Source organism: Cygnus atratus, chromosome Z (assembly GCF_013377495.2).
Source record: "Cygnus atratus isolate AKBS03 ecotype Queensland, Australia chromosome Z, CAtr_DNAZoo_HiC_assembly, whole genome shotgun sequence".
Taxonomy (NCBI): domain Eukaryota; kingdom Metazoa; phylum Chordata; class Aves; order Anseriformes; family Anatidae; genus Cygnus; species Cygnus atratus.
In genome coordinates, this window is record NC_066396.1 from 28050870 (window position 1) to 28195048 (window position 144179).

A 144179-nucleotide genomic window follows, 5' to 3' on the forward strand; every position below is an offset into this window, starting at 1 on the left:
TCTCCAGGATGGGGGAGAGAAACGGGAAAGTGAAGCCTGTGAGTTGAGATAAAGACAGTTTATTAAGACAGGGAAAATAATAACAATAATAGTAATAATAGTATTAATAGTAATAATGTGTACGAAATAAGTGATGCACAATGCAATTGCTCACCACCCGTTGACCGATGCCCAGCCTATCCCCGAGCAGCCGCCCCCCCCCTATATATTGTTCAGCATGACGTCAGATGGTATGGAATACCCCTTTGGCCAGTTTGGGTCGGCTGTCCTGGGTCTGTCCCCTCCCAGCTCCTGCTGCATCCCTAGCCTGCTCGCTAGCAGGACAGAGCGAGAAGCTGAAAAGTCCTTGGCTTGGTGTAAGCACTGCTCTACAACAATTAAAACATCAGCATGTTATCAGCGCTCTTCTCATTCTAATCCAAAACATAGCACCCTGCCAGCTACTAGGAGGAAAATTAACTCTGTCCTACCTGAAACCAGGACAGGAAGTTAGCTTGTTTTAGGAGTTAAACATGCCAAGTGAGTTGGAGTTGAGAAATAAGCGGTCTAAACCTTGGTGGCAGAACATATGAATTGCTGTGGGAAAAAGGGAAGAGCCATCCTGTGTGCCACAGTGGTGCAGGTATGAACTTCAGTCTCAGTGTCTTTACTGTGTAAGAGCTAGGAGTATGTGCAAATTCTTGCAAGATAAGACTTCTTAAAAAGCCTATTAAGGGAAATAGGACAAAGCAGACTGTCTCTTCTTTCACTGCAGTCTATAAAATGCTTCCATGTCTTTCATATGTAGAAGCATCCTCCCAGATCATATAGCACTGCTGCTTAGCTCATGTGGGCTCCTGCTACATTTCTCAGTTCAAATTAGTACCAGGTTACCATTCCATAGACACTTACTGCTGCATTTCCCTAATTGGTTTATCATGACATGTCCAGAGCTTTGTTTCTGTGCATTTGCATCGACTGTTGGTTGAACAGAGTTTTTAAACTGGGAAAGCACTACAGGGTGACATATTGGTTGCAAGATGAATGCTTTCTTTCCAGGGTGCTGTAACCAGAATATTGCTTGTGTGCACTACACCTTGGAAGCCAAAAATGGCATAACCTTTCATATTTGTGATTATTGTGAACTTTGTTATTGTTTAGCAGCATGGCATTACCAGGCATCTGCAGCTTTAAGCATGTGATATATTGCCCAACACATACACTGACTACTTTTCATTTATCTTTTTGTAGGATGACTTTCAGATTCCTGAATGTGCTGTCAAGTGCTGAAGTATTGAACTAGCTGATTCTTCTGCATTATTTCTGAAGCTTAAAGCTAAAGAGAAGTAGAGGACTAGCATTTCTGTTAGTCTTTTAAGGTAAGATGCAGCTTTTTTTGTTGGAGGGTAAGGGGAGAGAGGGAAGAAAAGATAAATACGGTCCCACACATTGCCTCAGTCCATCTCTTGCTTTATAGTAAACCATACTAACATGACACCTGTATTTTGTATATTAGACTGGACCAGACTGCCAGTATTTGTCAGTTATGACTAAATTCACTGACCCTCAATAGGGTAAAAATAAGATGCAATGAAGAAGTAACTTGACTTCTTTTCCTAGATCACCAGTTCTAGTTTCTTTAAGTGCTTGTATAACTTTCCATTAAAATGCCTTAATGCTTCACCTATATATTAGTAAGTTCTAGTAGTGAAAAGATTGTTTTCAGTCTCCTTGAGATGTCAGGTTGAGACATTCTTCATCGGCAAAAATATGGTTAAGAAAAACTGAAGACTAAAAGCCAAACACATCTGTAGCTGAAAAAGTGACCATTCTGCTGTGAGTAGAGGTGCTGCTGCTGTCATTCTTCTCATTAATACCTAGCTGCATTTTGCACCCGTCTGTTTGGATTTGTATTATCTGCTTTGTGGGAGTGGTGCTGGTTTTTGAGCTGTAGACAGGTACAGACTGGAGCAGCCCAGAGTGTGCCTGCCCAACACCCCATGCACAGCACAGTCTCCCCTGCCCTGGTCATCTGGGTGACCAGGGACTGACTCCTCCTGAATTAAACGTGTGGTAAGCCAAACCTAGAGAGCTAATCACTCTGTAAAGGGCCTCTTTGCCACTGACTCCTGGATTCCCTCAGGTTTGACAGCTGCTATCTGAAGTGTCCACTGACTCCTGTTTCTGTTTACTTTTAGGGCTTGTTACCCTCCACCTTGTTACATGCTCTACAGCGTGCTGTGGGTTTGTGTGAGTGGGGGATCATCTAGAACTGTGAACTCATCTCCTGACAAGCAAAGATTGAGTCTGCTAAGATTGCAGTTTGAGTGCAGACAGACCCTGGGCCAGCACATTCCAAACCAGCCCTGGGCTCTCACTCATGCTATTGCTCTTCTGAAGCTCCTCCTTTTCTTGGGGAAAGGCACTGGGAGGTGAATCCAGTCTTTTCTGCTGTCAAAACTGCTTTGTACAGGGAGAAAGCAGACACAACTGCTTCTGGGCCCCAAGGCAGGGCTGTAGCTGGCAGGGAAGAAAAACGCTTAGAAAAAGCTAAATAAGGAAACTTATTATCACTGTTCGTAGGTTTGTCCCAGTTCCTGTGTGGCTGCGTGCCACAGCCCTGTCCTGGCTGTGGAAGTGCGTGCCCTCAGCCAAGCAGAGCCTTCTGAGCAAACGAGATGTGGTGGCGGTGGGGACACTGCCAGCTTGCACTGCCTCAACCTGCATACCCCCTGCAGTGGGGCAGGTGTCAATAAATGAGTGTAGTCACAGCGTGGATGTCTGGGGGCATGCGTGGATGGCTGTACAAGGTGCAGGATGGGAGAAGAGGAAAGGAGGCTGTGAGGAAACATGCAGACAGAGGAAGAGTATAAGTGCAGAAAGGCTGGAAAACCCAGAGTGGCCTTGTATCAGCAGTCATGGAACCACAATAGTGATGATTGCTGACTGCCTGGCTACTCCTCAGGAAGGATGGGACAGCACATCAGATCATTAAGGAACAGGGTTGTGACCACAGAGCACCCATTTTGTGTACAGATATCTCTGCAATAAGAGGTGATCTGTCTGACATGCTAACATACCTCAGTGCTTGGCCTGTGCGTTGCAAGACCAGCATCCTGCTGGAGCAGTGTGCTTGGTGGAGATGGCCTGAGCGTGTTTTGTGCATCTCTGAACTCTGCCAGAGTCCATGAGCCAATTAAAAGTGCACTGCTTCAATGACCTACACGGCAATTGCATTTGGTAACATGAGCTGAACAGCAGGCTTCATAAAATTAATTTCCATTTATAAAGCCAAGGTTACTTCACTGGGATTCTTTTTTTTTTTTCAGTGCTTTGTCCTGAAGCCTTGATTTAAGCAGGGATTTTACTCCAATCTCCTCAGACTTCAAAATGGCAGTTTTGCTTTTCACAGCATGACTTCAGCCTATTATATAAAGAAAACCTCTGAAGAAAACCTTGTACTCCTGGCAGGTTAAATTACAAATATCCAACAGCTGCTTTCCTTTGAGTTTTCAGCTCTAGGCTTTTATACTTGTGCTTATTCATGGAGAAAACATTTTATAACAAACATGACTAGATTTCACTTCAACTTAATCTCAGATGATTTCTGCCTGTAGGTCAGAGCGGACAGATTCTGCTTTCACAGGGATGCAATGTGGAAGCAGCTTCTCCAAACTCTGGGGGTTGGTTGCTGTGGCACAGTGTTACAGTGAGATTTAGTCAAGTTTGGACCCTTACTTTCTGAATGATCTGGGCTCACTTGGAGCAGTTAAATAACTTTTTCCACAGTGATTAGTGAAGCTCTGATTAGCTTCTGAGGTCCATGAGATACTTTCATCTGAAAGGGTATCTGCTTTTCCAGAAAGCACAACTCCTGTAGGTAAAGTTAAACTTGCCACATAGTAGTATACAAAATCATTAAGGTTGGAAAAAACCTCCAAAATCATCTGGTCCAACCATCATCCTACCACCACTGTCACCCACTAAACCATGTCCCTAAGCACCACGTCCAATCTTTCCTTGAACACCCCCAGGGACAGTGACTCCACCACCTCCCTGGGCAACCTGTCCCAATGCCTGACTGCTCTTTCTGAGAAGAAATGTCTCCTAGTTTCCAACCTGAACCTTCCCTGGTGCAACTTGAGGGTATTCCCTCTAGTCCTGTCACTAGTTACCTGTGACAAGAGGCCGACCCCCAGCTCTCCACAGCTTGCTTTCAGGTAGTTGTAGAGAGCAATAAGGTCTCCCCTGAGCCTCCTCTTCTCCAGACTAAACAACCCCAGTGCTCTCATTCGCTTCTCACAGGATTTCTGTTCCAGAACCTTCACCAGCTTTGTAGCTGTGCTCTGGACACGCTCCAGGCCTCGATGTCCTTGTAGTGAGGGGCCCAAAGCTGAACACAGCACTCGAGGGGCGGCGTTACCAGAGCTGAGTACAAGGGGGCAATCACCTCCCTGGTCCTGCTGGCTACACTATTCCTGACATAAGCCAGGATGTTGTTGGCCGCCTTGGCCACCTGGGCACACTGCCGCCTCATGTTCAGACAAACGTAGACCCACACCCCCAGATCCTTTTCCTCTGCACAGCTTTCCAGCCACTCTGCCCCAAGCCTGTAGCGCTGCATGGGGTTGTTGTGGCCAAAGTGCAGGACCCGGCACTTAGCCATGTTGAACCTCATCCCACTGGCCTCTGCCCATTGACCCAACCTGTCCAGGTCCCTCTGCAGGGCCTTCCTACCCTCTGGCAGAACAACACTTCCCCCCAACTTGGTGTCGTCTGCAAACGTACTGAGGGTGCACTCAATTCCCTCATCCAGATCATCAAAATCATATACTTTCATTAGAAAATTCAACAATTGCAAATCCAAATATCTCACTGATCAGAGTTGATTTTTTTTTCTCTCCATACTTTGACAGTAAATTCAGTCATGTTTTATTTGGCCAGGCTTTCCACTTTACAAGCTTATCAGAGATGTAGCTTAAGTCCTGTTTCTTATATCCTTCCTGCTCTTAGTTGTGCTCAAACATGCCACAAAGCCATCACACCGCCCAGCTGTGCTGTATTACATCCTTCACCCTCCCACACTGTAAGAAAACTTTTCCAGGCAGGGATATCATCATGTCACACCAGCTACCCAGCAAGATGTGGAGGATCCTGTCTGGAGTGGTGCTCTGCTTTTGTAGGAAAGCTGTCACAAACCTCACCCTTACTGATGTCTTTAGAGGGGCAGCGCAGTGTTTCTTTTAGAAACAGCAGCAGAAGTTTGCAACGTGGCACAAACCCACCTCCTGGTGGTGCTGTCATCCACGCTGTAGCTGGTTACACCTGACTGCACCCTGGAAGCAGGACCCAGGAGGCTCCTCGGTGACCACTGAAGCAGAGCCTGGGTAAAACTTGGGTGCACGGACCCAGCAGCAGCATCCTCTTGCTGCTGGTGACCAGCTCTTGTGCTCAGTGCTTTAATGCTCATATTTCAGACATACATAACACAACACGTCTACGTGCCAGGACTGCTGTGACATGAAGAGGTAGGACTGACTGAACATAACTGGATCGTGCCACACCATCTCTTGCTTAACTGTGCCTGCTGGGGAACCCAACCTCCCACTTGCGTACCCGTGCCATAAATGTTGTTAAGGAGACTTCTCTGTGATAACTAGTTCTTTATGCTGATGAAAGCCTTGTGTGTGCTTTTCTGATTTATGACTTGTGAAGGATTAAAATATAAATCTATTAATCTTCAGAGCTACCTGAGTGTAAACAAAACCAGTCAAAACCATCTTTTTCTTAGCTCTTTTGTTGTCAGAAGTTGACCCATTCAGCACCTGTCTTTGGATTTTCTGAGAACAGCAATCAATTTCTAATGCTGAAAATAAATCCTTCACTTGCTTCAGATTTTTATCGTAATAAATTCAGAGGATTGAGTTGTTGCATGTAAGTGTATGTATATAATATACTATTTCTTTATAGGTAAGGCATAAGAGCAACTCATTGCTCTTTCTGCTAAATGTACTCTTACTTCTTTAATGGCGATACTTTGTCCACTAAGAGCTGTGGATCTGCATGCTAATAAAACTCACTTTATGCCTTTAAAATGTTTATTCAAAGTGGCCTGGCTGGCTTACAGTAGCTGTGTGGGTGGACTGTCCTTGAATTTTGTAGACTTAATTTAGTACTACACAATACCTAGTGATGGAAAACAGCTATAAATTGTCTGTGCGCAGCCATGCATTATTGATAAAGAGTAGAATAAGCTCCGCAATTTCTTTATTTGATGCTGTTAGTGCAACAGCTGGCTGATTTGTTAGGAGCCCCCCCATCTTTTTGGCAGTAAAATGTCTCTTCATTTTCAGCTTTGAATTTGCTCCTGAATCTTGATTTGTGTGGGTGTGAAAGCTTGTTTTTTTTTCTAGTGAAAGTAAATCCAATAGAAATGTTTCCACAGAGTAGAAACAAGCTTCATACTTGGGAGAGCTATGAAAACAAGAAGTCTGACTGTGTGCAGAAGACAGGACGCCTTTTTAAATTGTCACAAATAATTAGAAATGGAAAATGGAGCATAAGGTATCGTAGTAGATTTTTTTTAACAAGTCCATTAATATACATGATTTGGCACATGCTTAGAGAAAATGCTTTACAGTGAGCTCAGTGTGCTTTGTAATTTCAGTGTTCCTTCAAAGTTTATGAAAAATCTCAAGAGCCTTAAATTTGTCAGGCTTTTTTTCTCCTGTTGACACTTACAATGAGTAGTGTCTACAGAACATAATTTGCATATAAAACTGTGCTGTAAACTGAACAGTTCTTTCCCTGTAGTTAAACAAAGGTACAAGAGCTGCTCAACAGACTGGAAATTAAAAATAATAATAATAAAATAAATAAAACTTGCCAGCAAAACTATCAAAGGCTTAGTCTTCCCTACAAATAAAACTGAAGCTTCTTTTTATGCTATAATTTCTGGAATGGTAGCTTCCCACAGATTATTATTCTAATATCACAGAGAGGATGTACATTTTGTGGCAAACAAATATTGTCTTTGACTAGGGAGTTATTTCCCTCTTTATCTATGTACATACATATCTTTCGGTAGAAGCATTTCAGACCTCTGTAGATTTTTTTTTTCTTTGCAAAATGTTAGGATAGAAGAAAGTATGAGTGTAGTCGATCTTCATAAGCTATGCCGATGTTTATAATGCTTTCCTCTATTCCATGGAGAATGACTATGCATTAGTTTAGCTTTCTATATTTTTAGAGCCTTTTCAGTTAAGAAGTTTTAAATAATGAAGTAATTAAACTGGCTGTGTAGTTTCAATCAGGAGGCAGGAAAAACTAATGGGGAAAGGCCTAACATGATTGACAGAGGTGTGCTGGAGATTTACATTGAGAATAACTCATTCTTCAAAACTTTTTCATTTTCTGATGGAAATTGTGGGGTAAATCAAATACAGTGGCTATGAATGATTAAAATGCAGAAGTTATGAATTCTTATTGACTTTGTAAATCTCTAACTCCTTCACTGCTAATATAAAATCATTTATCTTGAAGGGGTCTTGGGGCTGTGAGGATTTAAACTAAAGCATCAACATCTTGAAATACACTGTTTTGATGACCAGGATTATGAATTTTGTGGCTTATTTAGAAAGCTGTTGTTGGAGGGGAACAGGAAGTTTTTCCACAAGTCATCTGATTGGTCTGCGATAATTCACTCGAGGGCTCAAAGAGCCAAATTTTCCAGTAGATGACATGTCTATAATTCAGACATAACGCGGGCAACTAATTTTTTTTTTGTCCTGGTGGAAAAGGACACCTTTGTTTTGATTGTACAGATAATACAGGCAATTAGGGACTTGCATGCATATAAAACTTTTTTTTTTTTTGAACAAGTGTGAGGCTATTTGTATTGTCATACAGAAGAACAGAGTTCAGCTATATTGTTATTCAGACTTAAAGACTTTCTTCCATTGAGATGGTTTTGGAGTATAAGCATGTGTGTGTATACATTTTTTTCCTGAAACAAATACAGTTCAGTAGTGGAATACAATCTTTAAAATTCCTTGTTCCTAATGTTTCTAATTTAGAAGAGCATCTTTCTGTGATAATTAGTGATTACTGTAATGATACACTGTAAGATAAGGGAACATCAAAGCGCAGTGGGGACTGATTCCCCTCTTCCGCATCTGTGCACTCTCCTCCGGCATGAATGAATCGACTCTGACCTTGTTATTTACTTCCTGGAAGTGAATCAGAAGTAATCTGACAAACACAAAAGAGAGGTAATGCAGTCTGATATTTCTTCATTTCCCTGTACTAACAAAATATTTCTGAATCCAGGAAGGTCAAGTGAATTTCAGAATGGTTTCTAGGTTAAAAATCTGCCATGCAAGTGACCTGAGCTCTCCCAAATTCTTTACCCTTGGGAAAGCAGTTGTAGAGGAGGCCTTGATATGTGGGTAAGAGACCAGATTCATGTGACAGATCTCTGTAGGCCATGCTCAAGACACACGAACAGCTGTAGCAAAGTCTTTCCTATCCCGTGTAAGCTTGGATTTTAAAAATATGAGAGGAAATGGAACAAAATCGTTGTTTCACTAACCCTATACAGCCAGCATAGGTGTTGTAGGAATAGTCTGTTGAAAAAGGGCCTGAAAATTGATTTAAAAAAAAAAAAGAAAAAAGGTTCAATTCCCCCACAGGGAGACAGCCAGCGAGACTTTTCTTAGCAGCCAGTGCAAGATGATACAGAGCAATAGGTGAGAATTGAGGCAGGTGGGCTTGGTCCCTGAACAAAAGCTGACAACCTTCGATTACTTTGAGGTGGTACTTCCAGTTCCTTTTTAGCTGCATCAAAATATCAGATGTTATGTTTTTTCCTTCCAGTATAGGAACTAAGGCAGGGAGGGTAGACAACCTTCGATTTATTTGTTTTGAAAGGCACTGAATAAAAATATTCTTTTTGAAAGCACAGAGTATAAGGGCAAAACCTGTGGTCGCATCCATCCCCACCCAGGTGTAGCACCTATTGCTCTATGACAAGTTGCAACATGCCCTAATAAGAGAGAAACAAAACTCCTCTTCTTTCCATTCTCCCTTCTCTTGGTACAAAAAGATGCATAAAACTTGTCTGGGTGGGACAAATTTCAGCGGCCTCTTTCAGGCTTGATCAGTGCTGCAAAACCTGTCTAGGTTATAATATGGAGATGCCTTGTGCTCTGATTGCCTCACTATTTTAAGCCTGCAGTATGGCAGTCTGTTTCCACATAGCCAGGTGAAACACTGGGTGGGATTAGTGTTGCAGAACGTAGCTCAGCTCCTGTCTACAGTGCAAACACCAGTTCTTCCTGCCAGGTTGCCGGACACAAGATTGTGTCTCACAGGTACATGGGCAAAATCTGTTCTTCTTCTTGTTCTTGTTAAACTGCATTCCCCTCCACAAATTTCAAGGATAATGAATTACATGCTGATTTTAGTGAATTACCATGATAGTAATGCTGTTGCCTGTTCTGAAGGGTTCCGCAGTGACAAAAATTGATTCTTAGTGAGGCTGTTTGATAGATTCATTAGATACCTAGCTCAAACTAACTTTCAACTCTGCTAGTAATGGATTTTCTGCAAAACTTGCTGTAAGTGAAGTTACATCCTTACCTAATTCAATGTCTTGAATCATGATAATTAATCATGCTTTGTCTTTCTCGAAGCCTGTTGATTATCTTCAACAAAGTTGTTAAGTCCCTTTCTTTTGCAGAGGGCAGAGCAGTTTTCAGCCCTCCTGTCCCAGTAACCATTCTGGCTGATGAGTCTCCGCCAGTTTCCATGATGTGTGGACTGCCAAGGTGCATTACCCATCTGCTATGTATAGCACATATAGCCTCTGGGTGCTTTTCTTTTCTCCTCCTCCTCTTCCCTACTCCCTTTCATGCTGCTCTTAATGAGGTGTGCTGGGATGGCTGCACAGATTTTCCCAGTGTGCATCAATGCAAACATGGCTAAGATATATGCAGTATAAACAAATGTGGTTAGAAATGTCAGAAAATTTGCTGTGTAAATAGAAACTGAGCCATGTTGTTTGGGAGACCAATTGTGCCTCCAACTAATTACAAAATAATTGAATAAGCAGTTATGTGTTGCCTCACTGCAAATTAAGTATCTGAAGCATGATCTGTTTTCTAGTGCTGAAGTTTGCTTTGAAATGGAAAATGAGTAAAGTTTTGGATCCAGCAGGATCCTAAGCTGTTCTTCAAGGTTCCTCACCCATCCCCTTTCTAGTTTAACCCAGGATATTCTTGTGTACATGGAATATCATGCTATAAAATGCAGACTCTTGTTTGTATCATTTTGTTTATATTTTACTCCAGAAAGGTTTAATATAGTGTGTCTATAAAAAGGCAATGCTGGAAAGTGAAGTTAAAAAGTACAAAATAAGTTTTTATGGCTGGAGAATTCCATTTAAAAGGAACATCATGAATGATAGCGCTTAATGTGTTGTGATGTCCAAGGAAGTTTTTCCCTAATAGTTCTGAACTAAGTACAACTCTTCAGGAGTTATCATCTTTACTCCTGAGATGGAGCCTGTGGTTTACTTTGGAGTGAAATCACAAGTGACTTCATTGAGTTTTGTTCCAGCCTTCACCTCTTGCTTTACTTTGGCCTCAAGTGTTTTGATGTCTTTTGCTGCCATGCTTTCATACAGTGGCAGCTGATGAGGGACATAACTGCCTCAGTAAAGATGCATTAGTACTGATAAAAAGTGCATCTTCCTTGATAATGAAGAGTGCAAAAGGAAAATATGCATGCTGTTGCTTCCCAAATTGTGTAAAGGTCCATATGCTAACAATGCCACGGTCATGCCAGATGGATCTGGGCACAGGCACTTAGTATTTGTTATTGCTGACGGCAACCATCAGTCCTTCGGGGTGTAACACGAGTGCACTTTCTAATATGATCTTTAAAATGAGCTTGCACAGGTCTTTGGCAAGTCACCATGAGCTTGAGGCTCTGTCTCCTTTCTCCAGTAGCTTCTTCCTCCTGTGGTGTCTCCTGCTCCTGCTTTAGTTCCTCTCAGAGGACAGAAGAGGGGAGCCCATGGCTATTGGGGCAGACAAGTGTTTGCACAGCATGATGTGAGTGCTAGAGGCTCAGTGTTAGGAGCAGCTAATAGCTGTTGTGCTTAAAACATTCCTTAAAAACCTCTAAATTAATTCTCTGTAAGGTAAGCAGGTAATGTTGTGTTTTTGATTTTTTTTTCTAAACCAATTTTTAAACTACTGAACACCTTCAAAAGAGTGGGTGAAAAAAACCACCAACATTTTCACAGTTGCTGGAATCTGTCCATGATTCCCAAAGGGAAAAACAGTTCTTGTGCTAAATTCAGAAGGGTGGTAAGACATCTCCTTTTAAATCTGTCCTTAGGGAAGGATGGATTATTACGTGTTCTGGCCAAATTAAATATTGTAGGAAATAGGGGATGGTGTTTTCTGACAGGTTACTCCTTATTTGTGAGCAGTGCTGCCATCCCAACTTTTTTCTCTGTCACATCACTTCGTGTTAACTGTTCTCTTCGTTTTGCTCCAAATTCTTCAGTATAAAATTAAGTACCAGCTTCCCTCTGTTTTAAGAGGGGGAAGAAAAAGGTGTATTTCAGCAGGATTCTTGACATTTTAAAGAGAAATGGAGAAGGCAGGAGAGTGTGTTTTAAAGTCAGTAATTGATGGAATTTCTATTCAGGGAGGAGTTTGGCTTGTTTCGTGTAACTTGGCTGCAGAAGTATGCATCTTGTTATTTTGTGTGTGTGTGTTTATTTAATGTTTGGCTGTGCATTGTGAGGTGTCTGTAAAATTCCTCTTAGTTGTGGCTGAGGACATTAAGCAGGTAAGTGTGGATTTAAATGCAGAATAATGTGACTTGGTTAAGGTTGGCTAGCGCAGCTTTTAATTGAAAATAAATAGTGCAAAAAAATCAAGCATTTGCACAAGCAACTTTATGTTGAAAAGGAGAGATTGCTGAGGGGTTGTGTCCTTTGCTAGGTATCTGAAACAATTTACAATCTATCATTTACAATCTATCATTGGTCATTGAGTAATAGCTTGGATGGTATTGGAAATAAGCTTTCTCTTTAGACACCTAGGAAAACAAAGTGCTCAGAAGTTCAAGGAATCTAGAAGACAGACCAGTCTTGTGAATACAGAACCTGCGAACATGCGTGGGCAAGGAACTGTAGTGTGAAGGAGCTGAGAGAGGAAAAAGAGTTTTCTTCTGCTGGTTCACTCTGCAGCTTTGAGCACTTCTTTTGTATCAGGTTTGGCCCTCAGAAGATTACCTGTCTAACTCATGACAGTCCAGCATTAGCTGTGGTGCTAACCTGTCTGCACAGCACGTTTTTGAATGTGTGCCTTAAATAATTATGTGAAGATTTGTGCGTGTGCTTTAGAGATGGTTAATTTTTATTTTATTTTATTTCATTTCATTTCATTTCATTTCATTTTATTAGTTTTGGGATTGCTGATATATTGAGCAACAAATGCTCTAAAGCCCAGATTTTGAAAGAAATATCATAAGCTTGTTTCAGCTTCAGAGGTTGACTTTCACATTTCCCGCTGTGTAGGTAATTAGGGGTTGCCTCATATAGTACTACAAAATTTTCTGTTCTTGGGTTGGGCATTTCTGCAAAGGCTCATTGTGAGTGATGGTACAGATAATTTAAGTTAGAGATGAGCTGACTACAGCAGTTGTTATCCAGAGAACTCTGTGCCCTGAACCTTAAGTTCCAGTTGCATATGCTCTTCATATATGAATAATGAATATACAGGCACATAATGAATATACAGGCACATACATACAGCCACATAAAAAGACTGTATAAGAGCCTGTAAAATAAAATTAAAAAAAAGTGTGAACTGATGATATCAGAGAATGTGGCAAGTCACAATGTTATTCCACTTACGAAGACTTCTTTTTGGTAAGGTTTGTGTTGGTGGTATGGATCATAGTGGAAAACCATCCCTGTTGAAAGGCTGGGGGAATAGCTTTCTGTTTTTCTTTCAGGACTTGAAATAAAAGACAGAGCACAGTGAATATCTTAGTAGTAACTGATTAAGAGTTAGTAAGAGATTAAGTTAAGTTAAGAGTTAAGTAAGAGATTAAGTGTCTAAAAGCTAAAAATCTACATAACTTTTTAATACCACTAAACATGAAATGGGTCACTGCCCTTTCCAGTAACTTTGGGGAAAAATAACCCTGAAAGTCAAAAGTAGTTCCCAGTGCAGTGACGCGGTATGCTTAAGATGCAACTTCCCCCCATGTTGCTGGTAAAGTTTGATGTAAAGGGCTTTCTTCCTTGTGCCTCGCTGTGTGGAACACTAATCAGACAAAGCAGGAGAAACAACTTTATTTCTTGTTTACTGGGAGCTACACAGTTTACCAAAAGTTTAAAAAAAAAATAAAAGAAGAAATAGTGAATCGGATGACCTTGTCTTTTGTATGAGTTACTAGCTGTGGGGAGGATACCTCTTCAGACAGCAATAGCTGTCTTTGATCAGGACAGGGAGGATTTTTTTTTTTTTTAAAGGGGGGGCTGGGAGTGTTTAAAATTTTGAAAGGCATTTGTTTTGTCACTATTTTTTTAAGTCCCAAATGTAAGTTATGTGAGTTTCTGTGTAGTAATGATGTGGTTAAAGTAGTTTACAGTAGGGAATGTGTTGATATACAGTTAATCTGTACAGCCTACAGCTGTTTTTGTCTCCGTAAACCTCAATAAATACAATGGTTGGACTGAAGAAATGAATAACTTTGGAAAAGCAAAGAGCTGCAGTGAGTGCACCAGAAACTTGCAATAGACTTTGGTTTGTTGCAGATGGCTTTTGCTGTGTAACTTAGATGATAGAAGTAGAACACCTTTGCTTTTTTTCTTTTTTATTCCTTATTTTTTTTTCTTAATTTATTTCTCGTATTTTCTCAACTGAGTGCTTTGGAAAGGCCTTGTGATTCAATTTTTATATTGCACCATGGATATTATTGCAGCGTCATGTTTTGCCAGTGTTCCCTTTAGAGCGGTGAGAAGTGATGTCCATAAAGTGCATTAACAAATCAGTGAAAGGAACCGTCATTCACAGAGCTGCACTAGTACCATATCGTATCATGCCACATCACAAAGTAGATGGATAAAAGGTTTTAAGCAATCCCCTGTCATTAGCAGTTAGTAGAGGTCTTGCTGCATTGGTCACGCATGGGGTTGCCCCCTTGCCTTTGTGTCACGTTTTTGCTGTGGAGCTCAGCCCACCTCGACACCAATGTTGGGCGCAGGCACTGGGATGATAGCAGTGCAGAAGACAGCTCTTCCAGGGCTTATTCTGTGTTCTTGAACTCATCAATGATGACCAACAGTTCTGTATACTGCCGTGCTGACAGCATCCTTGTTACTGGGGTTAGAAAACACAGACCTTTCTTGAGCACTAGGCTTAAAAACTAAAAGTCCTTGCTTTCTCTGTAAATATTTAGGATACGTTTAGACTCCCCTCCTGAAAAAAAGGCAGGGGGAGCGTGAATTTTCAGTGGGGAGTTTTCTTGTGTAGGTGAACACTGGGGAGTTGTGCCACGGAGACAAGGAGGGCAGTAGGAATGCACACTTTGTAAAGTGCGCAATGCTACCGCAACATGCTGCTCTGCAGAAAGCTAGCCTGATGGAAGAAAAACATCTCTGCTATGTTGGTGAAGTGAATCAACTGAGTAAGACTCTGAGCCAGAACCTGTGCAAAAATGAGACAGAACTGCATGGTAATGGCAATTTTTTATTTTTATTTATTTCTGTTCTGACACTCACTGTTTTGTTCTTCACACACAGCAATTCAAGAAAGTGCTGCATGCTGGGTTTCAGAATACAGTTGCAAAAGCCAATTTAACTCTTAGGCAATGGAGAGTGAAATGTAAAATTATCCTGTTTAATTTTAGGAGGCAGAATCTATTCAAGTCCAGAAGCATATTCTTTTAGTGGATAGACCTGCAAGCACGTCCAAGATCCTGTGTTTACTCTCTTGCTCATTGATTGTAAGCAATAAAAGCTGTTTTTATCAGGCTATTTGTTAACCTCAGGCACCTGTGGCCTGCTTTTGCTCCTATGTGATAAGGAACCGTTAGAATCCCTGCAGAGAGTTTTTTGAGCACTTCTGTCTGGGGTACTAATAGCTGTTAATATACCCTAAATGTGATTGTTTTCTCTCTCCTCATGGGAAGCAAGGGATTCTTTTGGTCTTGACTCCAGCATGCTCTGCATATTAAAAATGTGCATGTTTTAAAAGGGAAAATACTATTTGCCTGCAAACCACTGCTATGTTTCTGTTGCTTAAACTGTGAGTTTATTTTCTGAAGTGGCAAATTTTGCAATTCAGGAGGAGATTTTGGGGGTCACTTCCCAAAGTCCCATGACAGCTTTGCAGAAGAAAGGGGTTGTTACACCTGCTATAATGAAGCTTATTTGAAGGACAGGACTTGTGCTCCATGCATGTAGTACGCACTGTCCATTAGGTGGCTCTGTTATGGTATATAGTACATATGTTTTCAACTATGTGCAGGCTGATGTTAAAAGGTGTTAGCTGTATTTGTGTCCTGTCTCACAGTGACAGCAACTCTAGAGGCCAAAACTTCAGACTTTCTTACAAGCCAGCAGCCTTTTTTTTTTTTTTTTTTTTTTTTTGTGGTGGTGGTGGGGATCTTGAGCAGCTCTGCAAATACTGCCCTATCTCGTCTTGCTCCTGTTGTTTACAAGCTGTCTTCTGTTATAGTCTCCACAGCTGAGATTGTGAGATAACTGGAAGATAGCACTGTTGCCTGTTCCGAGGCACTGGAAGATATGCTGTTCCATTACGAAAACTGTCCTTTCCATAAGAAGCTGAGAAGGTAACTAAAGCACTAAGGAGGATTACAACTCCTTCCTAAGTGGAGGAAGGCTGCTGCAAAACTCAAAACTGCTTTCTTGCTTGCTCTCAAAATTAAAATCTGGTTTGGAAATGAGGCAGCCCCATCCAAAGCAGCAGGTGGTATATGTGCCTTTGAATGTGCAGGCATGATGGAGCAACCATTGAGCAGAATAATCCTCCCTATTCCGCTCCTTGGGCAATTAATCCTGGAGAATACTGATTACAAATCAAACAGGTGATAATTATCACATGCACTGTTACATGCTTTGTCCCTGATGGTTAGGCTGACTTTGTAGAGTGACTGTCCTCTACGCAGAGGGAACGCTGCTGCAGCTGCCTACCACGAGGACATGGGCACTGCCCATGGTCTGGGAAGTCTGGGAGAGGGGAGTAATGTCAAGGCTGAGCCTTATTCCCCCACCACCATCACCCCCAGGGCAGCAATATTGCACAGCCTCAGGCTTTATTTCTATGCATTATGGATCCCTTCCTCAGATTTCATATCTGTGGGAGCCCAAGGAGAAGCCTCAAAGCATTGACTTGCCTTGGCCATGTATTGTGCATGGGACAAACAACCACTTTTTTTTGGGGGGGTGAGAGTGGAGGGAGGCTGGTACAAGCTTCCTGCTGGTTCCTCCTTGTTCCCTTCAGAGTTAGTGGGCACGAGGAGGAGTAGATGGGGGAGTGGGGAGGTGTTTGGCTGGCAAAGAGGTGCAGCAACTCACTTGCATGTACACAAATGACACTCACTGGGAGAAGAGGTCCTGGAGGAATCAGGGACTTTTCCCTTGTCAGCCATTTGTATCAAATGTCCTTCTGAAGGAAAGTAGGACTGCTGGCTTAGGTTTCTGTAAGAGAGGAGATAAGCTTGAGAAACTGAGATCCTGAGAACCTCGTATCAGTGGCAAACCAGAGACAAGCTACTAGGAAAAGTGTTATTTCTTGTGGTACCTTACCAAAAGACGGCGTGGAGGTAACTTCTGTTTCAGTGGACATATAAATCTGTACCGCACCTGGTATGCGATTTTCTGCATCTTCTGAAACAACACATACAGGTGCACACTCTATTTAACACTACCAGAATGGTTTAATTTTTGAAAAACAGCTTGTACACTGCCCTCATTTGATACTCTGCATAGGATATGCAGGAGTATAATAGGTTTGCTGTATAGCTTTAGTCATCGCAGGCTAGCACTTGACAACTATTTCACTGGATGGGAGGAATTTTTTTTTTGTCATGAAAATTTAGTTGTTTTCTCAGCAGTGTTCTGCTTTATGCTTCAGAGCATTTTCATAAATCTTTCTAAACCTGTCACCAGATGCATATATTTATATAATGTATGAAAGAAACAGAAAACGTTAGGCACACAGTCATCACGGGGGAGTTAGTTTAAAATGTCTACATAGGAAAGATAATTTGGCAGCTTTATTGTACTTGTGTGGGTTGAAAGCCAAGTTTTTTCTGTTAATATTGCGTTTACTGCAGACTTGATTCTTAAAGAGAATTATCTGAACAGTGCTGTTCTAGGTTTTGGACAACATCAAGGATAGAAACAGGAGAAATCTCCTTGTACCTGTCTTTGTATTAGCCTTAGCATATGTTTGTGCCTGAGTTTTTAGTAATGAGAAGTTAAAAGTTGCATCTTAGTGTTGTCTCTGAGTCTGTGTATTGGCATCTTGATGAATTCCATTGGTCTCCTGGTATTTATGCACAGAAGCACAACTAGTTTCCAAGCTAGTAACAAGTTTTGAAACTTGGCTGTAGGGTGTCGGAAGCAGAGCTCACTTCATGCTGAAAGCGTTAAAGGCAGTGATATATGGTGGGAAGGTTCCCAGGCTTTCCGAGCCATCTGTATCAGCGCTGCCAGAAACTTTTTTGCTAGTGGGGGGGAAAGTGGGAGTGGGTGGACCTTGGCATTTATTCGTGGACCACTGATGATTACAACCTGGAATTAGGAGGAAATCAGAGGTACACCGTGCTGCTTCCCCTCTGCCAAGGAGCACCTGAGTGGGCTGGGTCCCAGGCTGCTGCTGCAGACATCCCTGGAGTTCCACAAAGCCCCCTCAGCCCCACTGCTCTGTAGTGAAGCTGGCCCCATCATGCTCTCTCAGTACTGTAACTAATTCCTGGTGCCTCCAGAGCTGTGCACAGAAGCAAGCCTTGTGAGCACAACATTCATCGGTAGTCAATGGGTAATTCCTGGTTCCTCTTCTGTGCCTGCCTGCAGAGTAAGTCTGCAAACCTGACAAGAGACAGTGTGGGTTTATCTTATCACTGTGTGATACTCTCTGTTGAGCGGCTCGTATTTATGAATGTAGCGATTGTGTTCATGATCCCTCCTGCACGTCACACAGCGTCTGTTGGCCCCAGTGGGGCATTGCCTATGCAGTTCTGCTCAGCAGCACCCACTCGACACAGTGTCACCCCGGGGTGCTCCACACTGCCTCCCTCCTGTCACCCTGGTGCTTCCCACACCTCCCAGCCACGTCTGTTTTACAGGGTGAAGCGTCCCTCTCCGTGTTCACAAAATGCCCTGAACAAGTCCAGGGAAGAATTACAGCCCCTGAGACAGATACCTCACACAGACTGATCTGTTAGCCACCAGGTGCCAGGCAGGGCTGCCACAGTTCAGATCTGTGTGGGAGGAGGATTGCTCTTCACCTAGCCTGCACTGGATTGTAAAATAAATTGTGGTATTAATACCGCACAATATTAATCCCATACAAATATTCTGCCTCGGCTTCAATGTCATGTGCAAGTGAATTAGTCTAAGGGTTAGGATGTGACTCACCAGTCTTCTGCTAGCCTCCCTGTTTCCTGGTACAGAAACCACAGGGGCCAAGCTGGGCTGAAAGGTGAATAAAGTTGGGTTTCATAAGCTTGTACAGTAAGTGCAGTTACTGGAACCCAGATATTCACCCCATGGTATTTGTGGTGAGGATACAACTAACATCAGGGGTGGGAGTCCTGCACTGCACATCCGAGTTGTGCTGTTTGATGCCCCTCTGCATGTGGGCAGCTGAACTGCTGGTCCAAAACAGGTGGCCAAATTGTGGGCTGCCTCTAGAGCCCCTGAGGGAAATAAGCGACCTCACATCCCCAGAGGGTCTGGAACAACTCTTCAGGGCTGTTTGTGCATGACAGCCACGGAGAGTCAGAGGGCAGGAAAAAAAAATGCTCCAGGGGCTTGGCTTTCCTGTAGGGCTCTGCCCTTCCCCCACCAAAAGTCCTGGCACGTACTGTAGGTAGTTCAACAGCAGAAAGAGGTGTAGCATGGAGAAATCATCATGATGCATGGCTTAGTGAGGAAGAAAAGCCAAGAATTAACAAAGCAAGCTTTGGAGGTTCCCAGGAGTTTCTGTAACAGCTGTGACAGCGAGCAGGAGCCAGCAGCTTGGCAGCAGCAAGCGCCTCTGTTTTTCTCAAGAGCCAGGCTGCTTTAGGAGCTAAGCTATCAGGTAGTATCTCTGTAAATCTGCCCTGAAGGATGTTCTCTCTCTCTCTACCCAACAGGATGGCCTCCTTTGCAAACACTGTTTTTCATAATATGCTATGTATATAAATAAATCATGCTAATTAGAAAGGTGAGCAGATTTTCCTCTCATCTGAGAAGAACAAATTTTCCATACAATATGCTGTGGGTGCAAAAAGGGCCTTTTTTTTAGTCATCAGTGGTAATCCCTGTATTTGCAGGGTTTCTCTCATGAAATGTAACTTAGGTTAATTCCTTAGTAAAATACCCTATTTGTAGATAAACAATCCCCCTGTCCCCCAAGACAAGTTCTGTCTGTGGGCACTCTCACGCAACCTGATGGAGAGCTAGTCAAATATTTCCATGCCTTTGAAATTTAGTTAGCAATTCTGGATAAGTTTTGGCATGTGTCTGTGGAGATAGGATACAGAACTTGTGCCTCCTTTGAAATGTAGTTGCAAATCACTTGAAAAAGCTGTGTTGATTAAAAAAAAAAAATAATTAAAAAAAATGCCATCTGGAAAACTTTGAGAGAAGTGCAAGCTCATCACACTTTTCTTAGGCTCTTTCCAGACTTGCAGAGTTAAGCATGCATTTGTCCATGAAAAGGCGAGGTTGAATACTTAGAAATAACACAGTCATTTTAATCCACTTCTGGTAATAGCTGGTAGTAAAAGAAACAAACTAGAGTGGTGGTTTCCCTCAATTACTTTATACTGTCTTATTTATGTAGGTGTGGCTGCAGTGGATCAAGGTCCACAGGGTTCTGTCTGCTCTGACAGTGCCCAGGGAGGAAGATAGGAATAGGGCAGGCACATTATGCATTCCCACAATGTATTCCAACCTCCTGCAATTTGTGGTCCGGAGCTTTCTCAAGCTGGAGGAATTTTTTTTATTATTATTATTAATTTTCAGTAGCCCTTGGTGTACAAATACAATGTATTTTTCTTCCATCAGGTTTTTAAATGTGTGTGGGCTTTTAGCATGGTCAACAGCCAGTGGCAAGGGCTTTCATACGTTATCAATATTTTGTGTCAATGTACCTCACTTTCACTTTTTATCCTGCCTGACATCCCAAAGTTTTTGCAAACATGGAAACATTTGCTCCCCATCCATCTTTTCCAAAGCATACATTTAATATCCCTTTCTATTAATGAAATTTTCAATTTCCTTTCATATAAACCAGTTAAATTAAAAAAAATAAAGTTAACTTAAAAAGTCTGTATTCATACTGAAAATGGGGTGTGTTGGTGTTTATTGTACAGAACGTCTACCTCTTACCCAATATTCTGTTGACAAGAGTACTGGAAACACTGGAAAAATAGGTGGTTTCCCTTGATTTTGCCAAATGCTTGCTGTTAAACTGGTAAAAACATGATCATGAAACTCTTAAATAATTTTTATGTATTCCATTTTGAAGTCTTTTGAGTATTTCTAGCCTTGAAAAAAGGAGGAGGAGAGCAGGAATCTAGGCGATCCTGTTCTGTTTGTGCATACGTTAGCAGAGAGATGGGGAGTTTTACATATTTAACAAAGAGTTGTTTCTTATTTCATAGCATTTGGTAGTCATTGTTGAAGTTTGAGAGATGAGGAAACATTACTGTCTGCCAGTGAAATTCCTCTCCTTCCTTGCTGCTCAGGTTTGGTCTCTTAATTGCGATGATATCATCAGTGTCACTACTCATCAGCTCTGCCTTCAGATGATGAGACCTGAATTTCCAATGTGGTGAGCTGGGCAAGGAATTAACAAGTCTTCCTTCTTCCCAGACCACAAAATTGTTGTGTTCCCCCCCCTCACTACCCCCTTTATGGCTGACCACCTTTTACATAGGACTTACTGGTAGGGTGCAATGCCATTGAGGAGAGCCCTTGCTATCAAGTGGTCCAAGTACTGTCCCTCTGTGCTGTGACCAGGTGGCCACCAACTGGCTAGCCTGGACATGGGCATGGCAGAGTGGAGCTGTGAGTAAAGGTAATGTGTCCTATGCGTCCTGAATTCCTGATGACAGCTGACTGCTCTAACTTTGGCTGTAGCCTCCTTTACTTTTCAAAAAGTTGGAAAAGGTGAGTCTTTATGTAAAAGGAAAGAAAGGGGGGGGGAGGGGAACAAAACTGTAGGTAGTGGATACGTTCAATTTTAGATGAAGCATTCCTGTTGCTGAAGGAAAACAGATCTGTAAATAGATGTGACTCCTGCCTCGTCCCCCCGTGGCAAGACTTGGTTTTCTGGTCACGGGTGTGGTCACTGGGTGTACCCAGTGGCTGTCAGTGCTGTGGACTAGTTAGTTACCTTACGTTCTGTAGTGCCATCCACATCCCTGAAGCAAGCTCGAGCTTTGTAATTCCACTTGAAAGGAAAGTGCCAGACTGGGGTATGTCCACTGATCAGTGATCTGGCCTCTCAGGGCTGTTTAGAGGGTGAGCAAGGTGTCACAGAAAGCAACTACTTTCCGTGCTGTTCAAATGTACCTCGGCTTTTCTCTCAGTGATTTTAAGGGCACAATGCAGAAAATCTCTAGCAATTGATCAAAATGCAGAATCACTCCTCAGACTGTGCCAGTAGCACAGTATTTTTTTTTCCCCAAAAAAATTCAAAAAAGTTTGAGACTCCTAGTATGCAGGACCATGTGTTCAGACCCTCCCTTTCCATACCTGTGTGTTTTCGGTAAATTGATGGAATTTGTTAATGATGAAACCAAACAACTTCCCATTCTGTTCTGGGATGCCACTGAGAGACACCATCCCAGTCTGCAGCCCCATTGCGGAAGACTGTGGTTCTGAGGACAGTCCCCTTTCCCCAGCAGGAAAACCACTTCGGTTGCTTTCAAAGAGGTGCTGAGCAGAGTAACTGGGAGCGCTGTGCCTGAAAGCTGCAGCTAGGCAGGCTTTTTTGGACACCAAATCTTCTGGTATAATTTTGATGACTAATCTGGAGCATAACAAATGATGAAAATGGCACTGAGCTGGCTGCTGATTTAAGGCTTTGTACTGGGAACTTCTAAAAAGCTGGATGCTTTCAGTTGTCCTGCAGAGGCGTTGCTATACCCAGTGTGAGATGCAGACCACGTGGGATATTAACGTCCGTATCTCAGGCACCTAATCTAGGAAATGGGTTTCAGTATTTATCCTTTACGACTTGATGGAGGGTAGAGGCAGATTCCTGTACGGGGTGAGTTACAGCATTTATGGCCAGGTTTAACTCCTGGTGCTGGTTCCTTCTGACAGCAACCACAGCCAGCGGAGCTTTGGCTTCAGACGCAGTGTAATGATTAGTGTAACACGCAAATAGTAATTTTGTTGTAACATCTGCCACCCTCTTGGGGTGAGGCTGCATGTTTTCCCTCTGGGCTGACACTTGCTGGATCCATTTCATTAGGTTCCCAGACACACCCTGGTTTCTGTATAATTGGTGTGCTTATTAAAAAAGCCAGCAGAAAAACCTTTCCTGTTCCCAATACCCAATGTAATAATAAACTCTCATTTCTGTCTGTGAACAAGTCTTCATCTCCCTGAGATCTTCGGGTGCTGTGGTTTGCAGGTAAAGAAGTAGAGATGTGTCAGCTACTGAATAGAAAGGAGAGGAAAGCTTTACAATTACTTCCCTTCACTGGTATCTGTGGGAGAAACACACCAGCAACCTCTCACTTAAAACTATCAGTTTCCTCTTTTTTTTTTTTTTTTTTAATAAAAAACAATTCTTAGCACTAGATGGCAGTGTGGATAGTTCTATGGGAGACTTGTTTTACTTGCAAAAGTTGTAAGAAAGACAGTAAATGGTATTCGGCATAAAAATCATTCTGCAGTGATGAAGAGAGCACCATTCACTGCTTGTCTGCCACACCTCAATGTTGAGGAGCAGTGGGTATTCCAGGTCTGAAAAGTGTTGGTAGGAGGTGCCCATACTCAGAATTGCAAATCATTGCATTTTTTTTTCCTTTTCATTACCTCCTCTTGCCTCTCTGAAGAGCTGAGGTCCTGCAGGGCTGAGTATTCATCTACTCACTTTTAAAGATGAACTGGTGCCCGTGCTGCCCTCCTGCATACGTTGCCCACAAGGAGGATTCTGCTGAAGGAACAGGGACAATTGCTGAATCCTTAGAAGTGTGCTAAAATTATTGACTATGATTGCAGATTCCTGGCTAAATGTTGGCAGTGGATAAGTAGGTATATCGAGTGCTGATATCTTGAAGGAGCTGTCTCAAGGTGCAGTTATTAAAAGTATCATCCTTCTGTATATAAATTATTAAGCATAATAAATAAACCTAGCTACATCACAAGATGTTTGTCCTGTATTTGGGGGTCAACGTCAGATTAAAGTCCCTGTGACTGCTGATAATCTCTAACTGAAATTCAGTAGTGCTACTTAACACTGAAAGGAATTGGAAGGGCAGACCTGAGTGAGAAGTGGTAGTGGAATTTCCTTTTTCAGGAACCCATTAGAGTCTGGAAAAGGTAAAGGTCCATGTTCTTCTGAGCCATTCATGACAAAGCATGTCTGTCTTTCTGATGGTTTAGTTTGTGTGTGTTTCCTCTTTAACAAGACCTGCCTACCAAGGAGAGGGAGGGGATTCTCTGTGAAAGGAACCCACGATTATCAATGACAAATCTACTTGCAATTTTGTTTCAAGTTAGAGAAAAAAAGGTGCTGTCAAATATAAGAAATTGTTTTGAATAATGCACAGGAGGTTGTTTGAGTATTATGCAGGAACCTCAATGGAAAACTTTTGTCTTGCATACTCAAAACTGTATTTCACCAGGTGTTCTGTGGTACGTCATTTAGCTCTTATAATCCAAATAATAAATTAAAAGTAGTTAATTGAGACTGATTATCAGAAAGGTTTAAGGCCATGTTAATTATATTGGTAGGAGAGTGAATTACGAAATTTTTAATCTCAAATAGACATCCGGTATCCAGATACTCTTATGCAGTAGTGACAGAATCTTTCCTGAAGGACTTGTGCAAGCTGCATGAAATAAGGGCTGGAAAACAAATTATCAGACAGTCAACAGCAGGAATAAACCTTGGCTTGCAGAGTATCAAATCTGACATCTATGAAGCAGAAGCTAATTAATACATGTAATATTGTGTGTGTCTACATAACAAAAGCTTTCAAATTAAAACACACCTTGTTTTTTGTAACAATATTGAAAAGAAGGAAGCAATTTGGGGAAGAATAAAATTATTTAATTTATGTTTTTGACCTTGGCAATGTATTTAATGTAAAATGTTTTAATACTTAGGGGTAGTAAAGTAGAAATAAAATAAAGGTCAGAAGAAGTTCCTTAACTAAAAGCTTCATTTCTCTGTTTGCAGAGTCTGTATTTTCACTTTACTCTTTCAGATGGCTGACGGTTAACACATTGGATTATTCCTTAATGCAAATTTATCCACTCCTTAATAAGAGTTTATCCACTAACTTATCCTATTGGAATGACTAGCTATTTCATTTTTCCATTGCTCTTTAGCAATGTTTCTATTTGAAGTTTCTTGGCCAGTGAGGCAGAAATTACCATGTGATATGGGATAGATTCGATATTCAAATGCAAATATAATTTTTTAGATGGGGAAAGAAAATTGGATTATATTTGTGGGCGTTCTGCAAGTGATTGAGGGGGACACTGCTGTGAATTTGTCTGTATTTCTGTATCAGGAATGAAAACTGATAAAATACTGATGCTCCATCACAGCGCTGTTCTTACAGGCAGAGATTTAATATATATCTCTGGGAAGACATGGCAGGCAAATTAGGAGCACGGACTCTACAAGGCAACTTCTTATACACTTGCTCTGTGTTGAATAGCAAAGTTAGAGGACTGTGTAAAATAATTACCACTTGAATGTGAAACTCTTATCTTGCCACTGCAGGGAATCTTTGTGGTTGGAAAAGGGCCTTCTTGTTGTTAAGTAGAAGATAACTGAAACATAGACAAAGATTAGCCTCTTGCCGAAGGAGCATACTACTTCTAAACTCAACCCGTGATATGTTTGCTGCCCCGCTCTGCATTTCTGGCAATTCTCATGGCTGCTGGGCAAGGTTGCTACAGGTCTGTGATGCTGCTAGTACCCTCCTGCTTTAGCATCCCCCCTCAAATGCACCTCTGCTGCAATTCACAGCCATGCTGAAAGTTGCAGTCGTTCATGCTACTAGTAAAATTGGGCTTCCACCCACTTACAAAATCTCTCCTCTTGCTAAACTGTCAATCTAATTGGCATACTGGTTTAGTCAGAGATAAAACTCATTCACCTGTAATCATGATAAGAGGCTGTATGTTTCTGTTAAATTGCTAAGGTTTTGCTTAAGTAAGGAATAAAACAATGTTGTATACTTACCATCTTGTTTCGAGATAGATAACCAGGTTGTAGCCACAATATATGGTCAGGTCAGTGTACATTTATGTAAATGCCTTGCTGTCTTTCTGAAATGAATAAACAGTGGCAGGTTTCATTAAAAATGTTATGAAATGTATGCTGGGTAAAGAATACAGTTGGGCTTGTCAATAAACTCCATGGCATGAGGAGGAAGTATGTTTATATTTTCACCTTTTTTGTCTGTTTTCTATGCATGACATATATTGGAAAAGGATGTTAAAAGCTGGCAGGTACTACTCTTTTTGATCTCCTTCTTTATGTAGAAAAAAAACTGGCATTCCCTTGTTCTTTCTTTTTCATGATCTCCTCTATCAGCATGTTCTACAGTATTTGTGCTGCAAACATTTTGGGGGAATACTTCTAGAAAACTGTTTCCCTAGGGCTGCTTATTAAGCATCACTGCTATTGGTTTCACTCTGCAGTAGTAAACAAACAAAAAACAAACCTCAACCTCTCCTCCCAATTTGGAGTGACAGACGACCTTAAAAAGAGCTAACGGTGCTCATGAAAAAGTTGTGGTCTACCGAAGATAAATGGAAATACATACATGCTGTAATATAAAAGTTACAGAAAATTGGGTAATAACTGGTTTGCATTATGCCGTAACCACTGGGCTGAGCGTGCTCCAAGTCAAGTATATTTCTGTGAGTAACAAAGGAGGAATTTGTTGACGGGAACAATTGCTAAGCTCCAGTGCTTTAACGAGGGGCAAAAGGAAGCTTGATTTGTGAAACTGGCTCACTGATGTGAGACATCTTGCAGTAGCAAAGCCTTTGGAAGAAAAGGTTCAATTATGCCAAAGTAAACTCTGCCTAGTGCTCTCAGCCCAGATTTTTGGGAAATTTTCTTGATTATTGGTTGAATTAGTTTGAACTGAAGAAGAGGAGAGGTTTCTGAAGCTCTAGCCATAGTGCTGAAAAATAAGATTTCTGGTCGTATCTACCTATCTGTTGATGATTCACCATTTTGTAGTAAATAATATTACAGTCAGTTTTTGCACTGTCTTTGCCAGATTTCAAGTTATGCTGAAAAATTCTTTTACAGTCTGGTTGGAGAATGACTATATGTATATAGATAGATAGGTATACACATCCCTCTCCCTCCCCACTCTTCTACTTTGTTTTTGGAAGTGTTGAAAATCAAGACTGTTCAGTGGAATGCTGTCATACCTTGCAAAGTATCGGAGGCATCTGTAGCTGGATGAGTTGGTCAGCACTTTGAATGCTTTGCCCAGGGGCTGACCAGGTTTAGAAAGTGAGTGGCAAAGTTACAGTAGACAGCTTTGAAGGCTTCCCCCCTCCAGCTGAGTTGTTGCAGGGCAGCATTTCCCAAGTCACAAACCTGGGCTGTTTTTCTAAAATCTATTAGACATTTAAAACTTTTCATGGAAATGCCAAGAAATAATTTCATGTCAACTTAACGTCTATCTATGCTGGAGATAGGATGGGCTTTTTAAAATGGAGCTGGTGAAATCACTTCATCCCATTAAAAGCAAGCAGAAAAACCCAAGCCCGACCCTTCCCACCTCCCTCACAAAACCAAACCAAACCAAAAACAAAACAAAACAAAAAACCTTCTGTTTGAAAGAGGGAATAAAATGCTCTTGAAGACTTTAGTCTGAAAGTTTTGGTTCAATTAATCTGCCAGTTGCTGGGCAGTTTATACGTATGTTACACACTGAGAAACAGGCCAGCATTAGGATAGCCACGTGGATCCTGTGGGAGCTCTGGTCCCCCAATGTGAGCACAGCAACATCTCTGAGCCTGAACTCAGCACTGTTGTGAATTTTCTGAAAGAAAATCAGTTGGCTTGGATCAGTGCTTGCACATTTCTACTGCTAAGGCATGGGAAAGCTGGGTGTTTGTATGTCCTGTATTTAACCTATTGTTAACCATGACACTGTGAAAGAGAAGGGAATATATCTTGGTGCAGTTGGCATTAACTTTTGGTTCATCATCTCCTGGTACCCACTGATTAAAGCAGAAATAAATGTCTGGGCTGGAGGGCAGGACTTGGAAGTGGTGATGAGTCTTGCTTGATGAGTCTTGGTGCTGATGAGTTATGAATCCCTTTTACCATCTCTTGTGAAACTCTTCCCCTAAAGCCAGGGGAGGCATACAGGCTGTTTTCCAGCAGCTGCCCAATGAAAGAGTGAAGCTAGAGATGCTGCCTTCCTGAACCTGGGGCTGACGCTCCCTCCCAGCATCACTGTTGAGCCCTGCTCATGGTAGCACTTGACAGAGCCACCAACTCCAGAAGGTGCCTTCTGGATGGGTTATGCAGCCGACTATTGCCACCCACTGTGTGTTAGCTTAGGTAGTAAAAAACAAAACAAAACAAAACAAAAAAAACAACAAAACAAAAAACAAACAAACAAAAAAACAACCCACAACATTTATCAGGTGGCATGCAGGTAAAGGCCTGTCTGGTGACAGCAGGTTTTGTTTTGTTTGTTTTTTAAGCACAAAAAAAAATTAACATTGAGTATAGTTTTCCGGATATTAGTTCTTGAAAGACTGCTGTTTGCAAAATCAAGTGCTCTGAATTTAGAAAATGCCAATGCTGCATATTTTCTTATGTACTAAAAGCAATGAACCAAATAGGGCCCCATAAATACCTATTTAGGGAAAGATTTACTTGTATAATGCCTTTACCCACAGAAGATGTGGAAAGCACAACTTACAGATAGTTGGGTCAAAATTCAGAGGCTTTTAGGGGAGTATAAAGGTGCAGAATGTACATTTAGTATGTTGTTAGCCTAAATCTCTTAAGATTGTTTTTCATATAAGATGTAACTGCATTGGTGGATTCATGCCTCTTGAAAGTCAAACAAGGTACTCATCATTACTGCCTCTCATCAGCTGAGGAGTCTCCATAGTTGGGTAGAAGACATTCCTGCCAAAAATGTCACGCCTCTTAGCCTGGTATGCGTCTCCCTGTCCTGTTTTACTTTGAATTGTGTAGTTTGGGAATATTAGGCAGTCTACTGCAGCACCTGTGGTGTAGGGGCAGGATCTACAATCTTGCTAAGAGCAAAGGTATTTGCCTGCTTACACCCAGATAAAGACTCAAAATTTTTCTGAAGAAAAATTGCTAAATCCAGCACAAGTCTGCTGCAAGCTAATATGCTATGCTTCCACTTCATAATATGCACAAATAACCTTCATTTAATGGGTAGATCTGTTAAGGTCAAGAATTATACTGATTAGGAAATAAAGAGTAAAGACAATAAATCAATAAAATTAATATATAATCTTGTCTAGGATTAGAGATTTGTGTGAGAGAAATAACCGACAGGAAATAACTGAATCGTGTTCACAGGGAGATTTGGTTATCTTTTATTCCTGTTAATTATTCTTCCTGCTTCTAACCAATGCGAATTTCCACCCATGCAGTAACTGCAAGCTGGTGCACAACACAGTTGGCCCTGAGGGATACTGAAAAGTCTGTCTGTTCCTGATCATCCCTTTAATGACTGTTATGCACACAGAGGGATGCACTGCTGTGCCCACTGATAGTTTTTGGCGAATTTGGGAATGAATTGTGAAGGTTCCACCTGATGGTGATCAGAGGCCACCTGCCTTGACACCAGAAGCTGAATAAAGATCTGGTTTAATGGCACAAACAGGATTGAAGTGTTGTGGTTTGAATGCTTAAAAGTGAATTTTTATTGCCATTAAGCAAGGTTTGGACGCTGAAGAGGATGATCTCATTAGCTTCTTAATGAGGTCACTTTTTGGAATTAAGAAAGTGTGTTAAAAAGCGAAAAGTTATTTTTTTGGACAGTGTGATCACCACTGGGTGTGTGGGACAGAACTTTTGTTTGTGTGGAAATGAGCTTGTTTTGTTGTGAAATACCCTGTTTTGGTGTAATATTGAAATCTTACTGTGAGATGCTGTCTTTCATCGTGATCATGTTGTTCAACATTCAATTTATATATACATAGACCCGCCACTTAAGCCACTTAACTGACACTCAGCAATACCATGCAGAATTGCAGGTGCATTGTGGAGAGTGAATATGTCCCATTTTTGGAGACTTTCATTAGCCATGACTGGATTTTGTTTGGTATTCAGCTTTGCAGCAGTTCATACTGGTTAGACTTAACACTGCTCAGCACCATAGAGGAAAGAGCTCAAGAATGTGTCACCCTCGTAACAACGATGACACAGATGAGCACAATGGCTTGTGGAACATGTTTTTCTACAGTATTTTGTACTGAAAGATGAATGGATGAAACTAATAATCTTTTTGAAGGAGTGTCCTAATATCTTTGTGCTGATTGCTGTCTCTGATTTTTTCTCCTTCCTTTAGAAACAGACAAACTGATTAATGTCTAACTTCTAATTATCTTAAAACTCAGTCTGCAATATTTATTTTTACTGCAGCTAAGACCTTGAAAGCTGTTCACAGGGAGAAATTAATTATGTCTTTAGACAGTAGCTGCTGTTCCTTGCCATCATGAGTCAACACTAACTTGGAATAGGTATCAACATTTTAAAATAAAATGAAATTTATATTCACAGATAATATTAATATGGATAGAGTGCTTGTAAGTCCTAAAGACTTCTTTTTTAGCGATTTTTCTTCATTGTGGCTTTTTGAATGATATTTTATTATTGCAGTACTATACATAAGCACTATCTTACAGCTCCTGGCAAGGCAGGCTGATGTGTTTACAGGTATAGAGAGTATAGGAAATGACTGCTGTTGTCCTGTCCTGCCTTGCCTCAGCAACTTGCGTGCTGAGAACCCAATGTTCTCCAAGCAGTTGCATTCCTTCTGCTGGTGTTGATTGCTTCAAGTGAATAAAACAAAGTGGAATTTCTTGAGTTTTTTTTTTCCACCTTTATTGCTTTTGCATTCCAAGCAAATAGCTGCTGCTGAATGTTATGCCTCTTCAGGCTTCTCTTTCCCACATACTTGCTAATTGGCACTTTTGGCAAAGTTTATATGTCTATAATCTTTTGGGGCATAGCAGGCACATGCAAAATGCTTCCAGAGGGGAGGTGATAGAGCAGCGCTCACATACACAGCTGTGCTTATTTGGATGTGAGCTAAAAACTGCCCAGCTCCAAAATACGCTGCCATAAGTGAGTGCAAACAGAGCAGCTGTAGGTCACCACACATAGGGAGACAGGCTTCATGTGGCTGTAGGCACAAGGCGAGCTGCCTCACAGTCTCAGCAGAGAGGAGTAAATGCTGCACATGCCACAAAGAGCCATGCGTTTGCATGTCCCACTGAGCTCGGGGGGAGGCAATGGCAGGAGGCACTGTGGAAGGTCAGTCAGGATTTGCTTCTGCCCTCAAAATATTTATACATCTTTATAATCCTCATGTCAAAAGCCACCTCTTACTTAAAAGAATCCCATTAGTTTTGCAACAAGAAATGTTGCTGTTAATGATGGGGTGAAAAAAAACTTGTTTTAATAGCTTTTTATGGTCCTTCTCTTCCTGCACCTGGTAGCAGACTAGATCACTGAGAGGGATATTCCCATCTCTTGGTGCTTGGGGATTCCCTGTTGTAATTATCAGTGGTTCTCTGAGTATACTTTGAAAGTCCTCCTGTTGGTACTGCAACTCCTCCATGAACTTTCTCAGTTAATACAGAGTGCCTTTTGAAATTCTTCAGTCTGTTTTGTAGTTAAAATGCTCACCAAGAAGTTAATCTTTACTTACTCTTTCTATTGCACTTACTTAAGAATGTACACTGGTGTCTGAGATGTCACTATGCAGTAGTGGCTGGTGACTTACTTGTGATACTCTGCAGCATGCTAAATCCTACCCCACTTTTTTTTTTTTTAAATGCCACAACTTACAAATTTGGCAATAATCATAATTACCTAGTTATTATTCTGAGGCAACTGTTGTTGCATGATTTATGCACCCAAGGCAAATACCACAATACTCTTAAAACAAGTTTTGAGTTGGTTTTTAGTTGAGCAGATAGAGATGCATACAAAGCTGTCAGATTTTACGCTGCAGCTACAGGACTTCAAGGGTAAAGCTTGCAATCTTTCAGTTCTTTTTTGTTTGTTTGTTTTTGTTTTTATTTTTGTCAGCCATGAACATAGTTCATGGTGAAGAATGTAAGGTGACTTGGCATGTCAGTTTGGGAGATGTACAGTGCTCGCTATGGCTTGACCCAGCAGCGTAGATCTAAGCTAGGTGCTTACTGTCTAGTCTCTTAATTGTTTTGATAGGAGACAAAACAATGTAAACTGAAGAAGATTCCAAAAGCGCTTTGTTATTTACATGACAGTTATCTTTCTTAAAATTGGCCTGTAAGGAGCATGCCTTACATCACAGCTGCTCATGAAAATAACGCTTGACGGTGTGTCCTTATGGGCTCATGTGCCTGAGCTGCCATATGATGAATTTTTGCTATACTTAGAAGGGAACTAATATTGGCTTCCACCCTTTAAGAATTTTACTTTGATGCGTGACCTAGGTAGCCTTTTCTCATTCTTGGTAATGCCCTAGTTTCATATCAGTCAGTATTCAGTGTGACGGCAGCAGGTAAGATGCATACTGCAACCTGTTCATGTCCTCAGGTATGAATGTCATCTGTAACTTTCATCTTTCTTGTATTCTTTTTTCCCCCATCCTAGATGTGTTGTAAAATAATTATAATATAGCAAAAAATGAATGGTTGAATTGTATTTAGTTACACAAATATAGTATACTTCTTATTTCTAAATCTCTGATTTAAGAATTTCAAACTGTGTACAACATTTCACTACTCAATTTCTCTTCCATAAACTTTGCTGTAGCATTGTCTGGTATTTTGTCTCCCTTTCGCTCCACTTTTCTGGCTACTTAAATGAAACAGGTATCCCTTTAATGTGTTGGAGAAGTTGTTATCCTATTAACGAGCTAGTATTTCATGCCAGTAGTTCTGTATTTGTGGAGGTAATATGTAACAGCTTTTGTACTCTGCACTTTTGTACTTGCTGAAAATCAAAGCATGTTTTTCTCAGTCAGGTGCCTCCCCAGCAGAAATGGTTGAAGGGAGCTTCATCCTTGGTGACAGCCTTCCTCGCTCTAAATGAAACAGCTTTTTCTGAATAGAGAAACGTAGAATATGTAGTATGTATACATAAGAAAAATAATGCTGTTTAAAAATATGGAATGGAAACTGAAATGATTACCTGAAGAAACTTTTTGTCTAGTGCACTCCTTTTCTGCTTTTGAACTTCACTGCAGGCTAAAATCAGTATGCTGCATTTTTGTACATTTTCTCGGTGATGCTTTGCTACTAGATGTACATTGTCAGAACCAAAGGGCAGAGCATGGATTAATAATTAGCAATAAATGTGTCAATAGATGTTCAGTTATAACTTCTGTGCTTGATTTTGCTATTGTATCATGAAGGAAAAGAAAAAAGACATTCCAGAACAGTGGAGAGGAGCAAAGGGTAGAAGTTAATGTTTCCTCATATGTTAATTACGTAGTTTTAGAAAATTAAGAGATTAAAAGTAGTAGTAGGAAAAGTACTTGCAAAGGTCTTTAATCCTAACATGTTTTGCCACCTTGTAACATTTTTGGTTGCCTATTCTCTTCCCTCTCAATAAAAATTATATTAACTATATTATATTGCTTTGCTTTTTTGCACCGGATCTGCTGCTCTGAGGAATGGGAACAGGTGGAAATTAGGGCTGGTTTGGTCCGGGTAAGGTGCATTTATCCTTGATGACAGAAATAGTGGAAAATAAGTAAGGTAGGGGGGAAAGATCTTGAGCAAATCTTGGAACAAGCCCAAAGAGAAATTTTCTCCTTTAACCATATCTCAAGGTTTAAAATGTAAAAGATTATCTACAAATATCCTGCTTTGTAGGGAAATTACACTGGCTGCAGAAGAACTCTTTAGGTTCTGCATTGATGTGGAAACTGGAACCTAAAATTAAAAAGCTAAAAGCCTTTTTTTTTTTTTTTTTCCCCTGGCTGGGACAGACTTTGTTCAAATTTAGCTGTTCCGTTCTTGGTTACGCATGGGATGAGGGAGAGATGGGTTATAAACAGGTAATGAGTTGGCTTTTTTTTCACCCCCCCAGTACTTTGAAGAAGACAGGTGGATCTGGTTTTAGTCCTGTGTTGGTTCATTCACTGGGCAGCATGGGGCTGTCTTTCAGCTGGGGAGTTTATAACAAATCCTTGTGTATTGGGGGTAGGAAGAGCTTGATAATGTGGCGTAGCTTCTTAGGGAGGTGACATGGGAATAAGCTCAACAAAGAAAGAGATACCAGAGATACCTCTATTGGGGCACTGGTATAGTGTGAGGAGTGCATTGATAATAGTGCAGTGGCTAATTTTGCCTTCCAGATAACATACCTGAATATGAAAGTGATTCTTTTCTTGCTAAGAACATATGATTTAGTTTTAGTTTTGAGACATGCCACATAGTTTCCCACCTTGGGGTGGCCTTTTGCAGAGAAATATGTGAATCACATGGAAGATGCAATATTTCATTGGCAGTCCAGCTGTGCTGCTCTTTAGGAAAATTAGTATTTGCATTTGTCCCAGAACTTACTTAGTGGAGAAAGATAAAATGCTCTCTATTTGTATCTGTGTACCCCTATGGTGACTGATAGAGATACGTTTTTTACTGTTTCTATATTAATATGCTGTTATCCAATAATAAAATCAACTGAAAAGATTGTAAAGGTAACGTATCTATGGATGCACATAGAAAGGTACACTTTTTTTCAGTTTGTGCTGGACTTGATCTGCTATCTCAGGGTTATAGGAGCGTGACTTTCAGATCCATACATCATTTGAGGAATTACAAATTTGATTCTAGCTTGGCATGTGCCAGATATATATGTGCCCTAAGTTATAGAGGGGCCCTTGTTAGTAAAGTGTGTCTGCTCATGTCAGTGCTGAGATGTCACTTTGCCTGAGAGTCAATTTAAATGAAAGCTGAGATTATTGGGATGTGACTGACTTGTGCAAAAATAAGTTCCAGTGCTGCAGGCCACAGTCTTGCACATGGCAGTAGTACTAAGTGTCTGAACAGTTGAAGACCTGAATGCATGTGGGCACCTCTCCTTTCTGGCTTCCTGTGGCAGAGCTGTAGTGTACATCATGCTAGGAACCAGATGCAGGACCGTAAACTAGAACTCCTAAGTGAAAGAAATAATTAATTGAGTTTTAACATCTGGCTTCTGAAGCTAAAAAGTTCTTGTCTAATCAGTTGATTTGCACGCTTTCCCCTATTATGGCACTTCTCAGTACAGCTGTTTGAAAAAGAAAGAGGGCATGAGCATGAGCAGATGCTTAAAATAATTAACACAAGCGTTAGCTAACCCTCTCACTGAGATGAAGGAAGACACTGTGTGAGCTGAATGCTACCTATATTACCCAGATTAAATGACAGAGTCCCCGAGCATTAGGAGCATTAGGCTGCTTTAACCTTGGTTTGACAAGCCAGCAGATAGGAACCCCCCTCCACAAGACAGGTGCCTTGCCCCAGCTTGTGATCCCCTCCTTTGGGTGGGTAAGTGCTCTGCAGGTGGCCACTTGCAGCATGATGATTTTGGCTGGATGCAAGGCAGAGACAGTGCAACACTTGCACAAAACTGACAAGTCTTTCTCAGTGAGCTGTTGAGCAGGAAGTGTTTGAAAACACCCAGCTAGCCTGCCTCCACTGCGCTCAGCTGCAAGTGCTTCTGGTCGGTCTCCAGTTGGTTCATCCCAGCTCCAGGTCAAAGGGTTAGCTGGACTCAATGGCTTGATGCATGCTCAGCAACGAGAGGAAATTTTGTGCGTGGTGGGATGGTTGATGAGTTTTTGCTGCTGTGAGATCCTGTGTCCTTGCCACTGGAGTGTGCAGGTGTGGTGTGGTCTGGAGATGGCTCTCGAGGAGGAATGTGAGAAACCTGCATACCCCTGGGATGAAGCAACCTGAAGGATGTCTCGATTGGGTTCCCCAGCCAAGAGAATGCCGTGTGCTTGTTGTCTCAGTGTACTGGAATAATTGCAGGGAGGTAGGGTCCCTCTGTGTTTTGGGAGGAACTTTTTCTCTTTGAGGCTGTAGGAGTAGTCTAGCATTTAGTAGTGATGGATGTTGGTGGCGTGGACTGTAGTCTTGGATGGAGAATAGGACTTCACAGTCCTCTGTTGTAAACCGTGATGAAGGAATAGTGAGTCCCAGGGAATATTGTCTCCATGCCCCTAAATTATTCCATTTTTGGTGTGGGGAGAAAAAAATAGATTAAAAAAAAATCTGTAGAGTAAGGACTGGTTGATACTGAAGTTCACAATGCCGTTATTAGTAGCAAAGAAGTGTCATAGAAAGAACTGCCAGGATTTGGGGTCTTGGTTTGGGGCAGGTAGCAGTATTTAGGACTAGATGAGGACAAAGCTTATCTGCTACAGGAGTTCTCTCACATAAAGATACACCTTCAGCTGTGTGCCACCATGGAAAAGCTACATGGGCAAATGCTGCTGGACACAAGTCAGCAACTGTCCTGCAGCATCATGGCTGCCATTGATGTCACCCATTTGTCATAGCAGATTTATAGTTGCTCTACGTATAGCATCTCAGACCTCAAATCGGAAGAAGGGACAGACTGAGATTTGGCTATCTACTTCTGAATGCATTTCATGCTTATGCCCCTGCTCATGAAGTATAACTGAAAACTAAATACTTGGGTACTTCAGAAAAGTGTTAAATTTGTCTATTTACCAGAGTTTGTGCATTAAAATCCTTGCAGCTTAAAAGCAAAGCCTAAACGAGATTATAGTGCATTTCATGAGCTGTTTATAAACATCCTTGATGGGTGCTTTCACCTCAACCTTTAAGTTTATATACCCTTTAAATAAGCAAGTTTCAAAGTAGTGGGATGTGCACATGTGTTTTTACAACCATTATACAACTTTTAATGCTTAGGTCAAGATTGTGGAAAGGATGCTCTTTTGTCCTGCCCCCCCTGAGTGAACAGATGTGACTGGTAGAGTTACAGAATATCCTGAGTTGGAAGGGACGCACAAGGATCATCGAGTCCAACTCCTGGGTTCCCAAAGGACCACCCAAAAATCAGACCATGTGTCTCAGCGTTGTCCAGTCGCTTCTTGAACTCCAACAGGCTCGTTGCCGTGACCACTTCCCTGGGGAGCCTGTTCCAGTGCCTGACCATCCTCTCGGTGAATTACCTTTTCCTGATATCCAACCTACAGAATCACAGAATGTCCTGGTAGTTCATGTACATGCTGTAGAGAAGAAAGTGCAACTGCTTCTTGTGCCAGGCACAGCAGCTCCAGTGTTGTCAACACTGGGAAGCTGAAAATGCCAAAAGTATTCGGCAGCTGATGTGTGCATAATCCACAACATGCGTTCATTCCTCTCATAACTTAACACTTGTTTTGGAAGACTTTTTATTTGTTATTGGTGCTGGATTAATGTCTTTGTCATGGTGGAGGAAAATGCTGCTCAACATGCATGTTGTTTTGTTTCTCTCTTGATCAAACTGATCTGCCTCAGATCTTAAAAGCCTCATCCCTCTCACTTCACCACACAAAAAAAAATGTGGATAGCCCAGTTGCATCCCTTGGGCTCCTTGTCACAGCAAGCATTACAACCTGTAGCGATATTGTACCAGCCTGAATTCATGTGCTTTCATGTGACTCATTATTCATTGGCATAAACCAAAGGGAGTGTCTTCCACATCATGCATTAGGAATTTCAGGTATAAAAAAAAGTTGTTTTTTCAGTCTTGGATTGTTTCTTTTTCTAGCTGATATGTTTTTGCTCTGACATAAACATAAATTGGTTTCTGAGTTATAACACTGTGCAGCCTTTGGAAAGGTTTTTTGCTTCTGTAATGTAATGTGATGAAAGTAACGTTGTCAGGAATGATTTTCAGAACAGAAGGGTGCCACAAGAGCTTCTGCAGGCTGCTGGGTGTGTGGGCCTTGCAGCGCTGTGTGATGGATGCCATCCGAACAGACCTGTCTGTGTTTGGGCTTACAGCAGCTGAAGGAAGATCACACTCCTGCACGTTGGATCTGGGCCACCAAGTCAGCAGACTGGACAAAGCAAAAAGAGTTCAGCTCAGTTCTGCACAGATGGGGTGTTGTCTTTGTCAGGAGCAACAAAAGCATGCCACCTATAATGTGCGTGATCCATACAAAGACTTTCTTTTACCAATGCACATTTCTCCTAGTAGTGAGAACTGTCACTCCTGGGTGACACTGGGTCTGGTGGACCCTGGAGAACAGGTGTCCTTACCTAAAGTCCATTAGGCCTACCTGAGGCCTGGGTGGAAACCTTGTGGGTCTGCGTCTGACCTCTGGCCTAGGTAAAGCTGCTTGTGCTGCTGGTAAGTTCTGTTTTGTTTCAGCTCTTTACTTCTGTGACAAAAATTACTAAAAGAGGTTTTCCTTCCTGTGTATTACATTGCCTGGGTGCTACGACCAAGCTTGGTTATGCTAACAAAAGTATCAGATGTACTTTGCCTCATTTTATAAGATTATTCTTGGAGACAGTTTTTTAGTAAGGTGCTGTTCATGGGGTGTCTCCTACATGGTTAGTGTACGTGTAAGGGTACAAATAGGGCAAGTAAAATGATCTGGGGATGGAGCTGCCATGTGATCTGTGAGAGAATATTGAGGTTGGTAGAGGAACCAAGAGGCTGGGTAGGATGAATCTGCACTGATGTTCAGAGAGTCCAGCAGAGCAAGAATTTGGTGGCAGTCAGTAAAGTCCATAGGACATCAGTTTAAGACAGGAAAGAAAGCATTTCTTTATGCAGTGGAGCTTTCTGCTCCATGAGGCAGCGGGGGCTGGTGGTATTAGCAGTACTAGAGGGGTACTAAACAAATTCACGGAAGCTTAACGTGGAATTGAAATGAAGTATAATTATACCTTCTGAAATTCCCAATCCACTGATTCTGGGTGCTGGGAGAGCACAAAAAGCATGGATAGTAATTTGTCATCAGGCATGGGTACTCTCTTTAAATAGTATCTCATGTTGCCACTGTTGAAAATAAGATAGTCTGGATGGACCATTTGTCCTTCCTCACGGTATGCTCGTTATATTTGTGTCTGCTGGGTGCTATTTTGAAATCCTTCCCCTGTTGCTTGCTAGCAGCAAGTCAATGAGTGGGTTGTGTAGAACAGCTGATTTCTTTTCTGGATCCTTCAGGCCTGCTTGGGTTAATTCCGTGTGAAGGGAGGCTAAAATCTAACAGCTGGTGATAGAGTGCTGATGTCATTGTTAACGAAAGTGACAAAGCAATACTGGGGGAAATTCAGAAAATCGCTGAGTGGCTATAAGGATCACAGGTCTTTGAAAGATTCTCATATACATCCGTCTTCCATGACATCTTCTGTACTGAAAGTAGTCCAGTAAAGCCCTGCTCCTGAGCAGCAAGTAGGTGGCTTGGAAGGATGAAACAGAATCTCAGCCCAGGAGAGCAGGAGGAGACCATTTCCAAGTATACAAAAGAAAACCCCTAAGACCTCGATGTTAGCGAAGGTTGTAAATTTATTCTCTGCTTGCAGAAATAACAAAGGGGGCAGACCTCTTAATGCAAGTCTGCTTAGGTGAGGGGAAGACAGTTTAGGACATACCAATGAAGGTGACCAATGGTTAATTCCAATATAGCCTGAGACATTGTGTTGGCTGGGAATTTGCTGTTCAAGAGCAACAAAGATTTGATTTGTTTGTCTTATTTGTTTGTTTATTTGTATTTGTGACGGGACAGAACCGTGTGCCCTCACTAGGATCACTCTGACTGTTTTCTCCTTCAGCTCGCTGACTCAGGTCCCAGATGCTCTTGAGCCATCACTCTTCTTAGCAGAGCTTAGCTCAGCTTTTGCCTGAAGCTTTGCTGTAAAGAGACCTTGTACAGGCCAGTGCTGTAAGTGGAGTGAGCGAGGAAGGCACGCAGGTAAATTCATGCTGACCGTAGCCATATCTTGTTAATTAATTTGCCTGCTGAAAGGATTTACAAGGCTTCTTTTGCTGCCATCTTACTGCAGATCCTCTGGGAAAAAAATGGATACCATTGTGAGATGGCTTAATTTATTTTTTTTTATTTTTTTGGTTGCCTGCTTAAATGCAGTCCAAAATCAACTGCCTATTATACTGTACATAGTAACAATAATAGCTGTTGATGGAGTAGATTGAATCACAACAGACTGCTGCCTGAGAGAGTCTGCAGGAAACACGGAAGCTGGGGAATTTATACCTTTGCATTTTAGGGTGGCCTAGGCAAAACAGCCCGTGTTAGTGATTTATTTTGCTAAGTTAGTGAGATTTAAGTAGGAATTGAAGTTGCATAGTTTTGCTTGTGATGTGGATAGCAACATTAAAAAGACATTATCTCTGGAAAGCATGTGAATGGGTTAATTGTTACATAATTAAGTGAAACTTAAAATTGTTCCCAGTCTAAACTTACCTCAAAATAGACTGCTCTGTCTGACCTAAAAAAAAAAAAAAAAAAAAAAAACTCACGCACTTGCATTCTTACCTGGTTTTTAGCTTTATCTAATTATAAAGAACAACAACAAAAATGATTTCTTCTTCCTTACAAGCCTTGCCTCTCTATTTATTTGCCACCTGTACTGATAAACATATGGATAAAAAGAACTCAAACACAGTAGGGGTAGGATTGAAAAGAGACTATCAATAGTGATCTACGCAGTCATTCTCCCAGGGTAGATACCAACCACAGACCAACTCCCCACATACTTTCTCTTTTGCTGCTGCTGGCTCCAGCCCTTGCTTCATTTAAATTGCACCTGGCGTATTTGTTTGAGAATGTGAATTAAGTTGCAGATGTTCCAATTTCCTGTAGAGCGTCATAACTTTGGAAAGTGCTTGCCCCTCTGGCTGAGCAGGAGGGGGGATTTCTAGTGCCATTTTCCTGTTGCGCTAGAGAAATTACCATCCACGTCTTTAGATGGATTTTGCATGTGTCTTGGCTCTTGTTTGCAAATGTTATCTGTGTCTTGTAGAATGAAACTAGGCGAGTTTTACTGCCAGGATGACCCACATGTGAGAGGGAAGTGTCAGCCAGCAGTTTTGTTGCACTCATCTATAGCAAAAATGGAGCACTGCCAGTTCTGAAGTGTTGCGTCTTGTGGGTCGACTTGCTCTGTCAAATCCCTCCATCCCAGGCCTACTGAATCTTCTTTGTGCTTGCTGGGCAGGATTACAGAGATGTTTTCTCTCCCAGACCCATCCTCTGGTGTGTGAGTGAGTCCATCTGAGCACCTGGGAGCCAGTACTTTTGAATCCCACAGCTCTCTGCCCCACAGCTCTTAGTCCAGATCTTCAACAGTAGCATCTTGGTGTCCTAGCCATACTCACCCATGAGTGGTTCAGGATATCTGCAGATCTGGAGCTTGTGTTCAGTGGTTGATGTGACCATGTAGCCTTAGCAGTCCATGCATGCCATGAGAAAAAAGAAAAGTTGTATGCATGTCTACTTACCCTTAAGCTGTGCTGCTTGGGAAGCCAAGGCCTGTCTCCTTGAATCCCCCAAGCAAGTGCTTGTGCACCAGCATTTCCTGTAAGTGACTGTGGCACCTGGACAGAAAGAATTTCATGGTTGCTTTTCTGAGTTAAGAGCTGAGTTATCTTTCTTTTCTACTAAGTGTTGCCCCCCTGCCATTCTACGACTGCTCTTAGATTTAACCTCAATGTTTTTCTGTCTGAAAGCATTCTTGCTAACATTGTTGGGAGCCTGGGTTTTCTGCCAGGTCTATGATTCTGTATCTGTAGCTCTGCTGTGAAGATGCCAGGACTGATGTATACTCAGGTATTTCTGGCTCAGAAATACTAGCATAGCTGTAGGTGACCCAATGAGATACAACACAAAGGAGGAACGACGTTCCTGTCCCTTGTGATTAGGACATAGACTTGATGATTTGCCTAAAGAATCACCATTCTGGAAAAACCTGTAAAAGCTGGGGTGTCGTGATAGTTTGTAGAAACTGAGGATCATGTATGTGTAAGGTTTCTGCTATGGAACCTGAGGGCAGAAGAGAGTTTGAATATCTAATTCAAAACACTTGAAACAACTGCTTCATTGAGCAATAACTCTTCATATAGCTAGTCTATGCTTGTTTTGCATTTGCCCTAGGGTCTGTAAATCACAGAATTCGCAGGCAGGTATAGGGAGAGCATGTAAAAACACATGGGCAAAAAGTGGAAGAGTTGGGAAGGGAATATATAAGCTCTTCTACTATTTTTTTTTTTGGTAAGATGTCTGCACTGGAGAACATGCTTTGGTACAGCCATCTGTTTTCTTCCTGTGTGTGTTTTAGCTGACCTCCAGTGTTGTCCTGTGCCTTGCCCACACAAGAGGCTTCTGTCGAAGTGCAGTTCTTGTGGTGTGTTTTGCTGGGGAATCACATGCAGTACCTTTCTAAAAGTGGCCAATGTACTTGCCAGCAAAGCTTCAGAAATTCAGTTCTGTATGTTACAGCTCAAAATGGTATGAATTCCCTTCCTCTGTGAGTCTGCTGAGTGACGCTGGATTTTTTCCATGCTTTGACAGCTGTTTAATAAGCAGATTGTAAACTGCAGTTGCATTTCATCCAAAAAAAAAGCAACACCCACAACCATACACAAGAAAACAAAAACAACAACAAAATTCTTCCAGTTATGTTAGGAAGTAAATTATTAGAACCTATATTTTTCTCTTCTTTTCCCGTTTTCACTCTATGTTGGGCTGAATTTGCTTCCTAAATTATTTTATTAATCCTCGTTTAAGCTCAGAAGCAGCACTGCCTTAACTAAAGGTAAGTGCGTATCTTAACAGAGGTGCTTCAGTCTGCACAACTTTGAAACCAATAGAAGCGTACCCAGAAGGGAGTTTGTTCTAGGTCAATTACATCTCTTTAAGCCACAACAAACTGTAGACCTGAGGCCTTGTTTTGGCTTTCAGCAGTGTCTTATTAATTTTATGACAACTCTTACCTCAACTGCATTTGCTTCGTGCTATTAGAAGGCTCTCCTCATGCATGCCTGTGACGGTGAGTAGTATTTTTGAAGCACGTAAAGAGCTCTAAAGCTGCACACTTAAAAAATAAAAGCAAAAAACAATGACCAAACAAAAAATCCTTTCATGTAGTATGATGTTTTCCTAAGAAGTTATGGGGAGTGTAAGGCATGAGTTTGCTGGTGGGAAGGAAGAAGGCACCTCAGCCTCCTGGCCTCTGAAGCGTTGGACATAAGTGTTGGTTAAGGGTGTGACTTCATAGAAACACAGAATGGTTGGGGTTGGAAGGGACCCTAAAGCCCATCCAGTTCCAACCTCTCTGCCTTGGGCAGGGACACCTCCCACCAGAGCAGGTTGCTCAAAGCCCCATCCAGCCTGGCCTTGAACAGTTGCAGGGATGGGGCATCCACAGCTTCTCTGGGCAACCTGTGCCAGTGCCTCACCTCCCTCTGAGTAAAGATTTTGTTCCTAATATCTAACCCAAATCTACCATCTTTTAGTTTAAAGCCCTTCCTCCTTGCTCAGTGGAGACGATGTTAAACTGATGCCTACCTAGCCAACATTTGTACCAAATTTCCTCACCTTCCAGCCGGTCAGGTGCGTGCAGCTCCCTTTGCATGAGCATCGGGAGCTGTGCAGCTGTGGTGTGTGCTGAGTAAGCCCAGGGAGCTAGCCAACATCCAGCGAGCAGAAGCGCTGAGGTAGGACCCCTGGAGGGCTATGGCCAGATGGATGCAAACCCCTTGGCAGGTTTTCTCAGCAGTGTATCTCGAGCTTTCTTTGGCTGCAGTTGCATAGGAAGTCATGGATGGACAGGACATTAGGTTGCCTGATGAAGCAACCACGCTGTGGGCATCTTACTCTGCCTCTTTGGTTTGCTTTGCAGTGGTGTGAGCCTTGTGCTGCAGCCACGTACAGTAAACATACATAATGAAAGTAGGGAAGCACTCCTGTTGCTGCCCCAGTGATGTTAAACAAATTAGAAGTAGGTGAATTAATTCAGCCCTGTCTTCCCTTCAGTGCACTGCTTTTAGTGTCTGCTGTCCCTCTAAGTGCAGTCTGTCCTGAGACAGTGGTTGTCCCGAGAAGCTTACCAGGGGAAGAAATCGATGGCATTTTTTCATTAGTCATTCACCGAGACTCAGTGAATTTGCCTACTGTGAACATAAAGCATCACCTTATCTCCTGATTGTAGTGGCAGAAACAGGAACAATGCTTTAGAATTTAACGCTTTGGAAGGAAGTAGTTAATATTTTGCTAAGAGCAGATTTCAGACTTTGATCCTGGCTGCAAACACAGACGGATAGGTGCTTTACTGTTCTTTTTAACCATACTTCATTGTTCCAGAAATCTGGTATTAATGTTATGCCTGGGATCTTGTGATGGGCCACTTTGGCTGTGCTGGATGTCTGCTTTTATGTTTTATTTTATTCTGTTTGTAGCCTTTTGCTGGTACGGTCTTTTCGACACCTCTGTGTCCCTGCCATTCTTTCAGCAAGGGACTGTAAATTAAAAAAAATATGTATGTCAGAGCTTGGGAAGGAGGAGTTGCAATGGAGGTCTTTCTGCATTCTTGGAAAATTAATGTCAAGATTGTATTAGAAATGTAGTGATTTGTACTTGTGTTCCCAGAAAGGGAGAGCTAAGCTGTGTCATCCCTTGTGATGGAGTGCCGTCACTTGTGAGAGACAACTGGCTTCTCTGTCAGCTGGTGTATCTTTGACTCAGCATGCGCATTGTTTGTACTAATTCTTTTCTGGATTTTCTATTCCTTGGCTAATCTGCTTAGCTCTTAAATACTTCCATGCACGTAGTGTCAGAGCCAAATCAAATATAATTGGAAAAATGTGACTGGTTTGTCAAGGACCTGTCAAGAGTAAGTCAGACTGGGTTCGTAGAAGCAGGGTGTTCTTGATACACCTAAGCTCCACCTTTGAGTCAAAAAAGCTAAATGCTGTTTGGATTGTAGAAAACTTGAACTGGAGCCAGGAGGAAGCTTCTCAGCAGTACAGGCTGAGAGTTAAATTCTGAGTTGCTCCGAAGATGAGGACTGCAAGCAGGCTGCTTTGCAGTGGGCAGGAGAAGAATAGCGGGAGCCCTACTGTGGACCCAGCAAGGCTGGCGTTGCAGAGCTAACTGGCAGCCAGGTAGCTGCAAAACTGCTGCCAGTTTTGCTTCTACCTCTTGTTTGGCTTCTGTTCTTCACCCACCCACCCAGGGCAGGAGCGTCCTCTCTTTGTACCTGCAGCCTGAGCTTCAGGCAGGCTCTGCTTCTCCGTGCAGCTCCCCATGGATGGAGCTCACGGGCCCCTGCTGAGTCTGTTGCATGGGTGCTGAAAACAAAGCATGCGAATACTGGGGGTGTCACCACTGGGACCTGCAGGGGACGGGTCTTTCAGGTGCATCTTTCAGGTGCATCTTCTAGGCCTGGCGTCCATGCCAACTCTGGGCCCCCTGTGCCAGCATGCTGGTTCCACATGGAAGCCATCGGCTAAGTGGTTTATCATGGCACAGGGATGCTCAGGCTTGCCTTGGATGTCTGTTTGGTGGGTATCTTCTGCCCTCACCTCCCTTGGGGGGACATCAGAGCTCAGAGAGGGCAACCAGTCCAGCACTGATATAGCTGCACTGATACAGATGTGGTAACAGCTCTTCTGTAGGTGCCCTTCACTTAGCATCCTCTAACCCCATTTCTATAAGCCGTAGGATAATCTGAAACTTCACACGTGCGCCAGCAAATTGGAGGAATTTGTTGTGGTACAAAGGAAGCTAGAGACCAGTAGCTGAAAATTCAGCTGGTCCTCCTTGTGAGCTGTCAGAGACAGCTTCAAATGAAATGGTAGCTCAGGGTTGTGTGATAGCTGGGGCTTACTAAGAGAAATACAATGTGAGTGACTGCTGTGGTGAAATTTGTACAGAAGGTGAGACTTTAACACTCGAAAATGTCTGCTGCTTAATGCACTTAACTTCTAAAACTGCACGTTTTTAACTGCCTTTTTCTCATTTGTTTCAGGTTGCATGTCTGGTTGGACTTGATGCATGACATTTGCATGACAGCTAACAACCTTGCTCTGGATGTGTCACTGAGCAGACATGGCCTACCCAGCAAATACTAACGGCAGTGCTGCAGGTAACTAATTGGGAATGCTTTTCCCACTTTGGATCATTACATTTTCTGGATTGCCTTTTCCTTACATTGTGAAAGCAGCAGAAGGGGGAAGCGGCAGCAGTCAAAACTAAACACTGAAAACTAATTTCCTGGTTGATCAGAGTCTGTCCCTCCTACCCCATGTCCCTATCCACCCAATAATCTTTTAAATATTTAAAATGTGGAAATTTGTGAAGGTGTAAGGGATGGCATCTCAGTCTGTCAGCATGAAGCACCGTCCACTTCCATGGACCTACACAGGCTTAAACCAGGCTCAGAGAGGCCTGGGGGTGTACTGCAAGAGGTTGTCTGGTTGTTATCTTGTGCCTGTAGCTGCTTTGTGAGATTAACCAGTTCTTTTGCATTGCAGCCTGTCCTGATCACCCCTATGGGTTTGGCTAATTTTAATTTACTCTATTGGTTCTAAGCAAGCAATGTCAAGAGGAGTTTTTCATTATTTCAAGAGGCTCCTGAGATGTCTGTTTTGGTTTGGTGATACGCTCTGGAGCAGATTGGTTGGCATGTTCAAAGGTTGCTGAGAAGGCCTGGTAGGTCAGGAAGGGGCAGAGACTGCAGAATGACTGATAAAAGTGCGGCAGTGGTGTTCCTCTTGCAGTTGTGTCAATATTTTCCTGTTCTCCTGATCGCTACACAAACATAACTTTAGCCCACTAAAGCCCAGGCTTCTACCGGGGGATTATATGGAAAATTTCAAGTGCATGGCAGGAGCCTGTGGGTGCTTTTTTGAGACCTCTTAATGTAGGTATGGTGGGAAATGAATTTATCAATACAGGCTGGGGTGGCTGGGATCAATCTGAACATCCTGAAGAAGAACGTTAACTACCTCTTTTGTTATGCATATATACAAAAACTTCAGCTTTTTTATTGCTAAGGTTCATGTTCAAGTGATATTCACTGGATCACGACATGTACATGTTAAGAATTGGCTTATCTGGAACATTTTAGCACCGGCCTCGTTAGCGAGTATGTTTTGTCATGGAAACTAATCCTAAATTATTGGATATGTTCACTATAGAATTTTTATAATTAGTGCAAGAGAGTAAAGTATTTTGGGTGTGGGAAATTAGAAATATGGAGTCTCATTATCTGCAATTTATGCAAAACAAGGAATCTTTTTTTAAAGACTAGTGGGAGTTATATGAAAACATTGAAGTTACCATTATCTATTGATGATTCAAGACTGAATTTACCAATGCTACTAAGTCCTGAAAAAGGATGTTTTCCTTCTCCTTCCTCCCTTACCATTCCATACTTTTATATAATTAGAGGTAACATTCTCTAAAAAAAAAAATCTATTCTTTTGTAATCTTTTTGAGAAGGGAGACTTCAAAATGTCTGTTGTGTGACTTACCCGTACCTGTTTATTTCTTAACCCCCCCCCCCCAATTTGCCTTTTTTTTAGTAGTATGCTTTTAACTTAAGTCATGCAGAACAATTTCCTCTGCTTAGAAGGAAGGAAAAATTGTGCATGAACTGTTACTGATTGGTTTATAAATTTCCCCCCACCCTGCAGCAGAACTGTCTATTGGAAAAGTTTATAGATGATATTTAAGTACAAAAAAGCTAAATGTTTGTACAGGGGATGTGTTAATGCAAGATGAAGTTTTAGTTTCAGGATTGTTATGCAAACAAGTCTTCTTGCAGGATAGAAGTTGTTTGCTCCCTTAATCGCAGAAAGACGCTATAATGAATTGCAAGTATTTAATTCAAAACGAAATTGGACAACATTTTGCAGAGGCTGTCAGGACTTGTTGGCTTTACAAACCCTTCAGGCCAGCGTTCTAACATGCAGCTATGTGTGCAGCTATGTACGCCTGCGTCTCCAAATCCTTAGCATTTCATAATGGACAAACTATTGGGCTGCAAGTACGTGTGATTTGTTATCCTGCTGAGCTGTCTGGGAGAGTATGCCTTTGGACGAGCAGGAGCTGATTTGGGCGTTGGAGGTATTGAAGCAAGCTGCTTAATTGCATGGAGCTCTAAGAGTGGAAAGACAAACTTCTGGGGTGGTGTTTTCTGCACCAGCTGAATCAATCAGCAACAGGAAAAAGAACTAGAAAGACTTGTTACAGACTACTAAGCTGCGTATGTTACTTGAATATTTTGGCAAGTTTGACCACATGTTCAGCTGCGTTCGAGTATGAGGTGACTAAGGAACAGTGGTTTGCTTTGGTTAACTCGAGAATGTGAGTACCTGCACTGTTAAATGATTATGCCTCTCTGACATTTCGGTAAATTTTTTTACATTATACAAGCCTAAATGGACTACTGCTGCTGCAGATAAAATCTAAAGAGGAATGCTTGAATTTGGAAATTGTTTGCAGGAAGGGATCAAGCTATTTTGCATTTGTATAGAGGACTTTTTAAAGGATGTTTCTTGGAAGTACATTTGCTGTAAATATTTTCAGGGAGCATGCATGTGAGATAAGCTACAAAGCAAGTAATGACTTTGTCATGAAAGCAGTGATGATAATTTTCATTGCTTCTTGCATGTTTCAGTGAAGATGTACTTTAAATGTGGCTAATAAATAACGTAGACTGTGATTTAGACTTCATTGCTGTTTGTCAATAGTTTTGCTTTCTGCTGAATTATGAACTTAGTTTTATCACTCTGTTCCTGATTTCACTGCATAGACATCTTGTAGTGAACACTATTTCTTTCAGCTGCAAGCATGTTTGTTTCGTGTCTTTGCATTTTGGCAAATATTTTAGAGATTTGGTTCTGATGTTGGGAGTAGGCTCTCTCAAATTTTTCCTGTCTCCTTGGAAAAAAGTTTAGGTCTCTCTAACACAGGTGATAAATTGGCACTTACAGAAAAAAAAAAAAAAAAGTTGCTTCATTTTATTGATTATGTGCTGAGTAGTCACAATTGTTTGCTGCTTTGAGTCAGCCCCAGTGTCTCAGTCCAGTAAACTCAGGTTGTAGCAGTGCAGTAGAAGTCCAGAGCCTGCCATGCACTCATACAGGGAGCTGCAGCAGGAGCTGGGAAATACCCCATGTCTGTGAGGAGCTGTTGGGAGGCTGGCCTTGTTTTGGTACATAATATAAATTAATTTCTCTTTGCACAGGACAAAAAAAAAAAAAAGATTATTTTTCAAAATAACATTAGTGTCTTCATTAACTGCTGGGTGAAACTTCCAGTAATTGTTAGCTTCTGTGCTTGCTAGGACTGATGCATAAATCATCTATCTAATGAGGCTGTGCAAATGTTTTTGTAAGTGGTATCTGCAGATCTGCAGAAAGGCCCCCCAGTCAGCTATGAAAAGCACGGTGAACCACCTGTCTGAAACTTACCTGGCAGTTTGCAAATAACGCTGGCTGGATTTTAATTTTTTTCACTAATACTTGATTTGCTGAAACTTTGTTTTCAAAACATTTTCTGAAAGGCACTGAATGGTGTGAAATTCCAGTGCAATTCCATTTACTCTGCTGTAGCAAACAAGGAAGTGGCAAAACAAACATAGGAAACTGATTTACAATGATAAAGATTAAAAACCTTATTTGTTTCTAACCGTAATGAAAACATCTGTTTTATTTGACTTCCCTAAGCACCTCATGCTCTGTATCCCGAGCTTGCAGAATTGTCAGTCATCTCTCTAACAAGAACATAAAAAAAAAAGTTTTTTTTATGGAAGAAAAGCTTTTCCAGTTTTCTTCGGTAGGATGGGCTGCAGGGGTCAGTATAACAAGGCTGTTGCACAAACCCTTTCTTTAGTTTGCTGTAAAGCAGATGCATACTGTTTCCTGAACGAGGCATCTGATGTCTTCCTCATCCTTTCTCTTTTCTCCCTTTCCTCTCTGCTTTCCCCCTCACATTTTTTTCAGGATTTGGGTTTGTTTTCATGCCTTCCTATCCCACTTTGTACATACTTTTGCTCACAAGAGCGTACTCCTCCTCACACAGATTCATTTGAACTGTATGTTTAACTTGCCTATATTCTTTACCTCCTCCAGATTGGCACACAGTTCCCAAAGCTGTTGGCATCACAGCAGCTCACCATCACTGTCATTGTTCTCTTCGCATCCATAAAGCAAGGAATTGCTGCCGTCTCCTTCTTCCCTGCAGCAGCCAGTGTGTGGGCACCAAGTGCCTGTGGACAGGAGCTCCAGAGGTGGAGTCCAGCTTCCTGGCTGAGATGTGACCTCTAGCAGGCTCTGGTGGCCACGGCCAATACAGAGAACAGCCGGGACTGTGAGGCTGCAGGAGATTTGGTGGTGGACATAAACCATTTGTGAGCGTTAGTCTCACTGCTGGAGCCTGTTGTCCCTCTGATTATTTTAAATATGGACAGTTACTCTGTAGAACATATATTTGCTGAGAGTAAATGCTTTTATCATACTCATCCTCTGCATTAATTTGTAAGAATTCTTACCAAACCTTTCTAGACACATTTGTAGTTACAGATCTGTTTGAGTTGGAGTCTCTTCTATAATTTGATTTTCCTGATGCAAATAATCTTTGGCAACGTGCATGGAGTTTTTGCATGTTCCCAGCCTCATGAGCTGAAGTGTACCCTGAAGAAGATAGTGCCACGCACCAAAACTTTACCTGTGCTACTAATTTTAGCTGAATATCCACTGCTTTTCATTGACCCTCAGTTAATAAATGGAAATTTACAGCAGTGAGCTACAGAAGGAGCTACTGGAAGTGTTGATTGCTAAGTCAGCCTGACACAGCTTTTAGTTGGTAATTTGGTTGGGTCAGGACTGTGATGAGAGTCTGCTTAACCTGGAGCTTGCTGCCCTACCATGCTCCCTACTCCAGAGCTACATCTGTTCCCCATCAGAGCTAACAGGGACACATGCACGTGGAAGGTGTGCTTTGGTAGCCGGTGGGACATGTGCCATTGAGAAAGCCTGCTGGATAGCCACGTAGCCTTGTGCTTTCTGCATGGGCAGATGGCGTGTGGGGCTGTCGCTGCTGCATTGCCCCTGCCTCGCCTAGTGAGTCACCCTGGTGGTGCCCAGAATTTAAAAACAAGCGAGGGTGGGACCTTGAAATCTGTGGGGTGAAGGGTGAGTGAGCCTCCAGTGATTTCACATCAGCTTTATCATAAAGCGTATCAAAATTTCCATCGGTATGCTGCAGTACGCTCACCGATGCCAGATCTGCCTTAAGGACAGATGGCTGGAGATGCATCACACGATCTTACAGCCAGTGCCAACTTTCTACTTGAATTAATAATTGTTTCTTCTGCAGCTGCTAGTTGATACCTGTAATCCAAGGTTGCAGTGCTGCCACAACAGAATGGTTGAAAATAACACTGACTTGCATTTGCACAACCTAGAGGCTTTTATCAGACCGTAGAGGAGCAGGGATCATATACCTTCTTTTCCATGGGACTTGGTGCTCGAAGAATGCCCTTCAGGCCTGATCTTGGAGTCTGATGGAATGGACAAGGGCAGGAAGAAGTTTGAAAGGGCAGAGTAAAACAGTGTGGTTAGGAGCCGAGGGTGTAGCAGTCTTGCTAAGGTACCCTCTGGGTAGTCCAGTTCTTAGAAATGGCAATTGGATGTGGTGGCAAGCAGATGGCCCAAGACACAAGGCCAAGTGAAGATGGTGATGCCTTGCAGAAGGACAAAGCATGATGAGAAACAGAAAGGATTTAATAGGTATGTCTTGTGTGCAGAGATAACTGCAGTTCTTGTAGTAACGTCTGTCTTGTTCTGGATTATCTGCTGCAGCTTCCTAAGAGTTTCTGGCATCTCACTTAGACAGAAGACTGTTTTCATTCATCTCTGATGCAGGCTTGCTCATGGAGCAATGCACACTTTCCTAGTGCCTGAGCTCCTGAGATGTACTTGCGTCGGCTGTACCTGGACCTTCTCATGTGGCCTGCTTCTGCTGCCTGTGGAAATGTGTGCTGTCTGCACCCCTAGAGGCAAAAAGGGGTGCTGATCTTTCATTTTAAAGCCAAGGCTCTAGGGCCTAAACAGGTCTGCCTAGCTGTTTGTAGTACCCTGTAATCTCACTAAATTGGTGGAGATTAACAGTTGCCACCTGCTCTAGGTGACCCTGCCTGAGCAGGGGGGTTGGACTAGATGACCTCCAGAGGTCTCTTCCAACTCCAGCCATTCAGCAATAGAAGCCCTTAGGTCTTGCGATGAAGGTCACCACTTTGCACTGATCTAGTGGCTGTCTGGTGGGAGGCGTGCATGCAGAGGAGCAGCCCATGGGGCTTGGGTGAGGGCCAAGCACCAGTACTGGGGCAGGAGTGTGTCACAGGAAAAACCCAAGAATAAACTTTCTAGCCTTGAAAAATTATTCTCTCTCCATCCTCATCCTTCCCTCCCCTCAATTCTCAAGGTACATAAAAGTGCACAACTCAGCAAATCACCCTATGGCCATTTTACCTACAAGAGTATATCTTGTCTTCAAAACTGTTCTGCGGTATTTTCCACTTCCATCCCAGATTCTCCTGTAGAAAGCACTTTGGGAACAATGTGTATGAAACTTAAGAGTACCTGGTGTCCCTGGGGAAGGGAGGGGATTTTGTAGCCTTTAAAAGCGTACGGTCCTCCAGGGAAATGGCTTGGATGGAAGTAGCTTGATTACAGCTGGTTGTCTTCTGTGAATGCCTGTGTTTAGACATGTTCCTTGCAGAAGAGTTGCTGCTGGAGGAGAAGTCCTTGGGGAGCTTCTTGCAGTGGCCAGCTCGCTCCTCCCCCTTTTTGTGCCATTTGTAAGGCTTTGGGTTGGAGATAACAGAAAGGCAGCCCTTCCTGTATCATGTTTTCACAGCAGGCCTAGGGGCTGAGGGAGTGCTCAGGCTGCCCACGTTGGTATCCTGCTCTGTCTCCATTTCCTTCCTCTGGAAACACAACTCCCTGTTGGCAGCGTGCGGATTCCTGCCAGGGTGTCCCTGGGTGACCAGCTCTGAGCTGACACAACGAAGTGTGCCTGTGACCCTCCTCCCCTTTCTTCCTTCAATTCCCTCTGATTTCATCCAGAAATTGCACTTACCATATTGATTGAATCCAATGGTTGACTTTCAGCGTCAGATGCACCTTGCAGCACATGAGGTTTAGCAGATCCACCATGCACAAAGAGGGCTCTCCCCCTCCCATGTCTCTATCTTTTTAAAAATTCTTCATGGCGTATGCTCAGTTGTGTTAGTCTCCTGAGGTTTTTTCTTCACCTGATTCTTCACACAGATGTTGACAACAAAACCAAGTGCTCAGATGTGCAGAGGTAGCTGTGTGTGATCCCATTGTCCTCCTTCATCCTCTCAGTCCATCCTTCTCCACTCACCTCCTTCCCTACTTCCTTGTAGAAGCTGTAATGTGACCCTTGCCCCCTCTCACAGCCCTTCCCTTTTCTTGCTTGACTTCTCCTCCCTAGTTATCTCATAATGTAATACATGTTTTATATAATTAAGTCTTCTGGTTTTTCATTTATGCATTCGTAGATATTTTTTCTACATGACAATATTTTTGCTTTCCTTCAACATATCGGTCCTGTCTGTGATACTCCGTATTGCCCTTCAGTACTTGTTTGAAAGTGGGAGCAGGAGGACAAGGGAGAGGGAGGGTGTGGATACTGTTTCTAATAGCTTGATTTGAAGGTTTGGTCAGATTAGGGTGAGGATCAAATTAACTGATAATTGGGAACAGATTGTTCTCCCTATGTAAAGCAGACATTGCTGGTCTAGAGCAGTCATTTTTTGCTGAGGGGCATGTTTGTTGATGTACTTCTAGCCCCTTTCCTGCCATCTCTACACAAAACCAACCCCTCTGCCTGGAGCACCACTGTGTGGGTTGCAGAAGATTTAATAATAAAAGCAAAGTGCACTTGTGCAACTTTGCTGCTGTTACTGGAATTTCAGGTCTAATCCTAGCAAACAGGCCAAATTTTAAGGTCTCATGTATGCTACTTGACAAATCTAAAATGTGCAGCTTAAAAAAAAAATACAAGTACAATAACATGCATGGTTGTGGTTAGAAAAGTAGACTGACATTTGCATGTGATAAAAGCACAAAGACTAGATCAGAGAAATCATGTTTTAAGGGATTATGAGGATTTATATATTTTTTTTAACTTCAAGAAGTCCTTGGCTAAGCCTTTTCTCCCTTTCCTTTCCATTTTTCCAGAAGAAGAAATTGTGATTAACTTTAGATGGGTATGTTTTTCTGTTTAAAGTGTAAATTAGAATCACTCATTTCTGCTCCTGTCTTCTGTTTTGCTTCATGGAGACAGACGGTTGTTACATAGCTTTTAAGCTTACCAGTACTTGATTGTGCTCATGAGGCTGTGCATCCACTGCATCGCTCTTTAGACTTTCACCATTCTCTCTTGCCATCATTAGTTACAGTTCTTTTCACTTCCTTTGCTCTCAGACAAGCGCGTCTGCCATCTAGGATGCTCCTCCTTTCCTTTTTGCTCCCTGACTACCACCACCCCCCACAGGTATGCACTGCCTTTAAAGATCAGAGCCTTCACTCTCAACCTGTCTTGAGTGCTGTGGAAAACACAGTTAACAATTCTAGGAAAATTACTCTTCCTTTGCAAAGTTGTAGAGATACCAAGACTCAAGTGGCATGTCCATGGCTCAGCCAGACCGCCTCAGGCCATATCCTTGTAGAGCAGGACACCAGGAGCAGTGGAGACCACTGTTCATCAGCTTACATGGTATGTTAATAAGAGATGTGTAGTCTTGTCCATGGGTCCTCATTATTTATATTGTGGCACATGCTTTTTCTCCCACATTTTGTGTGGCTTTTTTCCCTGTCCCAGCCTTTTGTATAATCAGTATGTTATTGTGGGTAGAAGTGCAGTATTTCTGGATTAACAATTGTTACTGTAAACCCATGGTGTTTTATTGTGGAGTATTGATCCAAGAGGAAAGCAAAGAGATCCCCAAAACCAGGTTGTGTCATCTCTCTGACAAAGCTGTGAATTCCTTCCTTCACCTCCTGCTTCTGCTCAGCCGAGGGAGCTGGGGGTAACACTGTAGGACTGGGACACTTTCCATGCTGGCAGAATCGGACACTTGACCCTGAATGACTCAGTCTGCTGTTTTCACAGTGCACCTGGAGACAATAGCTAGGCTGACACCTGCATTTGAGTTTGCAACAGGCAGAGGTTCACTTTGCATCTCTGGGGCATGAGAGTACACGTATTTCAGGATTTGAGGATGCATTTCTTTCTTTTATATCCATGATTTTTTATTTTCTGTTGTGTTCATGTTCAATGTATCATTCACTTTCATCTCTGCAAAACAGTAAAGCAAAACTGATGTGTACAGCCCTGCTGGGATTTGCAAGCTGACTTGCTAGCTCACTCAGTTCTAACCTAAATAACAACAAGTATGTGTAATCACATCTGTATCAAAAAAAAAAAAAAAAAAAAAAAAAAAAAGATTTGTTTCCCATAAACTTTTCCAATCAGTCATATTAGGACACGAGTAGAGGTCACTGGGCTTGCATTGTGACCTGTGAAAAATCAAGTAGCTGAAATTCTTTCTTAGTTATGTTAAACCAGGTGGACATTTAATGATTATGTGAAGCAAATGTTTCGGCTGCATCCTCTCTCTGGTTAGATGCTAACTACTGAGGGAACTTTGTAGTTTGCATAGCCTTTCATGGAGGTTTTGAGCAATGAGTAGTCACTGGGTCAGATTAATCATCCATAGCTTTGTCTCCATGCACTTGACCAGTAGATCTCCTTGTAGCACATCAGCTGCAGTCTAGAATTTTGAATCCAGTTACTGAATACCTCCAGCCACCCTGCAAAAACAGATTTGACACTGACCCATCTTAGAAGCGGGCCCCCTTTTAGACTCCCAACTCGGGAAATCTCCAAGTTGTGAGTTTCTGTAAACTGAGACAAGGAATGTTGCTGTATGTTTGTTTTATTCGTATGCCCTTCCAGTGGCATCTGCTAGGGAGGAGAGGGTGGGTAGGACAGATGGGTCATGGGTCTGACCTCTGGCCATAGCCACTTAGCTTTGAACTGTTCAATGGAAACTAGCTGACAAAGTCTGCCAAAACCAACCAACCAACCAAAAACAAACAAACCCACCAACAACAATTAAACAAATAGAAACAAACAAACAAAAATATATATCCCTCCGCAAAATGCGAAAGCTGTGGTTTTGGGGTATGAACGTAAACCTGGCAGTATGGGGCCACGCTAAGCTCTGGGCACCATCCCTGCCCTTAGCCCCGGCCATTGTGTTGGGGCAGGTTACTTCATTCCTTCCATGCAGAGCTACTTCAATGCTGAGGAAGTGGCCTCTTGGAGGCAAGTGTTTCAAGGGCTCTGTTTCTACCATGTCCTTTGTCTTTCCCAGATCCATTATGCCTTCTCTGCCTTTTGTTTTCAAACAGGGTGTGAAATAACCTGCTTTTTAGATAAGAATTTACCAGCTGGATGGCTGCCTGTACACCAAATCTTGCATTTGTTCTGTTGCAGACCACGTCAGGTTTTTTGGTCACTGGGGAGCTGTGCTCTGACCTCAGTTTTGTTTCTACTGTAAACAGTAGCTGAATGAGTTTATTTGGCACCATAATGGTCTCAAAGGCCAAGAGAATAAATACGCGTGTGCTCTTTTGCCTTCAGGCTTATTGGGGCCAACCCAGACATGTGCCTCCATGTTTGACTTGCTGGACTAGGGACAAAATGCTGATACACGTTCTGGGTTCTTGCTTGCATTTATGGCAGGTCTTTCTCAGCCTGAACTTTGAGGAGAGTCCTCTGATGGTGCGTGCCTTGATGCAGGGCTCTTTCAGATGTCAAGCCCTCTAAACCACAGAGTAACAATAAACACATGGTGCATGTGGAGACAGCTGCTAAAATTTGTTCTTCCTGAACAGGATATCTCTGTCTTTTCTTTTTTCTTTCTTTTTCTTTTTTTTTTCCTTTCTTTTTTTTATTATTATTATTTTTTTTTTTAAGAAAAATGAAATCATTAAATGTTTTTCTTTTTTCTTCTCTGTTTCAGCAAAAACATTTTGGCTATACGTTCTGTCCTCATAGTTTTATCTTGGATGTCACGTTTTTTCCCAGCGGAAAACTAGATATGTATTTTCCTGTTCTTCCTGTACCGGTGTGAAGAACCTGCTGATCAAACTAAGGAGGCCACCAGTAACACTGATGTCTGCTGTGCACCATGGTTACTTGCTGTGAGGGGCTTTTGTTTCTCTCAACAGAAAGCACGGGTTGAGTTTCAGCTACCCTAGAATTTTTCTGTCCTGTACAAGAAACTTCAAAGCATGGCTGGAAAATGTTCCCAAGGAGTTGTTTATGCAGACCTGCTTTATCTGTGGATGGGGTAGTTAGAGCAGCAACCAAAATAAACCAGATTCACGTAAAATTCAGCATCTCTTTGATCCGTAGGTGTAACAAGATGGCCAAATCTAGAGCCCCTCTTTGGACTGACTGTCCTTTGGAGCTCTTATAGTACACGCATGAATGCCTTACAATGCAAGGAAATGAACGTAAAATTATGTAGAAAGGAGTGCCCAGTTCTCGTGAGACCACACCTGGGACACTGTGTTCAGCTGTGGGGCTCCCAGCACAAGAAGGACCTGGACCTGTTGGAGTGAGTCTAGAAGAGGGTCACAAAGATGATCAAAGGGCTGGAGCACCTCTCCTGTGAAGACAGGCTGGGGGAGTTGGGGTGGTTCAGCCTGGAGAAGAGAAGGCTTCAGGATGACCTTACAGTGGCCTTCCAGTGCCTAAAGGGGGCTACAGGAAAGCTGGGGAGGGACTCTTTGTCAGAAAGAGTAGCGACAGGACAAGGGGTAAATTAGTATACTAAACTAAAAGAGGGTAGGTTTAGATTAGATGTAAGGAAGAAATTCTTCACTCAGAGGGTGGTGAGGCACTGGCACAGGTTGCCCAGAGAAGCTGTGGATGCCCCATCCCTGCAACTGTTCAAGGCCAGGCTGGATGGGGTTTTGAGCAACCTGATCTGGTGGGAGGTGTCCCTGCCCAGGGCAGGGGGCTAGAAGCAGGTGGTCTTTAAGGTCTCTTCCACCCCAAACCATTCTGTGATTCTGCAGTGCCCAAAGGCTAACATCTGACAGTATTAAATACTACTTTGCTTCATATTAAATACCACTGAAGCCACTAGACATGTCTCTAAAATTTCCATGGCTAAAAGTCTTCAGGAGATACTTTTGTTGGAAGTCTGTGCCATTTTAGCCGAAGGCACTGTGGAGGACTCTGACCTCTCCTGTCACTTCAGTGCAAGATCCCACTTCTGTCTCAATCAAGCAAAGCTCTTTCAGTCGGCGGTGATCTTGGAAATTATTTCAGCAATTCATGCCATTATTTCATTTATTTATTTTTTATTGTTCTTGGGAATCTGGATGGAAGGTGTAGTAACACCTCATTTCCTTTAGCCCCATGGAGTCTTAGGACTGTTATAGTTGTTAAATTAATCTCTCCCATTGCCTGTTTACTTTTGGAGTCCTTGTTTGGCTATAGTACAGCAACTGTTAATGTAAGCAGAGGTGCAGGGATATTGAGCTGAGGCCTTTGAGAGTCTTTTTATGATGCTGAGAAGTGATTTTATTTTTATTTTTTTTTTTGCATCTGGAGTTCTAGTTCTCTTTCCTCGAGTTATACTTCATGTTCCACGGAAACGAGAACATTGCATATTGAAAAGTCAAATATTTGTGCATTATTTCAAAAGTGCTTGTACTAGCATAAAAGATCTCATGTACTTTGACCATGTTTCAGAGAAGAGAAGATTGTTTGTGCAACTTTATCAAGTTTTTATTTTTATCCCTCAAGTTATAAATTGGATTTGAGAGGAGTAAACAAAAACAGATTGAATTTAACAGGCAGATTTGCAGGCAGTGCTAGTTACAACAGATGTAATTGTTCTGGCCAAATTACATCAATGAACCTTTCTGTGCTCCCTGTGCACCCGTGGGAGTGAGGAACAAGGGGGGCAAGGGGCGAAGGGCTTGGGGAGAGAGAGTGGGTAGGAGAGAAGTCACCTGAACTTTTAATTCCCTCTTGGGGATTAAATCTGGCCTCATCTGAGGAAAATATCCTTTTTTTTTTCTTCCCCAGTGTACAGTTTGGTATGGTTCCATTTGTCCTTCTGACCATTTCATGCACTTAACCCCTGAGAGGAGCAGCAGCAGCCTGAGGCACTGAGCACCATCTGAAATGACGTGAAGGAAAACACTGGCGCTGAGCTGCGCTGGCAGCAGGCGGGCTAGGATTTTGTCAGGAAATTCCAAATGAGTATAAATAAATTCTCTGTAGCAACCTCCGGGCTCACTGCCTGCTGATGTGTCAGGAGTATGCATTCCCTTTAAGGCAAAGGAAAGTGTGCTTCAGACTTAATTTCCTGAAAAATTAAACACTGCAACATTCAACAATTGCTTCTCAGCGGATCAGTAAGCGAAACCCTCACACAGAGGAGGAGAGGTGAGGTGTGAGAGACCGGCTCCCGACTGCTCACAGTGTGGGTAATTGGGGAAAAAGCTGGGGGGGGGGGGGGGGGGGGGGGGGTGGCAGCTGGGGAGAGGAGGCACATATGGGTTGTACAGCTGAAACCCAGCCCTGGTTGGTTTTTTAGTATATTAAGCAATGCACGTCTTTCACTTTGGGTGCTCTTTAGTTTTCTTTTCTAACTGCAGTGTTTGCTCCGTTCTCTCCCAGGAGCATTCTGCTAGGCTGCTGTCTGAAGGGAGAGCACACTTAGGTCTGGTTTGATGCACCTCTGCCAGCCCCTTGGTTTTTGTTGGTACATAGGAAAGAGCCTTTCTTCAACAAATGCAGATCTTCTAGTTGGAGGTCTGCATTCTGTGCATTCAAGTGGATGGAGTGCTGTGCCTATTTACTTTTAAGTGGAAGAAAGTTAGCTGTTGCTCCTAAAGTTGCTTGTTTTCATTATTGTTCATAGACTTTCAACTCTAAGCCAGTGCTTTTAGTTACTTAAAATGTGCATAAAAATCACTTCTAATACTGATGTTTTCCTCATTTTCTCCAATTATCACTTTTTTAACTTTTTGAATAAAACTAGTTCATTGGTCTGAACTATTTTAAGTGTGGAGAAAAAACTCGTAGTGTTCTTGGAATATTCAAATCACTCATGCTTTTGAAGTTCAAAAAGCAGCATATGTCTTATCTCACACAAGGAATCAGTACTAGATTAATATAAAAGGGGGTAGGAGGGAACAATTCCCGGTATTTGAAATATAATTCTGATTATGCAGCATAAAGTATTTTCCTCATGGAGGTTAAGCATGTGACAAAATAAAGTCCTTTCAGGACTCCTAAATACAAATGTTTGTAGAATCATTCTTGTAGAAGACAATTCTTCCATTTTTTCCCACCCTTTGTACAGCTGTGATATCAAGCTGAAACTGTCAATCAGTTTTAAGATACCATGGCAGGCTTATATCTGAGGAGTCAAGGTTCTTTCCTGATGGTTACTCCTATTACAATAGCCCTATGTATCTGTTCTCTGCTCCTCACCTTTCAGAGATTTATAGGCACAGAAAGGCAATGACATTATAAATCTAAATATTTTAGTTCTGCGATTCAGTTCTCATAGCTAGTACAGCCTTTGCTTGAGCTGCAGCACGTAACACTGATGCAGTGTTGCACTAAGAGATGTCTTCAGGCATAGACAGGTCTGTCTAGCATCCAACATTGCTATGGGGAGTGCGGATGTGATTGGGATAACTGGTGAAGGAAGGGAAAAATGCGGAAGTTTGCTCCTCTTCTGCTTTGCAAGCACTCGGGGGGGGGGGGGGGGGGTCGTTGTGAAGCCCATCCTGTATTCGTGCCTCAGTCTTCATCATCCTTTCTTCTAGAGTGATTTTACTGGTGATGAGGAAGTGGTATTTAGTAACATGGGGTAACATACTGTCAGAAAAGTGGGGCAGGTAGTGATGCCACATTGTCAAGAGTTGGCAAGGGATGTAGGGGATCTTTGGCGTTTCTCCTATGCAGCAAAGTACAGCATGCTGTTTTACCTCATATTCCTCAGCACCACCAGCTGAACCAGTCAGTTAGCCTGGATTTACTGGGATGTTTTGTCAGAAAGGAGGGTTATGGTGCTCTGACACTGAGTGCTCTCCTCCTGTGGTCAGCAGACACATTATAAGGCTTTCTACTATGCTGTAGGGAGCATGTGAATGGTATTTACTGTTTGCCTTAAATTACATCATTTTGCTAGTCAGTCTGATTTGGAAAGCATCTTTTAAGTGAACAGTTTTCATTTGTCACAAATGTGCCCAGAGCCAGTAACTGTGCACATACTAGAGAGTGAATGAAATCAATGCTTTGGGGAAAGACGAGGGGCCGTTCTCAAGCAGACAAATAGTGCAAGATGAAAAATATGTACATGAAATCAGGCGCTTGGAAAGCACAGATTTGTACCATTTTGGGTTTGCCTTGAAAGCATCTGGTTTTCAAAACCAAGTAAATGGGATTGAGATGCACCTAGTTTCAAGCCAAGAAGGAAAGGATGACTGTTAACTCATTTCATTGTTCTTATCAGGGACACTCAAGAGGCTCGCTAACTTTCCTGTGAGGAAATGAGAGTCCTTCTGGGGAGAGCATTTCTTTTTGTGGCTGAGCCATCTAAATCCCCACCAGTGGTTTGCTTTCAGTGTAAGGCAAGCTCTTTTTTCCCACAACAGGTGGGCTGAGGTGGCATTGGAGGAGGAGGACTAGGAAAATGCAGCAGTGCAGCACAACCAAGGATGCGGCCTGCTGCTTGTCGCTGTACAGTGGACCAGCTGGTTGCACTCAGAGCCACAGTGCACCCACAAACCAACCTGTGCCACTGCAGTTCACCCTAGTGGACACTGTTTTTAGGGTAGTTTCTACCCAGAAGTGGCAATGCTGTTCACAGCAGCAGCAGCAGCCTCTGCCACGGTTTCTGCTCAGCCCTTCCGCACTGCTGGTGGGGCAGTGTGTAAGAAGCTAGCAGCTATATTCCTTCCCCTTCCCACCCATGCCCTGCTTCCTTGCCAGCCTTAGCTTGATTTCCCCTGGGATCTGTGAGTCAGAAGCTGGGATGGGAGCAAAAACAGACTAGCCTCTTAGTTTTGCGTTTTCATGGCAAGCGGCCTTGAGGTGATACATGTACGAGATGTTCCTGCCACAGGGCTGCCAGAATTAGAGCTGTTCCCAGAAAGTGACAGTGGATGAAAAGGAGACTTATTATAGAGCTCAAATAAGAGAGTTGTCAAGAAAATAAAGCAGATTTTGTGAATTTTGATAAGGGGCCACATTATAGTCAATCACTTTTTTTTTTCAGGAATAGATTTTTTACAAATAAGGTCAGTCCTTTATTCAGGGTTAATTAATTTGCATTACTTATATCCTGTATTTTATATTTTAAATGAGATTCTGTTTGACCTGCAAATTTTTAGTTCAGGAATTCTCCAAGGAAAAGGTTTGGACACTAAAAAAACTGGAGGGAGGGAGGGAGGGAGGTTTTGAAAGGTGGCTTTTGCTGCCAGCTTGCAGAAATAACTGTTGGTTATGGTTACATGCTGTCCAGATATATACTCTGTAGGTAACTGTTTTTTACCATGTGAAAGAAAACGTATAACCATGTTTTAAAAAAAAGTCATGTGACCTTAAAATGCCTGTCCGAAGATCAAAAAGGCTATTGACAATATTCACAGCCTTTGCATAGAAGGCTGCTGAGCATTCTGAGCATTTTCTATGTTACACCAAAACACCCCGTTTTTCATAGCCATGAACAGTAGTCCGCAACAAATAGCAAATGTGCAGCAAAGGGAGAAAAGTAAGAAAAGCCAGTGTCCTCAATGAGCTTAAGAAATGGTTTGTGGTTTGGGAATTGAATCTTGAGCCCGTGGCAGTGGGACATCCAGGCTAGTGCATCCATCTGATCACTGGTGGTAGCAAGGTGAGAGCTGGCTCATTGTTTTTACTATCACACTATGCAATCAACATTTTATTATGTTTTTATTACAATAATCTTTGTATAACGCTAAGCAACTAACATTTTTCAGGCTCAGAGGAACTTAACCTCTTGAGAGAGACTTTTCTCACTGGGTTGATCTAAAGCCCAGTCAAGTAAATGGAAAGACTTCAGATGTTTTTAACAGCCTTTGCATTGTGTTTGTGATTTCTTTTGTTTTTTGGTGGGTTTTGTTTGTTTGTTTGCTCTATTGCCATAATGGTCCGTTTCTTCTAGGAAGAGTATGGCATTAAGACAGCAGTTCAGTTCTTAAATCACGCTTTTTTACCACTGTTCTGTGGTAACAGTGACATCATAGCCAGTCTTTGCTTTCACAGTGTAAACAGAACACTGCAGACATCTGTATGAACCATCTTTCTTCAACACTGCTGCTGCTAATATTCATTTCCATTGGTGATGTCCTTAATTCACTTCTCTGAGGCTTGCTGCTACAGACACCTGAGCTGTAGTCTACACACCTGGAGAGAAAAGCCTCTTTATTAGACAGCATTGTAGTTTCAGCCTTTTTCTTTCCATTGCCAGGGAAGTTGCTACCCTCATTTTTTGATCACAAACCTCAATCCTAAGTACTGAGTATTTAGATGTCAGACTTAAAAGTCAACACACAGTTGGGGTAGTGACTCGTAAATTGAAAGTAAACTTAAAATTGATATTTTACCATTTCTCTGCACCTCATTTTTCTTTGAGAATAAATTTGCAGCAAGCACTTTTACAAGGGAGATCCATATCTTTAGTAAAGCATGCAGTAAATGGAGTTCCTCTGTACAAGGAGAATCCTTCGCACCTGTAACTGCAGGGTTGGTGTCAGCGTCTGTTATCCCTCATCAAGCAGTTTCCTGGTTTGACTGTCCTTTTGGGGCATGTGCAGTCACCTCAGGCAGTCTGTGCTCCACATCTATGGCATGCTTCGCAGCAACACAGTATGTTTTAGCTGCAAAGTGAAAAATAAAACACCTAATGCTCCTGCTGTGCCTTAGGAAAACTATAGGAACAAATTCCTATCTCTGTAGGTACACACACACACACCAGTTCTTGAAATAATAGTAATAAAAAAAAAATCTGATACTTTGATTTTATGTGTCCTGTCCCGCTCCCCCCCCCGTGAAAATACTGAAGAGCTAGGTTGAATTGTTGTAGAGCTAGTAATTTCATGACAAAAGAAACCTGTTATAATGGGTGTGCTGCAAGGCTAATGTCTATTCTCTGAGTGTTTTGGTTTTTTTTTAACTTTAATTGAAATACCAACACCTGAAAAGGAAAAAGAAAGGATGTTTGTTAATTCTACAGTTTCCTTTTAAACAAATGCTCAGTGTTATGTGTCTTGGTTCTTTTCAGAAGTCAGGACTGATATTCATCTATGTCTGCTAAAGACCAGAGAGAGAAATGAATAAAAGTAGTATTGGGAGGTGGAGGGGGGGGGGGGGGGGAGGGAGGGCAGGGGGGGAAGGCCTCCACTCTTTTTCTGTTGCAGTAAAGAATCAAAAAGGAACTTTTTTTTTTTTTCCATCTTCTCTTTTCCTGCTCCAGATAACCTTTAATACTGAAGCTAACACATAAAAAATACTGCATCTATTCCATTTACAACAGCTATTGCTTTTTTCTTTTTCTTCTGCAGCATTCTTTATGAATTGGCTTATGCCATAACTCTGGAAGGAGACTCTGTTATTCATAATGTTACTTCAATGGAGAAGACTTCTTTAATAGCAGTCAGATCCAAGATAAAAATGCCTTAGAGCAGATATCATAACCAGATGGGGAGAGAAGGCTTTAGATGTGATGTCTGTATTTTTTAAGGTGCCTTAGCCTTTTCAGAAATACATTTTCAGTTGCTTCTCTTTGCTCTTTCTGTGCCTTCCAAGGTGGCTTTACAATAAAGCTTTCCTAGCCTGCAGAACCAAAACTCTGCATCTGCCCTCATTTTTTATTCCCCACTCTTCTCTCTCCCCAAAAGTCTTCAAGCACATCAACTAAAGGTCCTGTTTTTTTCCAGTTCTCCTGGTCTGGGAGCAGGCATGATTAGTGTGGACTTGGGTAGGGCTGACTCAATACTTTACTATACTGATGCTCTTGTGTAGTGCATTGGATAGGATATAACTTTATGGAAGTTGGCAAGACTGGAATGTTTGGACAGAGCCAGTCCCAGCAGTGCAGGAGACAAGAACAGAAGAGTGCATTTTTAAAATGTTGCTTGTGTCCTGTCCATGATTATCATGCAGTAGGGAGAGGAAAATGAACTCTTGCATACTTCTGGAGAAATGCATTAATAATGACAGTAACACAGTGAGGCCTCTGTGCTTTATGAAGTATCTTACTTCACAGGTACTTGCCTAAAAGCATAATGTCTTATTGCAATTAAAGACATTTCAGAAGAAAATGGCAATGTCTGCAACATTTTCACAGACAAAAGTGTGTGTGTGTCTTCACATACTTTTTCAGTGTAACGCAACGATGTGATTAAAATTTGCCTGAGGTACTACAGAGACTGGGGAACAGTCCTTCTAATTATAGCAGTGTCTCTGCTCAGCTGGCTAAGGATGAGACAAGAAGCCTAACAAGAGCATTTGGCCTGTCCGGCATTTGCTGTTGTACTTTTATGTGTTTTGGGATGAATGGGATAGGAATCTCTTGCTCACTTGAGGTCTCTAAGCATGAGACAAGCTTGCCATTCCTCCTGAAGAGCATATAGGTACAGCCTTCTCTGAGATTCATCTCTGAGGTACTTGCTTGTATAGCACTTGGTACTCACCTAGCAAGGTCAGAGGGTAAAGGCATCCGTGGTTCATCCAGGACCTAAGGACTGAAAGGAAAAAGGTCTGCACTCAGATCTTTCTCTTATCAGACACTTATCAGGTGTTTGCTCCTTTCCTTTTCATTATATATATATTTTTTCCTTTAAAAGCAACAAAACCACTTTTATTGCCTGAAAACAGCCATCCATTTTGCTTTGTTCCCATGCTTAACAGGCACACCCATTTTGGCCCTTTCTCTGAGACAGCAAAATGCACAAAGGCTTGGCGCAGCTCCTGCGTGCTGCATTGTTGTTGTTGTTGTTGTCAGATTGCATGCCCGACCCTTGTTTGTCTTAACGCACCAAGAAATGTCTCCAAAGATCAACTCGTAATACTGGGATTGTGTTGGTGGAGTGTTCATTGTGTTGTTTTAAGGAGAAGTAATATGCAAACTCAGCTCCACAGACAGCCTCGTGCTTGTGGAGTGGCAGATATGAACTGTGTCCTCTTACTGCTGCCAGCTTAAGCTGAGGACCAAGTGGATTTATTTCATTGTGAAGACACTTAACTGCCTGCAGGTGTTGTGGACAGGTTTAGCGAAGGATTCGGTGTCACTGTGGTTTTTTGATTATTTATTTTTGATGGGTTTTTGTTGAGCAATCTCAATACTATTCCATGAAGGACAAAAAAATTATCTGAGATTCCAGTTTGGCTCTTATGACTTAACATGCAATTTGCATGTCTTTTTAGAGGTTTTATGAATATTTTTTCCATAGATGCATTAATTCTTAAGTCCTGGGACTTTCCAAAGAGCCCGTTTCTCCCTCCCCCATCCAACACTTATGCATTGTGCCCAGGGACAGCTTACAGGAGCTGCCTGACTACACCGGTGTAGTGATGGGAGAATCAGGGATGTCGCTGGATAGGAAGACAAGAACCGAGACAAGCAGAGGAAAGGGACTGGGAAGAAAGAGAGAACAGGTAAAGTTAGTATGATGGAGCTTGAATTTACATGGGCTGGGTGAAGTGCCTAGCAACAAGCCCAGGATGAGGGATGGGAGTATAACCAGATTTGGGGTTAGAATTGGTGGAACAGGTGTGTGGACATGAATGGAGAAAATGGATGAGAAGCTCAAAGTGCGGGAGAAAGGTAGAAAAAGCCCAGGAAAATACAGGCAATGGGAGAGTGGGGGCAAAGCTTAGTGTGCAGGGGGAGGGGGAAGGGTGATTAGCCTAGGGCCAGGAGCTGTGGGCTGTGGAGAATTGTTTGTCAGTGGAGAATGTGGAGAACAGAGCCAGGATGAGAATCTGGGAACCGACAACTGAATCCAGGGAGGAAGCGCAACTTGGAGGTTGCTCTGTCTCATTCCCTCCTGCCGGTGGGAGTTCTGGAGGCTTTTTCCCTGCCCAACCTTGAGGCAGTCCTGCTGTAAGGGGCTGTGTGTGCTTATGTGCTTGGAGTATGTGTGCATACATGTATTTTTGCTTCCACTTTGGTATTTAGGTGGCTATTTTGGGTGCATCTATAAGTAAATACCACAGCATACGGACAGACTGGCTGTCCAGCATAAACATGTGGTCTGGGTGGGTTGTTTGTGTCTGTTGGAGGCTCTGTCCACATGCTGCCGTTTGCAAGACCGAGATACCGATGTGTTCAGGTCAGCCCCACTTGTGTCGCTGTCGTGGTGCCTGCCTGACTCCGGTCTCCATCCCATTCCCAACTGGGGAAGGTAGGCTTCCCCCGAGCAGCATCCTGCTTCCGTCTCCTCCTTGGGGGTGTCCCCTGCTAGCCAAAAGCATAAAAGATCGCCATGAAAGCAGTTACACTGTCTGTAGACAAAGCTTTTCTTAAGCATGCCAAGGAAACTGGAAAAACAGGAGCCTGTTTTTTTTTTTTTTTTTTTTTTTTCCCTCCCAAACCTTTTCAGTGCAACATTAAGTCACTTCCTGTAGTTGCAGCGAGCAGAGGTTGTTGGCTTTTTTTTTTTTTTTTTTTTTTTTTTTTCCCTCTCCCCTCCGGAGGCTTATATTCCTTTAAGAGGACGCGACTTCCCAAACCCAGCTATTTAAAAACAAAACCCACAGCTAAATTCACTGTCGGACACAGCTGCCTGCAGCACGCCCTGCCCGGCCCGGCCCGGGGGGATCGGACACGCGTGGGGCCGGTGTGGCCGCGCTGAAAAATCACGGCGACAGAGACGGAGCCGGGGGCGCTGGTGGCGGCCGGAGGGTCCCGCAGCGGGGGCGTGCAGTGCAGGCACCGCGTCCTGCGCCTTTAAGCCGTTAACCTTTCCCTGCCCGCGGAGATAAGCCGGCGTGGAGCTGGGAAAGGCGCTGCTGCTCTTCCATCCTGGTCTGGGACCAGACACCGCGGTGAGAGCACAGCCCCTGAAATCACCGTGTCCTGCCCGGCCACCTTCGCGCTAATGGGGGATTTCTTCTTTTATTTTATTTATTTTATTTTTTTCCTTATGGGGTAAAGAATGAGCGAGTCGGGAGGCAGGCTGTGGTGGAAGGGGAGCTTGTTGGTGATACATGCAGCCAGGACAGCGAGGAGCCTTACCAGAGGCCTAGCTATACGTGGCTGGAAAATTTGCAGCGTGGGGGCAGAGGCATGTAGCTAATTCAGGTAACCGGAAAGCGGTCTTTTATTATTCCTCCAGCGCCTCTCCTAACTCCCAGCAGTTGTTTTTCTTTTTCTCAAGTGGGGCAGGAGAAGCGGGTTGTGTAGCAGCACCGTGTATAAATACGCTGCCCACAGAAGCCCGGCAGACCTGGTGAAGTTGTATTTAGATTTCTGTGGGGACGGATGAGTCCTGTGTCCGGAGGGCGGGCGAGTTTTCCTGACCGCGAGACAGATGCCGGTTTCTCTTACAGTGGTGAAAGTCAGGACACTGCTGGAAGCGGGTCCAGCTGTCTGTCCTGGTGCTGGGGGGGCTTGGTGTAGACGATGTGAAGGGGGCAGAGACACTGCTCAAATTAACCTGAGCTCAGGAGAGAGTGAACAGGTATTGCTGCTCTTGCGGCAGAAGTTCTCCAAGCAGTGAAACAGCTGCGGATCAGTCTAATGGCACTGGTTGCATAAGGAAGGGGTTGGAGTTCCTGTTCCGTAGCCTGTTTGAATATACCCTCCAGACAAGTTGGTCTCCAGATGATTCATGCAGTACAGTGTAGTCCTGTGGTCTTTGTGTGGCAGCATAGCATGTGTGAAAGCCTGATGTTATGTGGGAAGACTGGGGGGATTCGGGGAGGGACCGCTACTAAGCTGTGCCACTTCTCTGCCGTTTTGTTAACGGAAGTTGTCAGTGTGCTTGTACGTGTATGCACTTCTCAGCATTTGAAAACCTGCTGATTAACATCCAGGAAGTTAATTGGGGTTCAGCGTTGAGGGTAAATCAGCAGGATGTCAGTCCCCTCTGAGGTGCCGTTTCACCACCAGTGGGCAAGCTGTGAGCACCCACCCTTGTGCCCTTGTGTTGTAGCACCCAGTTTGCTCAGACATGGTTTCTTTTCCATGAGCTGATTGTGTGTCTTCTTTTCCAGAAAAAGAGGAAGTTGCTATAAATGGAGAAGATGAAAAAGAACGGAAAGACCCCTATTTTGTGGAAACGCCTTATGGTTACCAGCTAGACCTGGATTTCCTCAAGTACGTGGATGATATTCAAAAGGGGAATACCATTAAGAAATTAAACATCCAAAAGAAGAGGAAAGCAATACCAGCCTCTACGGGTACTAAGAACTCTGGTGGCCATTGCAGTGGCTGGACCTCCACAGAGTCTCTCTCTTCATCGAACAGTGATGAGAACAAGCAGTCTTTTTTGGCAGCAAGGAGTCAAGTAACCTCATCTGTCGCTGTGAGACCACTTGTTTCATTTGAAGCATCTCCCTCCTACTTGACCGTCCCTGAGAGTAAGCAGCTCCCTCCTCCCTCCCCACAGCTTCCTCGGCACAACCTCCATGTGACAAAAACCCTCATGGAAACGCGGAGGCGACTTGAACAGGAGAGAATGATGCAGGTCACGCCAGGAGATGTCCGCAGGCCCAGACTTTCCAGCTTTGGGGGCATGGGCTCAACGAGCTCCCTCCCCTCTTTTGTGGGGTCTGGTGGGTATGGTCATATGTCTCAGCAGCTCCAGAACGGGTATCAGGGGAGCGGAGACTACGGCGCCTGCTTCAGCTCCTCCTTGGGCAGTTCCATCCGGCACAGCCCGATGAGTTCAGGAATTTCCACCCCGGTCACCAATGTGAGCCCAGTGCATCTGCAGCACATCAGGGAACAAATGGCAGTTGCTCTCAAGCGCCTCAAGGAGCTCGAGGAGCAAGTCAAGACCATTCCCGTGCTGCAGGTCAAAATTTCAGTGTTACAGGAAGAGAAGAGGCACATGATGGCAGAACTCAAAAGCCAAAGGAAACCCAGTCAAAACGAGACATACGGTTTCAGAAAACGATCTTACAGTGCAGGAAATGCAGAGCAGTGGGAACACCTGTCTCAGGGCCGAAGAGGCGGAGAACTTTACATAGATTGTGAGGATGAGATGGACAGCATGGAGCAGAGCTCTCAGAGGATAGAGGAGTTCAGGCAGTTGACTGCTGAAATGCAGGCGCTGGAGAAAAAAATCCAGGACAGCAACTATGAGATTCCATCAAACCTTAGGGCGAATAGAGAAAGCCTGACAAAAGAGAGCCGATCTGTTGCTGTTGGCGCTGATGAAAACATCAATGACGTGGTTATATACAACAGATCTTCAAGGCAACGCAGAGAAGTAGCTGTGGGGACAGAGAAAGAAATGAGAGAGTCTGGGGTTGGGGTGACAGAGGCCATGCTTGGCTTGTCTACAGAAGTTGAGAAAGAAATAGAGCTTCAGCAGCAGACCATCGAAGCCCTTAAGGAGAAGATTTATAGACTGGAGGTTCAGTTAAAGGAAACAACCCATGACAGGGAAATGACCAAATTAAAACAGGAGCTGCAGGCGGCTGGGTCTAGGAAAAAAGTAGATAAAGCCACGATGGCTCAGCCCCTTGTCGTCAGCAGAACGGTGGAAGCCGTGGTGCCAACAAGAGACCAAATGGTGGGAGACCACGTCAGCGTCGCCGATTCGTCTGTGGGGAACCACCTGCAGATGAGCAGCATCGGCACCTCCTGCCAGCCCGTGGTACGGAGCACGGCGGTGGGCCCTGAGCTGCTGATGACCCGCTGGATTGTGAGGGAGAGAGCCGAGGTGCGGGACCAGTGCACGGGGAGGCATGTGGAGCTGTATGACAAGCAGGTGGGTGTGGAGACGAGCGTCTGCGAGACGGGCGTCAACACGGAGGAGTCGGTGGGCAACCTGAGTCTTTGCAGGACGGCGCGGGAGGTCAGAGAGACGAGGTCAGTAGGCTGTGGGGACTGCTCGGTGGATGTGATCGTCCACTCCCCGAAGGACTGCGTGTCCCGTGAGACAGCCACAGAGGCTGTGAGCAGGGCAGAGGCCACGGTCATGGCCGTGCCGTCTACGGCCAGCCAGCATACCAGCACTGCCTTGGAAACGGTGAGCCGGTGCACCAGTACGGAGGTACTGGTGTTGGCAGACTGCAGCACCAACACTGTTCCGAGCAGCCATGATAAGCAGACCAACACGGTGAGCGTGGAGACACGGACTGTGGCCGTTGGGGACGGGCGGGTGAAGGACATACATGTGTCCGCTAAAACACGCTCGGTCGGAGTGGGGACCTTGTATTCAAGTCACCCTGGCTTTGAAAAGCCCTCTGCGATCAAAACCAAAGACTGTGGCGTTGGGCAGATAAACATTAATGAGAACTACCTAGTTGGGCTTAAAATGAGAAGCATTGCCTGTGGACCCCCGCCGCTGGTGGTTGTGCCCGCTGGCACCAGGAGCATCGGTGTTGGGGGTGAGCCGGTGTGCGAGTCCGTGAGCGGCCTTCTGGAGAGCCCTCTCCCTCCGCCGGAGCTGAGGACGGGCTTGGACCACTATATCGAGCGTGTGCAGAAGCTGCTGCAGGAGCAGCAGATGCTGCTTGCCGAAAATTACAGTGAATTGGCTGAAGCCTTTGGAGAGCCGCACTCCCAGATTGGCTCTCTCAATTCGCAGCTGATCAGCACCCTCACATCTATCAACTCCGTCATGAAATACGCCAGCACGGAGGAGCTGCGGAGCCTGGACCTTCAGAAACAGTGTGTGGAGAGAAGCACTGTGTCAGGTAAGCCGAGTGTCCCAACATACATTTGTGCCACCCCTTGCTAGCGCGGTGGGTTTGCCACCTGGAAGCTTGTCACCTAGTTCTCCCTGGTGAAATGCAGAACATGGTGGTGGTGCTGGAGAATGAGCCCGTTCATTGTTCCCTTCAGCCCACCACTGGTAACTGGAACTCAAAAGCTGGAGGTGGTTTTACCTGTCCCAGTCCAGCAGGCTCTAAATGGCCTAATGATGACGACTCTGAACGATTAAGTGTGGGATATACAAGAGAGGTATCTAAAGTGTTCTAAAGCTGAAGTGTCTAAAGCCAAATTTGACCACCATCCAAGGTGCTGACTCCATTTTATAACTCTTAAGGCAATCTAGGTTAATGTCTGTGGAACTGGAATGTCGTCCTTCCTTTAAATTTGGCCTGCTATTTTCAAAAATTTAAAATGACAGATTTGATGGCTGTAAGTCACATTCAACACCTGTATCAAGTTGACTTGTTTCCACAGACATATCCGCAGGTTTTGTACTGTTTCTTCCACTTCCTCCATTCCTTGTTCTTCCCAGTCAGAGAGAGAACTATGGGGTGCTTTCCCCATTTCAGCAGTGTTGATTGCTTTATAATGGGCAAATCCAGAGTGCTTCAGAGAAACCACATCTTGCATCTTCTCTTTTTGTCCTAATCCCTAATTAGAGCCTCGTATTTGGAAGGCCTAAGCTGTGATTACTGTTGGAGGTTTTGGTGACACTCAGGAAAGGCAAGAATTGAGATTTAAATACCCCTTCCATTTTATGTATTAACTGGAAAATCCATACAACTAATTTGAGGGATTTCTTTATTCTCTGGGGTGAAGTTGCATATTGTTTTGTTGTTGTTGTTGTTGCTGTTGCTGTTGGTGGGGAGTGGGGGGTCTAATAATCAAAAAAACCCCACAGCAACAATAATAAAGACCCTTTTTTGTAATACAATGGTGTTGAATTCAGCCACAGTACTATTCAATTCATAAATGTTGGCTTACTGGACACCAGTAGGTAATGACTAACAGTGACTTAGATAGTGTCGTGTTGGTCTCACCATACAGTAACTGAAACAAGAGGTTAGGGAAATGGGAAAAATGTGTGCCAATGCATCTGTATCATGGGTGCTGAACTGGAAAAAAAATGTTTTAGTAAATACTGCATAATGTGAGCATAATATTATTAGCTAATGCACTGCTATATAAAGCTCTTCCAGCTTATTTACTGTCTTAAGTTACCTATTTTTATTAAAAGGCAGCTTGGTAAATCTGGTAATTTTCAAGGTTCATGTGCTAAATGGAACCATTCATTAAATGTACTGAAGTAAAATTTTTAGCTTCCCATAGAAAAGCAATAAGCAACATTCATGTAGCAGTAAAGAAAATGTATGATATCCTGTCTGCATACATTCAATATTATACTATATATGCATATTATTATCTTTCTGGTATGCATTTTGTATTTTGGGCTCTTGAAAGTAATGATACTGTGATAATAAGTGTATCCACTAAGCACCAAGAGTGTCCTTAAAAACAGTGAACCAGACTTTTTACTAGCTGTAAATCCTCAATTCCTTTCCCTACTTTTACTGCACAGTATCAAATGTGGAGTCTAGAGACTCAAAAGTATTTAGACACAGGTGGAGTAATGGATCATATTTTACTAAAGATGTTCTTACTTGGATTTGGATTTCACATTCTTGACAAAATTATTTTGGAATATTTTTATTTTAATGTGTAATGCCATTATCTTTGGCAGTGGATGCTCAGTGTAAAATCTATTTATTTTTAGTCCCTGATGAGAACTAAATGCTATGACTGCATGCATAAATCTGTGTTCTAGGTTGTAACAGTTTAGACGCATGAAGAATAAGAATAGGAAGAGATCATAAGCCTGAAATGTTTCCCCTTCTCTTTCCATTAATTCTGAAAATGTTCTTTTTATTACAGTTATCTGCTACTCCTGCTGCCTGTTTCTGTGGTTTTACAAGTCATGTGTTCCTTTTTCAGTGAAAGGCTTTTTGCTGAATGAAGTGTACTATCTTAAGTAATTCTCTAAGCAGTGGAACTAATAAAGCCTCTTTATGCTCATAGATTGGTATCTTACAGAAGCTTTTGAGCTCTTGTTATGTCTTTCCCCACATTTAGTCTCTTGGATATAGCTTGTCGGGTGTCTTGTGTGTGAACTCAAACAGCACAGCACGCCTTTCTCTAGTCCTGTCATCTCAGCCTGGTTTCTCTGAAGCTTGTGTAAATACAAAAAATTAAGTTTGAGTTACTGAAAGAGGCATGACATTGTAAACCTCAGTTTGTTACAAAAGCAGGCTGAACACAGAGACAGAAACTGCTGGTTCCAGATGAGCAGCAGCAGTGTTGTAGTTAATGTTTTGTTCAAAGAGCTTCCTTAGGAAGCACCCGTTAGAGGCAGGTCCATTTAGGGGAAAAAAAAAAGAAACACCTGGGCTAGCTCTGAGGTGTGTAATTTGGGTACCAGAAGCAGCATCAGGCCAGTTTGCTGTGTTAAAAAGGTTAAATAGTTAGTGGTACGTACTGCTACCAATACCCGAGTTAGCACGTCAGTCAAATTCTGTCCATTTTATAGATTTTTCTCTATTAGCCCTGTGGGGTAGGCGACGTGCTGCAGAGGTGTCTGCAGTTTCACAGCAGGTGCAAGTTGGTGAGCAGTGATGGGAGGCAGATGAGAGAGCTGGACCTTTTGGAGTGAGATGCGGTCTGCATCCACAGCTACCCTGCTTAGAGGCAATCCGAGCAGACCTGTGAGATTATCTGCAAACTGGGTCTATCAGCAATTAATGTATTGCTTCTTGCAAAATAAACACCTTCATTTCAGTAGCTAAGCAACTCCTATTTACATAGGTGCTGTCTTTCAGGAGCCTGAGTGGTGTCAGGGAAATCAAATCCACTGTCCAGACAACTCAGTTCCACTCTGTACCATGATTTTAGCCAGCATTGGCACGGTGTCTGTCCAGCTGGATCATACAGATGTGGGTGACAAACCTAGATGCCTACTGGTCTTTATTCTTAGTGTAGCCAGCCTACAGGGCTAAAAGAGAGTCAAGTCTGCTTTGTCTCTCCATTTATTGTTACAGAATTTTTGAGAAGTTTCAGAAAAGTACATTTGACTGCATGTGATGTATTTTACAAAACATCACCCAGAGGCTTAATTTAACTTGGAGGCTTCTCAATTACATAGGCTTTTCACAAAGAAATCTTACAGTTGGATGTATTTCATAGACAAGGAGTTTGCAAGATTGGCATTTAGAAACAACTGTTCTGCTCTTGCCCCAAAAAATTACCTGAGCATGTTTGTTCTGAAAATGACTGGTTACTTTGCCTCAGTGATCTCTGGATTTGGTTTTGCATTCACTTTTTGGAACAGTCCTTATGGAGCACCCCAGTGAAATTACTACACGATCATTGCAAGACAGGAGTTAACTTCTGATAAAAAGACTTGAGGGAGAGAGTGAATGAATTGAGAAGCAAGTGGTGTCATAAAGACTTGTGGGGCTTAGGAAAACATGACATGCCATCTGGTGGAAAGACCTTTCAAGGTTTTCTACTCTTAACTTTCACCCAGAGCTGAGGAGGCAGGTTGAGGGACGATGGAAAAACTGGAAGATTGACTATGGTGTGAGATGCCTCTAGCTGTCCAGAGCTGGTGTTGTACACCAGCGAGGTATTGTGGCCATGGTTGTCTTGCTCGCTGGTGTCATTCGTAATGCAGAAACAGGAGCAAATTGGAGAAAGGTGTTGTCACTTTACTTCTCTTCTGTTTGACATTTGTAGCCTTTTCTCTTAGAGACTGTGTAGCTTGGTGGTTGATAGCCCTTATTATCCTGGCAGCATGAATCATGCTAGTGCAGTTGAAGACTGGAGGCTTGCCTGAGGCTCAGGAGCCTAGGGCTGTTCAACGTCCTGGCATGCCAGTGGGTCTGGTAAGGCTGCAGGCTGCAGCAGATTACAGTAATTATCTACTTTTAGGCAACTGAATGAACACAGCAGCTTCAGCTCTGCCACAGGTGCATGTCTTAATCACCAGGTTTAAGCTTCTGTACAGATGTGCTTGTTTGTGAAACAAACAGGGTCCATCCTTCTCTCTGCTGGCAAGAGGATGAATGACGTGCATGATGTGTTTTTAATATTCCCTGAAAGACAGTGCGTGGTGAAAAGCAGTCATGCAGATGGTCCCCATCTGTATACCAGATGCTTACTGTTTCTTCATGTGTGTGTGACTGGCTTCTCCAAGAATACAGTGCCTCTTTTGCATTTTTCACATGGGAGGTGCTATCTATTGACCTGTTGGTTGCAACAGGCTCGAATGCCCATGTCATTTGAAAATGGTAATGACCTCTCTATTAGGAGTTGAGGGGTTTAACTGGGTTTTGTTCTGTTTTAAATACCCATCCATTTGTATCAGAAGAGAAGCAGAGATCTGGTCAGTAATCGTCCTGTAAAGATATTATTCAAGTTAATCTCCATAAACCTCTTTAAAGAGGTTTGACATGCCATCCTTGGTCATGTGTTAACACAAGCTTATTGCTGTTATCATTATTATCATCAGGACATTTGCTGTTTTCATTCTGTAGCAGTAGTACGTGGAATGTTTAAATACGAAGGCTGCTCTCTCTCCTCGTTTTTGCTGCAGTTAATAAAGAGTAGGATCTGCAAGTGGTTTAATTTTTTTATTATTTTTTATTTTGAATATATAGCTGCCTTAGAGAGAGTGGCAAGCTCTGGTCTACTAACTTGTCTGTTAGGGTGGCAGTGGTAATACCCCAGTTCTCTGCCCACACTGTGGCACAGGAACATGATGTTCAGGTGCTGAGCTTTGTTCAGAGTTCAACTCGCATGGTAACAGACACACCTATTCTTATTTAATGTAAGGAGATTCCCATTCTTCCGAGGAAGTGCTGTAATATTCAAGCAACAACAAAGCATCAGCTGAGAAGATAAACCTCTCATAAAATGAGAGTGGAAAAAAGAAATACTGGGATGACTCTCTTGCTGTGCCTGGTGTCATGAGATGCTTTGATCAGCCATTCATCAGGGAAATTAGGATAGCTTTCACCTAGCTTCACATGCGTTTGTGCTGGAAAAGAGAGCATGTCATAAATAAGCTGATAAGCTGTGTCATTTACTGTGTTCAGTCTTGTTGAATTAAAGGAATCAGTTTTGAATTCCAGTTTCAACATACTGGCTTCACAGGCTAGTTTGGGGATGGAAAGCAGCTTCTCAACATGAAGAAGAGAGTTGCAGTGAGAGTGATACTGAAATTGAGGTTGTTATTATAATTGGATGGGCCAGAGCCTTCCAGTTAAAAGGAACAGTTTCCCAGGAACCAAGTGTTGGTTACAGCATTTACCTGGGCCTGAGCCTGAAGTGAGTCAGGCATCTGTCAATTTGTCATATAAAAACATCACACGTGGCAATCTTTTGTTCTGAAATTTAAAATCTACTGACTTTTAACCTGTATTAACTAAAAAATATGTTTTAAAATGAAACTGCATTTAGTCTTCTGAAGATAACACATTTGTTGTCCATAGGTGGATGGGATAATATCAATCGTTGTGAATGTTTAAACACAGCATGTTTGCTCATCGCTGCCTCTTTATTTACCTTAGAATGTTGGTGGTTTGTGGCTTTTTCCTTCTTTCTTTCTTTCTTTTTCTTTCCTTCTTTCTTTCTTTCTTTCTTTCTTTCTTTCTTTCTTTCTTTCTTTCTTTCTTTTTTTTTTGTTACCATTAGTAGACCAAATGGAAAGTGGATTAAAAATTGTATGAAAAAATACCTTTTTAAAGAGAAAGAAGACTTGAGTGCTCTTTGGCTGTTGTAATTTCATAGTGAGCTGAGTGCTACCCTGAAAAATTCATGCAGTTTGCAAGAGAAGTTTCTTTGCTGTATAATCAGGCATACTGTCTGATTTTTGGGTGGTCCTGTGCAGACCCAGGGGTTGGACTCAATGATCCTTGTGGATCCCTTCCAATTCAGGATATTCTGTAGTTCTGTGATATACTACAAAACAACATTTATACACTGTCTTTAGTAGAGAGTGTATACTTTGTGTCGTTGTCTTTTATCAAAGTATGGCACAAATAAACGCCTACCCCATCAACAGTTTAAAAATAAAATCTCTGTGCAGCTATTGCATAGGCAGCAAGCTCGTGCCCTTTTTTTAGATAGGAAGCCTGTGATGTTCCAGCCAGCGTGCTAGGTTGTCATCCCACTGGTATTTAATTCCCCTGGCCTCGTTTGCACTCCTCATGATTTCCACTGGCTTAAGAGTACTGTCAAGCTATGTGTTTTTTATAGTATTACACAGGTTTGCCTTCATTAGAGTAAAAGGAGTTTTTCAAAAGCTGGTAAAGGCCAGCCTTCGATTAGCATAAGTTCAGCACAAATCCAGGGAAAAAGTACTGTTTAAAACTCAATCCAGTCAGTTCGCTGAGCCTGCTTACTCTGTGACTTCATGGCTGCTTACACTGTGATAGATGAAAGGAGAGGTCCACAGTTAGGAAAGGAAGTAGCATGTTAACAACAAAAACAGATTTTTTAGGTGCCAGGCAAGCCCTGTAGTAATCTGATGCTGACATGTAGTAGCTTTGCTGTCACTTTGGTTTAAATTGATGAGGTCTTCAAAAAGAGCACAAGTGATTTAGGAGCAGAGGTTACTTCTAGAAAATTAAAAACAGGTGTTCTTGTTCCCTCAAACTGCTAGGACTAAGCCACCAAGGAGACTTTGGACACTTCTTTCCCTCTGAAATTGATGAGAGTAGCTTTCTGCATGTGGGTTTATGAATGGCTTAAGTCCATAAGTTTTTTTTTTATTGTTATTTATTGTTGTTTTATTGCGCTTCTAAATTACCTGTGAATTTTTCAATGATCCTTTGCTGTATTGCAAAATACACTTAGAAATTCCTGGCAGCTACCTGCTGTGGTTAACTACACTATACCAATACTTAGAGTCTTGTGTCAAGTTTGTGTTATTTGCCCACAACAATAAACAAACAAAAATCAGCATGGTAAGTGTACCTGGATGGCTGTCTGGAGGCGGGAATAGCTAAGTGATGAATCTGTTGGCAGCTGGGGAGGATTCTGTGCAAACAGTTCACATCTTTGCTCCACGATTTCCTTGGGAATTTGGTGGGGAAGTTAAGGGGCAGCAGTATGGCTTTGCTGCTTCACCGAGCCACTTGAAGGCTGAATGAGCACCGGCATGCTTGAGATCTGTGTGAGGTGAAATGAAGAGTCTATTTTAAGGTCAGCACGGACTGGTGGTAATCTTGGTGAGGGTTTCATTTCCGCCCTTGAGGAGCTTGCAGCACGTCCAGCCCTGACAGCAGCCCTACAGCCTTGCTGAGGAAGAGAGGACTTGGCTCATTCCACTTTCCAATTTCAGCAGCAGTTCATTTAACCCTTGAATCATCGACGGTTGTGCTGGGGAGAACAGTCGCTTCCTTAACCCCTTTTCCCAGTGATTCGCACTAGGCTGCTGCTGTCCAAGCATATTTTTAACATTGTAGGCTGTTTTGCAGAGGGGAACACCTTGAGAGCTGATGTTAAATGCTAGCCAGTGGCTTACAGCATTAATGCTCTGTTGGGCCCAAAGCTGTCTTTCCTTGGACCTTGGCTGCTGTAGACACAACTTAAGTGCCAGCATCTAACATCAGTGGTGGGAGAATGGGTGTACTGGCCAGTTTGTCTAATGCAGAGTTGTTTTTGTGTGCTTGTCCTCAAACCTTTATGACAATCTCTTCTGTCAGGTGCAGGAGGCCGAGCAGGGCTCCTTTCGTCTTCATTTAAACTCATAGATAAGATGCTCCAGATAACACTCTGAGTGTGTTTTGTTCAGATATCATTCCATCACTGTCAGGTTTATCTAGGTGGGAGACTGACACAGTCTGCTTACTGTCCTTCCCCTTGTCCCCTTCCCCCCTCTCTGTGTCCTAGCCTGCATCTTCCTCCTTCACCAGCATTGTCCCAGGGCAGGAGAAGGGAGACACCTGGGGAAGTCCCAGCTCCACTTGAAGCAGTGTGGCCTCGGAGTGATGCTCGCTCAGCACCAGCATTGTATTTATAACCTACCTGGGACAGCTGGCTGAGACAGTGGCAATTGGAAGCATGTACTCTGTTTGGTAATTTTTTAATTACAACTGTCACTGCTCCAAACAAATGTAGAGAGAAAGGTGATTTCCTTGTTTTTCAGCTAAGGGAGTTTAAAAATATGTGGGTTTTGGCTCAGTGTTCCACACCTTGGCAGCTCTCTCTCCCATGGCTGGCTGATAAGTGGTGATGCTAACAGCCAGGAGGAGACCAGTTCTAAATTAATCACCGCTATAAAGTGAGGAGGGGCAGGGGGAGCAAAGTCGGGGCTTGGCCGTATGGTGTGGTTCTGATTTGTGGGGATGGCCACTCCAGCCTTGGCATGCAGGAGCATCACTGGAGGGGCTGTTCCTGCATGTGGGGCACTGAGGTTGCTTCCACAGGACACAAGCTTTTCGGTGTCTGGTCCCCGAGCCAGCCTGTAGTGAGATGTTTGCCAATACCCTGTCATGGTTCTTTATCATCAGACAGCTTCCCTGTCTCTGCTAGCAGGGTGAAGGCTGACTGGTGCTTTACCAGCTCTGGTCATTGCTGAGCACTGGCAGCAGTGGAGGTGCAATCAGAGGTCAGGTTCCTTTCGCTGTAGATTGGAGAAGGTATAAGCAGTGGTGGAAGTGGGCAATAGATCTGGTTACAGGGGAAGATGCCTTAGAAATGTGTGTTGGCTGAGAATGCAGAGCCTCAGAGATGTGGATGGGAATGGGAGCAGAGGAGGAAGGTGTGGTGAAACCACAACGTTCAGAAGAATCAACTACATTATGTCTTGGTGCAGTCTAGCAAGATCAATGGAGATGTTAGATATGTTTCTAAAAGCGAATACTTGGAATTTGCATTACTACAGCATGGTATCATCCTGCATGGTGCCACTCTTCTCTTTGGATGAAGAGCCTGTGGCTTAATTCTTGATATATACAAAGAAAAACAGTCACTTCTGCCTGCTTTTTTCCTCGAAATAGCAGGAAGATTACTTAAGGAAGAATGTATATGTAAACAAACAAACAAAGAAGTACATTTCACAAACAGAAGTATTTGTGCAGCTTTGCAGAACAGTCATAATAGCACAGCTGGAGGAACTCCAGTGGAATCTATGAAAAGGTCTGTGCATAATTAGCACTGTCTTTTAAACACAGAGGGGGAAAAATGAGGGGATGCCAGGAAATGAGGGTAAAAAAAAAAAAAAAGTGCTACCTAAATGGTTGGGATTTGATTTAAATGCAACTACTAGCTCAGTACAATCCTGTCCAAAAGAAAAAAAAAATCAGTGGGTGGGAGTTCATTGCAATTGTCTCAGTAATTGAGTAAAGTATATAACTTTAGAATCAGTGGCATGCTGGCAAAAAGGAAAGTTTCGTGAAAAGTTTTGCTTTCATGGAAAAAGCCATTTCTTGTTTAAAAGAAAATGAAAATAATAAGGGTAAAGATCTTCCAAGAGGAACCTACAGAAGAATCCTGCTTGTCAGGAAGGTCAGCAAGGAGCAGCTCAGTGGGTGTCCCCTTGGTCAGGGTGGTAAGAGCTGTGCCCTCTGCATGTGCTGAAAGAGAAGGAAAAGGAAGGGGATATTCCTTCCATTCCTTTTGAAGCCAATATCTTTATAGTTTTTCCTTGTATTGTATGCTTTCACGGAAGAAAAACTTGCAGCTATTTTTTTTAAGTTTCTGAAAGTGATAACACCCTTTTCCTGTTGGGTTCTTGTAACAGCGTATTAAAAAGCACAAGTGTTACCCTTTTTTCTTTCCCTTTTTTTGTGTTTTGTTTTGTTTTTGTTTTCTGGTGATCATAGTGTTGCCCTACAGGTTTTGGTCTGACTCCTCTATGATGACTACTGTCTTCTCCAGCAGGTGCTACTTTGGAATACATCCCTCATGGCCAACTTGCAAATGCCCACTTAACTTCAAATTTGCGAGCACTGAAATTGGAGCAGGACATTGTGCCCGCTCAGGAGGAGAGGAAGACTCCCCTGGTGGAAGCCGCTCGGGGAAGGAAGTCCTTTTCTCCTCAGGACAAAACTCTAGCTGCAATTAACCTGACAGATGACCAGCTTGCCTCTGGCCTCTATGGTAATAACTGGCTCACATTCATTTTTCATCATGCTGATGGAGTCTGAATACGAAACACAGTTAAAGCAGGTCTTCAGGGTTCCCAAAACTGAGAAGGAATTAAAAATTGCGATTATGGAGAAAGTAGTGTTGAGACTCTCTGTCTAATACATTACTTCTGGCAGTGAGTTGCTGTCATTTGACACCAAGAATTAAGATTTTTTTGACAGAGCAGAACAACCTGTTTCAATATTGGAAATAAGACATTGGACACGTCATGGAAAGCAAAGCAAAAAAAATATTTTTTTTTCCTAATGTTTTCTAAAACATCACAAAGATTGTCAGCATGTTGGAGGATGGGAAAGTTAGGCTAAACAAGTTTTCAGTTTTCAGAGTTGGTTTTGGAAGTGTTCTTCTATATTTCCAGTGTGCATGTAACACTGTGACTATATATAAAAGATAATAAAGCCAGTTTCAGCTGATAAATTAAGCAGAAAGCTGTTTGTTTTGAAAAACTGTCTAAAGCTGCTGCAGCCAGGGCTGCCTACAGATCTGTACTGATACGTATGCTTTGTCTGTATTTCAACAGTATGTAGTAACAATGAAAACACACTCAAATCTATCATGAAGAAAAGGGATGGAAAAAAGGATTTGAGCAACACCAAGAAGAACCTGCAGTTTGTCGGCATTAATGGCGGGTAAGAGGCCTGTCTTAAAAAAGTATGGCTAGTCAAGTCTTGTAGTGCTGTCACCGTGGGAAAGAAAGGAAGAACATCTGAGTTTGGGCATAGCTTTTGCCTGTCCTTGATGCTGAGGTGCATCCACTGAGCTTAAGGGTAGGAGGGCAGAATTAAACACCAGCTCATCTTAAAGCTCCATGAACCCTTTGTGTATCTGTATGTGTGTTGTCTCAAGTGGAAGCTGCAAGTCACACTTGGAGTCAGTCTGAAGTACCTGTACCTTAGATGACTGCCAAATTTAACAGGGTAAAATAAAGCAAATAAACTCCAAGAGCCATGGGAATGTTTCTCAGTAAGTAAAACCTCAATATGTCTTTGGCAGCTGACAAGAGCGGCATTGTGCTATTAAACAATGCAGCAAGGGATGGCATTGCTTAAGAATTAACTTTCCTGGCTTTCGGCTAGATAAATACAGAATCTTGGTGAAAACCGTAAGGAAAGAAATCTTCTTCTAGAATATTACTTAATCTTTGCAGAATGTTGCAAATAACTTTGAAATGGTTTCACCAAATTGCTTTTATATAGCTTTGCAAGCCCCTTCCTCAAATTATTTTTTCTTTAGTAAAAATGCTGTGTGCAGTATATAGCCTAAATATTGCAATTACTTGATTTCTTACATATTAGCTGAAAGTATTATTACTTCCAGTGGAGGAGTGTTGTCACTCATATATCAGTGTTGTACATTAGAAGGAAAGGTTGTACATTAATTCACGAGATGTTGAAGTTGGTAAATTAAAGCAATTTATTAGAATCAGCATTATAATTATCCAAAACACTTACTATTCACCTAAAATATCAACTGATTTGGATCACCACAGGAAAAAAAATGACAAAATTGTGGCTGTTGTCTTTATATAGCTCCCTTCCTTTCACCTGCCTAGCAAGGCAACAACACAGTTTGCTCTTTACAAGAGTAATTTCATCTGGGAGATAAGGTCAGGTCTGACATAGTGTTAAAACATAAAGGTTTTGTTTCTCATTACACATTGTGCACATGATAATCACAATGACAGAATGAAGGGAATTGTGAAGAGACCTCAACCAACAATGACAATTTAATAAGTTGTCTCTCAGATTTGAAAAAAAATATTAATAAAAAAGAATTAGAAATTAGTTTTTGCTGCTTTCCAGTAAGAAAAAGCATTATGACAAGAATGGTTTCCTTATACTTTCTCAGTACACCATAGCTAACCACAGAAGGTGAGGTGGTGTGGGTTTCTGCTGTCCCATTCTGGTGCTGTTAAAAAAATGAGTTTTTGAATTGTGGTGACTTACATTGCCCGTACTTTTTGTGCATTACTTAATGTGTTAAATTACACTTAATGTGTAAAATTACTTAAGTGTTTTTTGCACTGAGCATCTGCTAGGCTAAGCTTTGGGACGGTTGTTGGACTACCTACCAGTGTTCAAAACAAAAAGCAAGCAAACAAAGTGTCTGAGCAGTCTTGGCATTTCATAAGGAATTATTAAGTGCTTTTAGTTCTCTTAAGCAGAACGCAGAAGAGTAACAAATGTTATTGACTCTGACTGAACCATGGCTTCGTTCCCCCCCCCAGGTATGAAACAACATCCAGTGACGACTCCAGCTCAGAGGAGAGCTCCTCCTCGGATTCAGAGGAGGAGAGCGAGGGCCACGCGTACCCTCATGGCCACAGTGCGGAGGAGGAGGAGGATCCTGCGCTCAGTGCCCCAGAGACTGGGGCCGTGGGGGCAGAGAAGGACAGGCCCCCACTGGAGTGCGAGGCCGAGGAAGTAGAAATCAGAGAGAGGTAGGGTGGCCCTGCATGTGTTTGTCCTGCTTTGTGCTTGGTTGGTGGATGGACAGAAGGAAGCACACAGACCACAGTGAAATACCCAGTGAAGGGATGTGTTAAAGTTACTGTGCTTGCCAAATGTTTCCAAGTGTGCTGGTTTGGAAGGTTATGTTAAGTGGAATAATACTAGTATAGGGCAAAGACAAAACTGACCTGTCATGTTTCACTGGAGATCCAGTGTAACATCAACTTACCTCTTATTATCTGCTAAATAACAGAGACGTGGAAATTCATAATTAAAGGCTATTCATAGACCTTGGAGCTCTGAGTATTAAAGTGCTCTGAGCTTTATTTATATGGCACTAAGATGGCCTGATATTTTACAGGTGGCACAAAGAGATAGGCATTGTCTGAAAGGAGTTGTGTAATTTATATTTACTTTAGCAAGGGGTGATGGTGAAGAGGGGCAGGGATGGTTTAGGTAGCCTTGTGTATGTGAGGAGCACAGTCTTTGCAAGCTGGCTACCATGGTGAAGCCCTCCAAGGAGAAGAGGCAGCGTGCCTGGACAGGTGGGACTGAGCATGGTCCATGCAGTTGGCTAGCTGGAGCATCTCATTGCCCTGGAAGCACCAGCAGCTGGTGTGAAACCCTGGAGGGTTAAAAAGCCTGCCCAACACACCATCGTGTTAGCCCCTCAGCTTTTTTGAAGAATTCTCCTGGAAAATGGACATTATTCTCTCTGGTAGGTTCTAGGTGGAGACTTTTTGCTGTGGAGGCATAGTCTGGAATGCTATGTAGCTGCCTTATTTTCAGTTGTTCCCTGAGTTTTGAAACTTGTGGTGGACAGGGGGCAAAAGTGAAGGGGAACTGGAGAAACAGTAAACTTCCAAAGTGGACAGGATGGGTGAATGTTAAAATGTGAAAAGGCAGGGTGGCACCACCTATGCTGTTGCCCAGCTATTAATTCATCGGAGCCATTGGTATTTCCACTTTTTAACCGAGTAACCAAGGCACAGAGCATACGGCATGTCCTGTAGTAGTAGGTGAGAATTTCTACTAAAAGGGCTGTGAAGCCCAGAATACAAACGGGAAGCATCACCAGCCTGCTCTTCCTCCTGCTCCCCCATGTACACCTGGAAGGTGCACTTTTGCTCCATGCTGCTGTTCACAGTGAAAGGAGTCCCCTCAGAGGAGAGCTGCCAGAATGGCTCCCATGTCTCAGCTTGCCCAGAAATGCCCATTGCCATGCAACTCTTGGAAAGTTAAATGTTTTGATATTGAAACATCAAGGGAAAGATTTGAATGTGCCACGTGTCCTGCTGTCTCCCTCAGATACGAACTAAGTGAGAAGATGCTTTCTGCTTGTCACCTGCTGAAAAACAACATTGATGACCCCAAGGCATTGACCAACAAAGATGTGGTAAGCAATGCAGGGCAAAATTCTCTTTGAGCAACAACAGGGAAATTTTAGGGAGGGATAACTTCTTGTTTTACAGGGCTGGAATTGCAGTGGCTGGGCAGAAGAGGATATCGTCTTTCCTGGAAGAATCACGAAATGCTTTTTCTACCAGGAGACGTTTGTCTAGAGAATGTGTTTGTGCTCTTTGTGCTGGGATGTTTTCGTTCCAAGACACATGCTTAAAAATAGTAATGTGAAAGCGCAGTTTCAACACATCCATGCATTCCCATGTTATTTCTGTAAGCGTTGCTCTAGCCCTGCTGTGGCTGGAACTCAGTTGTCACACTGGGAAGCTGCATGGGGTGAGGAAGCTGTTTCTTCCCATGACAAAAGCCCAGGGTCTGCTCTGGACCTGAACGAACTCTGCCTCCTACTAAAGGCAGGGATGCATGTTTCTTTCTGTCTCGCACGTTTGTATTTGCTGCATATAGGAATTGCCTGTGCCATTTTCTGAGGACGATCTGAAAGTAAACAAACACCAGTCACTACTTAGTGATACGAAACTGCATTTTACATTTGTTACAGTGCTATGTTGTAAAATGCAGGAATCCAGTATGAGTCTCCTCTGTGATGGTGCATCCGCAGCTTCGCAGAGAAACTAGCATTATGTGTGTATAATTCTGACATTTATAGGCCCAGGAACGTTTTGAAAGGCTGGTTAATACAGGTGTGAAGGGTAATTTCTAATCCTGTGTCAGTCCTTCAGGAGTAGTTTAAGGCATTCAAAGAACAAATGCTTCAGGCCCTGTTGGAGTTGAAAGTGTCAAAAATGGCATAATCAGGTGATAATCTCTGTCTTGGAAGTGTGATTTGAATTTACACATTACTTTCTTATGCTTAAAGTGTTTGCCAGCACAAGTAGTGCTTTGTAGCTGGAAATGTCAGACTAATCAGCTCCTGTTCTCTGCCTAGCTGCTGATAAAGAAGTCTTGTCCAAAAAGGGAAAACTTCAGTACAGTTAGGAATCCATATAAATTTCCCCAGCTTTTTCCAACTCCCTCAGCTCTTGTAGCTGCTGTTTATGCCAGAAGGAGCTGCAGACTGCTCCCATTGGGATGTCATGGATTACTTGAGTAAAAGAAGTGTACCCCGTTGTAATATGTGTGGTACTGTGACTGTAAAGAATAAATTCCTCGTGATATTTTGCACTCAAAAATTTATAAAGTCAAAAAATATTCATAGTGTGTTACTTCATCACCATTTTTGTGCTTCACTCAATGTTCACAGTATGTGTGGTCTTTAATTAAAGTGGATTGGACCTTGTAAGTTTTTATAATAGGAATATTGATGTAGAAGCATGTAAAATATTCTCCCTTTACCAGACGTGGTCCCCCTCTAGAGCTGCTGGTACAGATCCTCTCTGCTTTCTGTAGAGGCTGGAGAAGTCTGCTGAATAACTTCTCTGCAGAATTGTCCTTGAACTCTGTGGTCACCTTGCAGGTGGGGGCTTATGAGGAGAGAAGATGGACATGCAAGTCCTTCCATGAATTCCCATTTCTGAGAAACTGGATCACAAAATGGGAGCTGGCAGTCACTGCGGGAGCCCCTTTGGCTCACGGCTAGGCCTGCTTTACCTAGGTTCCCAGCAGACAGTTGTCTGGCCTACAAGCCTCCTACCCCTCCACCCTCAGTCCATACCAGTGGGAAAGTTTATCCTGAATGTCAAACCTGCATCTCTTGTTGCAGCTTAAATCCATTGCTACTTCACCCATACATCCTGGAGGTGAAAAACTGGTTCTTTTCTCATTGTAACAGCCTTTTGCACTGTGAAAACATTACTGCGTTCCTTTTCCTGAGTGTTGTTTCAGCAAAGCATCTCCAGTCCTTCCTGTCTCTCCTGTAGGTCAGATTTCCTTGACCTCTAATCATTCTTGATGCTTGTCTTTGAAACCATTTTGACTGCATATTTCATGTCACTCAGTGTTCAGACAGGACTTGGTAGTCCAGCAGTTGCCATCACAGCATTTGCCAGAGAGAAGGGACTGCATCACATGCTGTGCAAGCTATAAAGTTATTTATTCACACCAGAACAGTGTTTACCTGTTACATGGTAGTGTAATGTTGTTTGCTTAGGTTCAGCCTGTGATCCTCTGCAATGCCCAGCTATTCTCCTGCAGAACTGCTGTCTGTCCAGTTCTCCTGTACTTGGTGCATTTAATAACATTTAATACTCAGGACAGGGCCTAATTGGCTTAGCGTGCTGTTTTTCTGGTCCCTGAGAAATGTGTGTTCCTATTGCTCTTGGTCTTAGGTTTGTCAGTGATTTATAAACTTGGTTAAGTATTTTATGGAAAGGGTTACTCCCAAGCCTCATCTCTGTTGACCAGTATTTGTATTTGATACCCATTAGTTCTGGGGGTAACCCCTATCCTAAAATGCAGTGCCTTCACTGATGTAATGTCCCTGAAAATAAGGTGAATTGAAGGGAAGTAAACAATCAGTTTACCTTAAAGAGAGGTTTAGTCAGAGGGGGAGCTTTAGCCCATGAATCTTGTTTGTGAGCTGAATACTCTTCCCATGTTGACTAAAAAAGGCCTGGCCTCCTGCATCACTGACTTGTGGGATGGCAAGTCCTTTAAATAGAATGCCCATATGTAAATTTTTCTGTCTTGGTTTTGGCAGAGGTTTTGTTTAAATACCATCCAGCACGAGTGGTTTCGTGTCTCAAGTCAGAAGTCAGCTGTTCCTGAAATGGTCGGAGACTACATAACTGCTTTTGAAGAGATTTCTCCCACTGTCCTCAGACATGTCATCAACATGGCGGATGGAAATGGAAACACAGCCCTGCATTACAGCGTCTCTCATTCTAACTTTGAAATTGTAAAGCTTCTTCTGGATGCAAGTAGGTTGACTGTTGCTTTTTTTATTGTTGTTGTTGTTTTGTTTTGTTTGTACTGCAATCCTCACAGGTAGAATTCTTGATGAGTGGAAGGACACGTTTGGGCTTCCTCCAGCAGCAAATATTTCAAAAGTTAACATCGTATCTCACTTTGATAGTCTAGAATCCTTGTTTCTACTTCTAGCTTTGGAAATGATGGCTTTTGCAGAAGTTAATAAAACATGTAAGTGAACTATATACAGTGCTGGTCGGGGTTTGGGACAGATTCATGGACCTCTGACTCTCAGACTGTAGCCCAGCTTCAACAGCTCCAGCCTCCAGAAGATTTCTCTGGTAGCCATGTGGCTGCTCTTTATCCAAAAGTAGAGTGCTGGTGTGAAAAGATGCATTCAGGTATAAACACCCATGTTAAACACCCAGATTAGTCTAGCCTTATCTCACTAGAGCAGTACAGAGCTGTTTCTGGTCACCATTGTGGCCTGTCTCTACTGTTCTCCTGAGAAACTGGAACGCTGTGGCAGTCTGCCATTTAGGAGCATTTTCCTGATAGATGAGCAATGTGATGATGCCTCATTTAGTTGCTTGTGTTGTTGCTTCCTCCTTTCAATCCCCATGCAACCCACATGGTAGTGGCAGAGAGGGGACTTCATTGCATCTGCTCCCCATACGTGCTAAACCAGAAGGCAGTGAACAGGAGGTGTCACACATTGGAGCTGGTCCCAAGCAGGATGTGATTTGTTTAAGCCCAATTTTGCTCCCTGACTGAAGTTTCTTTCTGAAAATTAGTTATAAAACCTGTCACAGTTGGTTGTGCAGCTCAGCTAGGCCAGCAACATGGCTGGAATGAAATGCATTATTTGTAAGCCTGCAACGTTTATAAATCCAAAAGCACAACACCAGATAAACAAGGACCTTCATGATACAGATCTCAGCTTTAATAATCCAGCACATCTGTCACACATGCGAAGACCTCCTCAGCAGGAAAGCAAACACTTTGAAATCTCTGGGCCTGTTTGAAGGCAGTCAGTTGGGAAGAGTGACTCAGGGCAGGGGAATGTGGGGAATGTCAGGAGGACAGTGCAATGCAGCAGGCTGCAGGGCAGGGGGAAACTGCTCCTCTGCTTCCTGGGGTCTCTAAACACAAGCACACTGATGTGTTGCTGGGAGTCAGGACTGATACGGTTTACAGCAATCACGTGTGTTGTTATGAAAATGGAAGTTCTTAACAGTAAAATCCAACAAATGTGACTGGTGCCAGGTGATAGTGAGGTGATGTCTAAATGGTGACTACAATCAACTTTGCAGTGTGAGTATATCACAGGCAGGTTCCTGGGCCAAGAGCATGGTGCCCATGTGTTTGGAGGGAAAAGCAGGTGAGACAGGAGACTCTACATCACCAGGCAGCATTACCAACAGAGTAAATAGGAAAATACCTTTTCTTCTTTCATTGGTCATATAGAAAAAGAGCTGAAATGTGACCTCAGGAGATACATCTCTGCTGAAGTAGTCTAGTCAGGGAAGGAGAACATCACTTCCAACAATTATCAGTTACTCACGAAGCAATGTGTGTAGCAGAGTGTCACATTATGTGGCTTCAGTGGCTTCCCAGGAGCCAAAAAAAGTAAGTTGTGTAACTGGTTATGAGGTAAGACAGGTAATGGTTATGGAACATGGAAACATATGTACATTTTTACACCTGCACTTGTAGTTCTTCTGCAACATTTTCTCTTCAGAATAAATATGAAGAATTTCCAGAAACATTTTTGCTTGTTCAAATACCTGTGGTGCAATTTAATACTAAGTCTAGAGATATTTTTTATGTAAGTCTTTGCTTTCCAATATGATGAGCACACTCAAAGACCTGCTTTCTGGTAAACTAATAAGCCCTGATGGATTTCTGCAGATATTCAGGAACAGAGACAGATTGGAGATTAGATGTGAATGAGAAGGAGAAATCTGTCAGCTCCTGGCACTAGTCAAGGTAGTTGTGTGCATTTGTTCCCAGAGTACCTTTCTTTAGAGTCAAATACTTTGTAGAGCTGGAAACAGTCTTTAATTGTAAGGTCTTTTCTACGGCTACAAAACGTCTCAGAGTACACTTGCAGATCCTCAAAACAGCACCAGTTACAAGAAAATGTTTGTACTGAGGAGAAATGTATTTTCCATTGACCACGTTGCTGGACTATTTTTGTTTTACAGTGGGGAACACCTTGGGAGACTCTCCTGATCGTGTTTCCAGGATTTGGACCCGTGACCCATTTTGGGTCATGTTGAATTTCAGACCACTTACTTGTATAAAAGAAAACCAAAGCTCTAAATGATGACATACAAAATGTCGTTGTGTTCTGCCTCGCATTATACACATAGTAGAAAGGGATCCTTTTCTTTCTCAGGCTCAAGAGCACCCCTGTTTATTTTATTGAATTGCTTCCATTATGAGAGTAATTGCTGCCTTTTTTTTTTTTTTTTTTTTAATGGGCTGCTCTACTAACAGTTTATTCAGTTCATTCGCACAATTGCTGCTTTTTGGGTTCCTGCTTTCCAAAGAAATTATCTCATCCCTCTGCAGATGTCTGTAACGTAAATCATCAGAACAAGGCCGGCTATACCCCCATTATGCTCGCCGCTCTCGCAGCTGTGGAAGCTGAGAAGGACATGAGGATAGTGGAGGAACTGTTCAGCTGTGGGGATGTGAATGCGAAAGCCAGCCAGGTCAGCCAAATGGTTCACAAGATACCGTTCCCACTCCCGTGGCTTTTTACCTTTCCTTTCATGTTCGCTTCCCCACTCCATTGGTACTGCTTTTGTAGTACCAATGCTTTTGCTTTTTGCTCTCAACCTCCATGGTCTCTTGATATTTATACTTTTGATTGCCGTATACATAATGGATCCATGGAAGAACACTTGAGCATCAGGTCTAGATGTCTCCTATTAAAAAAAATGATATGAAAGAATCATTACTGGATTTTGGGAGGCATTTACAAATTCTGCAACATTTAGTTCTTTCCAAGGAACTCCAGATGTCTGGAAATGGGTATGATGTCTTTCATTAATGTAATAAATAGCGATGCAAATGTGGGATACATTATGTGTAAAAGGTATTCAAATAATGACAAGCAGAGACTTGATGGTCCTATATAAAGTAACGCTTTTTTTTTTGCCCCCAGAAGTACAATGCCAACAACAACAAGAAAAAAGCATGCATGCTTTGCCACTGATTGTCTGTGTGGTGATTTTTTTTTTCTCTTCTTTTTGTGCAGGCTGGCCAGACTGCACTGATGCTAGCTGTGAGTCATGGGCGGATAGACATGGTTAAAGCTCTGCTGGCCTGTGGTGCAGACGTCAACATCCAGGACGATGAGGGCTCTACAGCTCTGATGTGTGCTAGTGAACACGGACATGTAGAAATAGTCAAACTTCTGCTGGCTCAGCCTGGGTGTAATGGCACCCTGGAGGACAATGTGAGTTGCCTTTCCAGATAGCTTCTCCACTCCAGAATGTTTTTCTAATTTAGTTTTTGGATTCATTGGAGAGCTGCTGAAATCTACTGACATGAATCTCAGACTCACAACACCAAAGTACCAAATGCATGAATCCTGTTTTGTGGTAGCAGCTGCTGAGATTATTTGCCTTGCTGCCTTTGCTTGTCTAACAGACCTACCCAGTAGCAATGTTTGTAGTTAGCTGTATGGGTGTGCAGTGATCAGAAGAGAAACCATTTGTGAGTTCATGGTAAAACATCCTTCTCACTTTCCCTCCCCATCTCCCAGGAGTCTTCCAGTTTTCAATTAGGACCTTATCTGGTGACTAAATGGCCTTGCTGTATTACTTTTCTGTGTCATGGCAAGCGTCAGCCCTACATTTCTCAGAGGGTGTTTGCTCAGTAGGTACACCACGACTTTCAGGAGTACGGGTTGGGTCTGCCAGTCATTATGCCACATTGCTCTGACAATAAACAGATGCAGGGTGCGGCCTCAGTGCCAAGTGAGACACGGGCATATTTCTTGTTTGCAGAGATCACTGCAGCCTACACTGTCCTTGAACAGAGATTATTGGTCTGTAGAGTTCTCAAGCTGGAAAATGTTGACTTAGCTGGTTAACAACATCACTTTTTGGGTACATTTCACTTCTTCCTGTTGCTTTCAACTCCGGAACACTGAAGTGGAGCCTGGGTTTGGGATTTCACAGAATCACAGAATCGTCTAGGTTGGAAGAGACCTCCAAGACCACCTAGTCCAACCTCTGAAATTGGGAGGGTTTGAAATTTGAAATTTGGGAGGGTTTGTGTGGTTATGGGTTGAAACTGTTGTAGAGAGGCAGGGGCAACATTTCTGTTGACTCACCTGCTGCAGGAGCCTCTCTCTGCCTCTTGCCAGCACTTTGTAATGCCTGCCTGAGGGGAAATGTAGGAAGGCTGTGGTGTAACAAACCCTTTTTAGGGCAATCCTGGTTACTGCAGCCTGGATGCTGTTAGCACTATTAATTGTGTCAATAAGTCTTTATGGGGACATGGTATTTAACTGTTCTGGTAGGTAGTTTATAACGTTTCCCAAGCAAAGCTTGTCTGCCACTTACTCATTTTGTAATGGGTTTGTTCTAAGAGAGTCCGAGATTTTTAGCATTCCCCTAGCTGTACTTAATGCAACTGAGACTTCTCCAGACAGCATCATCAGTAGTGAGCTGAGCTTCGTACTGCTGATGTGTGCCACTCTGGTAGTGGTTTACGTCTCTCTTTTAAGAACCTTGTTGTTGGTGCTGTTGCTTGTGGAGTATTTGGCTTGCAATTTGTTGCGTTTTATGTTCTATTTCCCTGTCTGCACAGGGCAATTAGATTTCTTTATAGCTGCTCCCTGTGTTCTCCTAAGAAGACTTTCCACTTGGATGCTGTTCATCATTTCCCGTGCTGGAGAAAGGGTCTGAAGTTCCCTTACATCGGTTGTGACCTTTCTAATAGCAGTGATACAGCAGTGTCTGGAAACCGTGCTCCACTCAGAGAGCCAGCCTAAGAGGCAGTCTCTGTAAGAGGACTTCTCAAATGGGACCAAAAACGAGGCGGTGGACCAGCAAGCCACTGTGATATTTGTGCTGAGGTTGTAGCTGCCTGCCTTGTAAGTTAAACACCAACAGAGAGCAGCGTGTTGTAGCTACACGGCAGCTCAATTTCAGGAAGGGGAGGGCAGCAAGGAAGGCAGAGTTGGGGTTATGGCAGGTTCCTACAAGAGTGCCCTCTGACAGCTCGGAGGTTCACATCACAAGTTGTCTGACATCCCCTTCCTCACCCAGGTCTACAGGGAAAACAGTAGGTTGAAATTTTGAACTTGAATTTATTAACACCGGTTTCAAATAGATGGAAATAATGTGAAATAAAATGGATAAATAACTGGAATAAATTGAAATAATTGAATGAAACCAGTTTCAATAAATTCAGAAAAAGACTCTTTGCTTCTAGCAGCCTCAACAACTATGGTTTCTGAAAGAAATAGTATCTCCTGAGAAACTGAGGTGACTATTGGACTGGGAAAGCCCATTTATTGGTAGTCAGGCTGCCATCAAGGACCATTTAGAGCTATGAATGGAAGTGTTCTTAGTTTTAATGGGAGTTATAACACAATAATGATCCTCATAACAACAGTTATAATACTTGAAGAGCGTTTAACCCTCCTTTACCTTCTCTTCCCCTCCTCACTGACACAGTAGTTTCTCTCAGACCAATCTTCTGAAATCACTGGTCTTTCACAGCTCTGCATGTAATGTGTGATAATGGCGTGCTCATTCTTGCTCAGCAATAATCTAGTCTTCTTGTTGAGAGAAATTACGAGGCCTCAGACAACTGGACTGCCTCATAAAACAGCAGCACAAGGCTTGTTGTCACTTAATTATAATAAAAGAAATTGAACAAGACTCTAAATTAACCCAACTGTCTGAGCAGTAGGACCTCCACTTTGGTAACTTCCCTTCTCTGTGAGCCGATGAGGCTTTAAGAGACCTGTGAGAGGACACAAACACTAATTCTCTTATTTCTTCTTCTTTTCTCTCAGGATGGCAGCACAGCACTTTCAATAGCCCTGGAAGCTGGACATAAGGACATAGCAGTTCTCCTTTACGCCCATGTCAACTTTTCCAAAACACAGTCCCCGGTTAGTACACAACCTCCTAGATATTTTGAACAGTTTACATTTTAACTTGCGTCAATCCAAGTTAAAACTTGAATGTTTTAGTAAAACATGAACAAAAAGGGAAACCCGCTGACAGCTGTACAGCAAATGAAATTTCAGGTTTATTCATGGGATAATTTTATACTGGTAAGTGAAATGTATATTTTAAAATACAAACTGGCTGCAGTAGCCTGATCCCTGGCTGAAGGATACCTCCTCCTCCCTTGTTGCTGGGGGTGAAGATAGCTTGCTGGCAGGGTTCACACAATATGGCTAACATGCAGAGGTATTCTTGCGTCATTGTAATACTAATTATTGACCTGGTCACGAAAACAGAGTTGTTTCTGGAGTTACAACTGTCCTAGATATTCAGGTAAATATCCACCTGTTCCTGCATACACGACTCAACCTCCTGATAAACTGCTGATAAATGCTTCACTGTCTAAACAATGCTCTCTCGATCAGTAGGTTGTATGATAGTTGGTACTGTACTTCCCAAAATGGGGAGGAAAAAAAGATTAATTTTGTACTTAAGGGATTAAACAGAGAGCTTGTGAGTGCTGTGTTCTCATTTGGCAGACTAAAATAATTTCCCTTTGATTAATTGTTCTTTCCTCTTTTCTAGGGCACACCTAGGCTTAGCAGAAAGACATCGCCTGGTCCTACCCACAGAGCAACATTTGAGTAGTGGTGTGTGAATATCTGTAAAAATCTTAATGCCATCTTCAAGCTGCTAAATGTTACTGTTTTACTGAGACAGATACTGAATGTAATTGTCTTGTGCCTGAACTCACCAGCAAAGTGAAAGCAGAGATCTAGTGCTAAAGATAGAAAACTACAAACTTGAAGCAAGCATATAGTGAGACAGCACTCAGCTGAGAGCCTTAGCCAGAACTGTTCTTTTGCTCACCTACTCATCTTTCCATACACTGGCATAAATCATGTTTTCTTTGCTATAGATTGTCCTTCCCTATGTTGTATACTGCCTAAAAGGTCTAAAGCTATCCTTGCAGGGGTCCCAGTGGCTTGTTTTTAATCGTTCTAAAATATTTATACTTACTGTGCCTAGACTTTATCACAGTAACATTCTGATAAATTTCATTCCAACACGATTTCGATGTTTTTAATCATTTTGAAATTCAGAAGTTGCAGTTGCTTAAATAGTGAGCTCCGTGGAGCTTGAGCTGGTGGGTAACTGGGTTAGATACTGGGGATAGGTCCTCTCATGAGGTCAGAAGTTCACTAAGTAACTTGTTGCTAATTGGGGATAATGTATAACTTTTTATATGAAAGATAATAGTATCTATAAAATTAACTCACACAGTATTTTCAACATTTTATATTCCTTGATAATTAAAAACTACATGAAGAATTACATGTCATGTTACCATATTTTTATTAACTGTGTCAGTGTATAAGCTCCATACATGTTTATTGGAGAGTAAAATTAGAGGTACCAGCTGTATATTCCCCTTGAGTGGAACTGAGTGTAGTTCTCGGTGCATATTTATGGAATGCTATTACCTTGTCACATTCACTTTAGTCATGTGTATTTAAATGTTTGAAGTGCCTTAGACTCTTGCCATATTTTCAGAATAAAATTTCATTATGCTGTTTTACTCCTCTCCTGTTTTACGTGTGATTTGTCATCATCCAGAAATGCTGCAAGCTACACCTGCAGCAGTGAAACAGGACAGATGGGTAAGTCAAGGCAGGAGGACTGGATTGTTCAACCCCTGGGGGCTGCTCATGCAAACAGCATCGTGGCCCGCATTAGTATTTTCCTGCAGACTGGAAGGAAAAGCTTTGCCCAGGATGGTCTGCCTTCACTGATCTTGTGCTCGCAGTGAAGGCTGGACCCTTTGCTGAACTGGGAGAGAGCTGGCCTCCCTCTCCTGCCTGGGTGAGGCATCACAGGGAGGCACTGAAGAACTGCGCTCAAGTGGTTTGACCTAGCTCTCTGCATAGTTGCCAGCTGAAATGAAAGCCTTTGGGCTTTGTCTTCCAGGGGCAAATGCCTCAGCATAGCAGTCCCAAACAAGACCCTTCACTTACGCCCTTTGCTTTGTCAGCTACTCGCAGTTGGAGACGGTGTATGTTTCCCTATGTGTCCATTGTCACCAAGGGAGGCGCCTCGAACCAGCTGCCACAGATCCACAGTGCAGCACTGTCTGCCTGAGAATCGGCCACACATTCAGAGTACATGACATCAGCATGGGCTTCCTAAGAAATTTAATGTTCACACAGAAGCTGGGTGGGCTTTGGTTCAACCCTCCCCTGCTAAAGCACACTGCTGGAAGAGCTGGTCCCCTTGGACATACCGTTTCTGTACCAAAAACCCCACAGCATCATTTGCAGTCAGTGAAGCCTGTGCCTGGGGAAGCAGCACCACTGACAATTCCCCCAGTGTGTGCTTCAGCACTGGGAGAGGGAGCTCGCATGCAGCAGCTGCAGCAATAGAAGCCATGGTCTGGTTAGACTGGGAAGCTTTTGTGGCTTTCCAACACCCCTACAGCTACATCTTCCCCAACAAGCTCTCAGGAGAACAGGCTCAGATGCTCTCATTGCTGTCCGAGGCCAGGTTGGGTCAACAAGGCAAAAGTGTCTCTTGTTTTTAGAACTGTTTATCTGCCACCTCTTGCCACTATTTGGACTTCAGTTTGCTTTCCAAGAGTTAATTTGTTCTTGTCCTTAGGAGTTTAAGGCACATGCTGTGATGGTGTTAAATCAAGCTGATGAAGATGTATCACCAGGTCAGAATTTGGACCAGGGACAGGTTTCTACTTTCTGTTACACCAGGAGTATAACTTTTATTTTTCACTGGTTTTACCAGCAACCACTTAGCTGTGCTTCCTTAAGGAAATAAGTAGTCGTACTTTTAACGCCAACTTATATCTCATGACAGCAGTTTTAAAGCCTGTAGATTACACTCCAAAGTCTGACTTTGTTGAAGAGTATGTTGAGCCATCTGACAAAGTCCTCCCCTATACAAATACAAAATACAAAAAATACAAAAAAATACAAAGTCTCTGTATCGCTGCTGCAAATACCTTTCACAGTAGCATGTCCAACACGTCTTTGCCACCAAAACAGTTTTTCAAACAATGATTTTTGGTGCTGTACTACTACACTGCTACAGTGGTTCATTTGCATACACACGTTTGTATATATTGTAGCCTGAGGCAAAAAGGATTTGAAACACCTGTTAATTTAGATTTCCAATTAGTGGGCCATGATTCTTGTGATCTGGATTGGTGCAAGTCCATGTCTCTTCTGCCACAGCTCAATGGGAGTCTTGGGCACACAATCACCCTAGAAGGGTTTAAAATAACTGGTTCCATGATTTAAGTGTGAAGTGGCGGAGAGTCACCAAACATAACTTTATACGTCTTCTTACCTGAAGATAAGCATAAGAAAAGCTGTGTGGACCATTCAGTGGTAAGGAGTCAGCTTGAAGGTCGCACCCAGAGGGTGGTTGTCAGTGGCTCTATGTCCACGTGGAGGCCGGTGACGAGTGGTGTACCTCAGGGGGCTGTCCTGGAGCTGGTAGTATTTTACAGCTTTATTACTGACATAGACAGTGGGATCGAGTGCACCCATTTTTTGGGTGGTCCTGTGCAAACAAAGGAGTTGGACTTGATGATCCTTGTGGGTCCCTTCCAACTCAGGATATTCTATGAGTCTATTGGTATTTTGCCAAAGTGAAGGAATGCCTTCTGTCATCTGACCTAAAATTCTGTGAGGGGAGACACAGTGGATTGAGCAATATAAGCAACTTAAATAGATAAATATATAATAACAATAATTACTTAGCATTTTGTTCTCTTTGATGGCTCTCCTGTCTCCAAGAGGTTAACACCTGAAGCAGCTGACACTATGAAAGTCAGGGCTTTCCCCAGGAAATAGTTAGAAGGAGCCTGAAAACATTTAGACCCACCAATGCCCTCTGCAAGCCAAGTTGAATTCCACCTGCTAATGCTGGACAGGTGCTGGGATGAAGGGTTTTACCATGCATACCAGATCTGACTTGAATTCCCCCTACACGCTCTCCCAGGCATTTGTTTTTCAATTCAGATCAGATGGTGATTGACTCTCAGTATATCCAAGAATGATATTGTCGTCACCTTTGAACTCCAACTGTCAGTGAATATATAAAAGCTCTGGCACTTTTTCAAGGCCATAAAGAACTTCACTGTTTTTTTTCCAGTTATACTGTTACACATTAAGTGAGGCTGAGTGCTGTTTGCAATCACCCTGGCAGATAAGAAGTGACGGTTACCAGAACTGAGTTTTACTGTGATGGAAATTAGCTTACAGACTGTTGATCTAAATGCAATGACTAAAGAAGGCATTTTTGCAGGACACACTTTTGGAGTTTTTATCTTCTTGATGCAACTGGAAGAACTGAAGTTATTCCAGAAATAGCTTTTATGTCTGTTTCTCTTGGTGTCTCATGCTTTTGGATGAGAAGTCTGGCTGCTCCGAGTCCAGTTCAGCCATGGTGTGAGTAATGCAAGCCTTGGCGTCAGTCCGTGACACACAGGACTGGCTCTGTTTGCTGGGATGGAAGAGGCCCAAAGGCTACAGACGTCCTCATACCTTTGAAAGGCAGCAGCAGATCTGGCCAGCTCAGCGCTCACACAGTTCAGCTGAGCGGCTCTCTTCACTGGGTTCTGTGGCTGTACGCAGGTCAGTAAACTTTATCTTTCCTGCATCCAGATTCATCAACAGAAAGCTTAATGACAAACCTGCCCTGGCAGAAAGGAGAAGCATCAAAACAGAGGCTGTGTCCCCAGGGTGCAGGGCTAACATAGATGCTTTGGTCTGCCCTTGAGAGGCAACAAGAACCGGCGGAAGGAGGTCAAGGAGCAGTGTCAGAAAACATGCACAGAGGGTTTTGTATTAAACATTCTTAGAAATGACTATAGAGGGATTAGAGGAAAGGGGATCCCAGATTCAGGTTTGTTTCATAATCCATTTTGGAATTGCAAAAGTGTTTGACCTCACTACTCACAGCCTAATGTAATGCATGGTGAAGTCAATGAAAAAGTCTCCACTGATTTCAGTTGAATTTGGCTGCTGTGGCTCATGCGTATGCTGAACTGGTGTGTCCATTCAGAGTTCATCTAACTGGTTGCTGCCCATTTCTGCGAGCTGCTGCACCTTCTGTTTGGTTGGTATATCATCCAACATATCAGTACCTCATTGCTTCTCAACAAGTACAAGAGAGAGTGCTCTCAAGCAGCAATTGCATGCTATCAGCAAGAATATTTGGGAACACCTGAATAAGATATTTTGCAAGAAACAGTATAACTTTTTTTTTTTTTTTTTTGGTAAAGATGATTGTAGCAACTTATTAAAAGTGTTTGTGAAACAGCATGTCTGTTTTCCTGCCAGGTTTTTAGGCAATGGGAACAAAGCACGTGAGTAAATCATGCTGGAAGCAGTACTGCCTTACGGCTGTATGCATACATTGGTCAACACATCACATGGTTCTTTGTTATAGGTGATTAATGAAGTCAATGCCTCAAAAACTCTGCTGGAAGTGTTCTGCTTCCTTAATGATGTGCACATCCAGCTTTTCACATTAAGAGAAAAAGATAAGCCTTTCCCCACACACCCACACCCACTCCATGTATGAATGATCCATCCCTGATGGATGCTCATGAATGATCATCAAGAAAAAAATCTGAGTTTTCAAGCAGTTGCTACCTGTGAGCACCTGCAACCTTTCAAAGGATGGCGCCAGGCATTGCAGCAAGCTTGATGAGCTTTATTTTTCTGTATCATTTTATCCACCTGCTCCCTTGCGCTGTTCTGCTGCTCTGGTTGAGTGATATTCTTCCCCCTTGGCCACTTCTCACTGGGAACAACTACTGTGCATTTTCTGTTTGGTTAGCCAACACAACCAGTGCCACCAAAGATAAATTGCCTTTTAAATAATTCTTGCTATATAAAACTGCCCTTCAGAGACCTCTGCAGTAGAGATCTGTAAATAAAGACATCATTATACTCTTAACTGAGGTTTATTAAATACATTCAGCCATGAATAGAAAAAGTCAATCTCCATGTCTTCTAGACATAACTACAATTATTTCCAGGATTATTGCTTAGATAACACAAGGGGTAACATTTTTTTCAAAGCAATGCAGAGGGTTTTGTATGAGCTGTAAATGCTGGTCTGAATGGGAGTAAAACAGAGACATTTCTAGGAGATGTACTGGCATTTTTTTCTTCAGCTTTTCATTTAATGGCTGTAGCCACAGATGCAGAAAAACCCTTGCTGCATTTCCCATAGAACTTTGGCTAGCCAGAGTTGAAAGTGTAGCTCATGTTCCCCCAGTAACATTGACATTCCACATTCAGCCACATTAATTTCCCTGAGATGAAGATAAGCCACTTCATTTGCATACCAGGGCAAAGAGACAGACTACTTTTTGACTCCTTGGCCTTCATATCACACCGTTCTTTAAGGCATGAAAAGCCACCTGCTGTCTGTGGTGGTCAAACTGTGATTCCCTTTGCATTGCTCTTGGACATTTTCTGGGCCAGATAAGCAAATTTTCTCTAGTCCTCAAGGTGATTGAGACTTGTAGGCCTGCCAGTTACAACCCTGTGGCACTGGGGAAGTGTGAGCAGGCAGGAGCTGGCCCAGGAAATGGATTCCCCACACAGTGCAGTCATTCTTGCAAATTTGTCATGAGAATTTTCCAGTCCAACCACATATATCTGCTCAGAGTCTCTTTATTGTGGTGGTTTAATCTGCAGGAGGTGGTTTAATAGCAGGAGGAGCAAGAAGCATGTTAATATCTTCCACAGTGGATGCTGATTTGGGAGGTGTGTGAATGGAAGAGCTATACAGAGAGGTTGAGAGACATTAGAAATATGTCTCTCAACATAATAAATAATGTTTATTTATCTCATAATAAAATGAGATTTGGTTTAGGAAAATCAGACAAACAACTGAGGAAAAATAATACATGTTTGTAGGAGTGGGAGAAAGAAAGCTGTGACATGGAAAGAGAATTTGTCTGAGAGTACATTAAAGAAGAGCTGGCAGTGCAATGAGAGCAAAAATGGTCCGTGCATTATTTTTTCAGTTCTCTTCAGGTGGAGCAGACGGGCACCTGACCCTGAAGGTACAGTGCAGCTTGGCAACATTTCCAGTCAGTGTGTCCCAAGGGACTTGGCTACAAAGGCTGTTGCCATCAGCCTGGCCAAAAACAGCTGTTAACAAGTTGGAAGTTGAACTTGAGAAAGAAATTTCAAAGGATACTTATGTTTTGCTAAGAGATGAGTCCTATGTATAAGGAGTGTAAAACACTCCCTGGTATGCGATTGTGGAAATAGTGAACAGTACAGATGATTTCCAAAGGGGCAAAGAGATACAGCTAAGGGTGAAAAAGCTCTTCAGGTTAGCTTTGCAAACATTGGGTTTTAGTTCTTGAAATGCCTCAGTGAGTTTTCAAATTAATGTGAGCTTGTTGCCATCTCTGTCTATGTGTCACAGGATAATTGTACATTCCGGCCTTCATACAACAATATGAGTTTTGGTAAAACTGGGTCAACAATAGCAGACAGAGCAGACACACACAGATACATGAAATTGAGCATGTATGTTTGCACATTTCTGAAAACAGGCTACCGGTAAGAGTTTGCATCCTGCCTTTAATCCATGTGAACGAAATCATCCGGTGCCTTCCCGTAGTACCCCTTGTGTCCCCCAGAGAGCCCAGCCGTGCCACCAGGACCAGCAGGGTCTGGCTGTCCCTCGCGGCTGCCTCTCGAGTGAGCTCTCCATGGAGCAGGGAGACCTCTACAGACAGGATAAATCCAACACTGCTGGCATGCGTTCGTAGGAAAATAACCAGTTACTGGCTTTTTTTTTTTTTTTTTTTTTCCAAAAGAAGAGGGGGAGAAGAAAGTATGCTGGAAAGTATAAAAAAGGCTTGAGATAAGGATAGTTTAATAAAAGGCAAAAGAGAGGGGGAAAATAAATAAATAAAAAAGCAAATTGGGAAGGAAAAAAAAATATTCTCTGCTTCCCATTAATGAGCAATGTTCGGCCACTTCCCAGGAAGGAGGGCCTCAATACACATGCAGTTGTTTGGCAGGACAGACGCCTTCAAAACGAGAGCCCCCCCTGCCCCACTCCTTCCCCTTTCCCACCTTTTATTGCTGAGTATGACACCACAAGGCAAGGAATGTCCCCTGGTCGCTTTAGGTCAGCTGCCCAGGTGATGTCCCCTCCCCACCCCTTGCCCACCCCCTGCTGGCTCTGGAGGGTTTGGAGGGAGTCTAAGAGACACAACAGGGGTGCCATCGGCTGCTCCAGATACAGGTGCAGGCAGAGCAGCTGCAGGGAAAGTTAACTACATCCCAGCCAGACCCAGTACAACAGAGGATCTTTTTACTGTTCTGTTATTGTTGGAAGGGAACCACAAGGATCATCGAGTACAACTCCTGGGTCCCCAGAGGACTACCCCTAAAGTCAGACCATGTGTCTGAGAACTTTGTCCAAATGCTTCCTGAACTCTGACTGCTCAGTGCCGTGACCACTGCCCTGGGGAACCTGTCCCAGTGCCCGACCACCCCCTGGGTGCAGAACCTTTCCCTAACACCCAGCCTGACCCTCCCCTGTCCCAGCTCCATGCCGTTCCCTTGGGTCCTGTCGCTGTCCCCAGAGAGCAGAGCTCAGCGCCTGCCCCTCCGCTCCCCTCGTGAGGGAGCTGCAGGCCGCCATGAGGCCTCCCCTCAGCTTCCTCTGCTCTGGGCTGAACAAACCAAGGGACCTCAGCCACTCCTCATACATCTTTCCTTCTAGACCCTTCACCATCCCTGTAGCCCTCCTTTGGACACACACATCGCAGAGCAGAGCAGGACAATCCCTTCCCCCGACCAGCTGGCAATGCTGGGCCTGATGCACCCCACGGTAAGGTTGCCCCTCCTGGCTGCCAGGGCACACTGCTGGCTCGTGTTCAGCTCGCTATCGACCAGAAATCCCAGGTGCCTTTCTGTGTGGCTGATCTCCAGCCTCGTCCCGCAGTCTACACACATAGCCAGGGTTGCCCTGTTCCAGGTGCAGAAGCTGGCAGTTATTCTTGTTAAACTTCATGTGGTTGGTGGTTGCCTAGGCCTCTAGTCTGTCAAGATCTCATTGCAAGGCCTCTCAACCTTCAAGGGAGTCAACAGCTCCTTGCAATGTATTGTCATCCACAAACTTACTTAGAATACCTTTAAGTCCTGCATGCATATAATTTAGGAAAACATAAAGTCTTGGTCTTATATAATTATTTTTTCTAACTTAATTTTGAATTAATTGCCTGCTGCTTTCTGCTGGAGTTTTGTACTTACAAGGAGGCCCAGCAATATTCTCCTGAGATCTGGGATCAGGAGCTGGAAAAGTGCTGTGGCCTCTGTCCCAGCGTTGCCTTTGGAAGGGAAGGAGTGACTATCATTGCAAAACAACTGCTAACAGAAGTGTAAGCTCCACAGAAAGACACCATGCCATGTAACCCAGCACTAAACTGTAAAACCTAAAGCTCCTCTATCATCTCAGCATGGAAGAAGTTTAGGAGCCTGACATTACCTTCCAGAAAATCGCAAGGAGTGGCTTATTATTTTTTTTTGTCTTTTGAGACTGGTCTACAAAATATGAGGAGGGCTATCCAGGAGACAGGCTTTGTGATCTACCTCTGCTCTAGGAATTAAACTTTCCCTCTCATTAAAGGATGATTTTCTGAGGACTCTAATAATCACTTGCCATACCAGCTGGTGAGAGAGACACATTTCTGGTGCCTGGGTGTGCCATTTCCAGCTGAAGTGTGATAAAGACACAAACACATGAGCTGTCCCTCACCAACCCTGACCAGCAGCTAGATTAAAAGAGCCACTTGCCATAATTTACAACAGATGAGGATCAAGATCAAAACTGTCTTCCAATTGAATAAAAGTTTTTGTATTATTCTCTTAAGTCTGGAAGAAAAGGTTCTTCAAAGATGGGTATAAAACAGGAAAATAAACTACTATCTACCTTAGGCCTGTCCAAGAAATGCTGTAGTCCACTGCTGGTAAGCACTACTGAAGGGCATGACGCAAGCTGCATTGGACATGCTGTTCCAGAACTGAACTATGTGAACTCAGGAACTAGCTATCCTGAAGAATTTTACTTGAAATGTAACACAAACTGAAGATTTGCAAGAAAAACAAGTGACTCACTTCCATCTCTGCCTCCTATACTTCTTTCCAGCATTGAAAGTAAACTAACAAGTCCCTCATCATAATGTGACTGTCTTTCCCACTGCTTTGATTAAATTAAAACACAACCAAGTGTGTGAAAGTTGTTCCTCCAGTTCCCCGCCAGAAGGAGGCTTGTGTTAACCAGCATTCTGAGGCCAGGGCACTCACAGTCTCCCTCTATAACCATCACCTGCATTGACCCACCTATAAACTATGATTACCTTAGCAACCTCACTTGATTTGATCTTGGACCTCAATTATTTTCAGTGTCTTTCGTTAGCGTTTGTTAAATTGGTCAAGTGGTGCCCCTTTGAACTTAACAATGATAGTAATATTTAGTAATGTTTTAGAGATCTTTGAATAGGAAGAGAAGGCAAATGCAACATATTCATTGGAACAACATTGCCAGACTCCACTACAACTCTTAACAAATAGGATTTCATGATCTGAACAGGCAAGTACTTTTTTTTTTTTAAAGTAATTTTCATTTTACTTCTAAAGGTTTGTTCTGTTTTGTTTTGTTTTAAATGATAGAAGGGGTCTCATTAGAGCCCATAAAAGTAAACAGCTACTGGAAGTCGGTTAAGTTGGTTAAGGTATGTGTTCTTTACCCAGTGAACCAGAACATCAGGAGGCTGATGTGAACATCCAGACAGTTACTTACGATACGTACCCTTCAGCTGTTATAATATGGGGAATCCTACGGACAGCAGTTATGGTCTATAGTGTTCATGAATACTTGTGCAATTTTACAGGCGTACCCTACCTACATTCAAGTACCTAATAAACTATTTTCTCAGATAGTTAATTTATTATGAACTCTGAGAAGCAGCTTTTCAGTATTGAAAAGGCAATCTCCAGCCTTTTGTTTCTCAAAAATGGGTAAGAGAAAATAGCTTAAACCACCATGCAGCAAAGCTACTCTCAACCTTACTATGTGTTACCTGTTACAATTTCAAACTCTGAAGGTATTTAAATAGATTAAATAGATTTTATTCAGGCAACATGAATCATTACATGAACTTAGACAGCATCGCAGAGCTGAACCCTGAATGGCTTTATTCTGGCATCTGCAAGAGATTGTTTGCATAGGATGACAGAAAATGAAAATGTCTGACTAATTAGATTCCACACAATATTCTCATCACCTGACAAGGCAGCTCCATGTCTAGACAAAGCCAGCCTAATTAGAATTAATAGCCTGGCAGTCAAAATCATTTGTAACAATGTGTCAGCTTCCTTAGCACCTTCAAGCCAATAGAACTGGAGAAACTCAATTACTCCTAATTAGCCAATGTGCATATAAGACGTACAGAGATCATCAACCCCGACACTGCTGACTGACATACAAGTAATAGAAGAAAAGTGTTACCTAAGGAAGCCAACTATCTAGGCATTCTGATTATCTTTATCTTGATAGCACTGTGCAAAGCTGTCTGTGATGGGTGTAGGTCTTTTGGGGCCTGGATCTCCTGGATCCCTCCTCCATAATGGATTCTCAGCATGAAGGAGGGTAAGCCCTTGAGGATGAGGAGATCTAATGCTCTGTTTGCAGCATTTGTAGACCGCCTCTGAACTGCCCGAATTCTGGAGGCTCCAGGGCACCGACAAGAAAGGGAAGAGGCTGCAGGAGAGGAAAGTCAGGCTGACAGGCCAAAGGAAAACCTTTTTCTCAGCTAGGAGGTGTGAAAGGTCAGCAGCTCCCTTCAAGTCATTTCACAGCATGGCTGATTAGGTAACAGTCATTTGACTTTGATTAAAATATATGGAAGAGCTCCGCTCTGGCTGGAGGCAATTCTGACACCCCCAGGTCCCCTTGCACTGCATCTGCACAGTGGATTTGAAGAAGACTGCATGCAGGAAGGGGGAGGAAATGAGGGAAGAGCAGCACAAAACTGCTTATAGACATGTGTGACACTGACTGATTTTATTAGGAAGTCCCACAGGAGGAAATGTGCTCCCATGAGAGCAGCATGTTACATAAAAAAGATACTTTCCACTTATTTATATTTAAAGAAAAAAGGAGAAAATAGAATCATAGAATCCTTAAGATTGGAAGAGACCTTCAAGATCATCTGGTCCAACCATCACAGTACTACCAATGTTACCCACTAAACCATGTCCCTAAGCACCACATCCAACCTTTCCTTGAACACCCCCAGGGACAGTGACTCCACCACCTCCCTGGGCAACCCGTTCCAATGCCTGACTGCTCTTTCTGAGAAGAAATGTCTCCTAGTTTCCAACCTAAACCTCCCCTGGCACAACTTGAGGGCATTCCCTCTAGTCCTATCACTCGTTATCTGTGAGAAGAGGCCGACCCCCAGCTCCCCACACCTTCCTTTCAGGTAACTGTAGAGAGCAATGATGTCTCCCCTGAGCCTCCTCTTCTCCAGACTAAACAACCCCAGTTCCCTCAGCCGCTCCTCACAGGACTTGTGTTCCAGGCCCTTCACCAGCTTCGTAGCCCTTCTCTGGACATGCTCCAGGGCCTTGATGTCCTTCTTGTAGTGAGGGACCCAAAACTGAACACTTGAGGTGTGGTCTCAACAGAGCTGAGTACAGGGGGACGATCACCTCCCTGGCCCTGCTGGCTACACTATTCCTGATCCAAGCCAGGATGCTGTTGGCCTTCTTGGCCACCTGGGCACACGGCTGGCTCATGTTCAGGTGAGCATCGATTAGCACCTCTAGATGCTTTTCCTCTGCACAGCTTTCCAGACACTCTCCCCCAAATAAATTCACAGAAGGCTGTTGTAACAATACATTTACTTTAGTTAAGCATGGGAATTAGGAACAATAAATAACCATGCACAGACAATTAAATAAATTGGGTAGCCAATCAACTAGAGAAAGCAAAAACTGGCCCTTCAGTCACCTTTGAAAAATAGTTGGAAACATCCCTCAGAAACCTGAAACTCCATCAGTTTTAGGTTATTTAAGATAAAGAATGTAAAATAATAATATCTTGCACAATTAAAAAAATGTAGGTAATAAAGCAAGTGCTTTATAATTTGAAATGATCTATTTGTTCCTTTAAATACCAATGGACTTGCTCAATGAAGTGGGAATTTAACTGTATCCATTAAAAGATTAAAGACCATAAATAAAAAAGTAGCAATTAATTGTGTTGCCTATTTTAAGAGGCTGGAGCTGAGTTTGTCACACTCTGGCAGTCTATCAAACTCAGCTCGATTACAGATGTCTTAGAGCTGAATTGATGATGATATTCAAAACTAAGGGCATTCCCCGCAGTAGTCGTACCCTGATGAAAAGAGCTCAAACATATAGATGGCTTATGTGATTCTATCATTCTTACAGTGTGAATTACAAATGTTAGAAATGTCAGCTTAATGAGTCATGCAAGAGTCTTCAATGTTCTAAGTCACTGGATCCAATTAATTTTTAAGTGTGCTGAAAATGAACAATGAAGACTGAGAAGAAGCAATCCAGTGGTTTCCCTATACTCACTTTTTTACTTCTATTTTAAAAGTCGCACCTAATAATGCTTCCAAATAGCTATCCAAAGTCAGTTATTAACCATGATTGAAATTTCCAAGGAGCTGACATCATATTCTCTTCAGCCTTTAAATCTGCAATGAAATGATTCTGACTTCTGTGAAGAAATATGGAAACACAGAATGCAGGTGTTCAGTGAAAGGAATTATCATTTTTCTTCCTTTTCTTTATCCCCGTTACTAGAAAAACTAGTTGCAGAATAGATATGACAAATGTGCATTTGTCCATGACGTGGTGCATGACATACATCCATTTTATTTGCTTCGTTGTACTTGGAAGCTCCTTTGTTTTTGTATTGTGCTTGGCATGATGTAATGGGGTGAGTTTTGTTTCCAGTGAGTTGTGTTTTTATCAAGCACTGTGGGACAACATCATGGCTGGGCTTGCCACAATGAAGGTGAAGGGCCATCTGTTGTTTCAGGCAGGCTCTCATCTGTTGTTCTCTAGTTTGGGATAGGTTTGATGCTGTTCCTTGTCCCCTGCCAATGTCCCTTCTTGCACCTTTTGGAGAAGGATCCCCTGGGTGGGTCTGGATTTACGCTAAGAGAAGAGAATGTGAACTGAGTGTGCTGAAGAGCTCACACACTGCCTGCCAACAACCGTCAGTCTCTCCCAGCAGAGCTGGGAACAGCAGCTTTTCAGACTGAAGCAGCAAGATGTCCCTGTACTCGCTGGTTAAAGACTGTGTGTGGACCCTCTCCTCAGGGGTTCTCCTAGTAGCACATTGGGGCTCCAGATACCTGAAAGCTCTATGCTCTAGAAACATAAAAGCAATATCTAACTTGCATTAACCATTGAAAAACTAATCATAGGGTGCACAAACAAGCAATTGGGAGGTACTGTAGGTACACAGAAGCATTTTTCTGGACCAAGGAAGAATGAAGCGCTCAGAAGCTTATGTCTGAATGAAGACAGTTTAATTGAATGGATTTTTAGCAAAAGCTACCAGTGGATCATCAGATTTCAGAGATCTTGAGCAATGCGGCTGGTGCCAACACTCTATTATACTATCATAGAAAAGTGCCTAAGCTGACAACACTTGAGCCAATTTTAAACCCATTAAATATGGGGCATTTCAATGCAAGATACCGGTTTGGATCAGCCTGTTCTCAGAAGAAACCTTTACCTTTTTGTGGTAACCTGTATGCAGAAATCATCAAAGCATAAGTGCAGAAAGAGACAAAAAAAATAGCTATATGCTGTCAGAAAGTATCAAGAAAATTCTCTGCTTGGAATACATAACTTTACCAGTGGGATTGTGTTTTATGAGCCAGGGGGCAAAACTTCAGCTTTTATGTAAGTTAACGGAGGTTTAAAATACGGAATGAATGAAAGAAAGAGAAGAGCTGCACAAGTATACATGTAAAACTGCAAAAAGTGCATGGCTTATTTATGCCACCTACTGGATTTTTCCTGAAGTATCTTTAGGCTATGTGCAGTAAACTTTGGATAGCTGTCACAATCCTGCTGGGCTGTCACTCCAGCAGATGCTTACCTTCACAGAGGGAGCTACGTGCACAGGCAGACCAGCTGACTGCTCACACAAGTAAATGACACACATGGACTGACATAGCTCCAGGACTGGAGATAGGGGTAGCGGTACACCTCCTTATTCTGCTGACAGGATGGCTGTGCGGCAGGGCCAAGACATCCATAGCCCTCCAGCTTTGGATGAAAGCTAGGAGTCAGCACTAGGAGCCAGGTAGCAAGGAGTCTCACAGCTGCTGCCAGTGCCTCAAGGGAACGTGAAGGCACCATCTCATTCCTTTGCTTGACTCCCTCTGGCTGTCTCTTGGTATTTTGTTCTAAATGTCCAGAATTTTACAGATGCATTGATGTTTTCACAGGCAGTGCGAATGCTTTATCTTCTGTCCCTTACCCTTGCTGAGGTGCTGTCGGGAGGCCATAACTCCCTGGTGGTATGGTCTGTAAAATGGCCTGAGAGTCAAAAAGATCTGCTGCAACGAAAGGGTGAAACTGCTCTGGCTTGACTCACTGTCAGGTAAAAAAAAAAAAAAAAAAAAAAAGAGCATCAGATCCAGCGGATGCAGGCAATTCATAAGCCTGGGATATGGAGAATAACATGGAGGATTGAAGTCACATGAAAAGAGGTGTGGGTAACTGGGACACTAAATGATGTTGAGTCAATAGCATTTTGCTTTTGGCTGTGTTCAGCCCTTGCTCACCAGGCTGCTGCAAAGAGGTGACCACAGGGTCTGTAAGTACGATGCCCATGTTGCTGGGGCACAAAGCCAGGGGTCTATGACAGGGGCATGGAGAAAAGGGGAGAACTACACTCCTTCATGGCTAATCCATGGAGTATTGCTTTATTTTTTCCAGTTACTTTAAATAGTTAATAATTAAGTTTCTTCATTCAGTGCAGAATTCCAGACTATGAATTATATATTTATTATATATATATATATATTATTTTTTTTTTCAGAATAGCGTTAGAAAGAGGAACTCCTGGTTTAGCCACAGAACATAAAGAAGCAATGTAATCTCATCCCAGTTTCCTTCACACTCAGAGAGTCCTTTTTGGAAGCTAAGAGGATGGTCAGCTTTTATGGGGGAAACATGCCCTGCAAGATACTGAATGGCACTCAGCCCTGCTGACTTTGGTGAAACTAATGGTCTTTGCTTTGCAGGCAATGGTGTTGGATTTGGGTCCTCTGAATTTGTTGCTTTTCTACTGCGATGCTCAGTCACGCCAAATGTGGTGGTGGCGACATGACTTGTTCACATCTGTCCCACCAGACGATGATTTTGTTAGCAAATAAAACTTTTTCTAGGTGCAAGGGATCATCAAAAGACATGCATTAGCAACACTTGAAGACTTGAGCAAAAATGTCTAAGCTAAAGGATAGCCATCAGCTAACCAGAACACAAAGCAAAAATGTCAATTGATTCTTCTTATGATTTTTCACCAGAAACATTAATTACAGTTCCTTACTTCCAAAGGTGCCAGGAAATAGCAGTGATGTTTAGTCACCAACATCATTGTTGGATTCAAATTAGAAGCACCCAGACTTACATTAAATAAATGAATATAGTTTCCTGAAGACTTGCAGGGAGATTGCTCTGATATGTGTTGGAACTGTTAACAACCATCTCCTATTCCTGCATGAGTCCAATGGACAGCCAACCCAGTAATGCGTTTACATACTCACCAAACACCCATTTAAAAAAAAAAAAAAAGGGACAAACCAGATTACACACTAAAACCATACTCAAAGTGTGGCTTGAGCTAACTAAACAAAGGAATTCATAGTTAAAGGATTGGCTGTGTACTTGTATTCAGTAGGCACCTCATTATTTCAGTGGCATTCATCCAGAACACAAAATACCACATTAGTACTGATAACAACTTTAATATTTTGTTCCTTACCAATAGGTTTCATAACATTATGGATAACAGGGATCTGTGCAGTTGTCCTGAAAAGCAGGAGTATGAAATACTACTTACGTGAAAGACAGCTGAATTAATATTCATCCTGGAACTGTAGCATTATTTGTATCTTGTGATTCATCTTTGAGTGTGGCTGTCCCGCTTAGTTCCTAGTGAAAAGTCATATATAAGCAGTTGGTGACCACTATTATTTCTCCTTTGTCCATCTTTGCCTCCTTTACATACTGTGCTTCTCTCCTCTTTTCTCATTTTTCACTCCTTTCAGCTTTTCTCTTCCTCCTCCCACCATTTCTGATGTGTTTTTTCTTCTCCTGTCTTCATACCTTGGTTTTGTTTGTTTGTCTTCCTTGTTCCGATGCTTTACCCTCCTTTCCATCTTCTCTTCCATTTGAATTTTCAATTGACTTCAAGACAATTTGCATTTGAGCGTCTGGAAACGTCCCTGTCAAGGCTCATCCACCTGCAAAAGAATGCCACAAGCTGGAATTCCACTTTCAAGACTGACTTGCTCATTGTCAACAACTTTGGAGCGTAATCAACACCCCTACAGGCTAAGATCTTGGATGGTTTCATTCAGGGATCAATTTCACTTTTCAGCATAGGAAGCTAGGAATGCTTGTTTGCATTTTTCACTTACTTAAACATTAGTGATACACACCATCTGTTGCATAGTGAGATTATAATTTTTGTTCTAGTAAAGGTTGTGTTCACTTTCCCCTTTTGCAGGAAAATGTGCAGTTGCTGACATCAGGAGAGGCAATCCCAGCAGAGTGATGTGAGTCGGGTGACTGTAACACCCTCCTGCCAATACTCTCCAGACGCTGCTTCTGCTGCTGGTGCCTCAGTTGAGGACTATTTGGCTGCTCTAGATTTGGGCTTACCAGGAGTATTTTAACGTGTGGCTGGAAGGCTCCACAAATGTCTCCTACGTTGCACTGTGAAGTTAAAAAAATAAATTCTTTAAAATCTATTTAGCCAATGGTAATTCAAAGTATTGAGCAAGAATGAATGGAGGCTTTCTTTGGCTGGGGTTGGCATTGGTTGTTTACTGGGAAGGAGGCTCAGCCTGAGTGGAATTAGCAGGGAGATAGCTGATGTAGAAGAGGGAGAAGCTTTCCTTGGCTTCTTCCAGCAGAAATAAATTTCTACCTACTGTAACTTATTACCATCTGATATGCTGAGTCATGAAGCTGGGTTTATAGAAATCTTTATGCAATCTTTATAAATCAGCCTCACATAATCTCAGGCGCTTTCTGCTTCATCTCTGTTGAGTCACTCATCTGACAGTTGTCATTCATCTTAGATTGAGATGTAATTTAATAGTTTCATTTCGGCATGAAGATAGCGTCACCTGAAGTCGAGCCCGGAAAGATTTAAAGGTGTAACAGAGGAAATATTAATACTGTAAATAATATCTGTAGAGCTGCAGGGGTCTATAAATCACACAGCGCCAGGCTGGAAGGGGAGCCTATGCAAAGAAGGGAAGAAAAAAGCATCTTCCTGGGCAAAGCTCTGGCCGTCTAAACCCGCACCGGAGTTACCGGCGGCCGTGTTCCCCCACAAGCACCGACCCCAGCGCCTCTGCACCCGCGAGCGGCCGGCGGCGGAGGGGACCCCGGCCCCGGCTCTGCGGCCGGACGAAGCGCCAGGTTCCCGGAGCGGGCCGGGCCGGGCCGGGCCGGGCCGGGCCCGGCCCGGCGGTCAGCGGGCAGCCTCCCCCCGCCCCGCCGCCTGCCCCCGGGGGAGAGGGCTCGGCCCAGGGGGGGCGGAGGGGGCCGCGGCGGGAGGGGCGAGGCCGGGCAGCGGCCGCCCGCCAAAGCGCCAGGGGTGGCGGGGCGGGACGGGACGGGACGGGACGGCACCGAGGGGACGGGACGGGACGGGGCGCTCACCCCCGCCGCCATGCCCAATGACTCCCCGGCCTTCGGCAAGCCCCCGGAGGCCCCCGGCCCCGCGGACAAGGCGGGCGGCTTCGCCAAGGCGGCGGCCCAAATGGCGGCCGCCCCGGCACCGGGGGTCGCGGCCGCCTCCGCCGCCTCCTCCGCGGCCGGGAAGAAGCTGCCGCGGCTGCCCAAGTGCGCCCGCTGCCGCAACCACGGCTACTCGTCGCCGCTGAAGGGGCACAAGCGGTTCTGCATGTGGCGGGACTGCCAGTGCAAGAAGTGCAGCCTGATCGCCGAGCGGCAGCGGGTCATGGCAGCGCAGGTGAGACGACGCCGCGGGGCGCGGCGCGGGGCGGGCGGCGGGGCGGCGCGGCGGAGCCCTGCCCGGCGGCGGAGAGCCGTGACCGGAGGACGAGAGCGGTGACCGGCGGAGAAAAGGCAGCCTTCCCCGGCAGAGGAGAGCCAGCCCTGCCCGTCCCGGACAGGCCGCACGGCCGGACAGCCCTGCCTGGCCGCACGGAGCCCGCTCCCCTCCGACCCGGGGGTCCAGGGCGGCCCCCAGGCGGCCGGGGGGGCACAGCTGGCCCTGCCGACCCCCCGACCGGGCGGGCATAAGGGGGTGAAGCTGGACTCCGTCACGTAACCCCTTTAAAAAATAAATACATTAAACTTTTTTTTTTTTTTTTTTTTCGCATGGAAACGCGTGCAGGAGTTAAGTGGCTGGCAGCGGACTTCTGCACGCGTCTGAATATGTATTTATTTTAAAGCTAAAACTCACCAAAACTTACACACGCTTGCACCCTTCTAAAACGTTCAGAGGGGCAGGCTTTTAGTTAACACTACGTTACTTATATTGTCCGTCAAACAACTTGTTTTTAACTAAATAATTATCCATCCAACTAGTAGCTAGTGGCAGTATTTTCCACTCCTAGTTTCAGATCCGGTATATCCATTTGACCTTATGTTAGGTGGCTCTTGATGAGTTCGTTTCCAAGAAAACAATTTTTTCTTTCTATTTCTTTAAAATATTTCTACACAGCGGTTTAAAAACTTTCTTAATACTTCATGGAGAGGCTCTGTATACGCAGGGCTGCCTACAGCTTCTAATCTTAAATCTAAATGGCAAATCATTGGTGTTTGGAGGTAAACCAAAGTACATCCAATTCTGCGCAGAGATAACTGTATTCATTAGTGATTCCCTCTGAAGTCACAGCTCTGTCTGATAACGTTTAACAAGGCTCTATTAGTCCCTGTGAGCCTTATGTTGAAAACTTCATTAATGAGGAGTCCAGGGAGTGATACGGCTAATGTGCCTGAGCTCTGTGAGTGGGATTGCACATCCTGGTTCACGCAAATAGAGCCCTTCAGACAGATTAATTGGAAGGTGCTAGGACTTACTGGTACAATTAAAGGCAGGGATGCCAGACCCATGGACCCGCTTTGCAGGTAATACGTACTCAGGACTTCACAATCCCACATAAGTGTCCCAATGCCAGACTAAAACTCCTAGTAGCCCTCCATGAAATCCTTCCCCGTTTTTAAAAAATAAATTTATTTAATTATTCCAAGCAGTTAGATTAAAATTCCTTTGAATCCATGGGGTGTTTTGGTTCATTTAAGTAATTCCTCCCAGCTGATACTATAGCAGTCCAGAAATAGTGGATTATGCCAAAGTTACATGTGCTTTCTCTGCCAGGTGTGAACCATGGAATAATACCCGGGGGCATGGAAAACGTGGGTCCCTTTTCGGACCCCGTCAGGGAAGAGAGAACAAAGCAGGGTTTTTTTGCCCCCTGTGAAGCTGTCCCCTTCTGCACAGGTAGTTCTGCCGCCCAGTAGTTCCTTTCACACCATGAATTCCTCTTTCCAGCTGGCCCTTGCAGAGGGGGCTTTCTCTTCCCTGCCTAGTATTTGAAAGTGGTTTTGAAAGCCTCCCTCACTGAACCTTATCTGTGTAGGAGCTGCACATTGAAAGTCTGTCTTTCCCCCTTTTGATAAATTTCTGCAGTAAGCCCCTTCGCGCTGGTGGAATTTTGCAGGTCAAGGCTATTGGTTTGTGAAGTCAAACCAAAAAAAAGGGACTAAATCCCATAGAGTTTGCACATCTATACACTCTGTCTTGAACGTATGTATTTAACGAGCTGTCGTTAATTTCTCTGATGGTATTACACATCCGTATTAGGAACATGTGGCTGTTGAACATGGCCAGGAAACAGAGGCAAATCCCAGAGAATTACCCAGGAGAATTTCCTGCAGAAGAGGCCCATGATCACGGTCTGCAATCTAGTACAGATTTCCATGGTTCAGATGCAGATGCAAAGCAGTTGCTATGTGGCAAGCTGCATGATGGATAGCTACAAAGCTGCGCTGCCTGGCCGTGTCTCAGGACTTGGCATAGGTGGATGGCTGTGCAAAACCAACCTGCCTGTTCAGGTGAGGCAGAAGGGGTGTGCTTTACCCTCTGAATCTTCAGTAAGCATTGCATGTGACTTGTTTGCGCCCATGTCCAGAGTTTGCATTGTCTATGGGCTTTGCTAATGCAGACTAGGCTCTGGAGCAGCATCAGTGTTGGGGAAGGAGTGGGGAGTTGCTGCTGCACCAGACGTGGCCAGCTACATGCAATGTGTGTGACACTTGCTGAAATGCTTGCAAGGTGGTTCCCTGCCTTCTGCGTGCCTCTGCCGGAAAGCTCTCTGTGTGTACTGTACCGTGTATTGAAATTCCCTTGATTTCCAACCAAGAGCAAGCAAGGCAGCCCAGCAGGCTTGGACAGAGCAACAGATTGCAAGTATAAGCACTCATAAAGAGTTATCTTATTAAGATGAAGAGACACAGCAAGCCTGAAAGGTGATTTCTTATCCACAGGAGCTGTTTATCAGCAGAGAGGAGTGGGTCTATGCTTTTGTCAATATCCTTCACCCAAGAGCAACTGTATTGCACGAATGCAGTCAGCCTTAATGTGACCTCATTGGAAGAAGATGGCACCGGCATTCCATGGGTTTGTTCACATATGCTTGGATGGAAAAGTGGTTGCTTTTAAATAGGTTTATGATCTCTTTTATATCTTCCTATACTCACTGTCTGGATCATGCTGTCAACACTTTAGAAAGTACCAAGAAACAGAAACAGCCTTGAGTTTGAGTCTTGCCTGTTGCCATTACAAATTGTGCTCAAGTCAGAGAACATGCCCTACATCTGTCTTCTTGTTCCCAGGTTGCACTGAGAAGGCAGCAAGCTCAGGAAGAGGAACTGGGAATCAGCCACCCAGTACCCCTGCCCAGTGTCCCAGAGCAGTTCATTAAGAAGAATGGTGGTGGGAGCTCTTGTCTCTTGTTGGAAAGCAGCAACCCTACACACTCCATGAGTACAGCAACAACAGCAACTAGCACGCCATCAGGTAAAGTGCTGGGAGAGATCAGCTCGCTGCTTGGGGCAGGAGCTGGCATTATTTATACCTGCCTGCTGTTTCACCTTCTTCCCCTGTCTACAGTGGCAGTGTTGTGGAGTCCCCTCTCCAACAACTCTATTGTGCTGCTGGTATGGTTAGTAAAAGGGAGGAACCCAGCATCAATCTTTCATATATTATTTTGTTATTTTTACTTGAAAATCAAAATAAATTTGAATAAGACTAGCGCTGTGTTGAATTTCCGGGGGTGTATACCTTCAAGTAGTGATTTACAGGGAGCTTTTCCCCTTCCTCCCCAAATATTTTTCCTGCTGTGCTTCTGGCATGGTCCTGGCATCTACTTGTTGACTGGCTCTTTATCTTCTTCAAAACTGAAGCTAGGTGTGTAGGTAATGGCATTAGCTCTGACATCAGAGAGTTGCCTCCTGTATGTGTCTTGATGTGGTGGTACATCAGTTCTGTGTGGCTGGGTGCAGAGCTTATACCTGATAGATAGAGCAGTTAAATATATACGAAAATGAAGATGACATCTTTGACTTCTGTTGTGTAGACAGGAAAAGGAAGAAAAAAAAATGAAAGGAAAAGGAAAAGTAATTAATTTTTTATCATCTGTACTGATGCCAGTAACACAGGTAAATACACATCTGGCTTAAAAAAATGCTTGTAAAGTGGACAGTGCCTTGCATTAACTAATAAAAGGACAGCATATAGGTGTGTCCGTCACGCGACTCCGTCTTGGAGGCCATTTAAAGCCTTGTCAGATGGATTTGTTGCATCTGTTGCAGACAGGCAGTTTCAGGCCAATAGAGAGGAATTTCTTTGGGAAGCTTTGTTGATAAAACAATAAATAGCTTTTTGTTTTTTTGTTTTCATTATTGCAATCATGTTACTGTCACCTTTGAATCAACACAGTCACTGCTTTCGTATTTGGGTTACTGCGTGCTTTATCTATAGTGATGGAAAAAACTGACTAAAGATTAAAGTAGTATATTCAGTAATGTATAGAGATGCCGTGTAACTCAGAATAAGAAAACCCTTGCTTGTACAGAAAGGCCAAAAACTGAAATTGTCTTACTGTCAACAGAATTTGCATAAGCTTTGATCTTAATGTTTTCTAAATGTCCATAGTTATTTACTTTATAAGCTCTACTTTAATATTTTTTATTAAATTGAATTATGATACTTTAATGAAAACTATTAATTAAACAAGTTTTAGACAATCGCATGCTTGTATAAACACTTGAAAACATGAAAATCGCTAACTTTAAAATCATTTGAGTTCACTTTTTTCTTTTAGTTGAAGTAATTGTAAATGTTTTGCAGCCATTGTTTTTTTAGTGTAGATTTTTGTTAGCAATTCAAATACATTGTTTCTCAACCATTTTACTGAATAACTGTGTGTAGGTGACAACGTTTAAAATACACAGCTTCATCTCCAGAGAGAAGATTTGATTCCAGGTTCATTTCTAGGCACCCAAGCAGAAACTGAAAATTGTGCTTAGCCTTTAAGCATCAGCAGTATGTAAAGTTCTGGCCCAACTAATTTTGGTAGTTTCACCTGAATTCTGTGTAACTACTCATGCATATGAATTTAATGCCACCAGTGAACATGCATGCAGGCTCTGAGGCTGCCTGATGACAGAAGCTGCTGTGTGTTCAACTAGACCTTTAGAGCAGCTTTATCAGGTGTCAGAATGCAGACTTTTGGATTTGAAAATTCAATTTTTATGGTGAGGATTTCCACTTGAATCTCAGTGTGCATTTTCTTCCTAACAGTCACAGAGATATATAAAATATCTGTGTGTATATTCTGGCTCTTGGTTTCTGTAGCAGATAGAGGTCTTCTGAAAGTAGATAAGAAGCTGCAAGGCATGACGTGTCATGAAGCTTTTAAGTATCAGGCTGTTTCAGGACCAGGTACTTGAAGGGTTCTTTCATTGCTGTTTTGTGGTTTTACAGATACCTTGCACTGCAAGTAAAATGAGAAGAAGGACAGTGTGGGTTATTAGGATTTAGAGGACTGTGTGTGACACAAAGAAAATGGGAAGTGACTCAGTCACAGCAGGTCTCATACTCATACTTGGAGCAGTTGTCACAGTGTCTCAGTTTGGTAGGCTGAGGTGCAGACTTTGTGAGCATTTACAGAATAATTAATGCAGGCAGAGAGAGTCAAACTCTTAATTGCAGCAGAAGTCAGCAGCTCCCCGTGAGCCCTGGAGAAACCAAGGGCTCCTAGAGAGCCACGTTCCCTGTCCAACACGTTAGACGGTGCAAGAGATCATTTTGACAGTGGTAATTCTCCTCCTTGGGTAAGTTTTTGGCTTCACAGAAGTCGTTTTTCTTTTGAAGTCCGTGACGCGGGGCATTGTTTGCTGCTCGAGGAGTAATGTGTGAAGGAGTCACACAAATCAGACACAGTGCCAGGGAGAGAGTCTTTCCTCACTGTATCTATTTTATCAGCAAATCAGAAATATTACGGCACCTGCAGAGTACAGAGACTGTTTTTCAGATCCCTTTGTGACATGCTGTTTTTGAAGAGGGAAAGAATGAATTATCATGGTCAAAGTGTAGGGGTTTATCCATTTACCCTCCCGGGCTTGGAAACCATATTTGCTTTGGTGGGAGCATATGTTCCCCGAGAAAAAGAAAAGCGATCTGGGGGCCTGTAGGGTAGTTGGAAGGGAGCGGACTGTGCTCACAGGGCATTAGCTGAACTTCTGCAAACAAATTTTGTAGTTTCTATGTATTTTCCCTTAAAAAAAAAAGTAGGTTGTTTGAAAGCAGTGACCATTTGATTATACACGGCAGTGAAAAGTCATGATGATAGGGCATCTAAAGCAATTGTCCTTCCTTCTGTAGGGAAGGTACGTTTTGTTGGATTAACTAGTGTGTACAACCTCAGGAAAAGGCTGTGGGGAGGTACTTAAAGTGTGCCTTTGAGATGTATCAGTGCAATGTTTTCCAGCCTGGACCCTTCTCAGTTCCATGTCAGTTTGGTATCTTTGCAATTTTAGTATTTAGAGATCACTGAAAAAAAATATAAGGCATGGTCATAAAAGAACTGTGAGTGAGAGCTGTTCACACCAAAGGAAGGAGACACACACCATTTCAGCTTTCCTCTATTTTGTTTGGTCACAGATGCTTGGCTTTTTTCAGGCGGGGTGGGATGGCTGCAAGATAGGTCATGAAAAGTTCTGGAAAGTGCAAATTCTTTCTGGTTATACTCATGTTGGCCCATTTTATAAGCATCCAACATAGAATTACTGTGTGCTCCTACATACCAGCTCCTTCTGTGTTCTGCGAGGTCTGTTTGCTGTTGGATTTGCCAGAAGCATTAATAAAGGCATTGTTTATGTGCCTTCATAGTATCATTGGCTGGCAAGTTAAACATATCATTGTCAGCATTTGTGAGTAAGAAGCTTACAGGTGTTATTTCCCTTTGTTACACTTGTTATGCATTATGGAAACAAAATAGTGTTCTTACCTTTCTCTAAGTAGGTTCTCCCTTCACTTTGAAACTCTTTGGATGACAGAGAGAGTTTTACCTGCTAATAAAAAAGGACTGTAGAGAGGCAGTAGTAACGCCAGGCCGAATGAATGAGGAATGAAGTGCCCCAGATGCCTTTGAAAACACTAGTTTGCCTTCTTTTCTCTTCATTTGCTTTTTTGTTACCTTTCCAGTATATTTATGCCTAAATGGCTGTTCTGTTTTGGATTGACCTTGTCTGTGTTGTTGCACTTAAAACATTGCTGCCAAGGGCTTGTTGTGCTGCATAAGTAATGAGGTAAAAAAATGAGCTATTACAGTTGGAAGATACGATGGTCTGATTTAAAAAAAAAAAAGGGAGAAGTTTTCTTTTTGAAAGAAAATTCTTTTATGTCTTTACAGTATGGTGCTACATGCAGTCAGACTTTCAGTTTTGTCAAAAAGTCTCTTCTAGGCAACTGAAGGACAACATTAGGAAGGTGCCATGAACATTTCACCATGAAGAGTGCTTGAGCAGTGGAACAGGGTGCCCAGAGAGGCTGAAGAGTCTCCATCCTTGGAGAGACTCGAAACTCAGGTGGATGGTGCCTGAGCAGCACAATCTAGCTGTGAAGGTGGCTCTGCTTTGAGCAGAGTTTGAGTGAGCTGGCCTCCAGAGGACCTTTCCAATCTAAGTAATTCTGTGAATCTACGAAATGCCTACTTTTTCATAATGACATTAAGTCTATGTATTGAAATTTGTCATGTCATCAATACTGATCAGCATTTGAAAGCCTGGGAATGAAATCCTGACTGTTTTGATCCGAAAACACTCAATGTCTATATCAGATTGCAACAGAAAGTTGTTAATTTAGTCAGGGCTAAGATGGTGGCTGCACATACTCAGAGGTTTTGGTGGGTCTGCAGTGGTCAGCACTCCATCATCCTGCTCTTTCTCATTGTCATTGCCTCCTTATTACTGTCAAATGATCATTTTCTCCTGCTGTGCCTGCTACCAGTACTTCAGCAGTTTCAGTTGCTGTCTGCTTTCTGGTCCTGCCAACTCTCTATCCTTCCTAAGGGCCAAGAAGCCCCATCTTGGTGTTTTTACCTACCTCGTCCCACAGGCAACGAATCTCTGTTCACATAAAAGAGCATAGTTGAACACGATGTGTCTCTACTAGACTGTTAACAACTGGTATATTTTACCCTTGTTCCTCATGGTTGGAACTTGATGATCTTGAAGGTCTTTTCCAGCCTAAGTGATTATGTGATTCTAATGTACAAATAAAATAAGTAAAAAAAAAAGTTTTGCATCCTTTACTTGTGAATAACATCTTTCCATCCATAACTGTCTGCTTTTCTCCAGTATGTTACACTTAAGATGAGAGAAGAAGAATCATGTTTGCATGGGACTCCTGGAAGAATTTATGAACGTTCTTAGCTGTTTAGCATTTGCGTTATTTCTGCAGCACAAGTTGGACTTCTTGTTGGGAAGCAGCTGCTGGAGATTGTCTTCTGCCTGTAAGGTGGTTTTCCCAGTGGCATGAATCTCTGTCAAACTGGACCAAGTAAATATTCAGTCAGTGTTTCTCTTTGAACAGTATTTCCACGGTTTAGGGTAGAAATAGGTCTGCCTCTCTCCACTGCTTTGGTGTAGCTGTACTTGGGATAACACTGCAAAAGAGTTTTGAGCATCTCATTATAAAAGGACATAGATAAATCTGAAAGGATAGAGGGAAGGGTGACAGAAATGATGTATGGCTTGTAGAAAAGGAGACTAAGGGTGGATATAACAGTCTATAAATATTTGAGAGGTAATAATATGGAGGAGGGGGAGGGATTATGTACAGTGCTTGAGACAGCATAACAAGGAGCAACGGCTTGAAACTAAAAAAGACAAAATTAAATTAGACAGTAGACACTTTTTCTCCTAACTAGAAGTGCAATTAGCAACAGAGTGACCTGCATAAGGACAAGGGGGTAAGTGAAGCATAATCACAAGAGGTGTTTAAGAGTGTGTTAGCCTGCGTTCTCAAGTGATTAATATGGAGGTAAACTCTGATCAATGCGCAGGTTAAACTAGATGACGGAAATCTCCTGCAGCTTTGTCATCTCCTGTGTGATTCATTGCTTATGGCCATTGTTTGACTGTGTTAAATAAATCATAATGTTACAGGGTTCTGCATCCCTGATTAGATGTTTCCAGTTAATTCTCCAGCCCTGGAACCTGCAGCTTGCTAAGCTTGCAGTTTCCCTTTTCAAGCAATATTCTTTCATTGTCTTTACAGCTTCTTCTGTGTGTGCCTGTGTTTTTCTGAGCTATGCCATGCATGCTTATTAAACAAGGCACAGACTGGCGAAGTACTGAGTTTCTGCTGTATTTGTGAAAGAGGTGGAACTAGTGGTGATTTTCAGAGTTGAGTCTGCAGATGAGGATGTTTTATTTTTCCTTTCAGGCTTTTTTGATCATGTTTGAATTGCTGTGGAATTGTAAAGGTAAAGAGCAGCATAAAAAGATTCTGAGAACATCGGAATTTTATTTTATTTTTTTTTTTGTGCAGGCAGGTATCACGGGCTTGCCCAGGGCTGTGTCCACCAGAGGCAGAGTCTGGGGAAAGCTTCCTGCAGTGTGGGGGGGGGCAGGCTCAGGACCAACTGTGAGCTACCTGCTTGCTTTGGGAGGGAAGGATTGCTTGGCACCAAAGCTCCTGTGACAGCAGAGGTGAAAACCTGCAGGCAGCTCAAAAGACACTTCTATCCCCCTTTCTCATTCCAGAAGAGTTGTTTTGTTTGTTTGTTTGTTTGTTTGTTTTTTCCCCAAAGAATCGTGGGTAGATTTCTTTTTTTCTTTTTTTTCATTTTTCAAAATTTTTCATCGTAGGGCTTTCTGAGCATGCAACATTTTTCTGTCTGGCTATTCTCATGCACAGTTCAGGTTTCCAGGTGTACTTCTATGCGCTAGAGCTCTGTAGACCCTCAGCTCGTGGCAGCAGCTTCTGTGTGCTGAATTGATTTCGGTAGCAACCGTGCAAATTGGCCGAGGACCCCGGGTGCTCAGGGTTTCTCATCCTGATGAAGGCCAGAGGTTGGTTGGAATCCCTTATTGTTCTTTGTGCCTTGGAGGTTCTCCCTCCATCATGCTGATATTTGCATATGTGCGTTCACATTTAGAGAGTTATCTGTGCCGGCTTGTGCTTTCCATTTGCCATTATGCACACCGAGATAAGGATTGAAGCAGGAGCAGTAGATGTACCAAGAATTTTCTATCCGTGGGCACACTATTATGCTATCTGCAGCTAAGCTCTTGTTCCTTTCTGTGTCCTTGAAACAGTTATTATGACTTATCTGAATGTGTGGGGCTTTCTTTCTGTTTTGAGAAAAGATATAAGTGGGGAGTGAAGGCATGCTGCACGCTTCCTTAACTGAGCATTGGCGTGATTCCTTTCTTTTTCTTTTTTTTTTTTTACATGCTTTCTTCTACCTTGAAGACTGCTTTCTTTTGCTTTATTTATAAACTTGCTTCCATGTTCACGTTTCTGGTTCATATTCCATTTTTAGTAGATGTGTCATTTAATGACTTGGGAGCAAAAAGGCAGTTTTGAAGATTGCTTTTGTAGAAATACTTTTTCTTGTAGTTATATTTTTTGTTTCCATGAACTTTGGTAAACTTTCACCTACGTTTTAGTACCTGCTGGTTTTAGACAGAGTTATGAATAATTCAGTGGGTTAAGTGCAAATGTTATTATTGCAGTTCTTTGCTCTGTTTTCTTGAAGAGCTTGTAAAAAGTTATTTAGGCACAGAGCTTCTTTTCCTTTGCAATGACATTGTATGCCTAATTATTTTGATTTATTTATTTTTTTAATATCCTTTCTCTAGTTTCTCTTCATACCACTTGTATTGCTTACAGCTTAGGCTGCCATTTGCTGACAGGAATGCCTGTAGTTATGGCTGATGTACCGTGCTATACTGTACTGCACTGGTACTAATGTTTCATAACCTCCACTGATATAAGCCATTGTAGTTCAGTTGCTGTGTGTTTTGGTTTGTCGGCTGTGCAAGAACAAAAGTCTTTAGTGGTCAATTTGCATTTGCATGGAAGCAGGTTTTGTGAGCATAAATGGTATTGCATCCATGGAGTGATCATCTGCAAGAGTGATGTGTGCATATGTGATTTTTGCTCACTGTGCTAGGCCTGATGGGTGTCTGTCAAGATTCTTTGCCACTCCTGGAGATTAGCTTTTCTACCACACCTCAGAATACAGAGTGAAAAAAAAAATCTTTTTTTTTTCTAGTTGGTCTTTTTTAGAAACCTTTTGGGTTTCTGTCATCATATGGCTTATAATCAAGCACGGACTCTAGCTAACTCCAACCATCATCCTACTCCCTTTATTATTTTTAGTGTAAGCCATAATGATTTTATCCCAGTCATATTTCCTCCAAGGTCTCCTATCTCAGATGCTTGTAAAGCCTTCCCTCCCTTCTAACATTCTCTTTGATCTCCTGTTAATGACTTAAATCCCTTTACATTTAATCCACACTGAGTTTCTTTCTCCTCCTCTCAATTTGCTTCTTTGTACCTGCAGGTGTCTGGGCTGTTTTTTTAATGACTGTCTAGAATTCTGATTTCTTCCCTAATTTTCTCTCTCTTTTAATTCCCTTCTTCTGTTTTCTAAAGGCGTGTTTAAGTTTTGCTCCTGTTATGGACTAAAGTAATGTCTTGCCTGTCTGATATGCAGTGAGTTAAATATTTGTATCTCAAGGGGAGCAATAGCACACATATATGCACACATAGAAGTCGCACCACCAGTGGTTATTCTGAATATTGAAAATGGTGCTTGTTTTTCATGCTGATGATTTCTTGAAACACTAATTTTATTGGTCCTGACTTCGTTAGCTGTCATTCATGCTAATATTTCTAGATTTATAAATTGACCTGCTGTCTCAGTTTAACAAGAACAAACATATGCTGTTTGTAGATGTTTCAGTAGCATTAAAAAGGGTCCTTGCATCTTCACAGATTCAAAACAAGATTAAAAGATTTTGAATGTTTATTCTTTATTAAAATCTTTCTTTTTTTTCGAACAAAGATTTGAGTGCAGCCACCATAGCTGTCTTAAAAAGATCAAAAATGCAAATAAGGAAAGAGCAAGCATTGTCCCCCAGCTCTCCTGAAAAGATAGCTGCTCTGCTCTAGTCAGTGGCAGAAGATTTTGGAAGTGTAATTTGCTGCTACAGACGTCTTACTGAGGGCCTGAAGCCTGCATTAAGTGTGGAAATAAAAATTATTTTCTGTAGGTTTTATTTCTTCAGTCATATTAGGAGGATTTTTAAGTTGCGTGCTAAATGCTTGCAGCAGATCATTTTTATTAAGTGTACACTAAACGTGAACAAAATGTACCTTCCCCAGTTCTGCTGAAATCGGTGGTATTTCAGCTCCTTTTAGCTGAAGCTAGATTGGGTTTTTGTGTATAACCAGGAAATTTGCTATGCCAAGCTGCAATCTTATAGCTGGGATTCCCTCCTTCCCACCCCCTCACCCCCCCTTTTTCCCCTCTCAAATCACATTTTCCTTTGAAAAAAATGTTTTGTATGTGAATTCTAAAACACTAAGAATCTTAAAATCGGAAGGTTTAAAAGTTGTGTTAGGAACATACACTGAATTAAAGGTGATCTGAGCCATTATGGGACAGTAATTCTACATGTGGAAGAGAGGAAGACATGTTTAATAATTTATGGTGGTCTTTGCTTTGGAGAGATAGTGACATTCTGCTTTCATTCCCAGCAGTAAGTGAAGTCATCAGGATTGGGTAACCTGCATGCAATTTTTTCTTAAAAAGAAGAAAACTTGATGAGGATGTCTCTGGTCTATTAATATAGATTTCCAATGGATTTTTAGCACAGGGGAAGTTCCTAAGGCCTAGAAGTAAGCTGATGTCATACCAGTTTTAAGAAGAGTGTGGTAGGATAAGTGGCTACAGATCCATCAGACTGACGTCAGTTTTTGCAAAACAATGGAATGGACCACAGTGGACTGAAATTTGTGGGAGAGGGAGAAATTCAGACATTAAAGGATGCTTACTGAACATGAATTAACAAAACTTTGTGTGCAGAAGAGTGCATCAAGTTAGTAACCTTTTATCATTACAGAATTGCTGGACAAAGTGAAATACCAATGCAGTCAAATTCTGTAAAGCATTTGGTTTTGTATCCCCTGATATCTTGATTAAGAAACTGAATTGACAGAAAATAAAGGGCGGGGGGGTGGAGCAGGGAGAGCTGGTAAGCAGCACAGAAGACAGAGCACCAGTGCAGGAGAGTGGAATATCAGTGGTTCCTGCTGGGAAATGATGTCCAAGGACAGACGTGTGATGGGAAGGAGGGTTAGTTTCTTCTGTGCCTGAAGCTGGTGAGGTGGCTGTGGGACTAGTGGGACTCCTTGCTGGTCATTAAATAGGCAGCCTATGCCAGGCTCAAGAGCTAATTACAATTGGAGTCTAGGAGAGGAGGCAAGTGAGGTATCTTGTTTGTGTGGCCTCTAGGTTTCTTTTTATAACTATTGTTGGATATATAGCAATGGTCTGAACTTGCACACCTGTGCTTGAGCTTGGCAGGGCTCAGGGAGGAGTCACAGGCATGATTAAAAGACCAGAAAACATGCCCTAGAGTGAGAGACAGCTGCTTACTTTGCCCTTTAGTGACGCTCTCGTTTAAGGTTTAATTAATCCCCCCTGTGATTGTTCTGAACTGTTTATGCCTTTGATTATACTACATCAGCTCAACTTAGTTTTCTCTGTCTTTTCACTAGATGGGTGTTGACTTTCTCAACAAAAGCACTGTGTGGCTGCAGCATGTTGTGAAAAGATGGCATGTCAGGGTGCGAGCAAGAAGATAACAAGTAACCTTAGTTCTAGAAGCTCCCAGATTTTCTTGAAATGTGCTGTAATTTTTATCCTATAGTGCTTCTTCCTGGCTAATGCCATTCATGGTGAGAGGCACCATCCCATTTAGGACTGGTGTAGCCCTGGAGAGGTGGAACTGGAAAAGCTGAGGCTCAGGCAGCATTTGCTCAAGTGTTGATTCCCAGAATTACTCTTAGGAGGGGGAAAAAAGTGATATCCATTCCTGCAGGGTGTAGATGAGTATTGTGTTGGCAGTTGAGCAAACCTTGAGAAACAGGAGCGTTCAGCTGCTGACGTCTTCATGGATAAAGCCCGGGCCTGCAGACAGTGCTCCCATTATGCCCATGCCTCTGATAAGGCGTACCAAACCCGCGGCCGGGTACCAGACCTGCACCGAGGCGGGCAGCCACCGCTTGTTTTGTCCGGGGGTGGTGGGAGGCAGGGACTGGCAGGGGAAAAGTGCTGTGATAAGGAGGGAGAGGAGGGACCGGGAAGGTCTGTCCCTGTGCATGGATCTCCAAGGGGAGGGACAGGAGCATGGGAAGGGCTCAGAGTTGTTGCATCACAATTTTGTAATTAAATTTATTTATTTATTAATGTGCATTTCAGTGTCAAGAAGAACAACATTATCTCTGCTGGGTGGCTGTGTTTCCCGGGTATGGTCAGAGAGGTACCTAGAGACTGGTGTGGCAAGAAGCTCTTTTGGCTGTGATTTATTCTCTTGAGCCTGGAGACACAGCTGCTTTTAGCCCACATGTCTGATATGGACAATAACAGACTTTTTGACCTCTCCCTGTGGTAGATGCTGTTCAGAGCACAGCTGGGCATCCAGGTCTGTTTGGGTAGGTGACACCCAGCAAGAAGGAAAAAGAAGGGCTGGTTTGGCTTTCGAGGTCAAGATGGGGTCATAGTGTTGTTGGCTGTTGAGGGAGGGAGGAAGAAGCCAGACTTTTACTGAAAACTTTGACTGCAACACATGGAATAACTCCAGAGGTGGTTTTGCAAAGGTGAGCAACAGTGGAGCAGCCCCGTACAACTCAGGAACTGGGCCCCAGGGCAGCAGTACCAGCGCAAGCATCCCTGCCACGGCGTGGTCCCTCTCTTCTCATCCTTCTATCCACCTTGAACGGTGCATGTCTTCCTTGTGCCACTCTTACAGTTTCCACCCTCCTGGTGCTTGAGCACTGGCTCGGAGTGGTCGAGCAAAGGTCTGGAAACTGCAGAGAAACACAAAGAAGACTTTCATCCTCAGAACAGAGGCTCAGCTAGCCGTCTCTTAGGGTCTGAGTTCAGGTATGTTGAAGTCCCCGGTGCCTGCTTTTTCACTATACTTTTAGGGAGAAGCCTTGATAGGAAGGGCGCAATTCTGCACACTGTGTACTAAAATAATTTATACCGTGCAGTTTTAGGCCAAAGTACAGACGTGACTGTTATGGTTTACTTTTATTTATTGTGATGCCAGAAAAGTATTTCAGATTATCTTGTATTTAGGAAGTTTCTTTCACCACACAATTCAAAAACCTCCAAATTATTTCTGCTAAAATTCACTAACTGATAATTTCTTGAATATCCCTTTCGGACAGGGAGGTAGGTTGAGAATCTACACAATCAATTGCCAGAGATAGAGGATGAGGGACAGAGGGCGTCAGCTTGCCTGTTTTCGTGAAAGCTAAGTTTCTCTGTGAGGGTTGGACATTGTCCTTACAAAGAAGAGTGACATAGTGCCTTGATTCACAGGGACTGTCATCAGAGGCATACTGCGATGCAAGGCTGCATCTTGTCCCTAGCTGGGAGCTCTGAAAGCAGTGGAGATAAAGTCCTGGTCCTTAATGAACGCACGCCAGTATCCACAAAGAACAATGCCTTTAGATCTGGTCTTGGACCAGGTTTGGCTCTAATGCTCAGGGCCTCATACTGCATTGACAGAAATGGTGAATTAAGAATAGGGGTTGTTTAAAGCCCCCTCCACTTGCTGCACTGGCAGTAAGTGGGCTTATGTGTGAAGGAATGGGGCTCAGCAGAAGCCTCAGCAGTAGCATCGGGCTTTGGGGAGAGGAATGAGAAAAAAAGGTGGCATTGAAGACCGGCGCAGCTGATACCTTCCCTGGAGCCTGATATTCAGGTTTAGCCGTTTGTTGCTGTTGTGCTCCTCAAATTCACCCAGAGAGAGTCTAGCCTCTTCCTATTCTGTTCCTTCTCTTTCTTCCTAAAGAGGTTCCCCTTGCTCCCCCTCTTCTCCTTGTAGCTACAGCAGGGAGTGGGGAATAGGGAAGGTGTTAGTGTGTAATATTTTGTATGGTATCATTATACAAGGTACATACAATAAATCACACATTACATGCTTAGACAATTTACTGCTGGCTTTTGTATGTGCTGTGACAAGTACTCAAAAGGTCAAAAAAGCTTCCTTAACAAATTTGATAAGATAATGCAGTGAGCTGTAACAGCATAAAGTCCTGGGGGCCATAGACCAGAATAGAAGAAATAATTATGCATGGTAATGGGTAATTACAGATAATGGCCTTTTTTGGGGGTGGCAGAAAATACACAGCCCCACAGCCTTGCCTGGAATGAACATTGTCTAGCACATTAACTTTATAGCAAGCTAAAAGTTCAACACTGGAACCAGAGATAATCCGCAACTTCTAATGGAAAGAGAAGAGAAATACTCCTCTGAAAGGCAGAACGAGTATGTGGGTTTTGTTCCTGGGGAGGCAGAGTGTCTCTGGAGAAAGTATGTAACGATGCCAGCTTTCTTTGACATCTGAAATAGCTCTGTCATGATTGTCTGGTGGGAGAAACATATTGTTCCAGTGCTTCTGATTATTATGTTGGGGAGTGATTTCACACTGGCCTCATTCAAGGCTACTGTCCAACCTCAAAGCCAGCTATGAATTGAACTAAGGCATTGCAACACTTAATATTGCCAAGCTAGTTAATAGGATTGTAAGGATGCTTTTATGCACTACAGAAGGGAAAATTATCAGATGCAAATACAAGACTCTTTTGAGGTCTGAAGGCAAGTGTTTTCTGGCTGAAGAATTAATTTTTAATGTTTTAACACCATAGCTGTCTCCTGTAGCAGAGGCTGGCTTGCAGGTAGATGCGAACACTGCCACAGTGAGAACAATTATTTTGAATTGAAAACTACAGCAAATGTAAAGTACCAAAAGCTGCAACTCTGCTCACTGGAAACACTCTGTGCCTTCCTTCTTGAGTAAATGTGTTACTTGAGTAGTCAAATTTATTTTTCATTTTCAGCAGCATGTCTGTGTAAGTGTAGAGTCTTTGCAGGTGGATAAATAAGAACTATCACCATACATATATGAATGTACATACATATGAACATCATACATGTATGAAAAGAACAATGACCACGCATGTATAGAAGAACTCTTGTCAATAAATGCAGGCAGTGAAAATCTCTTGATTGCCATACCGTGTATACAGAAGCCCTTTCCTGAATTATACAATCAGATGTAGACTAATCAACCATTATGGCCACATCAGTGAATTGAACCAGGCTACAGCATGCTCTCAGACATTGAAATTGCACTGTATGTGCTATCCTGATTTTTAAAACGATTCCTGACATGAGTCTGCCCCAAGCTGATTAATTGTATCCCCTGGATTCTGGAGTGTGGTCCAGTAAGCATTCCCAATAGGCAACGTGATGCTGCCCACCCTGTTTTAGAGGTGATGAAAGTTAAGTAGTATGGACTTGCTTTACATTTGACCTTAGCATCAGTGACTTGCCCAAAGATGTTTAAATTACTTACGTCAGTGTATAACAAGATGTATAACTAGCCCTTAACAGTACTGGCAGGAGTAGAAAATACTCCATGCTTATGTTCAGGATGAGTGAATGGAACAGACAACTTCAGTGTTTGCATTTCTTGGCTTGTATGTTTAAAAACACATTTACATCTTTGCGATAGAGATGATAGAAATTCCTGTAAACTCCCTGTCATCTCTTCTCTCTCTTCCCAAAAAGTAAAAAGGAAAAGAATGATCTATATATAGGCTTCTGTGCTCATTTTGCCATGCATATCTGCAATTTGTGTAAATTGCCATAGCTTTTTTGAAGTAAATGGTCTGAGACAGGCTTACATTAGCTGAGGACTGGACCACTGTTTTTCACCTTGCTCTGCTAAGTGAAGGCAGGAGCCTCTCAGAGGTTATTGAATATATAAGACCCTTATGTGTAACTGACCCCGAGAACTCACTTCCTTAAAAGAAAATCCCAGCCGTCCTGAAATGAATTACTGGTTAACTACTATTAATATGCCATAGAGCTGGAGAGTCGCCTACAACACTACAAGATCAATAACAATATTTATCATGCATCATATCGATCTTCTGTGAAAGAGTGGGTCGTATTTCACACTGTGTACATAGTGCAAAAAAAGTAGCATCAGTTCTCCACAGGAATTAGTAGAAAAGAGCTTGGAAAGGCACAGCTGTGTGAAGGGATACTGTTGTCTCATTGCCAGAGCACTGCTTGCAGAAGGAAGGCCTTGGATGGCCCTGCGTTGTAGACTCAATGTCACAAAAACTAAGTGAGGATTTTAACAATCCCGCGTTTGTTTTACTCTTCAATTTCTGCTCCTTCAGAAATTTGTGCCTCAGAAGTTTGGGGCAAGGTTATACACGCTGTTGTTGCCCCAGAGCCTTTCCCAGCTGTTTCGTGAGGCTGGTAAAGGCAGTCAAGACCTGCGCAGGCCCTGCAGAGCCCTGTTGTTTTAAAAGGGCAGGTGGAGGGGCAAGAGTGGGAGTCTGGTGGCATAGCAGCAGTTGCCTTGTTGAGAGCTTAATTCCTGTCCAAAATTGCTCCTCTTAGAGCAATGAACCTCAGGGCTGCCCCTCGTGCAGGTGTTGTAATGCGGCAGGCTCTGAAGCAGGGGAGGACCCTCTCCTTGCCAGCAGAGCTATTCAGCTGTGTTGAATTACATTTGGAAAAAAAAAAAAAAAAACACAACTGAAAGCTGCCTTCTTGACCTTGGTATCCTCTCCTTGCAGGCAGAAAATACAGCCAAAGACTAACAGCCTCCCTTTGGTAGGATACCTTGCTCTGTGAGCAGTCGGACGTAAGGCCTGTGGGAAGGTTCATGATACTGCCAGAAATTACCATACACACCAAAGACCCACCGAAGGAACCCCATGCCACAGAACTGTAGTTGCAGCCATTGTTTTAAGTTGATCTGCCCTATTATGCAACTGTAGTTGTGTTTAAGGATGGTGTAGCCCAGAAATAGTGTGCTTGCCCATCAGCTAGCTTGCAGACTTTGGCTGGGTATAAGCAGCACGAATATAGCAAAAAACTGCTGGATTACATTTAAGATGAAATCTTCTAGGGGCAGGTCTCTGAGTGCCTTGCTTTACTCCAAGGACGGTGCTCTTTGGCTATTAATTGTGCTCCTCTCGGCAGGTAGCACTTTTCTGACGGGACCCCACGCAGAGACTGGCTGGTTTGACTGGCTTTTCTTTCTGAGCCTGTATTGCTCAGAAAAAGTCAAGGCTTGCAGGGGAGTTACTATCCATTAGTAGTAAAGCTCTTTCCCCTCCATGTATTTTGCAGTTGCATGTGTTCTACACAGCGTAGTGTATGTAAAATGTATGCACTAGTAGTAGTAGATGGTGACAAGACTCAGCCAGGCTGAACGTATAAGAGCGCAGGGCTGGATTGCAGCATGACTCTCGGCCCTGTGCATGCCAGAGTCATTGAAGAACTGCGAATTTTGGCAACCTGGTTCAAGACTGGCGGGACTGTAGAGTAATCTCTGGGGTGCTTTGACCTGTTTGGCCTCTTATCTGGATGGCATAAATGCTGTGTCTTGTATGAAATGACTGCCTCCTCCCAGGTGAAGCACAGGAAAATGCTACAGTTGCTACAGAAAAAAAAAAGGCAGAAACGTGTCACAAAGCATGGCGTCAAAGCTAAATTCACTCCTAAGTTCAGGAAGAAAATGTGAGTTGCGACATATGTTTGCTTTCTCCTACTTTTTGGCAGATGTTGCCAGTCTGCACACTCCTCTATTCTGTTTGTAAATACGAGAGACTCTAAAATAGTCAGCTGGCTGGGTTCTTGCTCACTTAGAGCTGAGTGGCAGAAAAAACAGATGCAGGAGGCCCTGTTTGCTAATAAACATGTAGCTCATTGATGTCAGCAAAATGTCAGCAGCAGCAGAATAGGGACAGGGGCACTGTGTAATTTAGTGACAGGGGATGATACTATTCATGATTGCAGCTGAAGAAGTGAAACAAAACTGCATTGTAAGTGGCAATAATTGATAAAACTGATTGTTGGCTCTAGCGTGCAGCTTAATACGTTGTACCGTGGAAAGTATTTCCCTGGCTGTGAGAGGCTGGTAAAAATGCCACCATACTCTTCTAACAGATAAGTAGCTAAGGTATGGAGATACAGAGAAAGCAACAAAATGAAGCAGGCAGTACCTGCCTGACATCTCTGTTAGGGATGTTATTTTATAGGTACCTGTTGTCTGTGCTGCTTTATCTCCATACTGATAGACCTTGAGAACTCATCAGCATGCTTTAAGCCACAAAGCAGCAGCTTGCAGAAGGGATCATTATGGTGCAGAAACCATAAAGAGTAGTGCAGTGCAGGATTACAGGGATGTGAGGTAGGACCCGAGCTACATGAGTAGTGGGCTTTACAGTCATTCCCTTGTTTAATATGTAAACAGTGTGGCCAGCAGGGCTAGGGAAGTGATTGTCCCCCTGTACTCGGCTTTGGTGAGGCCGCACCTCGAGTACTGTGTTCAGTTTTGGGCCCCTCGCTACAAGAAGGACATCGACGTGCTCAAGCAAGTCCAGAGAAGGGCAACGAAGCTGGTGTGGGGTCTGGAGAACAAGTCTTACGAGGAGCGGCTGAGGGAGCTGGGATTGTTCAGTCTGGAGAAGAGGAGGCTCAGGGGCGACCTTATCGCTCTCTACAGGTACCTTAAAGGAGGCTGTAGCGAGGTAGGGGTTGGTCTGTTCTCCCACGTGCCTGGTGACAGGATGAGGGGGAGCGGGCTAAAGTTGTGCCAGGGGAGGTTTAGGTTGGATATTAGGAAGAACTTCTTTACTGAAAGGGTTGTTAGGCATTGGAATGGGCTGCCCAGGGAAGTGGTTGAGTCACCATCCCTGGAGGTCTTTAAAAGACGTTTAGATGTAGAGCTTAGTGATATGGTTTAGTGGAGGACTTGTTAGTGTTAGGTCAGAGGTTGGACTAGGTGATCTTGGAGGTCTCTTCCAACCTAGATGATTTTGTGTGATTCTGTAAATGTATATTCAGGATGTGGTTAGACATGGTGAAGAAGGTTGCAGCAGCTGTTTGCTGTATCTGGCTTGGCTAGGTAACTGATGGAGCGTGTCAGAGCTTGGCTGCAAAACAATACCAAGGAGCACCTTTCTTTTTCATCTTTGGAAGTATCCCAGGGCACCAGTTGATACTGGAGTAAGGAAAACAGGACTTCAGATGTCCTCTGAGAAACTCCCCTGCCTTAGGGAGTGGTGGTTGAGGTAGACCTCTGCTGAGGAAGGCTGTGGGTATGCAACTGGGTGGCTTTCAGCCCACAGGCTCTCAAGAGTGCAGGCGACAAGTCATGAATAATCCCCTCCTCCTCCTCTTTTGCCAGCGGTGTAAGAGCTTGTTCTGCTCTGTGATTCTGTAGGTAAACAATAGCTAAATTTGGGTATGGGCAAGAACTGAGGGCCTCCCTGCTCAGAGTGAGCATGTGGGCTGCTGGGGCACCTTGGCTGATTGCACTGTGTTCCCTACTGAAGTTTCTCTTGGCATTGTGGCTGTTTGCCTGTTCCAGAGGCATGCTTAGAAAGCATCCTCTTGCCCATAGGATGCCAAGCAGAAAGGGCAGTGAAGAAAGCATTGTCATTTTGTAGTTGGAGCCTTTCTATTTCCAAGGGATTAAGAGGTATGGCACACAGTTATAATTTAAAAATAATAGCAGATTGCGTCCTTAGCTAATATAAATCATCATCAGACCAGCTTATGTTGCTTAAGGACTCAGCACACTGTATTAACCTTTGGTGGGTTTTGTCTCTTCTTTTGCAGTCTGTCGTACGTATAGGTATTCTCAAGCTTTGAGTGAACATCAGACCTCCTGATCTTCCACCAAACATGCAGCAGTTTTTCAGCTCCTACCTCATACTATTTATTACCATCTGTCTGGCCTTCAGGAGAAGCAGTAGCCTACCAGAAGGTGAAAGGTAATGCTCTTTATGGAGCTTCCTGTTTCATAATTGCTTGTGTTTTTCTTTTCCAGAGGGACGGATGCTCATTCAGGACATCCCTTCCATCTCCAGCAGAGGGCACTTGGAGAGCACGTCTGATTTGGTTGTGGACTCCACCTACTACACCAGTTTTTACCAGCCATCCCTGTATCCTTACTATAACAACCTGTACAACTACTCCCAGTACCAAATGGCAGTGGCTGGTGAGCCTTCCTCAAGTGAGACAGGGGGTGCAATTGTAGGGCCGGCCATGAAAAACAGCCTTCGAAGCCTCCCAGCAACATACATGCCAAGCCAGTCAGGAAAACAATGGCAGGTATGATGTTACAGAGGCGTTAAGTGGCGGAGTGAGGTGGATGATGAGCTGTTTCTTAGGCCTGTGCAAAACCAGAACCAGAGTACAGGATGGTATTAGGACCCTTTTTAGCAAACTCTGCCAAAATGGGTGGTTTTGATGTAGCACAATGAAAACAATGGTGTAGGTATAGGTAGGCCACCACCAACACAGGTGAAGGGCACCCACTTGACTTCATGTTCTGATTTACATCATAATAGATTATGAGCTGTTTTCCAGAATTACCCAGCATAACATCCTGGGAGCTTCAAGCATTATTTCTGAGAGGCTTTGCTCTTCAGGAACCTGTTTTTTTAATGTATTTCAGCTTTCACATCCAAAGCAGTGAAGTGACCCATTCCATTAGGCCCAAGAGATCATGTTATTCTGCAGGGGTTGGTGGCAGTCATTTGAGTGTGGTGTAGGGTGTTGCTAAGGGTGTATTCTGGTAGTGTCCTCTTCTGCGTTTGGGATTTCAGCTTGGGTAGTTAAAATCATAGGCTGTGTCTGACAGGTTAGCAGCAGAGCTTTTTATTCCCGTTCTTGGTATTGTGTCAGTTAAGGTGTAAGTCCAAGTGAGGCATCTTACTCTAGGACTAGGATAATCATGCCCTCCAACTCACTACCAGTAGAAGACTGGATGAAAGAGGAGACCTATCAAAGCAGGGGATTGTTTTTTCCAGTGACCCTGAGTGCTGTGTTTGGCCTTGGGCTGCAATTGTGCCTTTTCTGTCTGAAATTAAACTCGGAAGTTGTATCCTTTGAGGCTGTATATGTCTGTGTTTCTTGTCTGAGGGAACACGAGGACAGACCTCTCCTGTAGGGCATCAGAAGAGGGCAAGATGCCATCTCCAAAGGCTCTGCTGTGAAATCACTCAACAAAGAAAGATGAAATGTCCACCAAAGCCTCCTTTCTGAAGGGAATAGTTGGTGTTTCCCTTTGCTGACAGAGTTGCTCTGGAGATTCTGGCACAGGGAGCAACTTTCAAAGAGCATTTCAGCTTCTGATACTGAGAAGCTGGAGCTGAGACCATGGCAATTGCAATTACTCTGCCAGTCCACATCACCGTAAGTGAGTCTTTCCCAGCATTAGACACCTTTTTTCATGAAAAGGTCCTTCTGAAAAGGTGGGGTCTCCTGGGGCAACAGCTGCTGGGGCCACACATGAGTCATAGAATCACAGAATGGCTCAGGTTGGAAGGGACCTTAAAGATCACCTAACTCCAACCCCTCTGCCATAGACAGGGTTGCCACCCACTAGATCAGGTTGGCCAAGGCCCCATCCAGCCTGGCCTTGAACACCTCCAGGGATGGGGCATCCACAGCTTCTCTGGGCAACCAGTTCCAGTGCCTCACCACTCTCTGAGTGAAGAATTTCCTCCTAATATCTAGCCTAAATCTATCCTCTTTTAGTTTAAGACCATTCCCCTTTGTCCTATCATTATCTCCCCAAGCAGGGTCCTTCTCCATTTTTTTTATAAGACCTCTGAGTATTGAAAGGTCACAGTGAGGTTCTCCCTGGAGCCTTCTCTTCTCCAGGCTGGATACCCCCAGCTCTCTCAGCCTTTCTTCATAGGAGAGGTACTCCAGCCCTCTGATCATCTTTGTAGCCCTTCTCTGGATGCGTTCTAACAGGTTTCATTCTAACATATTTCGTGTGCTGAGGGCCCCAGCCCTGGATGCAGCACTCCAGGTGGGGCCTCGCAAGGGCAGAGCAGAGGGGCACAATCCCCTCCCTCAACCTGCTGGCCACCCCTCTGTTGATGCAGCCCAGGATGCAGTTGGCCTTCTGGGCTGCAAGCGTGCACTGCTGGCTCATGTCGAGCCTTTTGTCCACCAGAACCCCCAAGTCCTCTGCAGGGCTGCTGTCAATGAGTTCTTCTCCCAGTCTGTACTCTGGTCTGGGATTGCCCTGACCCAGGTGCAGCACCTGGCACTTGGAATTGTTGAACCTCATTAGGTTCGCATGGGCCCACTTCTCCAGCCTGTCCAGGTCCCTTTGAATGGCATTTCCTCCTTCTTTGGTATCCACTGCACCACTCAGCTTGGTGTCATCTGCAAACTTGCTGAGGGTGCACTCAGTCACATTGTCTGTGAAATCGATGAAGATACTGAAAAGCAACGGTCCCAAGACAGACCTCTGAGGGACTACGCTTGTCACCGGTCTCCACCTGGACATAGAGCCATTGACCACTACTCTCTAGGTGCGGCCATCAAGCCAATTCCTTATTCCCCAGGTGGTCCGCCTTCAAATCCGTATCTTTCCAGTAGAGATTAGGATGTTGTGTGGGACTGTGTCAAAGGCCTTACAGAAGTCCAAGTAGATGACGTCAGTCAGTCTTGCCTTGTCGACTGATGCAGTCATTACATCACAGAAGGCCACCAGATTGTGCCACCAGGCACAATGTACCCTTGGTGAAGCCATGCTGGCTGTTCTGGATCACCTCCTTGTCCTGCATGAGCCTTGACATTGCCTCCAGGAGGATCTGTTCCATGATCTTCCCAGGCACAGAGGTGAGGCTCATCAATCTGTAATTCCCCGGGTCTTCCTTTCTACCCTTTTTAAAAATGGGAGTGATGTTTCCCTTTTTCTAGTCATCAGGACTTCACCTGACTGCCGTGATTTTTCAAATATGATGGAGAGGGGCTTGGCGACTGCATCAGCCAGGTCTCTCAGGACCCTGGGATGCATGGCATCAGGCTCTGTAGACTTGTAGTTAAGTTGCGTCAGGAGGTCCTGAACTTGCTCATCAGTTAGAGTGGGAGGGACTCTGCAGCCCCAACCATCATTTCTGTACTCTTTCCAGGGCACATGGCCCTGTTTCCACTGTTTGTGCATTTCCTTCTTTAGCCTAAGTTTGACCAGCAGATCGTTATTCAACCATACCTTCCCTGCTTGATTTATTACAGGTGGGAATAGAGAGCTCTTGCGCTCCAAGGAAAATATCCTTAAACAGTTGCCAGCTCTGATCAGATCCTCCGTCCCTAATCAATTGGTCTGCCTGTTCCCTTCAATATTGATCCCTACTACTGGAAGGATGGAGGAAAGCTACCTGTGTACCAGATCCTTCAGTCAATTGCCCCAAAGCCCTAAAGAATTCTAAGATCATGGCTTTGCAGCAGACTGCATTTGATGTTACGTCCCTGTCCATTTAGTGTTGTTTCATGTCCCCTTCTCAAAATGAGTACAACTGTAGGGGGAAAAGAGCTCCCTCCCTTCCTCCCACTGTGTTGGACCACAAGAGCTTTCTTCTCTCAGTGCACTGATTGGCTTCCCCACCTTTTTAGTTAGATTAGCTGGTAGCATTCTCTGTAGTTGCTGAATTTGGTCACCAGACCAGGGTGAAAATTAGTCAAGGCAAGGTGTGAATAGGATTTTGTGTGTGGTAATGAAGCAAGGTGCCAGTGCTTTTTTAAGTTTAATTTTGGTTCTTTGGGGTAACTTGGCACATCATAACGGAGTATTTCAGATTGAAAGTTACTTCTTCAGACGCTTTTGCAGGATATTACAGTAGGAAGAGCCTACTGTGGAGCTGATGACTGAGGACATTGTCATAATACAAATGAAGGTTTGCAGCATTTGTGTTGTGAAAGTTCTTGCAGGGTTAGTCCTGTGTTTCACAATTCCTCCAACGAATAGAAACTTCTGTGATTTTATTTTCTTGGAAAAAAAAAGGAAAGTAAAGTATATGTGTTATATGTATAGATAGTGCACAGTGTTTGAGGAAGGTACCAATGAAAATATGTTACAATATGATGAACCTAGGAGTGAAGGTGGTGTCCTTTCAGTTCTGTTATCTTATACTCTAATTTGAAGCTAAACTGTATGTGTAAGAAGTCCTGACCTATAGGGTCCTTTGGTTCACTGTGAGACTGTCTGTTTCTTGACATCTACCTAACTTTTGACGTTTACCATTGGCTTATAATCTGAGTATCCCATGTGTTTTATACATGCAACTATACTTGTTCTTGAGGACACCCTTAAAGAAATAAATGCAATTATGTATTTTCCATTCATTTTATTCTTGTCTTGCAGAATCTGTAAATAACTTGTAGTTAAGCACTGCTCAAATTAGTGGGATACCAAAGATGTGATTAGGGGGAAAAAAAAGATTGTTTTCCTCTTACCAGCAGGCTCAAAGTACTGGGTGTTTATTCTCACTTTGTGGGATGTATCATGTGGTTCCATTCACGTCCATGTGATTTTACTGGTTAATTTCACCTGAGGTTTGAACTTACCCTGGGCAAACCTTTTGAGATCTCAGAGTGTTGTTCTGGTGAGAAGTCTGTGCAGGGGGCATAGAGGCAGTACTTCCTGCCTGCAGCAGCAACATCTGCCCAGCTTCTGAATGGCCTAAACCCAGAACCCATGTCTCCTGCTCAGTAGCGTGGAGTGTAGTTCAAGGTCAGTGTAATGTAACTTACAAGATTTTTCTTAGAGACTGATCTGCAAGGAAGGTTGTTATTGCTGGAAGAGTTACGAATCATGGGATTCGCATGGTATTATGGCAGCATAACATTGCACAAATAATCATAAAAAGTTTTACAGTGAGAGCTAGACTAGATAATACTTGATGGCCGTGGGTGCAGTGATGCTTAGACTGTAAAACCCTTCATGGCCCTGAAGAGGTTTTGTTGTAAGGAGGATGAGCTCTCAGCTGCTGCATATGGTTAAACATTGATTCTGCACACAGAAGGCTACCAGCAAAGGAGGATCTTAGAAATGTGATGCTTAATGGAGAAAGATGAATGAGTTTCACTATCAAGTACAGTAAAGGGTTTCAGAGAGTCTTGAAGCACAATCCACAAAGAGGAGCCTTGCTTAGACCTTGAAGAGGTTTGCTTGCAAACTTACATGTGCAGTTTCTCTCTAGAGAAAACACGTAGCTTTGTGAACACTGGTATTTTTGCTGGACTGCCTGTACTGATTGGGTTTATTTTTCACGTAGACATGTTTTCTTAACTGGTCTTCCAGCAATAGTGAGTCTGCTTTTGTAGTTGGTGGTGCTATAACTGCTCTGGTTAAGGTTTTTGATTTTCTGCTCCTTTGCTAAAACAAAAGCTGTGCAATGTCTATAGTAATAGCAAGTGTGAGCCCACAGGAGGGTTTCTGTGCTGGTGCAAGCCAGCCATGTGCTCACAGGAAGGTTTCCTGGCTCAGGCAGTACAGACAAGACCCCTGCCTTGGAGGCTTGCTTGTCCTGGAACTACTGCAGCCAGACAAGGAGAACTGCATACTTACAGCAATGTAACTCCTGGGTGCAGACAGGGCCTTCAGCAGCCTGGCTGTCTGCTGTTTGAGGATTTAGGGAGCAAGGGAGAAAAGCTGGGGAGGAAACGTGTGACTGTGTGTGGGATGGGATGAGGATTAATGCATCATTGAGCCCTGGCAAATAAACTGAATCACTGAATCTTTAATGTAGATTAATGTCAGATTTCATTAGTCTTTGTTCTTTGCAGAGAGACTCATGTACTTGAGTGAATTTGCCAAGGTACATGTTTCTGAGGCACTTCTCTGTAGGTTTTATTCATTTATATATAATTTCCCCAGAAGCTGTATCCATCATGATTTGATAAGCATAATGAAGACAATAGCTTGGCTGAGACACTTAGATTCTGCTGCTTCTGCCAGCTCCGAGGCTCGGCGTTGCATCTTAAGAAAATGCAGGCTTAGGTCTGAGAGGAAACGTAGCAGAAGTGGTGGTTACTCTATGTCTCCTTTCACTCTGCTTCTCTGGGAGCAACTGGACCCTCCCTTGAAGCTCTAATAATTGTTTGTTATGACAGGAATTTATATGCATTCAATTCAGTTAACAGTTAAATGAGTTCACCAGCGTTAGGACTGCAAGTCAGAGCACATTAATGTACAGTGGAAGCTGGTGCTGCTGGCATTGCTCTGGTGACCTGTTTAGGGACAGGAACTGGAATATGCTGAGGTGGCTGCAGTCTTTTTTTTTTTTTTTTTTTTTACTGCAACGAAAATAAAACCTGAATGTTAAAGTCCAGATCTAATCAGGTTTAAGTTCTCCAGGGTGGCAATGAAACTGCTGGCATGTGACCCACAGCATAAGGATAACCGTGACTCCTTCTCCATTGGCATCCTCCCCAAAAAGCGTTAAAACTTTTTTGGTTCCTGTAGCCGGACCATTAGAGGGCTGCAAGATGCAGAATGTGCCCCCCACACCTGGGGGCCATTGATGGAGCTTCTTGTGTTACTCTGGTAACTTCAGGGATCTTGCTCTGGGCAAAAGTGAAGGTTGGTCAAGAGGATTTGGGCAAATGTCAGAATTTCATATAGTTGCTGTTTCATGCTGAGTTGTTGTTTTTTGTTTGTTTCTTTTCATTTCTTTTCGTTTTGTTTCATTTCATTTCATTTTAATGCAGCTTGTCAAATCAACATTTTCAATTCCAGAACCTGTTTTTTTTTTTCTGTTCTTTCCTTAAACCCGGTTAGAGCAAAGACACGAAATTCATATTGGTGAGAGTCAGACTGAGAAATTCTAACTCATTTTCTAAGATGGTAATTATGTTTGCCATTTGGAAATGAAATTAGTTCACACTGCTGAGTTAGAGAAATGTTTTTTAAGAATTTCGTAAAAAGTAGCAGAGATTCAAATACGGCTACTATTGCACGTGGCTGTGGTAGGGCAGCTAGCAATTTGAACTTCTGAGTAAAGAATGTTGCTCCTTTCAACTTGCACAACCTGTTTCTGGAACAGTTTTTTTCCTCTCATAAGCCTGGCCTTCTTACAGTAAGTAGTGTGTGGACTGAGTCTTCTGGTGTAAAATGTGTAAATATATGTGCGGGTGCATGTGTTTAAATATATACACACTGTGCAAGTCACCTGACACAATCCCAGTTTTATGTGTAAGCAGTGTATTATATACTGTATTCATAACATACCCTTCACACTACAGATTTATGCTAAAAGTATCCTAATGTTTCTGACAGCTCATGTGTGACATGAATGTAATCCATATTTCTTGGAGGAGCTAATCTAAGCGGTTTATTTTCCGATACTGCTGATAGGGCTATATCTCTTGATGTCACAGCAGTTGAGATTCTGATGGTAACATATTGTTTACGGGTCACTGCCTTTGTCTCAAAGAATCGGTTGGAACAGAATAGCAAAGGTTAATTAAGTTTGTCTATCAAGGAGGGACAGATATAGATGTCTCTTGTATTTTCTATGCTGGAATCAAAGGAAGTCAAGACAGAGTGTCATAGTCTCTTTTTCCTTGTGCCATAAAAGATGCTTACTTGGTTTTAGGAACGAAACAAAACCACCTTGAGCAGTGCAAGTGCAGCAGCAGTTGTGAGGGGTCAGCTCTCAGGTGGTAGCATTACCAGATGGGAGAGCAGTGGCCACCCTGCTTTACAGCTTGGGAAACTGAGGCACAGAGTTGTTTGGTGGCTTGCCCAAGGTCACACGGCCAGCAGGTAATGCACCAGAAGTCCTTGACATCCAAGTTTCTGCTCCAGTGTCCTGCTGTTGTCTTCTTGCGTCACACTAAAAATTGACTTGTGAATTCTGTTTGCAAACAACTAAATGCGAAACCAAATTTTATGCCCCCTAAAATTGCCTTTTTTTTTTTTTTAAAGACCCAAGGAGGAGGATATGTTAAAACTCTTAACAGAGTCTCTCTGGTGTTTCAGTAATTTTGGGTTTTGTTCTAAGATAGCTGGTGGCGAGTCTTGGGTGAAATGGACACACAGAAAGCCTGGGCTAGATGTCTTGGCTGAGTTCAGCTAAACTGTAGTGATGATAGTTAGATCTCTTTTGTTGCTCTGAATGCTTTGCAGTGCTTGTCACCCAAGATTAGCATCTGCGACCTCCTCCTACTTTCCTTCTTGGGAATAACCCCCTCACCCCCAGTCAGGATCAGCTGCAGAGCGTTAAGGTGATGATGCTAAGTATAACACTGGCTTGCTCTCCAAGAGTTTGCAGCTGGC

General features: G+C 43.1%; 2 protein-coding genes across 5 annotated transcripts in view; both read left to right on the forward strand.

Moving 5' to 3' along the window:
- Window positions 1-1230: 1230 nt before the first annotated feature.
- Window positions 1231-96430, forward strand: KANK1 (KN motif and ankyrin repeat domains 1). 4 transcript variants are annotated; one of them, XM_050716492.1, is made up of 12 exons: window positions 1231-1358; window positions 45692-45808; window positions 69052-71706; window positions 81665-81886; window positions 82455-82563; window positions 84162-84374; window positions 85693-85780; window positions 88442-88661; window positions 91228-91370; window positions 91919-92119; window positions 94697-94795; window positions 95439-96430. In XM_050716492.1, the coding sequence occupies exons 2-12, from the start codon at window positions 45772-45774 to the stop codon at window positions 95499-95501; spliced, it is 4050 nt and encodes a 1349-aa protein (XP_050572449.1). In that variant the 5' UTR covers window positions 1231-1358; window positions 45692-45771; the 3' UTR covers window positions 95502-96430. The 4 variants fall into 4 exon arrangements, with proteins under 4 accessions (XP_050572449.1, XP_035421741.1, XP_035421745.1 ...); XM_035565848.2 differs by lacking the exons at window positions 1231-1358; window positions 45692-45808 and adding an exon at window positions 67629-67881; XM_035565852.2 differs by lacking the exons at window positions 1231-1358; window positions 45692-45808 and adding an exon at window positions 67629-67881 and having other exon boundaries at window positions 81668-81886.
- Window positions 96431-113882: 17452 nt separating this feature from the next.
- DMRT1 (doublesex and mab-3 related transcription factor 1) overlaps window positions 113883-144179 on the forward strand; it is a 60897-nt gene continuing 30600 nt past the window's right edge. The window contains exons 1-3 of the mRNA XM_035565865.2: window positions 113883-114185; window positions 117077-117260; window positions 135924-136207. Coding sequence (XP_035421758.2) covers window positions 113883-114185; window positions 117077-117260; window positions 135924-136207 — 771 coding nt within the window. The remainder of the gene's footprint in view (window positions 114186-117076; window positions 117261-135923; window positions 136208-144179) is intronic.

What these genes read in the sequence shown, in the direction of transcription:
- KANK1 (XM_050716492.1), top strand. Translation starts at nt 45,772, where the DNA reads ATGGCCTACCCAGCAAATACTAACGGCAGTGCTGCAG. An exon ending in TACTAACGGCAGTGCTGCAG is followed by an intron (nt 45,809 to 69,051) that starts GTAACTAATTGG and finishes CTTCTTTTCCAG; the next exon opens with AAAAAGAGGAAGTTGCTATA. An exon ending in ATGGCACCCTGGAGGACAAT is followed by an intron (nt 92,120 to 94,696) that starts GTGAGTTGCCTT and finishes CTTTTCTCTCAG; the next exon opens with GATGGCAGCACAGCACTTTC.